This window comes from Pleurodeles waltl, chromosome 7 (assembly GCF_031143425.1).
Source record: "Pleurodeles waltl isolate 20211129_DDA chromosome 7, aPleWal1.hap1.20221129, whole genome shotgun sequence".
Lineage (NCBI taxonomy): Eukaryota > Metazoa > Chordata > Amphibia > Caudata > Salamandridae > Pleurodeles > Pleurodeles waltl.
This window is the reverse complement of record NC_090446.1, coordinates 687,372,468-687,516,646: the sequence shown is the minus strand read 5'-3', so window position 1 is coordinate 687,516,646 and position 144,179 is coordinate 687,372,468. Positions and strand designations below refer to the sequence as shown.

At 45.1% G+C, this 144,179-nt stretch overlaps 1 protein-coding gene across 2 annotated transcripts; it reads right to left on the bottom strand.

The window, feature by feature from the left end:
* Nucleotides 1-34,409: 34,409 nt before the first annotated feature.
* Nucleotides 34,410-105,989, bottom strand: YIPF5 (Yip1 domain family member 5). 2 transcript variants are annotated; one of them, XM_069244693.1, is made up of 6 exons: nucleotides 105,929-105,989; nucleotides 78,763-78,870; nucleotides 63,590-63,762; nucleotides 62,031-62,176; nucleotides 55,393-55,574; nucleotides 34,410-36,365 (listed from the first exon to the last, which is right to left on the bottom strand). In XM_069244693.1, the coding sequence occupies exons 2-6, from the start codon at nucleotides 78,861-78,863 to the stop codon at nucleotides 36,203-36,205; spliced, it is 765 nt and encodes a 254-aa protein (XP_069100794.1). In that variant the 5' UTR covers nucleotides 78,864-78,870; nucleotides 105,929-105,989; the 3' UTR covers nucleotides 34,410-36,202. The 2 variants fall into 2 exon arrangements, with proteins under 2 accessions (XP_069100794.1, XP_069100793.1); XM_069244692.1 differs by having other exon boundaries at nucleotides 105,873-105,980.
* Between the last annotated feature and the right edge of the window lie 38,190 nt (nucleotides 105,990-144,179).

Here is a 144,179-nt window from a genome sequence, read left to right as displayed (position 1 = left end):
TCCTGTCAGTTACAGTTATCTATATGTAATTCTCTATGTAATACATAGGATTCTGCAACCCTTGTATCAAAATCTATTCTATAATTTCTTTAATTAGACAACTTGTGACACACGCAGCCGCCTGTTATAAATAAATTACATGACCACTCACTTTGCCTGCTGCCAGAGCTTCAGCCCAGGGAAATCACCTGTCAGGTCATAAAGCCTAATTCAAGCAGCTGTTGAAAGAAGAATTGAAACTAAATCTGGTTTTTCTTTTCTAAATGTACAGTGACAAGCAGAAAGGAGATATGTGTGACATGTTTATTTTTTGAACTCCCTAGGTAATTACAGATAATTCAGAATCTCTCTGCATGTTTCCGTACTATGCCATGAAAATGACTTGTATTAAACATGTTCTAATATCTTTTTGCGTCAAATATCTAATTGCTTTTTTGATGTGTTTAATTGTATTCTTCATGTTTGCAAACATGCTCTCTCTTTCTTAAGAGAGAGCTATGCAGGTGATGGAGTGACCACATAATTTAAGAAATAAACTACCCCCATACATGGTACAGATATTGCAAATCACCTTTGAATGCAACTCTGCCTTCGGCCTCATTCCTGTATATGGTCATAGAACTACTCAGTGACGTGCAATAACCTTATAATGTATGACTGTCTAGTTGTAAGATAAGTGACCCATATATTACTGTCTAGTTGCAAGATAAGTGATCCATATATTACTCTCTAGTTGCAAGATAAGTGATCCATATATTACTCTCTAGTTGTAAGATAAGTGACCACCTTTAATAATAAAATTACTTGCCTACTTTTCTGCAGTAAGTTATCACAGTTATATTGTGAATCAACAATGCCAGCAGGCATTGTTAATGGTAGATCACAGAGTAGAATTACACCTCCTGTTTAACCCCTTGCACTCTAAATATTTATGAATTCTATTGTTCTAGAACTGAAATAAACAATGAGCTGTCCTGCTCTGATTTTTAGTTCCATGAAATTCAAAGGTCATTAGCGGAGAAGGAAACATTTGGGCAAGTGTTTATTTTTTGCACTGCTAGAGTATTATTTCAAGAAAGCAGGAATCTCTTCTCATTTTACGACTTAATCTCATCTACAGTCTTTTTTCAAAGAGAGACATAAAAAAAGCTTAAAATTTTGTTTTTAATAAATAATAGATTGCATTACAAGGTGTTTATTTACCATCTCTTTGCCTGAAAGATTGCGAGACCAATGATTAGAGAGTATTGGGGAAAAGTGACCATGTATTACAGGCAATAGTGAATGTTGGGAGATAACAGGGCACTTAAAGTTAGTGCAGAATACCATGACCTTATGAAAGAACTTCCTCATAATGAACAGTGGGGGGTACTCTGTGCCATATATGATTACTTATGACATTTTCAAACTATTGTACCCTGATTAATCAATATAAGAATTACATTATAAAGACACATTTTCCTCTCATCTTCTATTAAAAAAAAATCATTAAAAAAACCCTTATCGCTGGATTACATAACCTGGGTAAAGCAGACTTTAAACCCTACAACTTTTGATTCATGCGTTTCTGAGAAACTCATAGGTGCAAGGTGCAAAATCTCTTTTTCCGCGAATTTCTTTTGATAAATCGAACATTATCAAATTTAACAAAAACGTGTTTTGTAGATGCTAAATTACTCAGAAGCAGTATTTTTACTTATACCATTTCTACACAAGATTATAAATGGGGCAAAAAAGCTGCACAGTTTTCATAGCCCTTATTTTTCAAACATGTCTGTTTCGGTTTCTACCGGAATGTAGGCAGTACGACTTTTACAGCTCTACAGCACCCTCCAAGGTGAAAAATATTTTTCTTGACAAATCGATACCAAAGAAACATACCAGATAATAATAGTACAAAATTTCCCCTCATTGATTAACCAACAACTTTTGACTATTCACCATTCTCGTGAGGATCTGGGTGTACTATACGATATGGCTGTGAGGTCTTATCGTGCAGTCCACTCACAAATACCATTCTTGGGTCCAGTCAGGCTCATTTACCTAACTTTAAGCTCAGCACTGGGTAGCTGTGGCTGCATGCAGTAAGGTTTGGCAAAGGAACTTAGGAAATATCTAACAGCACCAAACATCGAAATAAGAAAGTCACACGTGAAACAAATTGTACACCAATTTATATAAATAGATTATATGTTTATGAATATTTAGAGACCTTAATGAACAAAGTCCACAGGAGGGTTCCAAAGATACAGATTTTAGAATAAATTATTACTTTTAAATGCAACAGCAAACAAGCATTGGTCAACAAAAGGTTTGTAAACTTTCAAAATGTTTGGAAAAGTTTGTTTGATTACTGCAGCCCGGATTGGGCAACCAATTCAGACTGAACAGAGGTCTAAGGGGCCAGAGTGGACACTTTGGACAGTAACTTGGCCACCAGAGTGTTTTTGAGGAGCGTTCCAAACTTTACAGGATGACCGCCATAGGCATCAATGGAGTGGTCCTGATGCTGAGGATACAGGCAAAAGATGCTCATAGGATGCTTTGGTTGTGTTGTGGCCAATGGTGGTGTCTTTGTGGTTGCTCCTCAGGTCCACCAGTGAAGTGGGGAGATCTTAGCCACAGAGACTGCGGTCCCTGTAAGTCCTCTATGTTGCAGTAGCAGGCGAGCCAATGATGGACTACTGGTCACTCTCCACTATGGTTGAGGAAAAATCCTTAGGTGGGGGCTAGTGGCCCTTGGGTGCAACAAAATTGGATTTGGATAGCACTCATGAGTCGGGCAGACACCGGTGCAACTTTTGTCTATTTTCAATTTGTCTTTTTGCAACTGGTAGCAGCACAATGTCTGTGGTGGCTAGAACTTGTCGATTTCGGCTTCTTCAGCACTCGTGTCCCTAGAGCTGGTTCCAGATCAGCCGACTGCACCTAGGAGTCACTACTTTGATCTGGGGCTGGGAATCAACCTTTGCCCAAGCCAGGAGCAGCAGGTACAGCCCAATCTTCACTAGCCTAAAGTGCAGAAGGAACAGACCTTCCAATGTTGCAGCTTCTCTTTGTGCAAGTCCAAGGGCAACTTGGCAGTCCTTTTTCAGTCTTCTCACCAAACCCAACGTGATCTGAGGGGCAGAGTACCATGTTTATCCCAGTAAACTGCCCCGAGAGGATCACTGGGTCACTAGCCAATAGGCTACTGGATCCCCTGCTACCTAGCGATGACGATCCTGTGATGTGTGGCACCTGGCTATCCCAGAGTGCCACATTCTTTCTCCTTTCGAGACCCTCCTTGATTGTCAGGAGCTTGGTAGGTCACCCTAATAGTGTGGCTGCCAGATGGCTACACTCCTCAGGCAGGACGGTGTGGGACCAAGTGTTCCCTCTCTGGCCCTGTCTCCACTTTGTCTGCAGGAACAAAAGGCATCCTGCTCAGTGGTGTTATCGCTACTTCTCTCACAATGGCAGTTTCCCCTTTGAAGTTCGCCTTTTGGACTAACACCCTAGTGGGCATTCTGGGAGAGGAAGTAACACCTCACTCTGTGGCAACTGCCTTTGTTCCTGAGCCTTGGAGTCGTTCGCATGACTCCCCAGGTGGTCAGAAAGCCATCTGTGTGCCAGAGACTTTGTGAGGCCATTGGTTAGCTAGAGTAGAGTGGCAACTTTCTAAATGTTGCTAAACTTTAATTGTGGTATTAAATTCGACCTGAGCATCAGGTCGGATTTAACGCTATAGTTAATTTTATACCTCACATGACCCAGTTAGGTAGTCCCATTCAGGAATGTGCCGGGTTGGGGTGCCAACCATAAACCTCTGTCACCCAATGGGGCTACTAACAACCACAGCAAAACAACAATTTGGGAGTGTTGCCGTTAAGGTATATGAAAAATATATGTCCTACTTAGCAATATACAGCTCCCTGCCATACGGCTCTAAAGGCTTTTCTTCAGGAAGACATAGCCATATTGTTAAAGGAAAGAGTGGCTTTGCCATTGGGGCATATGGAAAAGTCGAGCTGGCAGTGTACACACTGTCCTTCATGTCTGCAGTGGCAGGCAGGGACCCATTTTGTAGTTTGTGAGACAGGGTGGCGCAAACAGTGCTGCAGGCCTCATTGGACACTGCCTTACATGGCCTGAGTACCATATGCTAAGGACTTATATGCAAGTCAGTCCTTGACAATTGGGTGTAGTCGATTCAACATGCAATTTGTACAGGGTCAGAACACTGGCACTGAGGTCTGGTTAGCAGGCCTCAGTGCATTCTCAGAGTAAAAAAACTAGCAGCATCAGTTCAAAAATGTGAGGGTGAACATGAAAAAAGAGGCATTTTCTTACAATCCTGACAAAAATAATTTTTCTTTATGCTCATGACTGAGACCCATGTACATTCCCTGCATTATAGGTCTTGGGAGAGACAGCTTTAGTTGTGTACCAGAGTTTAAAACCAATACACAGAGAGGGTCTTTGTGTCAGCTGCCCTCAGCCACAGGTTTATTTACATCTGTTCTGTACAGCCATTTCTTAAAGCAAGTGTCATTCACATTTTGGAGCAGGCAATATTATTTCACTCTAATGGTTAGCTACTGGCTATTAGCTTTATTAAATTGCCTGCTAAAGAAAAACTTTCTACTGCAGTGGACAGACATTCATGGGATGCACCCCTGCACTGCAATAAAGTTAGTATGTGGTTGTAAAAGTGTTTCCCTACTCTTGCTGATGTTACACCAGTGGTGATATTACACATACATTTGATTATATAGCTGAATTTGTTCTTGAATCTGACGGCCATTTGAGCTCCTAAATAATTTCTTTACCTGTGATGACGTTGCACCGTAGGTACTTTTGCAAGTTTGATTTTGCTTCTAAATATGATACCTCAATTCTACTTTCTTTGCATCAAGAATGATTGTTTATCCAAAGTGATGTGGACTTCAAAATAATTTCTACACACACATATGGTGACATAGCACCAAAGGTTATTTTGGACCCCACTTTGTCGTCACTCATATTTGATGTCTTAATAACGTACATCTTTTAACTTTCTTGTGACATCTTACTAACATGTTCTCTCTCTGTATTATATGACTTTTCTACCAAATGTAATACCACGTATGTGCTTACTTTAAACCAAGGTATTTTTTCACTTATATGTATCTGTGCACCTAAATATTATTTTTGTTCCAACTGTATTTTGCACCTATGTTCAGTTCTGCTGATGCTTCAATAAAGATGCTTTTATTTTTGCCCCAACATGTGAAGCGAGCTTCCTATACAATGTTGCACCAAGGGGGATGTTAGAAATGGGGTCTCCAGTTGGCAGATGTATACACCCTTGTCTAAATAGGGACCACAATCCTAGTCAGGGTAAGTCACACAAAATCCAAATTATCCTGCACCCACCCTCTGGCAGTCAGGCTTAACTTAGAAAGCAATATTTAAAGTATTTGCGCAAAAAATCATCAAACACATAGAGAACACTACAAAAAGACACCACACAGGTTTAGAAAAATATAAGTTATTTCTCTGATTACATTAAGGTCAAAACGATCAAGATTTGATAATCACAAGTTGATATATCACTTTTGTAATGATAAGAAGAGTCTTAAGTCCTTAAAAGCAACAATTGTCCCTTGCAAGCACAAAGTACTTGGTGTGCGTCAAAATTACACGCACGAAGACCACAGAGGAGGAGATTGCGTGGAAAAAGGTAGGCATGCATCGGATTTCTGGGCACGCACAGACGGTGCATCGATTATTTCCACGCGGCAAGGGCTTTGTGTCGAATCCCGTTGCACAGGCTTGAATCCTCTTTGCAATGCGGGGTCTTTTGACTCCCAGGGACGATGCATGGAAGTCCTGGGCATGCATGACTAATTCACAGCTGTTGCGTCGATCCAGTGGGTGATGCAGTGGAGTTTCTGTGGCACGGTTGGCACTGCATCGACTCCTTTTGCAGGAAGTCGGTCTGCATCGTTCTGCTTGGCGATGCATCGATCCGGTCAGCTGTGCGTCGAAGCTCCAGTTGCAACACTGGTGCAGCGTCAATCTCCACTCGGAGAGCTGGGCTGCGTCATTCTGGTTCGGCGATGGAGTGATTTTCCCACCGCTGGGCAGGCTGCGTCCATTTTCGCTGCACAAGGAGTTTCTTTGCAGAAATGAAGTCTTTTTGGCCCTGAGACTTCAGGAACAGGAGGCGAGCTCAATCCAAGCACTTCCCAGCAGAGCCAGAGGCCAGCAAGGCAGCAGTCCTTTACAGCAGCGCAGTCCAGGTGAGTCCTTTGGGCACCCTAGCAGCTTCTCTTGGCAGGTTGCAGGTTCTGGTGCAGCATATCTGTCCCAAGAAGTGTCTAAGTTGGTAGGGTCAGGGACCCAGTTTATATACCCAAAAGTGCCTTTGAAATGGGGGAGACTTCAAAGAGTGGTTTTGAGGTGTACAAGGTCCCCCTTCACTACAACCCTATCTGCCAGGGTCCCATTATGAGGTTTGGCAGTCCATTGTGTGAGGGCAGGCCACTTTTTTTTTAAATGTGTCAGGCCCTCCACCCTTAAAGCCCAGGAAGACCCATTCAGTATGCCGATGTGTGCAGGTGTGACTGAGCATCCTGAGTTTGTGGTCTGGGTGAAATGCACAAGGGAGCTGTCAACCAGCCCAACCCAGACATAGATTTGAGACAGGCTGTAAGGCACAGAAGGATTTTTAGTGCAGAGGAATGCTCACTTTCTGAAAGTGACATTTATAAAATAGTAATATAAAATCCAAACTCACCAGTCAGCAGGATTTTGTATTAAAATTCTGGCCATACTAAATATGACCTATCTGCCCCTTTCTGATTAGAACCTAACACTTAAACAGTATATGAGGGTAGCACTAATGTTAGCCTATGAAAGGAGCGGCCTCACAACAGTGGAAAACAAATTTAGGAGTTTTCCAATACCAGGACATGTAAAACACATTTGTACATGTCCTGCCTTTTACCTACAGAGCACCCTGCCCTGGGGATCATCCAGGGCCTACCTTAGGGGTGACTTATATGTAGAAAAAGGGGAGTTTCAGGCTTGGCAAATACTTTTAAATGGCAAGTCGAAGTGGTAGTGACACTGCACACACAGGCCTTGCAATTGCAGGCCTGAGACATAGTTAAGGGGTTACTTCTGTGGGTGGCACAATCAGTGCTGCAGGCTCACTAGTAGCATTTAAATTACAGGCCCTGGGCACATGTAGTGCACTTTATTAAGGACTTACAAGTAAACTAAATATGACAATTGGGTATGAGCCAATGTCACCATGTTTTAAGGGAGAGAGCATATGCACTTTAGCACTGGCTAGCAGTGGTAAAGTATGCAGAGTCCTAAAAACAGCAAAAACAGTGTAAAAAATGGAGGGAGGCAGGCAAAAGTTGGGGGTGGCCACCCTAAGACTGTCAGGTCTAACACAGACATTTAAACCAAATTTGAAAATGTCATTTTGAAAACAAATGTGTTTTTCTTCCTTTGTGACCTGTGCTTCTAAAAAAGTGTTGTATGATGCCACACCAAGGGTGATTATTTTCATAGGCATGAATTTGATCCTAAACGAGATACAATGCCAATGCATGGACCCCCTTCTAGCTCTGCATGGACACCCATAGCTAAAGCATGCACAGCATAGGGAAACTAACAATCCCACAATACATCACCATACACAAGCAAAAGCTGTCAGGGCAACACCAACCATAGAGGGAAAGCTACGGAAGTACAAATGTCATACATTTGAAGCATAATACATCATTTACATCCCCAATGGTACCCCAGCCAATGTCAGTGGAGAGGAGGGGCCACCACTATCCAGTCCTCCAACAGAAGAGGCGACCAGTGATGACAGTAACGCTTGACTTCTGGATCTGGAGGACCTACCTGGCCCATCCGGGACCACTGGACAGCAGGTCACCCAAGTCCACTCACAGACCTCCACAGAGCCTCCCCCATCAGGAACCAACACCACAGCACCCACCCAGCGTACTTACACCTCTGTCCCTAGCACAGGTCAATCAGCAGTGTGTCCACCTGTACAGAGACCCCAGGCCACCACTCACCCACAAGACAATCAGAGACCTGGGGTCAGTGGCAGTGGGCACACCATTCAGGGGACAGAGGCACAGGCCAACAGGGGCACTGGTAGGATTGCTGTGCGCCAGGGGGAGGCAGGAGCAGAGAACCAACTCTCCAGGAGGCACTCTCCGAAATCCTGGGAGCCGACCAACATTCCCAGTACACGATGGGCCACATCCTTGACAACGTGCAGGAGAACAGGCAGCTGCAGGAGGGACAGTATCAGTGGATCAGGTAGGACTTGCAGGCTCTGATCTCCATAGCAGGGGTGCTAGCAGCCATGGCCAACATAATGAGGGAGGCAACAGCACACAGGCGGGCCCCTACCACTAGCCAGTCAACTGAACAGCACTCCACTTCCGCTGCTGCTAGTGGCCAGGAGGACCCGCCACAGGACCCACAGGCTACCAGCATCCTTCCCCCTGCAGAAGGTAAACCACCCCACAAATGTTCCCTGCAACCCAGACAGAAGCCAGAGACACCTGCCAAGACCACCGCCAGGAAATTAGACTCTCCTGATTATCCCCCTTGTGTCCCACTCAGTCACCTTGTCAACCTTGAACTGTCATTGCTCCCCTTCCTATGTCCCCTTGGACACTGCACCTGTGCTACAAACAGACTGGAACACTACCCTGGACTTGCCTCCATCATCACCCCATTCCATTGCAATTTCCCCTCTATTTCTTAGCACTACAATAAACACCTTTGGATATAACTCGACTACTAGTATTTCACGTACTGAAAATGTGTATTGATTGAAACAGCTACATCCATTGCAAATGAACTCTACATAGTGAGAGCATAGAATGAATGACCTGTTGCTGGCTGTAGTGATCACATCCCAACATTGTTCTCATATCACCAACATCTGTAAAATGATAATCCATAGGTGACAGTAAGTAGAGGTAACAAGTGGGTAATGCCAGCATGCCACTGCCACACAGAATACAATCATCATAGAAATGTGAAGTTGCACTGTCTCACCTGTGTGTCATTGGAAGTACTAACGGATCACTCATGTTCTGTTGTCCACATCCTCATCCTCTGTCTCCTCATCCTCACTGTCCTCAGGGTCCACTGCTGCCACAGGGGCATCTCCAGTCTCCTCCTGCAGAAAAGGAGCATGGCATTTGAGGGCTAGGTTGTGCAACATGCAGCATGCCACTGCTATCTGGCAGACCTTCTCTGTTGATTAGCACAGGGATCCACCTGTCAGATAGAGGCACCTGAACCTGGCCTTCAGGAGGCCGAAGGTCCTCTCAATTATCCTGGTTCGCCCATGTGCCTCATTAGAACGTTCTTCAGCCCTTGTTCTGGCATTCCTCACAGGGGTCAACAGCCACGATAGGTTTGGGTAGCCAGAGTCACCTGCAAGTATTGAGGGACAACATTTAGCCACACATTATCCTATTTGGCTAACAGCAGAGGCATACACCAACATACACTGGGTGGGGACCAAGGCTCACCTAAAAGCCACACCCTGTGCCTCTGTAGTTGGGCCATCACATTTGGGATGCTGCTATTCCTCAGGACAAAGGCATCATGCACCAACCCAGGATACTTAGCATTGACGTGGGAGATGAACTGGTCCGCCAGGCACACCATCTGCACATTCATGGAGTGAAAACTCTTGCGATTCCTGTACACTTGATCATTCTGACAGGGGACGGGGACGGGGACAAATGCAATATGTGTACTGTCAATCGCCCCAATAAAATTGGGGATATGTCCCACTGCATAAAATCCGGCTTTCACTGTGGCCAAATCTTTGATCTGGGGGAAAGCTATGTAGCTGCACATGTATTTTACCAGGTCACACAAGACTCTTGCCAGCACGATTGAGAACATTGGCTGTGACATTCCTGCTGCCAAGCCCACGGTCACTTGGAAAGAACCTGTTGCCAGTTAATGGAGCACTGATAGAACCTGCACAAGGGGGGGATCCCAGTCAGATGACGGATAGCTGAGATCAGGTCAGGCTCCAACTGGGCACACAGCTCTGTGATTGTGGCCCTGTCCAGTGTAGCTAAGTCCACCAGGGGTCTGTACACAGGGGTATGTCTCCATCTCCTATTCATCCGCAGCGGTCGGTACCTAAGGCACACAAGAGTGAGTAGGCTGTCACAATTTGAACAACGATACCACAACAGCAGTCCACATCGTGCAATCATGTTTTGGGACAGTGTAATTTAAAAGCATGTGCCTAATTATCCTGTGACGCAGCAATTATCGATGGGCCTGTTCACCCTCCCTGAAATGGTGACCGCCTGTCCTGTGTGAAGGGACAGGTGGAAGTAAGGAAATTCTGCAGACGTGTGCTGTGGCAGTAGGCGGTCGTGAACCGACATGCAATTTCTCATTGGCTAATATCGGGCCCTATGGGGTCCAGTGGCCAATGGAGATCTATGCCAGCGGTGACGGTGTACACCGCCACTGAAGTTTTCTATCTGATTCCTCACTTGTTTCCTGACCTTCCACAGGAGAAGACCTATACTGCATGTGCTGCTGTGACCTGTGTCTGGAACCTACCATGGCCCATGTGACCCGGGAAAGGGCACCAGCCTTCACTTCGGAGGAGTTGGAGCAGCCGGTGGATGGGGTCCTACCCCAGTACGGACTGCTGTATGGCCCTCCAGACCAACAGGTTAATATACTGTGGGCACAATGTATGTGGCATGAATGCATGGAGATGTGTGTGAAGGCATCGTGTAAGGGTGGGTGGATTGTCTGTTGGCAGTGTACATGTTGTGAGCTGGCCTATATGTGTGCCAATGGTGATGGGATTGGGTATGGTGGGCCATGTGTGTGACAGGCTGGACTGCTTGGTTAATGGAGTTCTCCTGTATGTATTACCCCTGCAGATCAGCGCCCTCAAAAGAAGGAATTATGGCATGCAGTAGCCAAGGACGTGCAGACCCTGGGGGACTGTGGAATGGGGAGCACCCACTGTTGGAAACGATGGGAGGACCTGAGATGCTGGGCACGGATGACCGTGGAGGCCTAGCTGGGGATGGCCTCCCAATGCGGAAGGGGTGACCGTTAGACCGTGACCCCCTGATGGCCCGCATACTGACAGTGGGATACCCTGAGCTGGATGGGTGCTTGAGGGAATCACAGCAGCCACAAGGGGGTGATTACAGTGGGTATCATTACAACTTATGGCTGGTGGGGTGGTATCCAGGTGGTGGTTGTGTGTTAGTGGGTGGTCCTAAGGCCAGGCCAGGCCAGGCATTGCAGCGTGTGTCCTCTGAAGGGTAATGGTTACATGGCAAATACAGGTAACCTAGCTTGTTAGTATTCACTTCTAGACAGGGTTGCGTGGGTCCAGGTGTGATGTAGTTGGCAGTGTGTGCTCCCCGTCATGCCTTAGTGACTAGCCATTTCACTGGTAGTGCAATGCATAGTGCGTAGGCCTGTTCCCTGTTTGTGAGGGTGCTGTGTAAGCCAACGGTGGTGTTGTTGCATTCATTGACCTAGTGTATCCTTTGTCTCTCTCACCCCCTTTCTTGTTTTGTCTTCCTGTCCTTGTGCATTAGCATCATCTGACGGAGGAGCAGGGGCACCGTCGACAGAGGGCGCTACATCCCAAGGGACCCAGGAGGCAGAATCCACTGACGCCGAGGGAACAAGTGGGACGGAGGACGAGGGGGCACCACGGCGGATACTGGAGGGGACAATACAGACTGATACCTCCTCCGATAGGAGCTCCCTGGTTGTGGAAGACAACTCTGTGACCACCCCAGCTGCAGGTACAGCCGCCATGCCCCATACCAGCACCGCCCTCCCTGTAGCCCCTCAGCGTGTTTACCGTGCCCGCTCACCCAGGAGGGTGGGCATCTCCTTCACCCCAGGCACCTCAGGCCCTGCCCCTGTGAGCCTTGCTGCAGTGAGTGAGGAGGCTATTGACCTCCTGAGATCCATCTCTGTAGGGTAGTCAACCAGTGTGAATGTCCTAGATGCAGCAATGCATTCCTGGAGGGCATTCATGGTGGTTTGGTGGCCCAACAGAGATCGATTCAGGCTCTGGCCTCCTCTCTGATGGCAGCCATTGTACCTGTTTCTACCGTCCCCCCCCTCCGACTTCCACTTCCCAGTTCCATTCTCCTCAACCCCAACCCATCCCAAGCACACTGTCAGATGATTATGCACACAAGCCAACACACAAGAGTGGCATAGGCAAACACAAGCACAACACTTCATCCCACAGGCACTCACACAAACACCATACCGTTGCAAACACGACAACATCCACAGCCTCCACTACCTCCCCATCCTCCTCCTCTTCCTCCTCTACCTCCCTCCCAGTTACGTCCACACTCTCACCTGCATGCACTACATCTACACTCACTATCAGCATCACCACACCAAGCAGAACACACACCACACTGGTAGACACGTCCACAACAGTCATGCACGCGTCCCCTATGTTCTGTTCCTCCGTGTATGTCCCCCCCCAAAGGACACAAACGCAAGCACTCAGACACCCAACAGCCATCCACCTCACATCAGCATACAGCCCATGCACCTGCACCCAAATCCAGCATCCATACACCTCCAACCATCCCCATCATCCAGTCCCATTACTCCTCCCTCCTCCGGTCCCTAAAAAGCTTTTTCTTTCCCAACATGACCTCTTCCCTACTCCTCCTTTCCTCTCCCCCCGTCCTGCCCATACCAAGGACACAGCCCAGCACCTCAGCCAACCAGTCCACAGGGACAGTGGTAGCACCACCTACACAAGGTGGAAGGGATACCAGACCTACAACACTGAAGGGGAAGGAGCCAGCACTACCAGGGATGAAAGGGAAGAGTCCTGCACCAGCTGTGAAGAAGTGGAAGGAGCATGAACCAGCTGTGAAGAAGGGGAAGGAGCCTGCACCACCAGGCAGAGAAAGGAAGAGCACATTCATTCCTGCCAGGAAGTGTAAGGGATCCCCGACCCATGAACAGGAGGAGACGAGGCACTCAATGCCAGCGGAAGCTGTCAGGCTAACACCGCCACCACCACCAGCTGTCACAGGGCCCCCACCGCCAGCTGTGGATATGCAGCCATCAGTGAGTGCAGGGGCTGCCCAGGAGCCTCCTCCAACAACCACCACAATTCAGACATCAGTGAGTGCAGGGGCTGCCCAGGAGCCTGCTCCAACCACCACCACAGGGCAGCCATCACCGCCGGCAGACACCATGTAGTCCACCCTCCAGGAGCTACTGTGCAGGATGCCCCATCCAGAACCAGTGGAAAAGACACCCACTCCAGAAACTGTGGCCCTTGCACTCCCCAGCCAAAGCAATGGGCATGTTGCCCCCTCCAGAACCAGTGGAAAAGACACCCACTCCAGAGACTGTGGCCTTGCACTCCCCAGGACAAAGCAATGAGCAGGTTGCCCCCTCCAGAACCAGTGGAAAAGACACCCACTCCAGAGACTGTGGCCTTGCACTCCCCAGGACAAAGCAATGGGCATGTTGCTCCCCCCAGAACCAGTGGGTGTGTTCCCATATCCGACTGAGGTGCCTGCCGATTCACAAACTGATGCCCCTGCAGTGTACTATCCGGATGTGGTCAGGATTCACGTTGGGCCTTCGACTGTACTCTGTGGCCATGTGGGCCCTTTGGACATTGGACTGGGCAGTGTCCCTTTGTGTAAAATGTGTACATATATCTTTCATTGATAAATAGAATTATTATTAATTTGATCTGATTACAATCACTTTGGTCAATTCCTGTTGTCCTTGCATTATTCTGCCATTTTTCAGGGGGGGGGGGGAGGAGGAATGAGGAAGGGCAAGAGCGTGCGTGTGTGTCTTGTTTTCCTCCCACCCTCCTTTGTGGGCTAGGTGTCTGTACTCACAGTCATCATCTTCGTTGGCGTTCCAGGTGGAGCATTACGTAGAAGATCATCGGGAAAACGTGCAGTTCAGATTCCATGGTGGTGTGGTTCTTTCCTGTGACTCCAATGGTGAGTCCTTTCGCTTCTGAGCTCTGTTTCTGCCAGCCTTTTATTGGCGTCGGTATTGCCCCGTAAAAGGTGGCCGATTGCAGGGTCAAAATGTGCTGGCCGGTACTTTGTCTTCCACCTGGCTGTTAGCGGCTACCCCCGTGGTGGCTGTTGTTTCCGCCGTGATGGTTGGTGTGGTACATTGGCTGTCTATGGGAGTTATCACCGCCATGACCATAATTTGACGGTACTTACAGTCAGCCTGTTGGCAGTATTACCACCATTTTATCACCCACCGCCAGGGTCATTATAAGGGCCTAAGCTTTTTCCTTAGTCAGAAAGAACAAACAATCTACCGGAGAAAATAACTTATCTCAGATTACCATAACCACAAATGTGAGCTACTCAACCTCTGTATGAAAACTGGAAGGTCATGATCCAATCCTCTGATATTAACCTCCATATCTCCACTACATTGTTTTGTACCCCGAAGACCATAAAAGCTTATAAAATGGTTAGGTACATTAACACTGATGCCATTCCTACCATCTCTATCATCTAGGAGACCACTTATTTATTCCTGGTCCATCCCTATCCCACATACCCCACAAAAAATGGAAAAGACACATTAATCTGGCATAAATCATGGTGCTCCGCCATAACTTAGAACAAACCTGTTATTATACTGATAGATATTCAAATAAATCAAGGGCAAGCCCACAGCCTTTCTGGGAGCCTTGCCTCTCCAAATCAAATTCCTGGTACAGAACAATTCACAGCAATTCAATAGGAGAGAAACTCTCACACCTAGCACGATTTCATGAGGTGTGAGTACTCGGCTCATATTTGATTTCAGTCACCTACTACTGACCACAGCACAACTTTCTTGTCTACACACCTAAAATGAACTGCTTGACATCTGTTAAGGAGTCAATGAAAATGCTCTCAAGACTCAAAAATGACCACCCAGACTCTTCTTGGCATCCAAAGACAGTATTTACTAACTGTTGCGACAGGGAGAAAAACACTGCGGAGTGCATCTCAACCCTGCACGACTTGCCTGTACAGTTTTTCTCAAATGCTTGTTCACAGAAATACACATCAGTACAATACTTTAGTACACATGATCAATAATAAATAACTTGCAAGTTTACAGATTGTAATGGAAAAACATTCCAAAACATGTGACCCTTATAGCCCCAAATTCTTAGGCTATGTCATTACTCGCTCTTTATTATGCATTCGACAAATGTTTATGACCGAGCATTCTTTGGCCAATGAATGCATACATGCTCTTCTGTAAATGTAATTTATTTGAAATGTGCGCTGACGGTATTGTGTGTCCAGAACTTCTGAGTGTTCGGAATTTGGTTTCTTCCGTGTCTGTCATTGTAAGCTGTGCACCTGTGTGCTTTGGGTTAATTCAATTATGTACCCATTGTCTAATAAGTCTGCAATATATTTGTAGGCACAAAGAGTGTGCTGGGGACTCGTGTGCTGGCGTCATAAATACTTGCAGGTTGGTTAGACACAAGTTGACCTTTAACAGATACCCTTTCATGTCTTTCACCTTGTTCGTGTCAGTGTGGGGGTTGGGCCTGGTCAAAACCGGTTTCTAATTGTGAATAGCTAAGTAGTTTCTTCTTGTGCTTAATACTGCACAATTTTTTCAAATTTACGGTAGTGCGCTTATTTTTTACTTTTCCTACAGCACATCAAAAAGCAACTGGATCACCTGCAAGAGATGATACAAGTATTAAAAAAAGTACAGTCTGCATTTTTCTCATCAGCAAGAACTCTCCCCCCGGGGCTACTCTCCTAAATAAAACTTTTCCTATTACTTTTCACTTCACATAATATCTCTTGAAGGGCCCAACATGCACACCAACCTAAATGGTTTGTAACTTTCCTCCATCCACAATTTCTCTAACGTATCCAATAACCCAAATATTTTATCATCCTATACCCAAGATCATTGCCTATTATCAGAATTTGCAGAACCAGACATTGTAAACACAAATATCAATCTGCCTAAGCGATCTTAGACCCATTTGCTATACTGAGTGCATAGTGCATGACTATATTTGTCTGTTATCACATTAAGTCAGACCAATAGTGTTTTTTCTTTTGGGATTATTCAAACCGTGTATCATCTATTTTTATGTTACCATGTATGACTCTCCTTTCTACTCACCACCCGCTTTGCCTTCCTACATTTTAAAAAGTATTTTATCGATTTAAATGTTTTCCAAATTAACCTTTTTGATCTGGCAACAGGATTTCATACCAGGTTTTCTGACAAAAAGCCAACAAATACATGTTCAGATGACTGCTTTTAGTTTATCTCGCTTCATTAGATTAACAGCTAAATTTTTCATGCAACACACATAATACAGCATTAATATGAACACCAATAGTTATGTTACAATTATGCTCTTTCCTGCAGATTAGATTTGCTATTCACATAATATTGGAATGTTGCAAAACGAAATGAAAGCTATTCACCCATTAAATAGACCTATTGTGTAAACTCTGTGTATGTTGCCTGCCTGTCTGACTTGCTTTCACTGCAACCACAAACCTTGCAATTTTATCTTGTGCACCAATTCCTGTGTCATGTTACATCTGCACTCATGTAACAGTTGCTATTTCAAACTAGCTGAAATTACTTATAAATAAACCAAGTTACATGAATTTCATTGTAAACGTATGAGATCAAGACTTTAAACTTCGTGGTAGTTCTAAAGGTCTCCAGAGCAACATTTACATACACCTCCATCATCACATGGTTTACTGCAGATAGGCTGTATTTTTAGAAATTAACCACCCACGTATAATGACAAACATATATGGCTGACAGGAGGACCATTGTGCTCTGGCTGAGTTGCAGTTTTAAAGGCAATGCTGAACCATAACAAGGAAAAATGTGTTTGCCATGCACAAACGCCTATTTTTATTATTAATAAATGACCTCTAAAGAGTCTGTTCTAGGCCCGAAAGCTAAGGGACGAAGTATATAAAAAGTGGCAAACTATATACTTAAAAGGTCTGCCCTCAAAGTGACTGAAGGCCTAATCCGTATTTTAATATGTAGATCCGACTACATTATCCATAGGACAGGCCACTGAGTACTTAAAATATTTAATTTTATATATTCACCTGAGAAAATACTACAAAGTCCTTCCAAGTTATTGCTTCATTTTCAAAATGTGATTTAATGGTAATAACAGACTTCAATAACTTGGGCGGAAAAAGTAACTCTGTATACAGGTATTTTATGCTGCAAGATCCAGAAATGGATTAACCATGTTACTCTTGACACCTTCATAGCTGAAATACACGCGAAAAGAGCTCATTTAGATAAGGAAGAGCCCAAAGAGCTGAAGACAAGCCAGCCTTTCGGCAGAAGGGTTGTTACATACTGAAACAGGGATTTCTTCAGTCATTGGCTCGAGCACAAGATTCCTTTACCCCAATCACCACCTCCTTAGGGGACATTTGGCACCTCAAGTACCAGATTTTCAAAATATTCCTCTACTTGACAAGATACCACCTGGGAAAGAAGACTCCAGAGAAGAACGAGTTACTTACCTTCGGTAACGACTTTTCTGGTGGATACATTAGCTACCTGTGGATTCCTCACCTAATGAATACTCCCATGGCGCCAGCATTCGACGGAAATCTTCTTACTAGTCTCTGCACGTCGACGAGGACGTCACTCTAGCCCACGCGCCGCCGCCTGACGTCATAAGAGGTCCTCGACGACGTGCGGACGTCAGTACCAATCATTTTTTACGTGCATGAGAACAACCAGGCAATGCAATGAAAGAGCAAGGCAACATCCCATTACATTGTAAAAATACACAACATTGCATGAATAACTGTAAATCTTTTATATATATATATATATATATATATAACTCTCTCTTTTTAAAATATATATATACACATCAAGTATATACACAAAGATATATACATATATAGAAATATAATATATACAACATCTATTGCACCCTCAAAGACCAAGAGGAGCGTACTCAAGGATTACTTGGTAAGACCAGAAAGGCAACGGGGAGGCGGGTGGGACCGTGAGGAATCCACAGGTAGCTAATGTATCCACCAGAAAAGTCGTTACCGAAGGTAAGTAACTCGTTCTTCTGATGGATACAACTACCTGTGGATTCCTCACCTAATGAATAGAGTCCCAAAGCAGTACCACACCCGGCGGTGGGTGCCTAAATGGTCAAACCAAGAAATCCTGCAGCACTGACCGTGCAAAATGGCCGTCCCTTCTAACCTCAGAATCCAAACAGTAATGTTTTGCAAAAGTGTGAAGGGACGACCAAGTTGCGGCCTTGCAGATGTCGACCACAGGAACACCTCTGGCCAAGGCCGAAGTGGCCGACTTAGCTCTGGTGGAATGAGCTCTAATGCCCTCAGGAGGATCCTTCTTTGCCAAAGAGTAACAGATTTTAATGCAAAGAACAACCCACCTGGATAGTGTTCTCTTGTGGACTGCCTTTCCTCTCCTCTTGCCCACGTATCCAATAAACAGCTGATCCTCCAGCCTGAAATCCTTTGTTCTATCAATAAAGAAGCTCAACGCCCTCTTTGGGTCCAGACGGTGCAGTCTTTCTTCCTCTTTGGAAGGATGAGGCGGAGGATAGAACGTGGACAAAGTAATTGCCTGAGCCAAATGGAAAGGTGAAACAACCTTCGGGAGGAAAGCAGCCTTGGTCCTCAACACCACCTTATCCCCATAAAAAGTTGTATAAGGGGGCTTTACTGATAAGGCCTGCAACTCACTCACTCTCCTTGCTGATGTTATAGCTATCAGGAAGACTGTTTTTAAAAACCAAATACCTTAAGGGGCAAGAATGCATAGGTTCAAAAGGGGACCCCCATAAGGAAAGTCAGGACCAAGGACAAATCCCATTGCGGCATAACAAATGGCTTTGGAGGATATTTATTTAGAAGACCTTTCAAGAATCTGATAACAATAGGGGATTTAAATAAAGATGGTTGGTCTGGAAGACATATGAAGGCTGACAAGTCCGATAAATAACCCTTAATGGTAGCCACTGCACAACCTTTCTGCGCTAGAGACAGAGCAAAAGACAAAACGTCCGATAGATGAGCATGCAAAGGATCAATCTGCCTCTCTCCACACCACGCAACAAATTTAGACCATCTATTAGCGTAGATAGATTTAGTGGAGTGTCACCTGGCCGCTAATATAACATCCACTACCTCAGGCGGGAGAGAGAAGGAACTCAGGTTGCCCCGTTCAATCTCCAGGCATGTAGGTGCAGACTCTGGAGGTTGGGGTGTAGAACCTGCCCCTGCGACTGCGAGAGGAGGTCTGCCCTGAAAGGGAGACGGAGCGGAGGGCACATTGAGAGTTGGAGAAGGTCGGAGTACCATACCCTCCTTGGCCAATCCGGAGCTATTAGGATGACTAGAGCCCGGTCCTGGCGAATCTTCCTCAATACTCGAGGAACCAAGGGTATGGGAGGAAACGCGTAAAGCAACTGGCCGCACCAGGTTATTTGAAACGCGTCCCCCAACGCTCCCTGCATCGGATACTGGAGGCTGCAGAATAACGGACAATGCGCGTTCTCTCGAGTGGCAAACAGATCTACCCGAGGAAACCCCCACCTCTGGAAGATTAAACGGACTTGATCTGGATGGAGACGCCACTCGTGGTCTGCCGAGAATTGGCGACTGAGACTGTCCGCACGCACGTTCAAGACTCCGGCCAGATGGTTTGCTATCAAGCAAATCTGATGGTCCTTTGCCCAGGACCATAGTCGAAGAGCTTCTCTGCAGAGAAGGTACGACCCCACTCCTCCCTGCTTGTTTATGTACCACATCGTGGTAGTATTGTCCGTTAGGACCTGTACCGACTGACCACGAAGGGAAGGGAGGAAGGCCTTGAGAGCCAGACGTACAGCCCGTAACTCTAACAAACTGATGTCAAACATCTGTTCCTCTGGAGACCAAAGACCTTTGATCTCCAGATCCCCCAGATGAGCTCCCCACCCTAGAGTGGAAGCATCCGTTATGACTGTGGCCACTGGTGGCGACTGCTGGAACGGCTTTCCTTGTGAAAGATTGTTGCTTGCAATCCACCACTTCAAATCCACAGCAACATCTCTGGAGATCTTGACAGTACCCTCTAGATCCCCTTTGTGTTGAGACCACTGCCTTCGGAGGCACCACTGAAGAGCCCTCATGTGCCAGCGAGCATGCGTGACCAACAGAATGCAGGAGGCAAACAGACCGAGCAGACGAAGGACCTTGAGGACTGGAACTACCGCTCCATTTCGAAACATTGGAACCAAATCCTGAATATCTTGAATCCGCTGAGGCGGAGGAAAGGCCCGACCCAATGTTGTATCCAGTACTGCCCCTATGAACAGGAGGCGCTGAGAGGGCTCTAGGTGAGATTTGGGCTCGTTCACCGAAAAACCCAGGTCGAACAACAACTGGGTTGTTGACTGCAGATGATGCGACACAAGCTCCGGGGACTTGGCTTTGATCAACCAGTCGTCCAAGTAAGGGAATACTGCTATCCCCTTCCTTCTGAGTTCTGCCGCAACCACCGACATCACCTTCGTGAAGACTCGAGGTGCTGAAGTAAGACCAAACGGAAGGACCGCAAACTGATAGTGCTGCGATCCCACCACAAACCGGAGATACTTCCTGTGTGACTTGAGTATCGGGATATGAAAGTAAGCATCCTGCAAGTCGACAGACACCATCCAGTCTTCCTTGTTCAACGCCAAAAGCACCTGTGCTAGGGTCAGCATCTTGAACTTTTCCTGCTTGAGGAACCAATTCAAGATCCTCAGGTCCAGGATTGGTCTCAAACGACCATCCTTCTTGGGAATCAGGAAATACCTTGAGTAACATCCTCGACCCCTTTCCTGCTCTGAGACCAACTCCACCGCGCCCTTTGAAAGGAGGGCTTGTACCTCCTGTTCTAGCAACAGGAGGTGTTCTTCTGAACAATAAGAAGGGCGGGGCGGGATGAGGGGCGGGAACTCCCGAAAGGGAAGGGTGTAGCCTTTTCCCACAATACTGAGAACCCAAGTGTCCGTTGTAACAGTCTTCCATTTGGTGAGAAAATGCTGTAATCTTCCCCCTACAGGAGAGGAGTGAGTGGGAAATGGTGGAAGCCTAAGGCTGCTTCCCCTGCTGCACCACGCCAGAGGATGAGGAAGAGGCAGAGTGCTGCTGAGAGGCTCCTCTGGTGCGGACCCTACCTCTCCCCCTAAAAGATCTATAGGGATGGGAAGAGGCAGGTTGCTGATATCTTCCCCGAAAGGAAGAGGAGGAAGAGCCACGCCCAAATACACGAAACCTCCTGAAAAATCTGGAAGAGGCCGTGGAAGAAGGAGCTTGGAGCCCTAACGACTTAGCCGTGGCCCTGCTCTCCTTAAAACGTTCCAAGGCCGAATCAGCCTTGGCTCCAAACAGTTTGTCCCCATCAAACGGGAGATCCAACAATGTGGACTGTACATCCGCAGAAAAGCCCGAGTTACGGAGCCAGGCCTGTCTCCTTGCCACCACAGTTGTGCCCATTGCTCTGGCTACCGAGTCGGTCGTATCCAGTCCCGTCTGGATAATCTGGGTCGCAGCAGCCTGGTCATTTGAAACAACATCCAAAAGACCCTGGGGAAGCTCTGTAAATGATGAGGAAATGTCATCCATCAGAGCATGAATATACCTCCCCAGGATACAGGTTGCGTTGGTGGCCTTCAACGCCAGACTGCAGGACGAAATAATCTTCTTGGACTGCGCCTCTAGTTTCTTTGAATCTCTGTCCCCAGGCACCGTCGGGAAAGAACCAGGCGCTGACTTGGATGAACAGGAGGCCTGCACCACCAAGCTCTCCGGCGTAGGGTGCCTAGACAGAAAACCAGGGTCAGTCGGAGCCGCCCGATACCTCCTGGCCACGGCTCTGTGAACTGCTGGGGAAGATGCCGGCCTCTTCCACACCTCTAACACCGGATCCAGCAGAGCGTCATTAAATGGCAAAAGAGGCTCCGTCGCAGCTGAGGCCGGATGTAGCACCTCTGTTAGAAGGTTTTGTTTAGCCTCCACCACCGGCAAAGGCAGGTCCAAAAAACTAGCTGCCTTCCGTACCACTGCATGAAAGGAAGCAGCCTCCTCAGTGTATTCTCCCGGGGACGAAAGATCCCACTCAGGGGAAGTGTCCAGCCCACTGGCCGACTCCAGACCACGCAGCCCATCACCCGAGTCCTCTAGCTCTCCTTCCTCCAGGGCTCGTTTGTACTCCTGCTCCTCTAATACACGGAGAGCACGTCTCCTCGAATGAAGCCGTTGTTCAATACGCGGAGTCGACAATGCCTCCGCCGAAGATCGGCGCCGATCTTCAGAAGCCACCGACGCCGCGTCCGGCACCACAGGTAACTTCGGCGCCGACGAAAGAGCAGTCGAAGCAGATGGACCCACCGGAGTCACAGGCCGAAATCCCGACGTCGACGGGATGGAAATCCCCGGGGCCAATCCCTCTGAAGCCACCGGAGCGGCCACCGGCGCCGACACTGGCGCCGAGCCCACGTTCCCAAAAGGGAGAAAGGGCATAAAGGGTGCCGGCCGAAGAGGCGCAGGATCACCCAACGAAAAGGCCAAAGGCCCAGCCGGAGCACCCCCTGGAGCCATCTGTTGGAAGATGGCATACATCGCATTCAAGAATGCGGAACTATCGGCTCCAGGGGTGGGAAAAGCCGGATACTGGGGTGCCTGTCTCGGAGGCGACCCCGACGCCGGCCTCGACGTCTGCAACGCCGGAGAAAACACCTGAGGCTCCAATACCTCAATCACCGACGCCTGTCCAGGTGAAGTTGGAGATGCCGGAGAGGGCAACGGCGTCGAAGGATGCGGCGTAACCGTGGGACTGATCTCCCATGTCCTTCGGCGCCGATCTGAAGACCTGGAACGAGTCTCCTTCGAATGACGCCGAGATTCTCTACGGCACCGGGAGTCTCGATGACGCCGATGTCTTGGAGAAGAAGACTTCTTGTGATGCTTCTCCTTCGATTTCGCCATAAACAGCTTCGCCTCACGTTCCTTGAGGGCCTTTGGATTCATGTGCTGGCATGAATCACAAGTCGAGACGTCGTGGTCGGAGCTCAAACACCAAAGGCAATCGGAATGAGGATCCGTCACCGACATCTTGCCTCCACACTCACGACAAGGCTTGAATCCAGACTTTCTCTGCGACATTATTACCACAGCGAAAGACTACGCAGCAAAAATACACTGTAACCACAAAAGTAACAGTTGCTCCCTCGAAGATAACCGTTTCGAATGCACGGAAAAAAGGGAACTGACGTCCGCACGTCGTCGAGGACCTCTTATTGCCTGTATGACGTCAGGCGGCGTCGCGTGGGCTAGAGTGACGTCCTCGTCGACGTGCAGAGACTAGTAAGAAGATTTCCGTCGAATGCTGGCGCCATGGGAGTATTCATTAGGTGAGGAATCCACAGGTAGTTGTATCCATCAGAAATAGGATTTACTGAAGAATCTCCAGCTCCTGCTAACACATGGGGATTAATACTTCTCTGGAAGGGTCAAGTTGCTGGCCTCCTGTTTGCCCGCTTCAGTGATAAAAAAATAAAATAAAAAAAAGCAGGAATCCAGACTCCCAACTGAGCCCAGCGGATAACATATAATTGGGCCCTATAGGAATCCACAGAGACAGATATGGTTGGAAAGAGAATTGGTGCCCAGATGCCTGCTCTGAAGAGCTAGGTGCTGCAAGACTGACCAGAAGGAAAGAGTTAGTAATTTGTTCCACTGGGACAGAGTGCTGAGGCACGTCCAGGAACAATACATCCAAGAAAACCAGGTTTGTCCCGCTCTGATCAATACTGTTGCACAAAAACAGGCTCAAATGGACCTTTATTGTGAAAACGATAGTCTCCATTTTCGTTATTTCTAATAGAAAGTGTACAAATCTTAATAGCATATGCTACGTTCAACATGGCTGCTCACTGTCTATGCTGACATGTTTTGTCAATTTTGTTTTTAACAACATGAACCTTACTTGAAGTTTAACACGTGAATAGATTTGACTTTTCAACATGCTAAATTAATCTGGTAAGAGGTACAGTGTCTCTGTGCCCTGTTTTATTTTCAAATTATGAGATAGAATCAGTGATCCAACACCATTTAAACCATAGGATTTGGCCATTGATTAAGAGAGGTTCTTACCCTAGAATTAAGAGATTGCTAACCCAGCCACTCTCAGTCTAAGAGCTGATTCCGGACTCAGGGAGAAAGTGTCCCTAACCAATGAGCTCTGATAAGGTATACAGTAGGTGAATGAGCTGTTCAAAAGTATGATGTGCTATCCATTGTGAAAAACTCAAAAGGCAGATTTACTATTTGATGCTGTAGTTGCAATTTGGCGCAACACTTAGAAATGGTGTTAGAAACACCACAATAAAATGCAAGGAATGTTCTGCTGGTTTTTGCTGATCATAATATCATACTGTTTGCGTTTGTATATTCTGTGTAGTTACAGTTTATATTGTATGCAGTGAACTGAGGATTTTCAAATAAACATTTTAATCTACATGTCCCTGTTTCTTAGTGCCAACTTTGGGAGTGTTATTCATAAATTAGTTTGGGGATTTTATTGTGTTGCTTTCTTTACTTTAAAAGTGTTGGAAAAGCTTGGACTTAGCACACTTCTTTGTGGATAGTCTGCTGCTTGTCCCATAGCTACCAGTTGTTGAGCAGAAATTCTCTCACAACTGTGTTCTAACCAAACCAGATAGTGCTTTTTACGTTGGTTGAGGTCATCCTTCCCTAGTTCATAACTCACGTGCCCATACCACAAATACAGGTTTTTTTTTTTTTGTTATCTTGAATGCAGAGTGGGGAAGAGTTTGTGCAAGGTCTAAACTATGTACCTACCATCTGATGCTTTTAAGAGGTAAGGCTGGATGTAGCAAGCGTATTATTTCAGGAGCCCACTGGAAGTTCCACATCCATATGCAAGAGACCATGCTGTACTCCTACTCTAAGCAAGTGAGCAGCAAGATATAAAAGTGGGCATGTAGGGTAGCATGCATCAAGTTCTTCGATAGTTAAGCCTTAGAATGACTGGGAGTAAGGGAGCTGGTGGAGGTATGCTTGTGGAGCAAACCCACACACACATCTAAGAAGAGAGACCACACACTCAACATGCTATAGTCAGGTATAAGACCTGTCAGCCTTAGGGTGGTCTTCCTCCCCCACACATTTTGCGCCTGCTTGCATATTATTTTTGATGATTCTTTTTGTTTTCCTTAGGACTCTGAGCACTTCACCACTGCTGACCAGTGCTAAAGTACATGGGCTTACCCCATAAACATGGTAACATTGGTGTATACACATATTTAATGTACCTGTGAGTCCCTTGTAGAGTGGTATACCATATATCCAGAGCATGAATATTAAATGTTGCTAGTGGGCCTGCGGCACTGATTGGGACACCCACTTAAGTAGCCCTTTAAACATATCTCAAGACTGTCACTGCAGAGGGCGTGTGTGCACTTGGACTGCCACTTCGACTTGGCATTTGAACCCCTTGCAAGCCTTAAACTCCTCTTCTTTTACTTATAGGTCACTCCTAAGGTAGACCCTAGGTAGCCCATAGAGCAGTGTGCTATGTAACTAAAAAGTAACACATGCACTTTTTAGTTTTACATGTCATAGTAGTGGGGAAAAAAAAACTTCCAAAGTCGTTTTTCACTACTGTGAGGCCTACCCCTTCTCATAGATCAACACTTTTAAGCTGTAATTTCAGATTGAGACGGAGTAGCTATGTCATGTTTCATATCATTGGAATGGTAATGATAAGTCCTCTTTACTAGGAGGTCGATTTAACATTACTATTTTAGTTTAGAAATGCAACTTTTAGAAATGCAACTTTTAGGAAGCGGGCATTTCTCTGCTCTTACAGGTCTGGGTGCCTGCAGTCTGTCTCCAATTCTCTCTCTATCTATCTATTTATCAACTGGCTTTACTGTGAGCGATAGCATTCTGCTTTTTCACAAGGAGCATAATGGTACACATGATAGTTTTGTTCAGTGCCAGGAAGTAATGTGGCATTGTGTGCTTTTTGAGACAATTTTTTTTGCCAATATTTGTTGCAAGGGCCTGGCAAGCTCCCACAACAATAAAGTTTTATAAAAGCCACGTCAACACAGACACGCATTGACAAAACCAACAAACGGATCACCATTGTCAGATCGGTTGGCTTTGCCAGTGCTTGTTTATTTTCATGTTTCCCATAATCTTGATATAAATGGTTACATTGGTTTTTCCATTATGAATATTTTTTGAAAATACTAGCATGCATCAACATATTTAGTAATGATGCTTCAAAGAAACAGTACCTAAAAGTTCGCAGAAATTTTACCAAAACGTTTTTTTATCATACTTGCCTTTATTTCTGAACATTTTATTTTCAAAGCAAAGAATCATCAATTTTGAGTATAAGCTTCTGCAAATATTTGCACCTAATCTGAGAGCATGCTGGTATCATTATACGTTGCCTATTGTTAAACTTTCAAACATGTGAAATAAGTTACTTACCTGTAACTGTAGTTCTCCAGTATTGGAAGCTTTCGTAGATTCACATACTTGAATACTTACCCGTCGTCGAGATGGTAGTCCCCGGTGGAATATACAACCTAGACCTGACAATGTACATATACAATACATGGCCTAGGCCTCAATAGAATAACCTATCACAGTAATTTTGAAAAATAGACCCAAACTCAAATTTATACCAATCAGATTGCCTCACCCCTTAGAACCTCCTGTGAGGTGCTGCCTTCCCTCAGATTTTCCAAGCACAAGTGCTGTAATAATGAAGAACACTGAGAAAATAGAGAAGGTGAGCTCCCACGGGTAGGCGGGTGGGTTGCATGTTAATCTATGAAAGCTTCCAATACTGTAGAACTACAGTTACAGGTAAGTAACTTATTTCTTACGCCAGTATTGGAACTTTCATAGATTCACATGCTTGAATAAGACTAGCAAGCAGTAACCAACACATTTTCTGTATTGACAAACACTATTCATCTCATCTTAAGATATAGTTCGTATTAAAACAGGTAAATGCAAAGCAATAAAAGTTAACCTTCTGAAACATAAATGAATATGCATAAGAGGTATGTTAATACTGAACAGAAAATGTGATATTATATCATAGCGGATGGTGGGAAAACAAACAGCTCACCTTATCTGAACAAATGCCTAAGGACTGCTTGACCTACAGCTGCATCTCGGAGCACCTCAGCATCCAGACAGTAATGCTTTGTGAAGGAGTGTGTCGCTGCTCAACAGATGTCCGGCAGTGACACCCCAGAGAAGAGTGGACAGGATGTAGAGACTGCCCTGGTAGAATGCGCACATAATCTGGCGTTCAGGGGTAAACCAGCCCTTTGATGGCAAAAGGCTATTGTGCTTGCGATCCATCTAGAAAGTCTGTTTAGTAACAGGATGCCCTCTTCTGGGGGCACAAATTGTTGATTTGATTTCTGGATCAAGGAAGTTCACTGCAGATACAATTTAAGGCATCGTTTGACATCAAGGGAATGCACCGATCTTTCTGCTCCAGCTTGAGGCTGTGGAAAGAAAGTCTTTAGCACCACAGGCTCTTTAATATGGAAGTCTGATGGCACTTTGGGGATAAACTTAGGGAATATCCGTAGGATGACTTTATCGACAACCAATCTCATGAAGGATTCCTGGATGGTAAATGCTTGGATCTCGCTTACTCGACGAGCAGAAGTTAAAGCCAAGAGGACCGCTTCCTTCCAAGTGAGATTCTTAATGTCTGACTTATGAATGGGCTCGAATGGCTCCTTCATTAGTTGAGCCAGCACTGTATTTAGCTACCAAGCTGGAGGCGGTGCACTGACTGGAGGAAAAGATCGGAACAGCCCTTTCATGAATTGCTTGATAAGCCTATGAGACCAGAGGGATGTTCCTTTAGAAAGCAGCCTATATCTGGAGATGGCAGCCAGGTGAACTTTAAATCGATGAATGCGCAAGACCAGAGAGCGCCAGATGAAGAAGATATGTTAAAAACTGCTCTGGAGCAGATGTAAGCGGGTGAATGTCATTAGAAACACACCATAAACAAAACCGTTTCCATTTTAATTTGTACGTTTTACTAGTGCTATCAGCACGTGCTTTAGCTAAAATAGTTTTGCAGTCATTAGGAATATTCAAATGGCTGAACTCATTGAACTCAGGAGCCAATCAAATAAACTGAGAGAGTTGGGATCCGGATGTCTCACTTGGCCCTGGCTGATGGTTAGTAGCTTCGGTATAAGTGTTAACCTGATGGGAGGACCGGGCGACAGCAACAGAAGTTCTGTGTACCACAGTTGACATGGCCAGGCTGGAGCAATTAGGATTATCTGGCAGGGTTCCGATTTTATCAGGCTGATGACCCGGGAAAGTAGAGGTGTCAGACGGAAAGCATAAGCATAAATCCCTGACCATACTATCGAAAGGGCTTTTCCCCACGACCCTGGTTGGTGATGCCAGCTTGCATAAAACCGGTATTTCGTGTTCCGGGACGTCGCAAACAGGTCTAGATTTGGTTTCCCCATCTGAGAAATATCACGTCCAGCGTCCTCTGATTCAGCTCCCACTCGTGTGAAGATGTGCTGAGCCTGCTTAGTGAGTCTGCTGTGGTGTTGCTCACTCCCGGAAGATGTTCTGCTCCTATGTGCACTGAATGTTGAATGCACCAGCTCCAATTGGTTTGAGCTTCTCTGGACAGCAGATGAGACTGAGTTCCTCCTTGTTTGTTGATGTAGTGCATGGTGGTCGTATTGTCCATTCGGATAAGCACCGATGAGCTTTGGATTCTTGGCAAAAAGGCCTGCAATGCCAGGTACACAGCTCTGAGTTCGAGGTGGTTGATGTGAAGAGTAGCATGGAGGAGGCAACCTGCCACTCACTTGAAGATCTTGAAGACATGCACCCCCATCCCTCCATCGAAGCATCCGTTGTTTTCGTAAACGGGGGGACCTGAGCTAAGAATCCTAAACCCTTGGAGATGTTTGTCAGTGTTGACCACCAATTGAAGGGGTCGACAATCCTTGCTTTTATCTGTATGATGTCCACAAAGGAACCTTGCGTCTGTTTCAACTGTTTGTCGAGTTCTTCTTGTAGAGGGCGCACCCGAAGGCGACAGTGGGGAACTAGACTGATACAGGAGGACATCATCCCCAGTAACGATTTGAACTTTTGAACTGAATGAAACTTTCTTTTCCGAATTGTATCTGCTAGGGTAACGAGTTTGAGTAGTCGTTCCTCCGCTGGGAAAGCCTTTACTTGAGTCGTGTCCAGTATAGCTCCCAGGAAAACTATTCTTCTGGTAGGCTGAAGATGGGACTTGTCTCGGTTGAGAGTGAGACCTAGGTGATGGAATAGGCGTAACGTGGTCTTGAGAGAGTGGTGTAGAGAGTGGATGTCGGGAGCCTTCAGTAACCAGTTGTCCAGATATGGGAATATCTGGTGTTTGAAGCGCCTCAGATATGCTGCAACAGGGGCTAAGCATTTTGTGAAAGTCCGGGGAGAAGATTTGAGATCGAAATGTAGCACTTTGAATTGAAAGTGCTGGCCGGCTACCATGAATCTTAAGAATTTCCTGTGTTTGGGGTGAATGGACATATGGAAGTAGGCATCCTGCTGATCTAGGGAAGCCATGAAATCCCCTCTGTTGAGAAGTTGCAAAACATCCTTCAATGTCACCATGCAGAAGGATTGCTTCTTTAGATATTTGTTGAGCTGCCTCATATCCAGGATGGGTCTGCACAAAAGAGATTTCTTCCTGATGAGACAGAAGTGAGAATAGAAACCACTTCCTTTTTGAGAATAAGGGACTACCTCTATCGCCCCTTTGGATAACATGACATCTTTTTCCAGAAGGAGAAGATGCAGATGTTGTTGACGTTTCCGGGAAGGCGGAGTCTTGGGGGGAATGCAAGTGAACTCTAGCAGATGACCATAAGTTATTATGTCCAAAACCCACTTGTCGTTTGTGATCGGACGCCAATGTTGCAGGTGATGAGTCAAAGAAGGAGCCCTGGAGGCTGTCATTGCCTGCGCGAGGTGTCCTTAGATTGTCTCCCCGACTTCCCTCTAGTAAAAGGTCTGTAGTATGCCACCACCAGAGGTTGTCGCTGATGGTATTGGGGTCTGGAAGATTGATATTGAGCTGAATAAATTGGGTACCTGAATGATTGGTAACCACCTCGAAAGGAAGGGTGGCCTGTACCCCTGGCTCCTCGAAACGGTGTGCGCTTATACTGCAGTGATCCTAAAGACCTGGCAGTCTCTGTGTCTGCTTTGATTGCTTGAAGATCATCGTCCACATGTTTACCAAAAAGGTCTTGCCCATTATAAGGGAGGTCAAGGACCTTTGTTTGGACATCTGGTCTAAAGTTTGTGGCCTTAAGCCACCCATGGCGCCTTAAGACAGCTGAACCAGCCAGTAGTCGAAACTCCATAGCGGCAATGTCCAAAGCACAGTCAATAACCTCTGCAGACGTGCGTTGACCATTAATTCCATACATGATCTATAATAGGGATTGCTCTGACTACTTTCCTATGCGGCTCCTTAAAGTCATATAAGAAGCAATCCTGCTGTGTGGATGGCATTTGGAGCTCAAAACGTGCAGCCGCTTTTTCTAGTAGATTATGAAACGATCCAATATCCTCTGGAGGTGATTCAACTGCAGTTGGCTCTGGTGAAGGGGGTGCTGGGAGTACATACGCATCCCATTCATCCTGCTCAGAAAGAACTTCTTCAGCCGCTTCGTCTGACGAGGCTTGGGGACTCTGGAGCTTGAGGAGGAATTTGCGGCGCAGCAGGAAGAACCGGTAGAGGTACCGGAGTACATGGTGCAGTAACCACTGGTGTAGGATCTTTTGCCGACTGAGGATGAAAGCGCTCCCTATAATCCACCAGCATGGCCTGTAGGTCAGAAACAAAACCAGAAGGCAAGCACACCATTCCTTGCTGTTGGTGCTGTGGGACTGGATCATAATAATGCTGATCATAATAGGAGTCATCATCTGAGTACTCCTGACATTTAACATGCAAATGGGATGGACTTCTGGCTATTCCAAACAACGCGTCCTGATCAGATTCATAATCATAGTCGCCATCTAAAAAACGAGATGGCAAAAGTCTTGACACCTTGCTTGGTGTCAAATGAGTCTTGGAAAGCCTCTTGAGAGGAGTATGCTCCGCAGATTGATATAATGGCAATGTTGATGGTCTCTGGCGCTTTGCTGGAAATGTTTTGATAGTCGACGAGAAAAAAACCTATTGTCGTCACTAGAAACATCGTCGACGAGGATAGTACCGTTGACGTGAGCGTCGTCGGAGGTGTTGTCGACGGAGGCACCGTCGACGGGAGCACCGTCATGAGATCAATCATCGATGGGAGTGTCAACGAGAATAGCGTTGACTAAATGGGGCATCCCGTCAACGAGGATGACCGTGTCATCGACTAGGATCTTGCAGCTGCTGCCGTCGACACAGAAAGAATGACTACAACCGGCGTCACTGAAGAAATAGTCGTCGACGAGAGTACTGTCGACGATGGCGCTGTTGACGGTGATGAACTTGGTTTCTTGAACTTGTGAAGAACCCTCAGGTGGTGGAGTAGCCAGTTCAGAAAGTCTTTTTTGGTGACGTTTTGGAGCATACTGTGCCTGTTTTCTTCTATGCGGAGAGGTATGACTTTTAGAAGGTGTCCCAGTTGATTTTTGTGCCATTTTCTTAGGTGGCTCTTGAATAACCGAGCCCTTCTGCTTTCTTTTAACAGGTACTTTAGGAGCAGGAATAGAGGAGGAGGAGGCACTATCCTCATCAGAGGCTGTGTGGCCAGTCTTACCTCTCTGAAGCCACAACAGCAGGCGACCCTCTCTGTCTTTCAAAGTCCTTGTAGAGAATTTTCTACATATTTTGCAGTCCTTTGTTTTATGGCTGGGATATAAGCAGTAAATGCAGTCCTCATGTGGATCATCCACATACAATATTTTCTTCAAGCAAGAGGCAGAGGATCTAAAAAGGCCTTTCCTTGGTGTCTATGACATGGCAGCCAGTTTCAAGCACCAGAGAAGAAAAGAAATGTCCCAGAACTGAAGTAGTAGATCTTCTGAGAGAAAATATTGAGCAGAACTCAAAGGAGACTCCCCAGCACAACGTGCGGTGGAAAATCTGAGGGAAGGCAGCTCCACACAGGAGGTTCTGAGGGGTGAGGCAATCTGATTGGTTCAAATTTTTGTTTGGGTCTATTTTACAAAATGACTGTGATAATTTATTCTATTGAGGCCTAGGCCATGTATTGAATATGTACATTTTCAGGCCTAGGTTGTGTATTCCACCAGGGACTCCCATCTCGACAACGGTGAAGTATTCAAGCCTGTGAATCTATGAAAGTTCCAACACTGGAGTAACTGTAGATATTTTTATTGCTGGAACCACTGTCAGCAGTGCAATGTTACCTTACAATGCTTATTAAGAGCTCTGTTCGAAAAGAATTAACATGTGGACACAAATATTACCTCAACTGCAGACACTTTCCTTCCCTGTGAACTGGCAGCCAAATGGATTGTGCTGCAGGGGGTTGGGCCGACTTCACAAACTCATAAATTGTTTATTTTGCACTGGTGCAGAGAAATGAACATCTGAAATAATATTGCCCTTGACAGCAATACTGCTTTCCAAGTCAAAGGGGATATTCTTTTAAATTAATGAAGATTTGCAATCTGTGGACACGCTCAAGCAAATAGGCTTTCAGATATGCGTTATGGTGGTTTCTAGAAAGCAATCAAAAACCTGTACATTATTTACAAACATAGTAGGATATGGGGTGCTGGGAGGATTATCAAGCTGATGAGGAGAACTGTAAGGGGATACCATGCTTGGCTGACTGATCAACATTTAAAACTACAGTACTTGAAGATGATGGGGTTATGAAAATTGGCTGAACAAATGTTTATATCCTGTAACGTGTAAAGCTGGATGCTGTGTTTTAAAGTAAGGCCAATGAAGAATTTTATTTAAAAAAAAAAAAAAAATCTTGTAAATTGATACATGGCTAACAAAAATGGCAAACTTGTACAAATAGAGAAATTATCATTTAATCTATGAGGTCAACTGGAAATGTTCAATCTGATTTAGGATGATTTTTTGTATAACTATTAAACAAAAGTTCCCTTTGGGTCTGCTAATTGTTAACAGTTACTGATCTAAACTGGTTGCTTCACTCTTCCTGCAATTAAACAATCTTACATGTTTTATAACAAAGCTTTTCTAGTCTTAATGTTTTTGTGTGTATATTTAGAATCAATCATCAAAGATCTTAGAAAATGTTTATCTTTTGTACTATTTGCCCTGTAATAACTATATTATAGTAATAATAATGGCATCTTTACATTGAGTAATTGCGGGTAAATACAAGTATGCAAAATTAGGGAATAAATTCTCCTAGCAAAGAGAAAGGTGCATTTCTCAAGCTTCCATAGCCTAAGCCAGGGTGCAAGAGTAATAAGTCAGAAATCCAATCTGCACATGTGCCAAAAAGCAATTGATATCTTCAACAACACATAAATACTCCATGCTAACTGAGAATCCATCTAAAGGGCAAGACAATTACATTTGGAAGAGAGAATACTTTGTCATGAAAAAGCGAGGTGATATCAGTGATAAGAATGATTAATTTTGCTTTGACTTCTATCAACATCATCTTGTAGTCAGCGTGCAAATCCCAACTAAATAAGGCAAATGTCTTTTTAAACTATTTTTGCTTTTGATCTGTTAGCGAAAAATGTTTACATTTGTACATTTCGACCAAATACAAATTTATCAGAAGCAGACAGCAATACCGAAATATAATGAAACATTATATCAAAAGAAACAATCTTAACAATGAAAACGTGATTTTGCAGTAGCCAAACTTCCAGTCACTTTTTATGATTCACTTTATTTGTAAACAATGTAATTACTACATAAAATCCATATTCAGCCGTCCCAAGCAGCATCTCTAACTGTAGGAAACTACATTAAAAATACATTTATTTGGATGTCACCATATGGGAGTTTAGGGCACATGAATGAATTGCAGCCCTTGCAGAAAGACCGGCAGTACTGAAGATTACAGGTTACTGTAAGCTCTCAGTACCTAAAGAGGGTACTGTTAACCCAGCATTAGAGATCCCTTTTTTGACATTGCCCTCTTATGTTGCGAGAACATTAATGCATTCGGCATGTTTAAAATATACTTTTTGACAAGTAAACTGTATACAAACAAATTCCAGACAAAATAAAAAAACAGAACGTTTATTTTGCAATACAAACAGCATGGATCATATTTCATTGCAAGGGAAACTCCAAAAACATTCAAATGGGCACAATTTACCAATTTGTAGCGGGAACACCTATGACATCTGCACAGTTAAATTGTTACGAACAAGTTATAAGTCACAGGTTTGTCTTTCTCTTAAATGGTCATTCCACTGGAGAAAAGGGTGTTTAACCCAAAATCACTATTTTATTTATTTATTTATTTTTAAACATTTTGATTTCCCAAAAACCCGAGGATCTCCTTCTCCTTCCAAGTGACAAAAAGGGAAAAACAAGAATCAAGTAAAGACAGCATTTTAAAAAATGATCATTACCTTTTACATCAATTTACTTTTGAAGTCGAAACCCAGACATCCAACAAAGGATCTATGCATGTTTTAGAATGGTTAACCTCCAGAACTACGCTTCATGAATGTTGTTGCAGTTCTTATCCGAAACTTAGATTCTTGAAGGATGTATGCAAAAGATTTCCTTGCAACATGTTGATAAAAAAAAACAAAAAAATTACATACATGGATGATGTTCATAGGATGTAAATTCTGTTTGGGGAAATGACTGTCAGATGTGCAACAAAGCATGAACTATAAATGTACTGGTTATGCGCAAACCATTACATTTCTACTTTGTGGGAGAGAATTTGAGAGCAATTGCTAACTAAGCACCCAGTGATTACAGACAAGATGGTGCTTTTTAGTGTGAACGTTAGTATGTGAAGGTGGAGCAAGTCTAAGATATCAGAACAGGCTACATGACAAATAGCGAGTGCAGCTAAAGTGCAAGAGTCAACAGTATCCCTTACCGACGTGCAAATAAAACATTAAATTTGACTTGGAAAAGGGTGAAACTCGTATCAAAATATACTGGCTGTCTGAAGTGGAGTAAGCCAAAAAGCTGTGCTTAATGGTGCCAACAGAGGCAAGAATGACGAAAAACACTGAATTTGCAGTAACTTCTCATCGAATTTAAGGACATACAACCGAGGACATATGGCAAAACTCCGTTGTGTGAAGTAGTTTTTGAATACTAGATCATACATTGGAAGACACAGTTATCTGGGTTAAACCATGGTCGGTACTGTCCATGGAGCAATGTATGTCAAAATGATCCCACAGGGATTGGAAAAGAAATCGGACACAAATGCATTATGTAAACAAATGGCATGGTAAATTGGACTGGACTAAAATTTGATTGTGGTATTGCATTTTTGCCCAGTCATGATCTCACACAGCTGCTGCTGCCACCACCACCACATTTCTCCTTTAGTGTATAATGATGTAGATGAGCGGCAACCTACACAAAGTTTTTTCTGCTTGTGATAAATGGAATTTTCGTCCACTACATCTCTGAAATTTTAAACTATGTTAGTTTTTTGGAGTCCAGCTGCAGTACAATTTCATCAAAATAAACCTGAAGCAATTTTGTAAATGTGTATAACAGGTTCTCCCTTTTGGAAGTCTCTTCAGAAGAATGAAACATACAGAAACAAAGGTTATGTGCAATTTAATGCACAACACAAAAGGAAATACTTACTGTGAAGCACAAGCATTTTATTAAAGCTATAGACACTGCATTGCAATTCAATATTTTAAAAAGTTCCATAAAAAAAAAAAGAAAAACATTATGTGCTGCCTCCAAAGGTCACTGAACATTCACGCTACAAAGACGTCACAGCTGATGCCTGGTCCTGGTTAAATATTTAAGGTGTTCTCTCTTTCGTTTGGCCCACTGAATTCCAACACTGTTGAGTCCGAGTTCAAAACACAGATATCAATGCAAAAACGCCATATAACAAGGCACAGGGGTACGCAACAAGAAGTTGCTGTCCATCCATAGCCAGGGCAGAAATAAAGATCTTTGAGGCAGAGAAACTACACCAGCCGATGATTAAAGCCGTGAGAACAACGCCCATCATTCCCCTAAAAGATAAAAAAGGAAAAATGTATATATTCAACTTGAATATTTGCCATAAGTGAAGTTTAGTAAAGCTACACCGTGAAACATTAACAAAAGCCAGGCCTAGAACTGAAAGTGTGCACTGTCTACATTAGATATCTTGACCATAAAAAGTCAGCATGGGTTACATTAACATTTAGATATGACAACAAGTACATTTGTTTCAAAATAGCCTAAAAGAATATTTATTAGTGCATCAAGTGTTGTCTACGTACTTCTGGAAGGAGGTGAAAAAACAATCTAAAAGTCTTGGATGTTAAGATTTCACTCAATGTTTTCGTCATGTCACTACTGTAAACAAAATTTGGATCCAAATTAATATAAAGAATCTTGAACTTGAATCCAATAGCAGGAGTGGCTTGTGGCGCTTTGTAGGGGCGGTGCGGCGTGTGTGGGGGGGGAATTAATTAAAAAAGAAAAAAGACAATTACCTTTATTGCCGTTGCCACCACTGCACCGCTCCTCTGCTGCAGCTGCAGGTACAGGCTCCCTGCCTGCCCTGCAGCCAATCTGAATGCTGCTATCATGCTGCTGGCAGCATGACAGCGGTACTGGATTGGCTGGAACGCCCAGCCAGGGCGCTCCCAGGCAGGCTGGGAGCCTGTGCCTGCACTCTCCAGCCCGATCAGTGCGCATGTGTTTAGTTGGCCCGAGACGGCCAGCCAAACATATGCGCACTGAGAGGTAGTGCTGAGCACTCCCCTTCTGTCCCCGTTATAGCCCGTGGCCCCGCCTCTTTTACTACAAAACGATAAACATAGCTTATTATCGTTTTTTAGTAAATGTTTTGCAGGTGCTGCTGCTGCTGGTGGTGGGGTGCAACGCTCCTCCACCATAGCAGAGGAGCCACACCTGTCCAATAGGTCTATTAATCTCTAAAGGCAATAATACAGAACGATCAAATTAATGACTAATTAACTGCCAAGTTAAAGGATACTCATGCTTTTAATGTATTTTTTGGACAGGCAAATGGCGATTAAAACTATCTCCTGCAGCAGCTGGCATGCTGCAACTTGCTGTGTTACCCTACAAAAATATCTTGGAAAAAGCCAGAAATCAGTTTGGCAATGTGCTTTTTTCACTTCAAGGTTAAAAGATTCACAGACATCGAATCAAATTTTGATTCTAGTGGAACATTTGGTGCCTTAGACATTACAGCACTTGTAGCATAGCCCCGGGTTACCATAAGAATAGCATCAACCAATAGTGTCCTGCTAGGGAGCTCTGCATAATCTCGGTGTATGTGATTTGCCTGTCTCTTCTCACTTTAAACAACGCCATTGCTGTAACATTCATAAGTAACAAACCAAAACCAGTAGAAAAATAAGGACTCTGAACACATTTTACATGCTGGAAACCAGGCATTATACACACAACATATGCACTGATTCTTCAAAGTTAAAATATGGTTAAAGGATATAAGTAGACCTTCTACCCCACCTACTGTCCAAGATTTATAGGAAATGTATTTCTGAGTTAAAAACTAAATAGGGCCCTTGACTCTGGGAGACAATCACACAAAGTAACAAGTTTCGTAAACCACTTCCATGGCATAGGAGAAAATCCTAGGAAGGCAAGTAAATATAGTGACCTATACATTCAGTTTGCATAGAGCATGAAATACCACATCTGCAAATTAGGAGACTTTAACAACAGGGGTCTAATTTTGGTAAAACGTTTTTTTTTTTTTTAAAGTTGCCATTTCTATCCTGCCTCTGTAATTAAAGAACGTCCTATAAAGGGCATGCGAGATGCACCAGACAAGCATAATATGCCATTGACAGAGTGGTCTTCACAAGATATAAAGCAGGTTAAGCAATGATGTCTTCTCAAATGAACATCTTGCAGCTGAACGTGTATGTTTTAGCTGTTATAACAAAAGAGTCACAATGGAACATAGTAAAACTATCTTCTATGGAGAATTTGCAGGCATATATCTATTAACAATGACACCCCCTTTCTAATGTGTTATATATAGCTAAAATACCATGCAAATGAGCCCTGCAAGTTATGGTCTGACTTAGTTATATGAAAGGGGGACTCAAGCACAACCCAACTGCAAAATTAGAAATGAGTTAAGGGTTTGTCAAAACACCAAATTGTTTCAAACTGAAAAATATATCACAGGGGCACCAAACCACACAGCTTCCAAAATGAACTTTGCAAAGATCATCCTTGGTAAAGTTATTCATGTTCCAACCTTGTAGGAAGCAGACGCACAACGGCGAGATACACTGTCCCAGGGTGAAATACGTCCAACTCCCACACCCCCCCACGCAAACCATGTTCTGGTTGTGCAGCTGAACAGGTGAACCCAAATTTGAGCAATCACGTTGCAATGACTTGGACGTCTACTATCTTCCATTACATTTAATTCAGGCAGGAAGAAGTGTGTATAGGACAAAGTGTGATTTTGAGTTCCACTGATTTCAGTTACAGGACTATTAATGAGAAAAATGTAAGACACTGTTCTGTAGTAAATTGATATATTTTTAAACAACCTCAGTGATTGAATGAACATCTGTGTACTCCCTCTAAATTTAACCTGACTGACCTTGCTTGGGAGGTCTGCATGAGATTTCACTTCTCCAGATAGAAAATATGACTAGAAAAAGGGCCAGCAAAGTAGAGAAGATATATAATTTCACTTTTTCACTAGAAAAAACTATTATATTTAATTACCACCACCAATGTCTTGTGATTTTCTGAAGAAACAGCTAAATAAATGTTAGACATTAGATATGTCAGGTGTGTCCAGCATAAATTGAGGAGGGAATCCGGTCCATGACAGAGTGTATGAATATTCACATATGTTTATATGTAAAAACTACTTAAGTGAACACATTAACAGTCAACTGTTAGAGTGAAATTTTGGAATTAATCCTGCACTCTTGAACTTTTTTTCATTTCATATTCCCTTTCTTCTTTTAAATGTTCCTAAGGTATAAAGGACTCACAAACCAAATGCAGTACATATCAGAGTTTGAAATGATTCCTTTCTACAACGTTTGATAAAGGGAACGTCCGAGTATGTAATTTTACAAAATGATGAGCTATCATAATGCAAGCTTCTTCATTTTGCTGAGAGATGCAGTTGCCTTTTTTTCCCAAACTCATGAAAAACCTTATGGAGGTGCCGCAGGTTTGTCATTACCTAACAGATGATAGATGACAGCTTAAACAGTACATCAGCTATGACAAGAAAAGAGCGACACCGATGGACCCTGCATGCGTTAATGTTTTCTTTTTATTACGGAAGGCTCAGAAATTGCCCGTTACAAGTACCAATGGGCTGTGCCATCTCAGGACTCCACCAGGCAAATGTTCTATGGGAGCAGATGGAGCCAATCTTAACCCATTCTCTGGCAGGCCTTTTCCCCCCTCAGGTTCAGAGCCTTTTTTTGGCTCTTTGGGGTAGTTCACGCTTACGCCCTCTTAACTTTTTGTCCACATAAGCTATCCACGCCAATTTGGCGTCCTTTTTCCTTCCCAACATCTTAGAAATTCAAAAGGTACCCGAAGTTTGTGGGTTCCCCCAGAGGAGACCAAGAAATTAGCCAAACTACAGCTAAAATGTTGTGTTTTTTTAGAAAAATGGGGAAAAAGTGCTGCAGAAGAAAGCATGTGGTTTTTCCATGAAAATGGCATCAACAAAGGGTTTGCGGTGCTAAAATCACCATCTTCAGTGCTTTCAGGAACAGGCAGACTTGAATCAGAAAACCACATTTTCCAACACAATTTTGGCATTTAACTGGGACATACCCCATTTTTACAATTTTTTGTGCTTTTAGCCTTCTTCCAGTTAGTGACAGAAATGGGTGTGAAACCAATGCTGGATCCCAGAAAGCTAAGCATTTCTGAAAGGTAGACACAATTCTGAATTCAGGAAGGAGTAATTTGTGTAGATTCTATAAGGATTTCCTACAGAAAATAACAGCTGAAATAAATATTGAAATTGAGGTGAAAAAAAACAGCCATTTGTTTCCAACTTTTCCCCTGTACCTTTTTCCTGCGATGTCAGATTTTTTAAAGTAATATACCGTTACATCTGCTGGACTCTTCTGGTTGTGGGGATATATAGGGCTTGTAGGTTCATCAAGAACCCTCGGTACCCAGAGCCAATAAATGAGCTGCACCTAGCAAGGGGGTTTCATTGTATACCGGGTATATAGTATTTCATTTGGTAAAATATAAAGAGTGAAAAATATGTATCAAGGAAACCTTTGTATTTCCAAAATGGGCACAAGATAAGGTGTTGAGAAGCAGTAGTTATATGCACATCTCTGTATTCGGTAGTCCCCCATACTATTCACCACATGTGAATTACAGGGGATTTTTCAAATAGACTTCTTTTTTTTTTTTACAAACTGTCTTACAACAGAAGAAAAAAAAGTAGAGAAAGACAAGGAACAATAACACTTGTTCTTCTATTCTGTGTTCCCCCAAATCTCCCAATCAAAATGGTACTTCACTTGTGTGGGTAGGCCTAGTGACCACGACAGGCAACGCAACATGGACACATCACATTTCAACACTGAAATCTGAAGTGTTTTTTGGAAAGTGCCTACCTGTGGATTTTGGACTCTAGCTCAGCCGGCACCTATGGAAACCTACCAAACGTGTACATTTTTTAAAGCTAGACACCTAGGGGAATCCAAGATGGGGTGACTTGTGGAGCTCTCACCAGGTTCTGATACCCAGAATCCTTTGCAAACCTCAGAATTTGGCCAAAAAAACACTGTTCCCTCAAATTTCGGTGCTGTAAAGTTCTGGAATCTGAGAGGAGCCACAATCTTCCTTCCACCTACTATTCACCCAAGTCTTCCAATAAAAATGGTATGTCACTTGTGTGGGTAGGCCAAGTGCCCACTACAGGAAATGCCCCAAAACACAACGTGGACATATCACATTTTCCAAAGAAAACTGACCGTTTTTTTTTTTTTTTTGCAAAGTTCCTAACTGTGGATTTTGGCCTCTAGCTCAGGGAAACCTAGCAAACCTGTGCACTTTTGAAAACTAGACACCTAGGGGAATTCAGAATGGGGGGGGACTTGTGAGGGGCTCTCACCAGGTTCTGTTACCCAGAATCCTTTGCAAACCTCACATTTGGCAAAATAAAAACCCAAAAAACGTTTTCCCATCACATTTCAGTGATAGAAAGTTCTGGAATCTGAGAGGAGCCACCAATTTCCTTCCACCCAGCATTAAAAAATATATATATATCAAATCGCATTTTCCTCACATTTCTGTTTGGGATCACCGCACCAGCACAAATTTCCTACCACCAAACGTTCCCCTCAAGTCTCCAGATAAAAATGATACCTCACTTGTGTAGGTGGGCCAAGTGCCTGGGACAGGGAAGGGCTAAAAACATGTCATAATTGAGAGGGAACCAAAGTGGGTCCAAAAGGGCAGTTTGAAAAAAATATTATTAGGCTGACAAGTGGGGCAGAATTTTTATCGGTATAGATGAGACTACACTGGGTAGTACGAATTTTGTGGATTCCTGCAGATTCCGGAAGGTTCCATCACAAAAATGTAGGAAAAATGCATGATTTCATGCAAAGTTGGAGGTATGCAGGGAATTGTGGGTAAGAAAATTATGTGGGGTGCATGTGAAACACACTATCCTGGACTCACCCAGGTGTTTAGTTTTCAGATGTATGTAGGTCTCATAGATTTTTCTAGGTGGCAGCGTCTCAAAGTCCAAAAAGTGAAGCTGCTCACCATTTCAAGTGGGACAATATTGACAGTTAGCCATGCTCCCTAGGCCCAAATGTAAAATCGAAACCCAAAATAATGAAATGTCCTCTTGCTTGCCGTTGGGATAAGATCCTTTAGTTTGCGGGTGGGGTGAAACACTGTTACCCCCCCTTCATTTGGGGTGGGGGCATAACTAGGCACATACTGGTTGACAGCTCCCACCCTCTTTTTTTTTTTTTTTTCAATTCCCTGGCATCTAGTAGGCTTTCTGCCCCCAGAGGAGTGGATCGGGGGTAATTGCCCCGTCTGCCCACCGGTGGGCAGAACAACTTTCTCCCCGTTTATTTGGGGTGGGGGTATGGCCATACCCCCAACCCTTTTTAAAAAAAATATATATATATATATTTTCTGGTGTCTAGTGGGCTTTCTACCCCCCTTGGGCCTAATAAAAATAGACCGATCTGCCCCCAAGGGGGACAGAAATGGCCAACAGTAATGTGCCCCCATGGGAAGCGACCCATGCCCAAGCGGCCACCCCCCCAACAAAACACACACACACACAACAATCCCTGGTGCCTAAGTGGTTTCTGCCCCCCTTGGGGGCAGATGGGCCAAGTAGAAATAGGACGATCTGCCCCCAAGGGGGCCAGAAATGGCCTAATGTAATATGCCGCGACTGGGGAGCGACCCTTGCCTAAGAGGTCGCTCCCCTTATGTAAAATAATAAAAAGAAATCCCTGGTGTCTAGTGGTTTCTGCCCCCTTTGGGGGCAGATTGGACTAATAAAAGTAGGCCAATCTTTCCCTAAAGGGGGCAGAAATGACCTAATATAAATGCCCCCCCCCCTTCCCCAGGAGCGACCCTTGCCTAAGGGGTCGCTCCCCTCCAGTAAAAAAAAAAAAAGACATAATCCCTGTGTCTAGAGGTTTATGCCTCCCTTGGGGGCAGATGGGCCTAATTAATATAGGCCAAAATGGCCTAAAACATAATTGCCCCCCTGGGGAGCGACCCTTGCCCAAGGGGTCACTCCCCTTATTTATCAACAACTACCACAAAAAAAATCCCTGGTGTCTAGTGGCATTCCTGCAGCACGATCGCTATTGGATTGTGCTGAAGGAATGCTCAGAGAGACCAGAAAAAAGCCTTTCCTTTTCGTGCCTCTCTGACCTCCCCAGCCCCTGAACCGAGGAGAAACTAATCAGTTTCTCCTCAGTCGCGCTGGGGAGGACAATCTATGTTAGCTTCCATTCTCTTAGCTAGTGGATAGCTAGACCTCTCTTCAACACTTTGAAATGAATCAGAATTATTTACATAAATAGTCACATCACTGAAAGAAAAATAGGCTGCACAGGATGTACTCAAGTACTGCTTCTGTTAGATGCTTAGCCAAACTGAGTAATAAGGGTGGACTTTTTTCTGCTGGAGACAATGCAGAAGTCTGAAATCACTGGAAAAACCCAGGACTAACTGACTTCTGCTTATATTTTAAGGGTGTACAGGATTAAGGATCTCCCTAAGCAGATACTGGTACCTTAATTGGCACTGATTATGATTTCAAAACCTTGCTCTCCAACCCAGAGAGAAGCACTTTACACAATACCGCAGAAAGAGTAACTTTCAAGAACGTGGGTGATGGGAAGTTGCAGAAAAATGGTTTGGGACTGTCTGACTTCCCTTCTAAAAGTGACTTTGTCACACAGTTTGGGTTGAACTGTTCCTATAAGAAGCATGGACAGTACTGATTAGTATAAGCCGGATCTCTCTCTAGAGTGGCTTGGTGGCCAAAAGTACAATGGACTGGAATGTAGCCTGAGCGATCACCAGTGGCTGAGATCAAGTCAATCATTCCAGCCATCACCTAGTTGTCAGTTGTAGTTGATGTCCTACATGTGACTGGTTTGAGATTCTCGTCTGGTATGCCCAGACGAGGATCTCAAACTCTGTGCAATGGGACTCATGTTGCACTTTACGGAAGACGCCCAAATAGGAGGAAACCAGTCTAGGATTGCTTGTGCTCCCTTTGTGAGGGAGCCTCCTCTGGCAGTTTGCGATGGACTGTTCACATAAGGAGCAGGGTCAGTACTGAACAAGGCCTGCCTAACGATGGACAGGAATGTGGTCTGAGCACTGACGATTGCTCAATCATTCCACTTATCTCCTTGTTGATTGTGGCAGTTGTAGATGGAACCTGGAGGGAGGCAACTCAACCTCCAACATGAGGCATTTGATCAAGGGACTATTGACATTTAGTAATCTACTGTGGCATACTCAGATTCTGCTCATGGTGTTCCACTCTGTGCTACCTTTCATTACATTTCATTTAAGAAACACATCTCTTACCACAGGAATCTAAATCATTCCACTTATGAGTGTGTGCATCCAGATGACCCCCACCAAACAAGAATCTCCCTCTGACTCAAATGTAATAACTTCTATTGAGCTATTAAGTGTAGGATCTCCGTCAGTGTTGGATTCTTCCTGGGCGTAGGGGTGAAAGTTCCTCAACAATAAATTCTAGTACAGAAGGCAAGGTTGTGAGAAGAAGTTGATACAAACACGAAACATGGTGTCAGAAATGGGGTCTCTAGTTGGCAGTGGTTTGCACTCTGTCCAAGTAGGATCCTCACTCTAGTCAGGGTAAGGGAGTCACTGAGCTAAGATAACCCCTGCTCATCCCCTTGGTAGCTTGGCTCAAGCAGTGAGGCTTATCTCAGAGGCAATCTGTAGAGAATGTGCGCACAAACACACACAGTGAAAACACTACAAAAGTACTCCACACTAGTTTAAAAAAACAGCCAATATTTATCTGGGTAAAACAAGACCACCACGACAAAAATCCAAAATAAACATGATACACATTTTCAAAGATTAAATGTAGTATAGTGCTTAGAAACACAATAGCTCCAACTGGGGCTATCAAAACGGCCAGACTGATTCACTTCCAACAGTCTGGCACCACCAGCGAGGAAGCGAGTCCAGCCACAGCGTCGTGAAAACGATGAGGAAACAAAGATGTTGCACGGAGTCGGGGACGTGAGGCGAGGTTGGAGCCGGTGCGGCGTCGGTTCTTCACTGTCACCAGGGAGGTAAGGCGTCAGATCCCTATTGCTAGGCGGGAGAGGGGAGGCGTCAGTTCCTTATGGTTGTATGGGAGGTGATGCGGTGTTGGCGGCAAGGTGGTGGTTCCTTACGACAAGGCAGGGTAGATGAGTCCAGCAGGTCAAGACACGAAGAGTCTACTTCGCGGTGTCGTGATCACACCACAGGGCCACAGGTGGTGGCCTACAACGCAGGCCTGATGCTACTGCAATCCTGCCACAAACGTCAATGGTGACAAGGCACTCTAGACCCATGCTGTGGCAGGACTTTAGTGGCATCAGGCCTGCATTCTCAGTCCTGGTCATTGCACTCAGCAGGGACCACAGCTCCGGTGCAGTAAACTGCGGGGTCAGAAAGCAGCCTAGTTCTGAAGTCGTTCTAGAAGTCAATGCACTAGTTTCTTCTCTGTTGCACCAGAACTCACTGCCAAGGGCTCAGGAACTAGATATGGCAACACTCGGCACGTCAGGACTCTAAGCAAGAGAGCCCAGATGCTGGCTGAGACTTCTTAACAGGAGGCAAGGTCAGTTCAAGCCCTTGGAGGACCTTTGTGAGCAAGATGTAGAAAGCCAGGTCCAGTCCTTTCACTCCCAGGGCAGAAGAAGCAAGCAGCAGGCCAGCACGACAAAGCAACTGACAGTGTCATTCGCTCCTGCAGCATCCAGCTCTTTTCCCTGGCAAACTTTCTTCAAGTCCAGAAAGATTTTAACTATGTGGTGTCAGAGGTCCAGGACTTGTGTGCAACACTCTCTTTGAAGAGAGGTCTTTGTAGTGAACAAGCACTGCCATTCCCTGCCTTGGCCCCACACAGACACACTCTAGGGGGTTTTAGACTGCTTTGTATGAGGACAGGCACAGCACTATTCTGGTGCAAATGTCCGCTCCTCCCACCACTCTAACTCACTAAGACCTATCATACTGGTGATGGGCCATCAGAATATGCAAGGCACACCTCAGCTCCCTTGTGTGACTATCTACATTGAATGCACAAACAGCCCAATTGTCATCCTGACCCAGACGTGTATTCAGCAGACAGGCAGCGGCACAGAATGGTTAGGTAAGAAAATGCCCACTTTCTAAAAGTGGCATTTTCAAACTTACAATTCAAAAAAATAACTTCACCAAAAGATGTATTTTTAATTTACGAATTTAGAGACCCCAAATTCCAAGTCACTGTCTCCTCCCAATGGGAAATTACACTTAAAAGATATTCCAAGGCAATCCCCATGTTACCCCATGAGAGGGATAGGCCGTGCAATAGTGAAAACTGAGTTTAGCAGTATGTCACTACCAGTACATGTAAAACACATGAAGTACAATGCATTCTTCCCACAGGCTGCCTTGGGCCTACCACAGGGGTGGCATATAGGTAATAAAAGGGAAGGTTAGAGCCTAGCAAGTGGGTGCACTTGCCAGGTCGAAATGACAGTTTAAAACTACACTCAGAGACACTGCAGTAGTAGGCCTGAGCCACATTTACAAGGCTAATCATGTAGGTGGCACAATCAGTGTTGCAGGTCCAGTAACAGCATTTGATTTACAGACCCTGGGCACACACCGTGCACTTTTACTAGTAAATCAAATATGCCAATCATGGAGAAACCAATCACCAATACATTTTAGACAGACAGCATACGCACTTTAGCACTGGTTAGCAGTGGTATTGTGCCCAGAGACCTAAAGCCAACAAAAACAAATAAGACGAAGAAGACAAAACGTTTGGGGATAACTCTGTAAAAAGGGCCAGGACCAACACACAGGGCTTTGTGTAGTGTGGGCCAGTACCATGAAATGGCGGTAACAAAGCAGAATTCTAGGCTCTGCTTGAAGCTCTTTGTGAACTATATGTATGGCAAAGGGATATACAATTGTTCTTCTTAACGTGGCCTACAAATGTTAAAAAAAAATTAAAATAATCAAGCACTGCAAAAGTCAACAGGTCTCCCCTTTTGGGACCTACGGACTATGCTGATTGCTTTTTCCGGTGCTGTACACTGCTGGGAAGCTGTACAGCACCGTCAAAATAGAATACACAACAAAAGTGTGACAGCGGACGAGGCATTTCACTAGTGCGACTCAGCAGAATGACATGGGTGCCACTTGCTTTAACTATCTATTTACTGATACATGAATTGTGGATGACATTTGGATGATTAAAGGTTGTTTTTTTAAGAAACCGCTAATTTAAAAAAAAGCACACAGTGGGTTTTGTGAATGGGGCTAGGGGTGGGGTAGAGGAGGACTGGGGGACAGCAGCATACTATGAGATACTGACTGAACACTCAGTGTGACACAGATAACACTATGAAATCATGTGTGTGTATTCACTTCCATCATATCCCTCTTGTTTGGCACTGATACCTCCCCATCCTCGATCATGTCCCCCTCCCCCTTGTTTTCTACCTCTCATTTTCCTACATGGGAATATAGTATGATGCTATTTTCTCCTCTTCTCTCCCTCTTTGATTCCTCCAGGAGATTAGCACATCAACCACTAGAATTTCTGTACGGGATGCCTTATTTTGTACTGGTATTCATGGTTATATTTTATTTTCTCTTCTGATAAATATTGGAAAAAAGAGCAGTCAAGCAACAGCGTCAATACACCAAAACGCCAGGGGTAAGTCATCACATGCCCTTTGACCTTCACTTTCACTCACACGTGCCTTCACATACACTCTCCCATTGACACACACTCACCCGCAATCACGCACACAACATACATTTAAAAGCATTTTTTTTACTTACCTCAGTTACATAATCCAGTTAACTGCACTCCACTCTTTATTACACTATTAGTGGGCAATAGATTATTCACTATTAGTGAAATCAAAAATTGACAGAAAACAAAGAAATTGGAGCCCCAAAAAACATCCATAAGGTTGAGTTGCCACTGGTCCATGCACTGGTTTTGCGAACTCTGGGGCCAGCGGTCGCAAAGGCAGTGCTAGAGGTCACAAGAGCAAAACAGCATATGTCAGCTGTCGACCCCTGTCGACCCCTGAATGACGTCCATGCAGGCAAAGTATTTTATCGTCTACGATTCGATGCTAGAGGCAGCGGGTGTACTGCAGCCTAATCCAGTGTAATATGAATTGTTCCACAGCTTCATGGTCTCCGTTAGAAATATGTAACAACAGAGCCACCAAGTGGCCGATACTGAAATACTTCAAAGTTGTTGAGAAAGCTCCTTCGAGAAGCGGCTATCATCTAACTTCTGAAGAAAATGAGATTTATGATAATTGTCTTAAATGGGTGCTTGTATTTATAAGTGCTAATTTAAACAGTTTAAATTATCTTTTAACTGCCTTATCTTTAGTTATGTTCCTATGCTGTGAACCTCATGAGTCAAATTCCGAAATTTCTGCTTTTCTGTTTAATGTTGGTTTTCTACACTAATTGTACAGAACCGTCCATACCCTGTACATTTTCCATCTCCTCGTTACCTCCTATGTGTAAAGCGCCCAGTAACGCACAAAGGTTAAGTCTGCACTATAAAGAACACGTAAACACAAATAAAAGACGTAAGCTTGGTAATAATACCTATCACTTTCTTCAGTCCTGCAGTATTGTAGGATCCCAAATGCAGCTAAGTATTGGGAAGATTAATACAGCTTGGAGAAGATGGACACAGGGGGAAGAGGCTAAAGATGGGAATGACTCAGTGGTAGGAGCGGTACTGACTGCCGCTCCCTCAAATGGGGTTGAGGTGGTGCAGTTGCACTAGGACTTGCCCACAATTTGCTGAACAAGCTGTGGCAAAACAGATATGTTTTTCTAAGTGGGGCAAATCAAATACCCCAGTGCAAGTAAAGCCGGATATCTACAACTAAGCAAACATTTTAACCCACTTCAATCCAAGCAAAAGTACTATTTCTGACCAACCTAAACATTCACCTCATTCTTTTTTTTCATAAGTGACCTTGTTTTCCAATATCCAAATTGCTTTAAAAAAATAATAGGAAAATTATGGAAGACTCCCCCCCTTTAGAATAAGTTCCGTTATCAGAAGAAATCTTCGGCCAAATAAACTGGAGAATCCAATTACTCGGGTTGGCAAGATCGACTGCTGCCCAGGAGAGCACTAAACAGTTAAAATCAGTGCCGCGGATGACATCCAAAAAGGCCTTTGATCACTCAGGATCTGTTGCTACATTTGATAATTCAAGGTAGTTACAAACCGACACCCAGCTATTACGCGATCTCTGTATGAGTTATTTCGCATAGAGCTTGTCTTGCCACATACACATGAAGTATAGTAAACACTCAGGACACCTGGGGCAAGCTCAGCAGGTGGCTCTATAGAGCCTTCCTACAGCAGATGGTCCAGACCCCTGCCACAATGCGCGAGGCTTGAGAACCAGACTTAATACAAACTATACACGAGTCGGATTAGCGGAAAATACCTTCCTACTCTCACAAGGTGTCGCCCTGGAGCCCGATTCCAATATATTTAATTCAACATCCTTAACAGAACGTTACTTCATGCCAACCAGAATAAGTACGATTTTTCATAGCGTGGCCTCGGGCTGTCGTCGTTGTGCCTTACCCGAGGCAAGTAATCTATGTACTGTAGTCCCGTCCCTCTCTACAGCATTACTAGACCAGGATTTTACAAATACTCAGGTGTACTACTAGCCTCTCTAAATCTAACACGCCTGCAGGGTTGTTCCTTGGCCTTTTCCCTTGCCCATCCCTGGAGAGAAACACAATTACATTCCTTGACCTGGCCCTAATATTAGCTAAAGGCGCCATCACTATCAAGCGGAAGCATGCTAGTGCTCCTGCAGTTGCATAGGCTGATTTCATGGGACCAGGCGGAGAGTACATTACTGCATTGAGAGAAGCAAGCAGGCATACTGAAATATCTCATATCACAGGCATGGGACATGCTCCTTGAGCCATTTAGAAACATCACCAAACACGATACCCACTGGCCTCGACGTGCCCCCGCAGAATACAGACTTTGCAGTCCACCTCTTGGGCACGAGGTTGCCCGGTTGGGCTCATGCGCTTTTACTGGGTGTAGGGGATGAACAGATACGCTCTTCTTCACTGCTTGTGTATAAAGTCCTTGGCAGGTTCACTATCTCTTTCGACATATGTAAAGAGCACAAAACTACCATCCTACTATCATATTTAGCACAGGGGGAGGGAAGAGGGTTGTGATGGGGTTTTGTTGTTCCGTTTACTAAAAAGTACGACTACACTGACAATGTGTGAGATCTTGGTTGTTGGAAAATTACTAAACACAATATACCTGTTTTTTGAACTCATAGGATGCATGTACGGTAGTAAAAACTGGAGAAAAAAAAATATATATATATATATATATATATATATATATATATATATATATATATATATATATATCCCGCTATGCTAGTTAGCCACGATTATGGCTCTGTGCATAACATTTCACAGCCTGAAGTTTAGGCGGAAGACTCACTCCTACAACGAACTGAACCTCTTGGTGTCACAGTGGATCTCGAGCATGGTGGGCTCTTCCGAAATCATCATCTTTACAAAGGGACAAAACTTTCGCGATACCTAGGGGTATGACTGATCAAAGAGGTTCTTGCATTAGAGTGGTGGCCTATAAGGCAATCTGACCGTGGCAGAAGGGCTGGTCTGACACGCCAGTGTGTGGGACAATTTTCTGGCTGCTCGTGGGGCAATTTTATGGTGTGGTAGATCGGGTTTCACACTTGATTTTTCTGCCATTACCCCCAAACAGTTTCAGGAAGGACAAACGAATGCCGTCTCCCATATCTTGCAAAATTCCTATACAAATTCAAAACTGTCCCGATTTGCAAGTCTGTGCCACATTTTTTGCCATCTGGTTCGCTGAAGGGGTCCCATTTGTTTTTGTGGGAGAGCTTATTTTCTGTCTCAGTCCGACCCTGGTGGTCTGCTGCACGGACTAAAGCTCTGTAGCACGATCATGACTGCATTTGTATGGACCAAACACATGACATTTTTAAATTGTTTCCTTTGAGAAAGGTGGTATTCTTTCAGGACTCCAAGAATATAACCTTCACTTTCAAGACTGGTGAACACAGCATGCTTGACATTGCCTAAGTCTGTTGTATGAAATATTTCACTGATGCAGTATCTTGTGAAAAATGAGTTGCTTTAAATGGCACACCACTGTGTATGTAAGGACAGCTGCAACTGAAAAACAGAAATTAGGATGTAATTTAGAGAGAGCTGGAATATCTATCTGAATCAATCGAAAATAGTATACCGCTTCACATATATTTAGAACGAAACACACAAACACATAGGGTGTTATGACCAAAATGACAAGATTCGTTGGTAAGTGTAGACACGTATTAAAATGTAGGTATGTAGGTTTGCCCTGGACCACGTGCCTTCTGAAAATTATCAGGGCATGGAACTCCAGCTGCAGGATTACCGTTGAAAAATCTTTACCTTCCTTAATAGGAAAGTGCCCTTGTTTCCACAGGTAATCGTTTCTTTGCCTTAATTCTGGCTTTTGCATCTATGCTCATTCTCCTTGGTAGCATGGCTTTGTGTGCAGTTTAAGACAGGCGCTGACATTCACTGCTACTTTCAGAGGACACGCACTATAGCTAAGGGTGATGGTGATGGTGATGTGTCATACATGTTTGCATACTACTCCCTAGAACGAGAAGCCTGAATATATTGTTTATAGTACAAAGTGGTCTGAAACAAGTTAAATAATTAACATCACCACATTTAAGTGTCTAATATTAATTTTTCACCGGAATAAATAATAAAAAACCTTGAGACCGAAGTAACCAGCTCGATTAGTAATGTGATAATTTATTTTAATTCGATTCTATGAAGGAAAGCTACTACTTCGCTATCACCTCCCCGGTGAGATTAGCATTAATAACTCTAAAGAGGGAGAGGGCAAACAAACAAACATGATCCCATTCCTCTAATATGAAGAAGGCCAATAGTCAAAATATAAGCAGGAAATCTGGACACTTCCATTCCAATATACTTTTATCACGGTTTTTATCCAAGCAGATGAATACGGAGATAGTACACATAGACAGAGACTGGGTTCGGTAGGGTACATAGGATACATTTAAGTACATTAGCATATGTATTGTTGAAGGAGTCTCATGGAGGAGAAATATCCAAGTGTGGATGTTTATGTATGAGGGCATGAAAGCACGTATTCTTGATACTTATGTGATAGAGAGTAAAGAGAAGTGTTGTGGAGGAATGGTTCAGTATAAATGAGATGGAGTACTCTCACTAGTATCATAGGTTGGGTGAAAAGAGAAATAGGTGAGACAAAAGGTGAAGGGATGCTGGTAGAACAGAGAGAAAAATAAAGAAAAATAAGAGGGTAGGGGAGGTCAAGGGGGGGAAGAGGGTGGAGGGATGGGGTAGTGACATCTACAGTGGAAGCAAGTTTGAGATGAATGTGGCTAGTTTGTACCATATTTTATCTTTTTTCTGGACGGAGTTTTTAAGTACCCGTTTAGTGAGTTCCAGGTCCCGTACCAATACTATGCCTTTTTGTGCCAATTTCTCTAGAGTTCTTGCCCTCATATTTCAGGTTTTCATTGCGACACAGTGAGACAAGGAGCGACAGGCACATTGTTTGGGAGTTTGTTGTCAATTTTGTGAAGGGCTTGCGCAGTGCTGGAGACAATGATTATAGTGTTTCATTTGTATTCTCTTAGTAGGAATGAGAGGGAGTGGTTTCGCAAGATCCTTTTCAATGACAAGTGATGATGGAGGACTGGTGTTTGGAGGGGAAAACCAGAGACTTCCTTGTGTGGCTAAGAATGTGTTTGGTATCCCCTACAGTGTGGTAAATGTTTAGGCCTCGCAGTGTTTTTGGGAGTCTTAGTTTCTCCTTGCAGTCTTTTTGGGAGTCTTAGTTTCTTTACTCAATTCTTATTTTTTGGGTTTTCCTTAAGAACTCGGTCAGTATTACATCTATTTTGGCAAAGAAAGTGTCAGAGGTGTACCAGGGACATGCTAATTAGAAAGTTAATAAGAGAAGTGATCATCATTTTGATGGACTCTATTCTTCCCCACCACGTGATGAATCTGGAGGTCCATGAATCAAGAGTGTCCTTAATTTTGTTTATAGTTATTTGTTCGTTTTGTTCAAAGGTTGCTCTGAGGTGTTGGATAAACCAGATCCCTAGGTATTTTATTTTGTCGGGGGCCCATTTACGGCCATGATTGCCAATCATGGGGCTGTTGCAGTGTACACTGAGCGGAAGGACCTCTGTTTTGTCTTTGTTGAGGTAGTAGTCAGATACTTAAGCATTTTCTATAATGGGGGACATGATGTCAGGCAGAGCTAAATCTGCTTGTGTAGTGAACAGGAGGATGTCCTTTGCATACGCAGCCATTTTATGTGGGCCTGTGTTGAAGGGGATTCCGGGAACGGAGGTGTTCTCTCTAATTTGTACAAGGAGAGTTAATAAAAATAGTATTGGGGAAAGGAGGCACCCTTGTCTTGTACGTTATTGAGGGTAAAGGTGATAGGTGTTCGATAAAGTACTGCTGATGTTTATCCTGGCTCTGGGATCCTTTATAGGGCGAAAATCATTCTAGTAAAGGACGTGCCCAGGATGAAAGTGGTGCGCATCTTGTAGGGAGTGTTATTGCTTTTTGAGTAAAGGATGCAATAGAAGTTTTCAAAGGTGGATAAGATGTCTTTCTCTTTATTGGAGTCTGTGCCATGTTCATTAGTGATAGTGATCGTCCTTTGTCTATGACAATTTTGTTTTAGATAAGAAGCTGGTAGTCTCCCCATTTTGTTTCAACCACAGAGTCTGATACCTTTGTGTCTTTGTAACATTATGTGTACTTTGTTACATACATCTTGTTGTATTTGTATTCGTACTTTAATTTGATTAAGTGGATTAATTGTGATTTATCTCTGGATTGTTTTAGATTTTTTGCAAAGATTTTATTTGTTAGTCTAGAGCATGGTTTTCTTGTTTATTTTTTCTTGCTATTAGTTTGATCATGTGTCCCCGAATGGTGGATTTGAAAGCATCCAGCACAATTTAGGGGTTAGGCCCAATTTCCTGCATAATTCTATGAATTGATTTAATCCCTTCACCAATGTTTACTGTAAATGTAGGGTCTTCAGTGAGGCAGTCGTTCATTCTCCATAATTTGGATTTAGTATGGGTGCATGAGATATCGTACAACAGGCAAATGGAGACGTGGTCGGAAACTATTGTTTGTTAAAAAACAATAATGGCAAAACCTTTTTGCATAAAACTTCTAGAATAAAATATCTTTCATCGATTATTCTTTGTGTACCTGTGTTACACTTTAATTAAATTATAAAGCAGAACTCGGTTGATGGTGGACCTGGAGCAAACTGGAATGTGTGGTTTGTTGACTAAAATATAGTCGATCTGGGTAAATGAGTTGTGAGGGTGGGACAAGAATGAGTCGTGTTTGCCTATGGGGTTGAGCAGTCTCCAGACAGCTTTCAGTTTGTGAGTACTGCAAAAAATGTATCATTTGTTTGTGGGACTTGCTGGGTTTAAAAGAGCATGCAGAGTTTCTGTCCAGGATCCCGTCCCATGAGAAGTCTCCACCCACTATGATTCGGCTGTTGGGAGGCAAGAGATAATTTTTTGCTCAGAAGTGTCAAGAAAGTTGGAACGTATAATCTCTGAGATTTCTTTCTGGCGTTTGGTGATAAGCCACCAGCCTTCAGAGTCTACTTCTGTAGAGGTGATTCTTGGTCTTGAGGAATTGGTGATAATAGTGATTAGGCAATTCTTTTGTTGATGGTTGGGGCACACAGGCTTCCCCCGCACCCCCCCCTCCCCCAAGTTCAATGCCATGGTGCCTTGTAATGATCTTCATGCTTCTGAGTCCAGTTCACTTTCTCCGTGCACTAAAATGCACTAAAAACGTTTGTACCTAAAGTAAAATAAATGTTACAGCAAACAATTTAATACAGAAAATGAAGATGTAACCGAGTGATCAGACCTGTGCTCAAAAACACTTTCGATATGGAGGCTATTTTTATTTTAGTACACAAAAGTGTGTGAAAAATGCACTAACCAGTTTCAAATAATAACTGGAAAATGAATATACTCTCCTATTTATCAATGGACATGAAACTAAATTTTAAGTTGACAGTCAAAATCTGAAACGCATTTGTGAAAATTAATTTCATGTCAATGTGATACTTACTGTAAAGAGAAGATTACTGCAAATCCAGAGAGTATAATCATCGGAAGAAGACAGTATCCCAGAACACTGGACACACAGCCAAACGACACGCCAGTCATGCTCATTAAGTTCAGTAGGCAGAAGATTCCCAAACATCCAATGGCACTGATCCCATACACATAACCGAACTGAATTTTTCCTGCCTAGGGGAAAAAAAGGGGCTACGTGTTATTGAAAATGAAGTTAGTGACAAGTGTGTGACAGAAAAAGTTGCCTCAGCTTTATGTGACAACAGTTGCCCAGAACACAACCACTGGCTTAAAATTGCTTGCGAGAGCTCCGTGCACCAGCCTGTTTATTCAGCAACCTGTTGCAACGGTGGTAACCAAAGGACAAACTTCGACAAATGGGCTGGAACTGAGTACTTCAACTCTACTCTGGAAACAAAAAGCAGATGCTTAGTCTCCATATGCTTTCAGGCTGCTAAGCGGAATAATCAAAAGCAACTCCTGCCCAAAGCAAAATGGATAAATAGTCTTGTTGCACAAATGCCACCAGACAAGTCGAAGGTGACAATCATTTTTCATTATAACTGACCTTTTCATGTTTGATCTTGTTCTCTAAAGGTAAAATGCATTAAAACTAGTGTATGGAATGGTTTTCTTTCAACATTCTGGGGAATGTGATCATGAGTGTGCATTTCCACAAACACCCTTCTGCTCTCTGACAAAGTCTTATTAACATTCCTATTTACACCCCTGCCTACAGAGACTTTCACCTGGTGCTTCCCCAACACTGGCTCGCACAATACTTACAAACTCTGTCACAACTGATGCTTAGATCTGGAAAAAAAAAAAAAATCTAAAACATTTATATCTTTCTATTTTGGTCTGAACATTCGAATTCAGTCGGAATGTTGCAAAAAGTGAGAAGAAAGTGAAATTAAAATGATATTTCTCTAACATTAACAATTAAAAAGGAGAATTAAAAATGAAATAGATAAAAGCGATAAGGGTGACAAGTATAGTGATTTGATTATTCAAGACAAATAGTTTTGATGTTTTGAAAATTAGCCACTTTATGGGCTCTTCTACATCTTATTACACTCTATGCAACATGAGTTGGATTCATACATTTTTTTGTATTTAGAGGGTGGCTGATACCGGAATGCAGTGAACAATGGAGATCAGAGTCTTATACAGAACCAGCAAAAAGTGTTTTGGTGACCTGGTTCTACGTGTTCCCGTCAGGATATTTCTCTCTTCTTGATAATCTAAATAAATCTGTATTATGACGCTTTTTTGTTTTAGACAACACCCCATAATATTTCAGCTATCAGCAAGAGGGATAATAAGGGCCCCAGTTTGCAATGCGTAAAGTCCGAAACGACACCAGGAAAATGTAAACTTTTATTTTCATCTGGCATTTCCCAGCATCGGTGTTAAAGTGAGGCGCCAGCTCCCCCAAGTGGTAAACGGTTATTTAAGTTTTTCAAGGCAAAACTGAGTGAGTGCTAACTTTTTAGTATGAATTGCGGTGCATCTTTCAATACTGATAATTCACCAACTCAATTTAGCACAGTTACACTGATGTCATTACATTGAAAATTACTGCCAGTGACAGCACTGATTGTAATAAGGTGAGTGCACGTTTAAGTGACATGGTTAAGGTTCGTGTTAAATTCAGGGTTATGGACAGGGAAGGTTACCTGCAGTGTTAGAGGGTCATTACGACTGTGGCGGTCCTAAGACCACCACACTTGCGCTGGCAGTCAGGACCGCCACATAACAACCCTGGCGGTTAGACCACAAGGGAACCGCCAGGATTATGGATCCCGGTAGCTGGTGGTGGCGGAGATCGTAATCCGCCAGGGTAGCGCTGCAAGCAGGAAAGGGTTTTGTACTAGGGTTAGGATAATGGTTAGAACTATCACTCGTTCTTACTGCATTATCGGAAGTGGCATTGTCAGACGTGGTATTCTCTCTAGCAGTAATTGTGATATAGCAGTACCTCAAAGTATTTGTATTAGACACGTACTGACATGCAATCTTATTTTCGATTGCAAGATATGACTTTGCTCAGAATGTTGCAATTTCATTTGGATTTTGTTTTAGTGCACAACTCTAGTAATAACAGTCTATCAATCGTTAGTAAAACAGTTGTCTCCCTCATCACTAGATTTTTTTTTTGTTGGCGTTCTCCGATTGCTAGTCCAAAACAGACTAGGCTAACAGTTGGAGAATGCCAACACAATAAGTCTAGTGATGTTGGAAGATGGCTATATTAATAAAGATTGACAGGCTGTGGCATTTTTATAAACGTGCAATAAAATGAAGATATTCTGCTTTTAGATTTTGTTTTTTCTGGTTTGTTTTCAGTAATCACGATTAGAAGGATGTGAACAATCAAGTTTTGCAAACTTAAAATAAGTTAACTCAGTTTTCCTTGCAGGTTCTGATCCTCCATTTTAAAGTGCTGTGTTCGTAAACAACAGTATGTGCAAGAACACATTAAGTAAATCATGCGCTAATAACTGCAATGTTGTGGTATTTCTATGGTTCCTTTCATTAAATGGTCACAAAGAGTGTGTAGTGTTTATAGTAAATGGCTCTGTTTTTCTCACTGTATTATAATAAATTACAATTTAAATGTGTATTGTGTCCCTTTTTATGATCTGGCTTGACAGCGCAGCTGTCGCTGGACAATTATGTGACCATCACTAAAGGGGGCTTTGGCTCCACTCACAAGTGGGGATCCAGGGGTACAAAGTGCTGGCAGAAGTCATGTGCTTCCACATAAAAGTGCTTGACCTTCACATAGCTGTGATCATTTCGTTTATTTAGCTGCCTGAACTTGAACTTTAATGGACACACCCATTTGGTTGTAATGCTATTAAAGTGTCATAGGTAACTAGATAATTTGTGTTTTTCTCTGGCAGCAGCACTGAGGGGAGGAGGGCGGTCAGTAATCTACATGGAAATTTAGGTCTGGCTTGACAGACCTAAACATCCATGAACAATAATTAATGCAATTAATAATGTAATTAAAACAGCTATGCTGCCAAGCCAATCATAGCTTGACGACAGATTGGTTAACTAGGAAAACAAATTTACAATACCATAGGACTGATCTATTTATTATGAAAAGGTATGATAAACATTACCTCTAAAATATTGAGTGCGAAAAGCATACATTAAATCAATATGCATTTAAGTGTGTGTTATTTCTTTGTTCTAAAGCCTAAGGAAAGGTATTTTACTAACCCTCATTCCACAGATTACCTTTGGCGGGAAGGATTTTTGGTGTCGGTTACCACCTGACAAAACCTTCAGGCTGAATACACTGTAAAAGCTTTCTGCTAGAGACTCTTCTTAGCTGTTTCCTAGAATCATGTGGTTAAAAAATAAATATATATTCTTCATATAAATGTCCATATGAAGACAGACGGCCTTTGAGTTAGCTCTGTTCTGCCATGGGTTTGTTTGAGTACTCTGCTTCTATCCATGCTTGGGGTAATGGTTCAGTCCATATCAGTCACTGCCTCTCTGTAAATGACTTCTGTTTCTGATCACGTGTTCATCCACCTAAAAATGAGCGTGCTTCAGGGTCAGGGCTGGGCGGCCCTACTTTAGCTTACAGTTTTCTTATTTTACTCGCAGCCCCGCTGAGCCTGTAGAACATTTAGATCCCTTTATCTGACTGGTGGGAGATGTTGGTTACTTAGCACCTGCTACCCAGTGCATGTAGAAGTGAAGCTGTCATCACATCAGCCAGGGGTGATGCACTGCAAGAATAGAGAGAAGGTGCTGACAGGAATGCCGTTTAGGGGGCTTCGCAGCCACATTTATACAGGGTGACACACATTGTTATTGTGTGGCGGGCTAGGAGGCTGGAGGTGCAGTTTCAGCGTGGTTATCCTATCACATTAAGCAATTAAATCTTATTTTATTCAAGTTGCATTGTCTGATGCACCCTGTGGCAGCAAAGCTGGGAAAACGCAGGGGCACAATCTCTTCAGGCTTTTTGCATATAAAAAATAGTGCTCTCTCATGCTATTGTTGTTTGGATTTTAGCTGTGGAAAGTTATATCTTTCTTTTTCACACAAGTATTACATTTAGTCTTTGTATGGTGTAACCTATTTAGTATTTCTAATGCACCTTGATCATTCAGGAAGATCTTATTATTCAAGCCTTGTGATTCAAATTAAAAAAGTTTTCAAAATTCTAATTTAAATGATGGATTATGGTAATAATGATAAAAACGTATGTATAAAAATAAAATTAAAAAATAAATAAAAATATAAAAATGTACTCTCTTGTAAGCTTTACTTTGTCTACACATCACCATATGGCATGTCTCTATCAATATATCCTCCATCCCCACTTTGGCTCATCCCAAACCCATTCTACTACATTAATCTCCAAAATAACCCTGCCTAAGCTCTTCCCTCCTCTTCCACATCTAGCTCACCCAAACCTCAGTTTACTACCATGATCTCCCAAACAACCCTACTAAATTCTCCCTCATTTATCTCACTGTTGACTCATCCAAAACCCCTCCTGCTACTATGACCTCCCTAACCCCTTTTCACAGACTCTTGCCTCCTCCATCTCTCCTTTACTCATCCCAAGCCTCATCCTACTACTATAAACTCCCAATTAACACTTCCAGATTCTTCCCGCCTCTATCCCTCCATTACTTTAGTCAATCCAACAAACAAACTCACATATCCTCTGCTCAAATTAACTCATAAAAATGCAAAAATTGAACTAATATTTCCCTATACTAATCAACCACTAATTCCTATTGGGTTCCAGAGTAGCATGTTACTCGCCGAAAAGCACTTTGACGCCTCGTCAGAGGTACTAAGCGCTATATAAATACTATTACAATACAATACAATAGTTCGATGTTTCTGAAGAGGATACTACAGCTCTCCAGGCACTGCTAACCGGATGCTTGCTTGCTGGTCATTTAATCTGCATTGCACTGCATCTCACATTCTCGGCTTCTCTACAATCAGGAGACCAATATGGAATGCTGTTGTCCGTAGTGTATCATTGTGTTACCATTCCAAGAGGGCCAACATGTTAATTCTAAATGTGGCAGACATGCTTAAACTTTAAAACAATGACTATTTACGGTACCTCTGCACGACGAGCACTCATTGGTAAGTTTGGTTTTGTTATTGCAAAAATATGCCCACCGTGTTTAGGCAATGACATTTTTCCTTTGTTCTAAGTGTACTTCTTCAATTTATTCTGCATACAACTTTGAGACTGTCTTTTATTGCAGTTATGCCAGAGGGTGATTGCAAGAAGGAGTCAGAGAATGGATGAATGGATGCCTGAGTGTAAGGATGATAAAGTGCAGGGTATATGACCCACCTAGTGTCTGAGCTAACAATGGCATAAAAGGCTATTTCATTCATGAACCATATCAGTTAGCATTGCCAATGTGTGTTTATATTTGATTCTTATTTGTACTGTAATAAATTCCTCTCTGAAACAGATTCCTTTCTGAAACATTACTGCATTTGAACTCTGGATGGACATTCACAATGAAGCCATGCGATACCTCAAGATACTGAAGATGTGCAGTGCAAACATAGTGATCCCTGTGAACCCCTTCATACAACCATCAAGTACACAGTACCAATACAGGCTAAAGTTTATAGCAAAAATAGGAGCATTCTAGATGAGGTAATTAACTCTGAACCACTATTCCGGAAAGGTAAAATCAATGTAAAAAAACTTCATGAAATAGCAGTACAAGAAGTCTTCCATAGTTCAGGGTCTACAACATATTTTGCATGCACTTAAATAAGGTGACCCTCTGTATTTCTTTTGCGTATTGTTATAAACATTGTTAATGCATATGTATGCAGCTTGGCAGCTAAAACGCCTGGACTAGCCACTTTGCCCTAAAAACAACTATATTAGGGCCCGGAATAGCAATTAACAAGCATTAATTTCCCTGTAGTGTGACACTAGCTTTCCAAACACCCCTCTGAGGCAACTAAATGCCTTCCGTCTTTGAGACGTTTGACTTAAATATAATAACATTTTTAATGGTCAGAATACTTCAGGAACCAGAGGGTATGACTATGTCAAAAATACTATAATTTTTTTTAATTAGCCCTGTATGGGAGATGAACCACATTCAATGTGGCCCGTATAGCCAATAAGACTATTCAACTGAGGCTCCCTCGGACCTTGCTAATTTATCTAAATTTCATAGGAGACTCATGGTTCCTAAGCAGCAAGAGCATGGAAGTGAAAAACCGTGGATCTGATCGGCACTTATCCATTTATTCTCAGGAGTGTCAGTTTGAAAATCCTTTGTTATGAACTTACAAAAGACAATTTCACTGCTTCGTTTTCAGGTAAAATTGAAGTCAACTTTTCAGGCGGCACCTAAAAGCAGCATATTCCCTCACCTACGTTCTGTGCTGGCTCACCTGTCTCAGATCACATTTTTAAATGCTATTCTTGCATTTTTTGGAACTGTAGAAACTGTAAAACAATGTGTGTGACACATGATCATAATGAAAACTAATAACAAACAAATTAAATACATTTTTCAAAAAGCAAATGTTTCTTTTGATGTATGTACTTCTGTGAGAACAGAAGAGAAACTGCATCAGCAAACATCTCACCAACAATAATGTGGCTCCAAAGGCGAGACAAAAAACCATAGGTCCAGCCAGGTCGGTCTCGTTCATGATGCTGCCATCTGCTGCTTTCAAAGGGTGTAAAACTGTCAGTGTTTTCTGCCAGATGTGATCGAAGTTGATCCCAAGTTCTACAGCAGGGTACGAAAAAAAAACAAATGTAGAAAAATTATTTTGTAGATTGATCTCCCTCCTGTGTTACGCATGAACCCTCATTTGTGTTCTTGGTACAAAATATTTGCTGTTCTAGATTAGAGTACAACTAATTTGAAACAGTTTTGTTATTTCCTTAATTTAGTTTTACAGGATTTTGTAAGTCGCTGAGGTCACTTTAACGTGTTATTATTTCCAATAATATTTCTTAATTACTACTGAAGATCAAAACCAACAGCCAAACAATCTTAAATACTGATCAAAGCAGGAACACACAATGCACTCACGCGGAGGGTTTTAATTTCCAGATTCCCATCATGCTTTTCACCCTCATGCCCACTACACCTTAAATAAATATTCACTCTCTTTCCTACACCAGCCACTGAAACCACAGCAAACACAAATGTCTACGAACGTGCCGCATTGTGTCAAGGTATAGTGGTGCCCAGTTAAGTGACCTTTGAAAAGTGAGACATAAGGTTCTTCTTAAGGTGAGGACTGTGATTGTCACTGAATAACAGCTTTTTGTCTAGAGGGCCTCACAAAATACTTTGGGATGATGTGCTATAATTTAACCATTACATCCTAAAACCGACAAGTGTGCAACTATTGAGTGGGCATGCTCAGTTGCTGGTTAAAGCCTTAACACTAAGACAGGTTTAAGTTCTGTTGAATTAAGGCACATAGGGCTCATGTTGTTATGGCAAAATTGCGCACGAAACGAGTGAAAAAAATGCCTTCCTAGGAGAACCAATAGAAAACTGCAGTAAGAACCTGGATTAGATTCTATTGTATGGAAAGTGCAACCAGATGCTTAAATCGAACTCTTAATATGACAAAAAAAAATAGTGAAATAATGTGCAGCCAGCCCACACGTGATTAGTTTTCAAATGGTGACAAAAAGCAGTGCCAGTCATATCAACATCACCGTTGAGCTCTAGTTATGAGCAAGATGACAAGGCAGTCACTGCAGCTTTTGGAAAATGGAACCAAAAAAATAAGCCAGTAGGCCATCTGCTCAGGTGCCCATGGCAGTTTCAAACTTTAGGCAAGAGGAACTGCTTTTGACAGCGGAGACACTTTTGTTTTCTTTTGCATTACAAAGAAGATCAAGACAACCATTCGGCTGGGCCTCAGAGCCAATTTTAACTCAGCAAGGTATTCTGCTAACCATTGATTTGCACAACAACCATACATTAATATCATATTGCATAAGATGAGTTTGACATGCAAGATGGGCATGCTATAAAACATTATGTCTCTAGTTCAAACACCATTGTTAACGTCGAGCATAAAGAATGCTTCTAAAAGGACCATATTACTGCTCTGTCAAAGTAATGAAAAATATAAGAAACAATGCATGATTGTAGCAGACACAGGCATACGGCTACCTTCAAGCAAAGGTGGCTCATCCTCAAAGCTGCTACCATAGACGGATTGTGGTGAAGTTGGTGTGTATGTCGCTGATGGTTGGTAAATCTGTCCTGTGTATGGCTGCTGTTGATGCATCATCTCAGGGGTGACATAACCACCCTGCTGCGGGTAGCCATAGGCGCCGTACTGCCTAAAAGGTAAAGTGAAACCTCAGTAACAAAGAAAAGCAAAAGGATTATAAATAAACATCACATTTCTTATCTGCTCAGACCTAGCATATGGATGTGGATGAGGGACCTATTAATAGTGGAGTGACAAGCAACTGGAAGTGATATGCTTTGGATTCCACGGCAAAAAATAATTCATTTAATCCATCACCGTTTACCAACATACAGAATTTGCTTTCAAATGCACTGCTCACTTTAATTTACTAAAAGTTAAAAATGCTGAACTATGGGCGTAAGCAACGGGGGCATAAAAAACAGGAACTAACTTTCCGTGGATCATCTTCTCTGATCTGGGATCAGATTAGCATGGTGTGCTACCTCATCTGATGAGCAACGAAAAATACACTTTTCCAAGGAGGGATAATTAGGAAACAATAACTGCAATTGTTATAAGAGAAACGTCAGTGCTTGCTTTACTTACACATTCGTAGTACAACACAGTAGCGTGAGAATATTTGGCGTTGGGGGGCGACAGGTGAAACAGAAAGTGACTAAAAGTCTACTGTATCAAACAACTGCTGATGAGGGCTGAGGATGACTCATCTGCCAACTGTATGCTCATTTTTAATATGTTGTGGCTTGACAATGCAGCTGTTGCCAGATAATTTTGTGAGATTTAACAGGAGAGGGTGTCCTAATCATGAGGGCAAGAACTCGTATTATATCCAAGAAAAGATGTTTCCCGTCGTAATAAACCAGTACGTCGTGTAACGTCCGTCAGCTCCAAACCCAGGGTAACTGTCAGCCTGGAACTGCCAGCATCACGGCAACCATAGAAACTATACGTGTGTAGCATGCCAATAATCCCAAGACCCCGTGAAACACTAAGCCCACAACACACCTCCCTTTCTTTAACAACACCACAAATCACAAAGACAACATAGAAAAGAAAAGGAAAAGCAACATCACAAAGGTAAAAAGACATTACACAACAGCTACCACGGACCAAGAACAAATACTAGCCAGAAACACTCCAGGTCAGGAAAGCACAATCATTAAAACATCTATGTAGAGAACCATGCACCAAAAACAAATACTAGACAGAAACACCCACAGATCACGAAAGCACATAATGATACATATACTTAGATAGAAATATTTTCCTACTGCTTTTGACTCCCTTGTTTATAACTTCTTCAGTTTCTCTCTCAATAGGGAGAGTGGGGTTCCCAAACATTTTTCCTATCCCTAGTGGTCTCCTTATCCTAACCTGTTCTCCAACACAAAAAAACAACCTTCTTGACCCTCTTTTACCCATCATACCTGCTTTTACTCTTGTCTTGTGACTCAGCCACACATTTTTTAACCAACTCAGAGCAAGGAATTTATCTGCCCCCACTGGTTTCATTTAACACCCAACATTGGGATAATTCATTAGTGGAATGTCTACCTCTTAACATCACAAACGGAGACACCCCAGTAGTAGAGTATGCGGTGTTATGGTAACAGTAAATCCTATCAGCCACCGCCTCTTAAACATCTTCTGCTTTACATGCCAACTGAATGGTCTCCTGAATTTAGTGGTTCACCCGCTCAACCATGCCGTTTCCCAACGGGCTAAAAAGGGCAGTAGTAATGTGCTTGAAACAAAACTTAGCAAAAAAAAAAAAAAATCTTCCCGGAGATGAGATATAAATTGCACTTTATTGTCTGTGGCTAAGGAACTCGGCACCCCTTCACGTCAAAACAACTCTTTGAGAAGCTCAACAATATTGAGTGTACTGCGATCCCTCAAGAACTTGTGAGTAGTCCCCTAAGAATGGCATTCAACTAACACAAATATTCTCCCATCACCCACTCCTGCAATAGGACCAATAAAACCCATGCCAAGTTTCTCCCATGGCACTACAGGAAATTCAACAGGACTCAACTGCTGATTGTCAATGTGTGAAGTCTTGTCTGCAGATTGACATTCTCCACATCGGCACACAAACATATCAACTTCAACATCCATTGCAGGCCACCAATAATACAGCTTTAGTCTTTTCTTTGATCCTGTTGCCCCCACATGACCTAAATGAGATAGTTCAATCAATCTACTTCTCAACTCTCTTGGTGGAATCAAACAATTACCTCTCATGACCGAACATCCCTCCACACTCAATTCATCTTTGACTTTAAAATAAGGTTTCAGCTCATCAGAAATGGCTGTCTCCCTAGACCATCCATGACAAATCACCTTGTTAAATTGATTCTGATAACCCTCTCTCCCCACCCTTTCTGTCCACTCTTGTAGGACAAGAGTGGAGAAGTGTGGCTCAATGGTTAGAGCGGCAGACCCTGATACAGAATTCTGGCCCGGGACCAGCGTTCAATTCCCGCCTCAGTGGGTCTTGGGCTCAATTTCCACTGACCTAATAATTCTCGCATCAGTGCCTAACCTAATTCATGGGTCCCACTCTGTAACTCTGGACAATAGCTTGCTTAAGCTCCACAACGGCCCCACCAGCGCCGGGATGCCTGGCTTCACCTTGGAGGTTGCCCAGGAGTGGGCACCTCACAGGGAAAAGCCAGGAGGGGATCCACAGCGGTATGCGTACAGCGCCTTGAGACCCTAACGGGTGACTAGTGCGCTATACAAATACGAAGTTTACAGTAATGTGATCATCTTTCCCGACAGTCACACAATCCTCTACTCCAATCACTAGCTCTTCATTATCAAACACATCACACTCCAATGCATGCCCTGACGGGCACCTAGAAAGTCTGCACAACAATTTTTCCACCTGCAACGTTTCACATTCATGTTGAGCTCATACATCTTGGAGTAGTCTTATCAACCTTGGACATACTCCCCCAAGTCCCTTGTAATTAAGCAGATAATCCAGGGGTTTGTGGTCCATGACAAAAATGAATTCACATCCCCACAATTATGTCACAAAGTGCTGCATCCCCACCCCCCATACACCTCTTTCTCAATGGTGGTGTAATTATTTTTGGCCACAGTCAATCTCCTGGATGCAAACACCATTGTACATTCTTTTACCTGTACCACCTGATTCAACATTGCACCAATTACCATTTGATTTGCATCCACAGTTACAATAGATGGCAAATCATCATGAAATGGCAGCAGAGCAGGAGTGCTGATGATGAGTCTTTAGTAAATCAAAGGTGCTCTGGTCTTGTTCTCACTTAAACTTCATCCAGTTCTTCAGTAATTTTCTCAATGGCTTGGCCTGCAATGCAAAATTCTCTACAAACCTTGAATAATATTTGCATAAACCAAAGAAGGATCTCAGTTAATCCTTATCCATCGGGTATGGCCAATCCCTGATGCCTTTTATGAGATTTTCTTTGGGCATAATAGCATTTGCTGAAATTTTGTGTCCCAAATACTCCACGTCCTCAAACATGAACTTGCACTTTTTATGCTTGAATGTAATCCAATGATCTTCCAGTAAATCCAAAACTCTATCAAGCTTCAGTAAGTGAGAATGCTATGACTGAGTAAATCAAATTATCGTCTAGATAGGCCAACACTCCGCTCTCTTCTCCCAAAAGTTGAAACATTAATTTTTAAAACACCGAGGCCGCAGAAGACAAGCCAAATAGTATATGTAGGAAAAGGAATGCACCAAAAGGAGTGTTAAAGGCCATCAATGATAGAAAACCTTCACTCATTTCAACTTGATGGTATGCTGCCCTGAGATCTAAGGGAGAAAAGATTCTTGCAGCTCCAAACTGAGCTAACATCTCCTGAATTTCTGGCAATGGGAACCAATCAACTTGAATGTGCTTGTTTAGCGACCTAAGGTCAACACAAAGTCTAAAATCATGTTCTACTTTAGGGCTACAACTATGGGTGGGATCCACCACGACAAATCCACTGGATCTATGACCCCTTTATCACAAAGCTCACCTTCCAGCGCAATCGGAAGAGAAATGCTTGCATTTCTCTTCCAATCGGGGTTGGTGGCGGGCAGAGAGACATGAACGGAAAGGAAAGGCTAGACACCAGGGATCTTTTGTTTACATAAAGTAAACAATGAATGGGAGTGACCCCTTAGTAAAGGGTCGCTCCCCTGGGGGCAAATTTATTTTAGGCCATTTCTGCCCTTTTAGGGGGCAGATCGGCCTATTTTAATTAGCCCGATCTGCCCCCAAGGGGGGCAAAAACCAAAAGGCACCCGAGATTTGTATTTTTTTTATTTTTTTACAGTTTTTTTTCATTAGGCTGATCTGGCCTATTTTTGTAAGGACCTTCTGCCCCCAGGGGGGGGGGGCAGAAAGCCCACCTGAAACCAGGAAAGAATAATAATAAAAAAAAAAAAAAAAAAAAAAAGAAGAAGATGGGGTGTAGGGCCATACCCCCACCCCATACAAATGGAGACAAAGTTGTTCTGCTCACCAGTGGGCAGGTGGGGCAATTATCCCTGATCCACTACCCAGGGAGAGGGACAGAAAGCCTACTAGATGCCAAGGAATTAAAAAACATATAGTGGCTACAGTATAGGCATGGTTATGACCCCACACCAAATGAAGGGGGTAACAGTCTTTCAGCTCTCCCCCGCATAGTAAAAGATCTTATCTTAACGGCAAGCAAGAGAACATTTGATTATTTAGGGTTTTGGTTTTACATTTGGGCCATGAGAGCTTGCTTAACTCTCAAAATCATCCCTCTTGGAATGGTGAGGGCTGCACATTTTGGACTTTGGGACACATCCATGTAGAAACATCCCTGAGACCTAGACACACCTGAAAACTAAACATCTGGGTGAGTCCAGGGTGGTGCTTCACATGCACCCCGTACACCCCGCACCATTTTCTTACCACAATGCCCTGCAAACCCAACTTTGCTTGAAATCACACATTTTTCCCACATTTTTGTGATGGAACCTTCCGGAACCCACTAAAGTCCTACCACCCAGCATTGTCGCATCTATACCGATAAAAATTCTGCCCCACTCGTGAGCTTAAAAATGTTTTTTTCCAAACTGCTCTTTTGGACCCACTTTGGTTCCCCCTCACTTTCGAGTTGTGTTTTTGGCTCTTCCCTGTCACTTGGCCCACGTACACAAGTGAGGTATCATTTTTGTCAGGAGACTGAGAGGAACGTTGGGTGGTTAGAAATTTGTGCCGGTGCAGTGACCCCACACAGAAATGTGAGGAAATTGTGATTTTTTTTTTAGATAAATTTGAGGTTTGCTGAGGATTCTGGGTGAGAAAACACTGGGGGATCCACGCAAGTCACACCTCCCTAGAATCCCTCGGGTGTCTAGTTTTCAGAAATGTCTGGGTTTGGTAGGTCGCACATGTATATAAAACGTAGATAATATTGGATAAATATTAATGAATTAGAATATAAAAAGTAAATTTATGATAATTAAGAAAATAACTTGCCGAGTAAAGATTATTTGTCAAATGACAGGTATACGATAGGTATAAAGGAAGAACTTTTTAAGATGGCACACCAAATGAAGTATGGACATTTGTCCGTTGTCTATTGTTTGTGTGGAATCTGTTTAAGAGTCTGTGTAATCAGAGACCACCAACAGAGATCAAGGCTACGGTTGAAACACGTTGGTGAAACATTTGTATTAAATCTCTTGAAGGTTTCTGAATCCCATGAGTCCAAGTTCCTTCTTCCGAAGTAAGGATTGTTTTGTTTGATATACTGGGCGACCGGCACCCAACACGGACCGTCGTGCTGAGATGCCCCTGCTAAAGCTGGACTTGGAGTGTTGTGATATGTACAAGTATATACAAATATAAAGTAAATGGAACGGCCACAGGTGTCCAGGGAGGAGGGAGGGCGCATGTGAATGTACAGCACTACATGCCATGAACAGATGCTTACTGGGAAAGTAACATTTTCCATTCAATGGCATATGCGGCTGCAGATACATATGCACTGCATAGATTGTAAAGCAGTCCCTTAAAAAAAAAGGTGGCTAGCCTGTGGGAGTCGGAGTTGACTGGAAAAGTGTTTGTTGCACAGCATGACCTACATTGGCTTGCTAATGTGTTAGTACATCCACACAGTAACACTTTGTAAATGCATGTGGTGTAGACCATGTAGTTGCCTTACAAATGTCAGCTATTGGTATGTTTTCAGGGAAAGCCATAGTGGCTCCTTTTTATCTAGTAGAAGCAACTCTAGGAATAACGGGTGACTGTATCTTTGCTTTACCATAACAAGTTCGTATACACATTACTATCCATCTAGCTATGCTGTTTTTGGATAATTGACTGCCTTTGTGAGGTAGTGAAAAAGATACCAGTTCTGTCAATGTAAAACACAAGTGCTCTTTTAACATCTAGAGTGTGTACAGCCCTTTCCACAACTGAATCAGGCTGCGGAAAGAAGACTGGTAGCTCAATGGATTAGTTGATATGGAATTGGGAAACCACTTTAGGAAGGAACTTCAGGTTTGCGTGAAGGACCACCTTGTCTCTATGAATCTACAAGAAAGGTTTTTACAAGATTAGGGCCTGGAGCTCACTAACCCATCTGAGTGAAGTGATAGCAAATAAGTACACCACTTTTCAAAAAATATACTTAAAAGGGCATGAATGAAGCATCTCAAAAAGAGGGCCCATGTGCCAGGTAAGCCCAATATTGAGGTTCTAGGATGTTACAGAAAGCACTATGGGTGGAATAACCCTTTTAAAGCTTTTAACGAAAGCTCTGATGACTGGAATTCTGAATAAGGAAGCATATTGTCTGTTCTCTAGATGGATATGCAGCTATAACTATGAGATGTAAACAAATGGCAGTATAAGCATATGTGCCTTCTGTAAATGTAGCAATGTCTTGGACAGTAGCTTTCGTGGGATTAATAGGTTTAGCTTGGCAGCAGCATTCAAACCATTTCCATTATGCAGCATAACAAGCTCTGGCTGTGAGTGTACAAGCTTCTCTTAGAATGTCCATACATTCTGCGGGCAATCCTTAGTAATTAAACTCTATGACTTCAGGAGCCATATTGCAAGGTTGAGCAACTTGGGGTCTGGACGTCTGATCTGTCCTTGATTTTGAGTGACAAGGACCGGCCTGTTGAGGAGCTTCTCGTGGGCAACTGTTGAGAGGTCCAGAAGTGTGGTGAACCATGGCTGACGTGCCCAAGTGGGACCTACATGGTGAGAGATGTCTGTCTGATCCCCTGAACCAGAAATGGAATGAGAGGGAAAGGTGGAAAAACATAAACCAATATCTCTTGCCAGTTCAACCATAGAGCGTTGCCCTTGGATAGAGGGTGTGGATACCTGGAGGCAAAGCTTGGGCATTTTTCATTTTTAGCTGTGGCGAAAAGGTCTCTCTGAAGAGTTCCCATTTTGCAAAGTACGCTTGAAGGACTAGTGGGTGGACTTCCAATTAGTGGACTTGTTACTGCATCCTGATGAGCAGGTCTGCAAAGTCGTTGTCCATTCCTGGGAGATAATCTGCCACCAGGTGAATGTGGTTGTGGGGAGCCCACTTCTATTTTGTCAGTGAGAGTTGTGACAATTGGGATAACCGAGCGTGCTTCCCCAACGTTTCTACAAGTAATACGTGGCTGTTATGTTGTCAGTGCGGACTAAGTCAACCTTGTGAGACAGGTGATGAAGAAATGCTTTCAGGGCTAGAAACAATGCCCGAGGCTCAAGGTAATAGGTATATAGGGATTGGTGAATGAGATCGCAGAGGCCCTGTACTATGAGGTCTTTAAGGTGAGTGTTAGTGATACGTCTGTGGTCAGAATAACCTGAGGGACAAGGTCCAGAAAAGGCCACCCTTTCAACAGGTTGACGTTTCACCACTGCAAAGAGTGGTAAGTAAGGCCATCTAACAACACTGGATCCTCCAGGTGACCCTGTGGCTGAGACCACTGACGAGACAGCACTGCTGTACGGGATGCATGTGGAGTCTGGCATGGGGAATGATGGCAATGCAGGACGCCATCATCCCTAATAGGTGCATAATAGTCCTGACTGTATATGTGCAATATTCCTGAAACTGGGGGAGTAGAGACTGAAAACTCCAAATACAGGCCTCATCTCTGCATTGAGAATAGCTATTAGATAGGGCTGTATCTGAAGAGGTTGTAGATGGGATTTGACAACGTTGATTGTGAATCCCAGTGTGTGAAGCAGGTCCACTGTCATCTGAGTGTTATATTGGCAGTGTGGAGGTGTGCTGGCTTTGAAGAGCCTGATGTCTATGCAAGGGAACACATGTATGTTTTGTCTTCCGAGATGTGGGGCGACTACTGCTAAGCACTTTGTGAAGACTCTGGGGCCAGTCGTGACTCTGATGAACTGATAATGTTTGTCTGCAACCACCAATCTTAGGTATTTTTGGTGTGCAGGGTGGATCGGGGTATGAAAGTAAGCGTCCTTTAAATCCAAGGCCATCATAAAGTCGTCTTGTTGTAGAAGCAGAATAACATCTTGAAGAGACACCACATCAGTGTTCTGAGAGAATGTAGTGGTTTTATGGTCTGAGGGCCAGAACAGGCCTAAGAGAGCCATCCTTTTTGGGAATGAGAAAGCTTAGGGAGTATACTTCTGATCTCTGGTGTTTTAAGGGGTCAGGCTTGATGGCCCTTTTGAGAAGAGGGGACTGAAGCTCTTGTTTGAGAAGTGTGAGGTGCTTGGGGGATAATCGGAGTGCGAGGGGGAATGTTTGGAGAGTGATGATGAGTCCAAACAATAACCATGTTGGCTAACAGAAAGCACCTACTGGTCCCTGGTGAGGTTGAACCATTCAGGATGAAAATTCTGAAGTTGTCCCCTGACAGGTTTGGAGTGTGCAGAGGGAAGTCGGAGGAAGTCACTGCTTTGCAGTCAAGGTAGAGAGCGGTGCACTTACCTCTCTCCTGTTGTAATTGCCTGTGTAAGACCCCCTAAAGAAACCTCTAGAATAGGAGATTGAAGGTTGTCTGGGTTGGGAGGTAGATGCCTCTTAGATTATGGATCTGTAACCACCTATGAAGGTGGGGAAACGAAAAGTGCCCCTTTGTGTGGGGGACTGTAAAGCACCCATGGCTTTTGCTGTGTCCATGTCTTTTTTCAACTCCTCAAGGGTCGAAGCACTTGAGCCGAAAAGATGCTCCTTATCAAAAGGCATGTTAAGCACTGCTGTCACGTACTGCGCTGGACTTCTCACCTCTGGATTTCGGATTGGCGAATACCGCAAGTCTTCCACAGGTCCTGGATACTCCCAGATAAGGGCGACCCCTTCTAGTAGCCACGGTGCCGCTTGACAGGTTACGCAAAAGCAGACCGTACCCCCCAGAAGGAGTCCCAGAGGGAAAAAAAAACAACACTGGGGGAAAAAACCTCTAACAGGAACTCCTGAAGGAAAACAAGAAAAAACAGGACTTTACAACAGGAAACAAAAAATAGGCAATATCCAGGGTAAAAGGCAGGAAAAAAGGAACAGGTAAAATTATCTCAAGACAAAAGCAGGAACAAAGAACAGGCAAAAATCTCCCAAGGCAAAAAAGCAGGAACAAAGAACAGGAGCGAACAGCACAACCAGAAGGAAGTGTTTGCGACGCAAGGAGGAACAAGACTGACTGACTTATATACTGAGAAAAGGGAAGTGACATCACAGAAAAGGGAAGTAACACCATCTTGGATTGAGATAGACCAGTAGAGGAAAAAGGAAGTAGTATAAAAGAAAAACAGAGCATGCTGGGACAAAAACACAAAGAAGACAAGATGGACACAACATGGATAGAGACAGGCAAAAGGACCAACAAAAAACCCACCACCAACAACAAAAGAAGAAAAAAAGGCTACAAGTGTAGCGCGACCGGAAGCGAAATATATGCTTCCCAGAAAGCATAGTCAAAAAACGCGAGGAACGGCGCTCCGAATATCGGTAGCGCGTTCCATCCGCGAGGACAGAAAGAGACGCCGCGTCAGAGCGCGGCGTTACAACTGCTTGCTGGACTTCTAGTTTGAAGCCAGAGCACTGAAGCCATGCATGCCCCCTAATCAATTCACTGGCATTAATGTCACATGCAGCTGTAGCTGCGGAGTCTTGGACATGACTGGTTTGTAATGTTTTGCCCCTCACCAACAATTTGAGGCCCTCTTTTGCAGTGCTCTTCTGGGAGAAACTGGAGGAGCTCCTCATTTTCACCCAGTGAGCCCAGTCATATCTGCCAAGTAACGCCTGTGAATTGGCGATACGCCAATTATTAGATGCCTGTGCAGCCACTCTTTTGCCGGCAGCATCTATCTTCTTACTCTCCTTGTCAGGAGGAGGAGGATCTCCTGTGGCCAGGCCATTGGCACGTTTTTGTGCAGTGGTGGCTAATAAGAGTCTGGAGGGACCTGTGACCTAATGTAGACTGGAGTTATGGGAGTAGGTGTATATGTTTCATCTACCCTGGGGATAATAACCCTAGAGCGTACAGATTCTTTAATTCATCAGAGTGATGAAGCATGCCGGGGTGCATAGGGAGAAACTGAATATCCCGAATGGGTGGATGTAAGGGTATCAAACAGGAAGTCCTGTCCGATGGGGTCCCTGTGCAGCTGTATGTTGTGGAAGACGCATGCCCTTGCCACTGCTTGCTGTTAGGATGCACTATCCTCTGTTGGGGAGGGTCCTGTGGAGTACAAATCTGGGTCGTTGGTCAATATGGGATCAGGGTCATATGTGTCCCACAAATCTGGATCCAGCTGTGTCCCATCCAAATCTTCCCCAGTGTATACAGGGAATCCCGGAGGTATAAAATCTCCTGCAGTAGGTGAGGCAGGTGAATGAGGAGTGGAGGGAGGTGGAGAAGAAGCAGGGGTGGAGGAGGTGCAGAAGGTGGAGAAGGCTTGTGAGGTCATTGATAACCTTCTTTGGAGGTGGAGAAGTGTATAAAGCCTCTTGGAAGGACAGTTTACACTTGAAAAGTACAGGGGCAAAGTAATAATGCGCCCTGTACCCTTCTGGATATTGAAGCGGCGCTGATGAGTGTTAATCATCTCCAAAATGGGTTCCACAGGTGAAGGCGTAGCTGAAGACTGGCTAGAGTCCTTCTGCATTGAAGTTCTTGGTTCAGTGGTTTTCTGTACCAAAGTTTTCAGTTGATGCGATTTGCTCGGCACAGAAGCGGAGGTGGCAGCTGGTCAGCTGGGAGCCAAAGTACTCAGAGCTGAAGTTCACGCAGAGATGGCAAAGATGTCTCGGACCGAGGAGCAGGAGGTATAGGCCGAAGACGTTGTTTTGGTCTTGGCTGATTTCAGAGCCTAGCTTGAGGGCAGGGAGGCCGAACCAGTTTTTGGATCCGGCCATGGTCTGGTGGCAGCAGGGCCCGGCGACCTCGCAAAGGGCTTTTAATAGACTTAGGATGGGCAGGGCGGGCCGAGGTACTCACAGGCTGCGCGGATGTCACCTCGTGCCTCTAGATATCCAACTGCATGTCAGAGTCCTGGATCGAAAAGGCCTCCTTTTTTTCCAGCTCCTCCTAGGCCTGTTCCTCCCCAAAGATGTCCAGAGTCTTGTGCGCCATCTCCAATCAACGAGCTCTTCAGTCCTGAAAGGCTTTCGTCGACCGGAAGAATTTGCAGGCATCGCATGTAGCTTCCTGATGACCGGGAGAGAGACACAAGTTACACACCAGATGTTGATCAGTGTGGGGGAATTTTGTGTGGAACCGAGGGCAGAAACACAACGGCATCCGTTCCATCAGCTCAGCATTATCTTCGTTGCCGCGTAGTGAGAAGGGCGAGGTCTCCCTACTTTCTTTTAACAGAAATTTCATTCAGTGCAACTGGGACTAAAGAAATATATTTGATACCCCAAGGCAGTTGAGCTTAGATCTGGGATTATGCAGCTGAGTCAAATTAAAATGTTTAAGGATAGACATCAGCAACAACAAGGGACATACAAATTTATAGATGAACAACACTGAATTTCCTGGATGTTTTCACCGAGGAGTTCTGAGTGATATCAAATAGACAATGAGAGGGAAGTTTGAGTTATCTATGATGTCACTCAGAACCTAAGCTGAAAAAGATCCAGTATTCCACTTTTTACACATCTATAATTTTATGTTATGTGAGCCCCAAAAATCATCTGTCCCTGTTTTTAACTACTATGCAGGTTCAGGGGAGCAATAAATAACACAAAATGTAAAAAATAAAAATAAAAAAAAACTAGCCTTTTGCCACCTACCCCTCCACTCTTTTTTCTCTCCCTCTCTCCGCCCACCCTCCCCTTCCATCCCCTCCCCCTTAGAAGATGTGCTCCCTGGTTTCCAGCACTGCTCTGACAGGCTCATAAATCTCACAGCCGGAGTAGTCTGGAATTCCTTTATAGCAGAGGTCTTCAATCTGTGGGGCGCTACCCTGGGGGTGGGGGTGGGGGCTGGGGGGGGGGGGGAGGGGGAGGAGGAATGGGTATGGAGTCATGGTAGGGGGACGCACATTCCCCAGCCATACTGTCAGCACCAAATGGATTTTAAAAAACTGTGCTCCTACTTTTTTAACAACTGTCACGGGGACGGTTAATTCCGATATTGTAAATGCATCCGCTGAAGTGTCCTGCGCTGTGGAACCAAAGCATCAGACATATATACCACTACCTGCAAGGGTGCCTGCTGCCTGAAAGAAATGCAAATGTGCAGTACGAGTTAATCTGCATATGTAAATGACGCTTGGGAGCCAGTACTGGCTTTAATTGATTAATCTTTGTGCTAACAAATATTTATTCTTTTTGAGTGGTAGTGCAGTTAACAACTGAACTGTGATGTGAGTGCTTTTAATTGTAATTGTATTTATTTATATAGCGCTGACTACCTCCAAAAGGGGTGTTGAAGAGGCAGTTATGTAAAAAAAAAAAAAAAAACAACAATAGAAAATTGCATTACACAGTCTGGGTATTGTTAAAATCTATATTTTGGAAGCACCATTTTATCATAAAACTTTTAATGCCTTTGTAGCAGTATATTTTATACTGTGTGTAATGCAAGTTTAAAATAATGACTTGCATACTCACAGTGCTGTCACAGTTTGTGACCTTGTAGCACTAAAAATACACAAGTCACTATTTTACACAGCAGCACCCAAGTTTAATTGTGTGGCTCTCTGGCCACACACATACCACTGCAATGCATCAACTAACAGAGGTTTCATAACATTCTATTGTGCATTTCCCAATGAGTAACAACTTTTTGTATTTAATTTTCTTTTAAGCTGTGTGTTATTTTATATGTAGCTACCCAACAGTGAGAGACCTAAAAAAAGGTACAGAATATTTTGATTTTAGTCACATCTTTGACCCCGCCCTCAAACTCACTGACACCACCCCTAGTGCATGCAGGATCTTAGTTCCCATTTTTATTTTTTAATGCACTTCGACAGCTGGTTGGCCTGGCTGCCCATTCCCTTGCGGATGGTGGGAGGTTGACAAGAATTGGAGCACTATACTGCACACAGCACTCAAAGAATAGTGTATAGAGTTCACCAATCACAATATAGCTGGCACTGGTAGCACTGGGCCTGGGGGCTCAGCTGCACTGGCTGTAGCAGTCTGACTACAGCTGAGACTCACTCAGGCTGGACAGCAAGTGGCAGTTATATTTCTTTATCGCACTGCTGCCTGTGCCTTCAGTTTGGTGCATGCCTCATTCAATCAATCAATCAGGGCTCTTATATAGCGCGATTACTTACTTGTGGGGTCTCAAGGCGCAACCACTGACTTAATTGAACCCTGTATATGTGTTTTGTTTAATGTGAGGGGCACCTCACCTTTAAGTCGTGCAGACATGCACTGTCCTACAGTACTGTGCTAGCTGCTGCCACAGATGCTCTCCAGCCCAGCCAGTGCGTGCCTCAGCATATGGCTGCACCCAGGCCAGCTCTCACTCCCAGAGAGCATCAGAAAAAAAAGCAGTGTGTACCAGGTGCACAAATTAATAAAGCCCCATTTGGTGCATGGGGGTACGGCACAGCATGTTATAACACCAGGTCAGGAAGCGCTATCACATGGTTCTCCATGCTCAGACTTTCAAGGCCCTCAAGCCTCCCCCAAACCAAACATGACTGAAGCCAGTAACAGCAGCAAACGAACGTAACTAGGAATCACTCACACACCTTGGGTTTGATAAACACTGTTTAATATTATTTCTCTACCGTAAAAATGATTTGCTTTGGGAATTGGGGGAATTTATTGTTCTCGATGATAAGGAGTACCGGGTTCTAGAAGTTTTTGTCAGGAGGGGTCCTTATACCTGAAAAAGTTTGACAGGAGGGTCTCGGCATCAAAAAGTTTGGAGACCTCTGCTTTATAGCCTTATAGACCGCTGTAGCAAGTTCTATCAGCCATTAAAGGCCCACTCCAGCATTATAGGTCCATGCTGAAGGAGAGGGCCTTTAACGAGGGAGCGGGCCTTTCATGGCCATTATAGCCCAGCTATGCCTGGCTATAAGGCTATTGGAACATTCTGTCCCTAGAGGGCAGAATGATCTAATTAATAAAACAAAGGCCTCACGGAGCCCGAAGGGATTGAAATCTCCTCGGGCTCCATGAGGCCTTTGTTCACAGCAACAGCAGTGAAAGGCAAACATTGGAATGTTGGAACTTCGGGCTTGTACCAGCCACTAGAAGCCTTGAGCTCTCCATTGTCTTCAATGGAGGTTCCAACATTCAAATGTTCTATAACATGACTTATAAACAGTGGGTGTCGGTGTTTGTTACCAACTGTTGCTACGTCATATATAACAGCAAGCTACTGGATTTGAATCCACGTATTCACGCAAAAGGCTCTGTATGAGAGCCATTCATAGCAAGCTTATAACTTTACTGGAAACTAGGCACACTCTATGGCTGCAGCCTGATCTCTGCTCTTATCCTCCATATTGCTCTGCAACACATCTATGAAAGACAGTAAATATAAAACTCGAAGTAGATGATTTGTAGCATACATTTTATCAGTATCTGCTTTGAATATAGATAAGTCACAACATTTGAAGAGACTAGGTATGACCTTGGGCTAATTAAATCAACATATTAGAAAAATAAAAAGACATACTTATTGTACTCTGCAGAGTGGTTTTCATGGTATTGCGGCTGATCGTCAATGCTATAGCTTGTCTGATAAAATTCTGGGCTAACGTTGTCAAAGCCTGACATTTCAAACCTATAAAAAAAGGAAAATCACAATATTAATTTTAGGTGCACATTATTATACAGTTTAGGAGAGTGCTATAATGCTGAATTCTCTAATTTATTTTCGGGGGAATAGCGTTCGTAGGGGACAACATACAAAGCAGTAAAAATAGTCTGCTTAAATATGCATGGTCAAACGCATGTTTGTATTAAAAAAAAAAAAAAAAAACAGAATCCACACAATGCATTTAAGCCATTTTAAGAGAGGTTTGTATTCTTACAACATTTGTATCAACTAGCTTGTAAAATGGCACTCTAGCACAACAGTAAAAACTAAAACGTTGTAAAAAGTGTGTGCAATTTTTAACTATTGGTGAATGCAGAGATTTACATCAGACCCCCGCACAGATTGTAAATGTCTCACACTGTGCCCTTGGAGTGTAGAATTCAAGCCGTTACCTTAAAAAAAAAATCTGATTTAGAGAAGAAATGCATCTCTAAACATTCTTTCAAAAATGTTTTCTATTTCAATTAATTTGACAATAAATAATTGTGGCTATACCATCCATCAAGGCTTGCACAGATTAGTGCAATACATGACTGCCCATACTACAGCTGATCATTTCGTTGTGAATGACGTGCTAGTGCAAGTGTTGCAAATGGACGTGGCAGACAGTCTGTAAATATACACTGTTACTATTTTGTGACTGTTTATCTAATTTGCGTTGAATATCCCCGACCACTGATAATGCCCTTAGAACGCCACTTTAAAACATCCAAAAGTAATCCACGAGTTGCTGGCAGATTTTGTTGTTTTTACTGAAACTCCGCAATAGGCGCCACAATTTCACAAAAAAGACAGCAAATGTTATCCCTTCGAATGCATTAGAATAAATTATGAAAACATACGGCAGATACCAGTCACTATGCACTCACAAGCAACCACACTTTAACATAACATGTTTGTTTGCAAACATGGAAGAACATACTATCTTACATACAACAGTTTGTATCATGATTTCTGAAAAAAGGGAGCTTAGCGAATACTTAGCTTTTTTGACTGTTCTACAGGTACTGTAGCTTATTTCAGGAGCGCTGCATGAAGAACAGCAGACTTATTATAGTGATTAAGGGGACGACAATAAAAGTGATTTAAGTTTTCTAACTAAACTTCTAACGCTAGGTTGCCGGTGATTCATTTAATTTTGACTGCTATACTTATTAGAAAACATCTACCCAAATTACTGCCCTATACTTTGAAGTTTACTTCTGGCAGTGCAGACAATTTGAAAAGTAAAAACCAAAATTGAGGTGCATTAGGTTTCAAGGGAATACAAAAGTAACAAGTATTACTATCACCCTTCCACTCAAAAGCAGGTCTTGCAATAAAAAGATTCGAAAATGTAAAATTATCATTACCACTCATACATACATTTCTGCACAATGAGCTATGCATGTAAAAGAATGGATTCTTTAAAGGTACCGTTGGTCTGCAAGTTCTTGAGTAGCAACTGTAAAATGTACCAATAACAATTTACTGAATTAATCGACTTCTGCACCTGTTAAAAAACATACCACCTTTAGCAAAACTGAAGAATCATAACCAGAAATTGGCAAAATGTAAACATTTGCATGTGAAGTTGGACAGAGCTGAGAACATTTCACTAAGACTAGCAAAGCAAAGCTTCCCCTGACACCAGTCTCTGCACCTGGATGTCCCACCCATGACAAGTGGCAAAATCTAGGGAACTGTGCTTTTCCCATGTCACCCGGAGCTGACTGATATCCAAGTGGTAGCAGGGAATTGCAAAAGCAACCACTCTATAGACATACTTCTCTCACTCCAGGCAATCGAAGTTATGTCCTGGGACCTCTGGCAGTTGGGAATAGGATGTACTGTGCAGAACCATATAAAATGATATGCGTCCAAAGAAAGGCACAATAACAGTCAGAAATTGAACAGATGCGCATGAAAATACTCAAGCAGGACACATTTAGTGTAAAATGGTGCTTTTCACTATTAAGCTTTCAGCTGAATGTTTAAACCATAGATAAGGGTTGCAGGATGGCTAAGAGTTTGGATCACATGGATGAGGGTAGGCAAAACTTGTTTGGGCGTTACTTGTGTAAGCCTTGTTGTATATAGTATGTGGTCAGTGCACAGAAAGAACATCAGATGATGTGTGTGCTGGTTAGGTGTGAAATGCGCTAAGAATAGATTTGGGAGCACAGAGCAGGTAAAACACGAAGGCCCTCATTACAAACCTAGCAGTCTGTTTCGACGATTGCACCGCCAACAGGCTGGTGGTGCAATCTTTGGTATTATGACCGCGGCGGAAGCGCTGCGGTCACAACGCCGGGACCAGCGGTTTTCCACCACAGTGGTCCCAGTGGATTTAATCCTCCAGGGCAGCGCTGCCCAGGGGATTACGAGTTTCGCTCCCGCCAGCCTTTTCATGGCGGTAGGAACCGCCATGTAAAGGCTGGTGGAAAGGGGAGTCGCAGGGCCTCCTGGAACAGCCCCATGGAGCTTTTCACTGTCTGCAGAGCAGACAATGAAAAGCGCGACGGGTGCAACTGTGGCACCGCCGCAACACCGCTGGCTCCATTTGGAGCCGGCTCCTGTGTAGCGGCCGACATACCCGCTGGGCCGGGCGGAAACTTGGTTTCCGCCCGCCGGCCCAGCTGGGATGTTGTGATGGCCACCGCGGAAGTTACAACCGCCGCCCGCCAAAGTTGTAATGAGGGCCTAAATGTTTACACACTGGGAGAAATTAGGTTATTAGTTGAGGGAGGGGTAAGTATTCAACTCAAGTAATACTCACAATCCTGGTGAGAGCGAACCACTGAAGTCACTAAATAAACCTTAACTCAACCCCTGGTAGCTATGGTACAGAGAAGACAGGCTTTACTTAGAGGCAATGTGTAAAATATTTATGCAGTACCAAAACAGTAGTATAGCCAAACGCAACACAAAAATACCAAAATCAATTAGAAAAATAGAGTGAAAATTAATAAAATGATACAAAAATGACAAACATCCAATAAGGGGAACCAACTATATAAATTTATAAAGCTTTAAGTAGAACTAGCGCTGAGAAGCACAAATTCCCATTGATGGTCAAAGGTCGTGGTAGATCAGGACCTAGGTGCAATTTGATGCTAACTACGAAGGAGTGCAGACCGGAAACACTAACCAGGCTCATCCTGGTCAAAGATTGTACCTTCTGACTTTAGTCCTTTAAGTATCAATACACTACTGGAGCACAATTCTAAAGCCCGCAGGACCTCAGAGGAGACACAGTCTCATCGTGTGGCAGGCAGCGACCAACGGGAGGGTCCAGCCCAGGTCCAGATGCCACTGGTCAGTTGCAGGAAAAGGATTCCTGTAGCTTGTTGTGTCCTGCAGCTTCAACAGGAGGTCAGGCATTTGGCCCTTGGAGTCCATTTCTTCGCCCTGGATACAAGAGGGAGAGCCGATAGAGTCTTTTAGGCTCTTCTGAGGTTTTAGAAAGTAGGTCCAGTCCACTTCTGATCTTTCACAGGCCCAAGAGTGTTTTGAAGTGGGTACCTGGAGATGCCACATATAAGCGTGGTATGAGCTAGTGCCTGGCAATGAACCCCTGGGGACATCCTATCCAACTGAGTTAAGATTCCAAAGGCTAACCCTACCTACTTTGGGCATTTTTAAGATTGCTGAAGTCTTTGATCACATTACAATTGAGCTCCGAGGGTTGGAGTTGTGTGTGGAGTGTACAAGGGCAATCCTAGGGTCCTTCCACATCTAACATTAAAATCCAGCTTAGGCAATCCCTGCACCCCATCATACTCATCAGAGACAGGAATCCAGTATACAAAGGTGAGTTTTCAGCCACCAGACATTGGATACACACAATTATATATGCCATTCTGTTTCCTTTCTTTGAAGTGCATCCCCAATGTCAATAGAAAAACCCCAGCAGACCTCTCAAGCAGGTCTTGACACTTCAGCAGGATCTGACACTGTGAGGCCACCAAGAGGCCCACTGTGATGGATGCCTGTCTGGCTCGAGGGACAAAAGAAGGGTGCAAGCCTTGGCTACATCTTCTTGTGACAGGGGCAGGCCGCTTTGAACTTACCCAAGTCCTTGGGCTCAGTCCAGAGGCCATTCTCACAAGGACACATAACAGCATCTGACCACACCCAAGGCCTTTTTGACCCTGTCCTAGGAGTAAGTTCACATCTCCTTCACACCTACTGAATAGCCTATTACAGGATGGCACAAGGGAGAGAACATAATGCAGATTTAGCTTCCAGGGACTTCAGCCAGGGCAAAGATGACTTTTAAAAGCCATCTTTCCAAAATATTTATTACATATCCAACTTCATCAGTTAACTGAGCTTGTAATAAACATTTGAAAAACTAAAAAAAATAAAATAAATTGTTTCCGGTTCCTAAGCAGAGATAAAATGCATTAAACTTAATATTGTATCCCAGTGCTGTCCTATGGAACAGCCAACTCTGATACCCTGAAAATAGCTCAGGGGCGATAGTCACTTTAAGGACATGTTCAACATTAACCTTTACATCAGGGTGGGGAATTTGTATCTGCAGACGCCAGAGACATCTAGATTGCTTACAATGACAAGAGGTTTTAATTTCTATTTTGTCTGAAGAACAAGTAGCAGGGATGTAGAATTCCTACAGCCCAACGCTCAAGACATACTGTTTGGGGTCAAGGACAACAGGTTTTCAGGTTTATTTGAACTTGAGACACATAGGTCCAACCCTCTATAGAAAAAAAACACTTTGGCTGCCAATTCACAGTACCATATTACAGAGCAGGGAAAGGAATTGTCTGCAGTTGAGATAATATTTGTGTCCATATGTTAGTGCTGTTCGATTTGTATTTATGGTTCATTAATATAAAGCCTTTATTATTAGGGTGAGCATTCTAAATAAATGTTGTAAGCTCGGACTGCACTATTGACAGTGGGTCCAGTAAAAAAAAAATGTGTACCCGGTTGCAAACTTTAAACAAAAATGAAATTAAATTTATAAGGCGCATTATGCCGAGACCCCAGAGCGCTAAAGATTACAGGGGAAAGGGGCGTCCGCTAAAAGCAAAGCAGCTGCCATCACAGAAGAGAAAAGAGACAAGTTTTCAATTGCTTTCGAAAGGTTGCAAAAGAGTCCAGACTCAAAATATAAGTAGTTATAGTGTTCCATAGTTTAGCTGTCGCTGATTAAATAAAAGCAATGATCACTGCTACTCTGAGTTCTGCTGGTATGAATAGCAAAACCTTTTTCTGAAATTTAGTAATGAAAAAGCAAAATCTTACTACTATGTTGACCTGGGTTTCAAAAGTAAGAGGCGTGTCAAAAATAACCTCTACATTTTTTTGCTGAGGTCACAGAATAGGGTAATGGGCCATATGCCTCAGGCCACCAGATTTCCGACCAAAAAGATTGTTGTGCTCCAAAAACCAAGTTCTCTGTCTTATCGGGATTAAGCTTCAGAAAATTCTCCTTCATCCAGTTACTAACACCAAGTATAGAGAGTTTAAACTTACCAGTTATTTCTGGCAAATCATCAGTTAAGGAGAAAATGATTTGTGTGTCCGCATAGGACAGCATCTAAAGGCCGTAAGATCTCAGCAGTTTAGCTAAGGGGGCAACATACAAGTTAAAAAGGGCAGGGCTAATGGAGGACCCACAAGGGACCCTGCAGGGAAGCAGGTTCTGCCCTGAATACGCCTCAGCTGACTATGCAAGTCTTATTTGTCAAAAAGGACTCTAAAAGGTCCAGAGTCGTACCCCTCACCCAGATGCAATCTTTGCACAATAGGCGGGATGGGAAGATTGTATCAGCCAGAGACAGATCTAACATAACCAGAATAGTAGCATCTCCCTGATCTACCTGGCAGCCTATGGACTCTGCAGTAGCAACCAATGCTGACGCTGTGTTGTGTCCGCTGCAAAATCCATTCTGTGAGGGGACCATAAGATCATGGGCAGTTATAAACTCAACCCATTCCTGATTTATGTATTTTTCTAAAATTTTAGTAGGTGCAGGCAGTAACGAGACAGGATGCAGATTTCTAAAATCCTCTAAAATCACCATTAGGATTTTTTTGAAGATGGATTACTACTGCCTCCATCCAAGGTTGTGGGAAAACTCCTGTTGACGATTTCTGGTTGAAAACCTTCACCCGGAAGGTTACAATAAAAATAAGAGGTTATGTGTAATGCTCTAATACTAATACTTGTAGAATCTTGAAAGTAAAATTGATTTTTGTTGCTCCCAGAAAAAAAAGTCAACAAAACAAATGCAAATAGAAGAAAAAATGTTTTGCTAAACAACTGTGAAATTTTAGGTAACATTTCTTGGGAGCATCAGTTAGTATAATGTGTTGATGAGTGCACGAAAATATTGATAATGGAAAATCATTGTAGCCACTTTCAACAAGATTATGGGAAACATGAATACAAACAAGCATTAGCAAAAGCAATAGGTCCGACACTGGTCATGTCAATTCAATGCATGTCTAGTTTTGACATGACGTTTGTAAAAATGTATTGTGTGGGAGCCTCTGCGCCTTCTCTACTGTAACAATTATTAGCAAAAGGGAAAAATAATTGGTCACAAAAAGCACACATTGCCATAGTAGTTCCTGGCAGTGCAAAAAACTATTTTATTTGCTGACATGCTCCTTGAGAAAAAGCAGATAACGATCATTGTAATGTACTGTAACATGGATTTGTACATCCTGTGAGGGTATCCAGGTGCTGAGTAGGAGAGGATTCTGCAAGTAGGATCAGTCGCAGTGAGGCCAGACGATAGATGGATAGAGAGAGGTAGAATTTTAATAAAACAAAATGTCTTGGTTATCGCCAGACCTAACTAGAGGGCCAATTCTTAAAGAAAGTCACAAAAGTGAACTCATGGTATGTGTCTTTGCATTAGTGCAGATTTGCATGTTTCATGAATTTACAAAAATAGACCAGAATATCGTACTCCTAGCAAATATTTGTGAACTGTATTTTAGCACAAGCAAATGTGCAGGTAAAGATTTGCTCATGCGAAAATCTGTTGAGCATTTACAAGTTCACTTTCCCTTTAATCACTTTTTTCCCCAACCCTGGAAGAAGTTTTACTTTTGACCCTTGTCTGGAGTAGTTTTCCAACCTTTCTCAGTATGGGGAATTAAAAAAAAAAAAAAAAAAAAAAAAAAAAAGAGCTGGTGAAAACCCTTAAACTTGCAACTGAGTAGATTTGCACTGACTCAAAAGGGCCTTCCAACCCTGCAACTATTAGAGTGACCACCAGCTGCAGTATGTAGATCTGTGGAAAGGTGGCAAAATAAGGAAATTGCTAGTATTTAAGCCCTACAATAGTATTAGCTCTGGTGTAATCAGAAAGACTGTTATTAGAGCTCTTATATAATGAGACTGCTGTCATAATTTGTAGCCGCACTACATCCCACCAAATGGACAAGTAGATTTATGAAGCAACCTGTCACATGAACATGTAGATATTTTATTAAATTCCACACCCTGAAATAGACAAAGACTTACAGTGATCCAATACACAGCTATTTAACGCTGTTGGTTACAGCCAGCTAATAAGTAACTCTGAGCAGTTTATTGGCATTGAAATGGCCCATGCAAACTCTGGGGCCTGCAATTTCATGTCCCCGGAGCAGAAGAAGAACTTGATGGAGCAGAGCTTGAAGTTGCAGCACCATATAGAACATCCACAGCACCGTCAGGTAAGTGTTTTTTTGCTTTCTCCCCGAGGCTTCCGAGCTCTCCCCTGGTCCTTTCATTTATTTTGAGCAGGAGGTGAACATTGAGCTTCTGCAGCTCCAGAACACCCACAGCACTATCATGTAAGAGGCTGGCTTATCTGCCTCTTGGTCCCTGCTCCGATTTGAACCCTGTGATCCTGGCCTTTTATTTTGTGCTCCACCATTGGGTCTCTTACCTACCCAAGATCGCTCCTCATCCTCGTCTCCGAGGCCTACGGTAAAATGCTTTGCTTTCCCTTCTCATGCCCTCCTCCTCCATCTTTCCTATGGATCTTATGTCTCACCTGGTGCCCATAATGATCAACCACCTCCTTTGCCACCCTGACAGCCCAGACCCTCCCCCCTTGGCCTCTCATATATCTTACCTTATCCAGGACTTACATTAAAGCTCCTTACTTTCCCCATGGGGCTTTTATGCAGGCCTCAGGCCTACCCCCATTTCTGTCCGTGCACTGGGCCTCTCATGTCTCACTTTGTGCCTGCACCGAGGGAGTCGTGAACATGCCACTGTAGCAGCTACAGCAGCTGTGGAGTTCTTGATGTGCCTCTTCTGTCTGCAGGTTTGCAGACAAAAGCTTACATTTAAAGTGAAGGAGTGGGTGGGTGAGTGATAGTCTGGATGGACAGATGCATCAATGAATAAGAGAAAGGATGGATGAGTGAAAGGGTGGATGAATGGATGGCTAATGGGATGAAGATGGATGAGCAAAAGGATGCATGGCTGAATGAAAGGGTGAATTGATCGCTGAGTGAAAGAGTAGATGAATGGATGGCTGAGGGGATTGGTAGATCGGCGGGTGGAAGGCTGAGAAGAAGGGTTGATGGACGGATGGGTGGAAGGATAGATTGCTGTGTGGATAGTTGAAGGGATGGATGAGTGAAAGGATGGATGGATGAGTGATGTATAGGTTCGGAGATGAAAGGATAGGTTTGGACAGGGGCTTCATGAAACCCCCCGTTTTAGCAGCTACAGTGAGGATGGAACTCTTGATGGGTCTCTTCTGTCTGCAGTGGCAGACAAATGCTCATAATTAATGTGACAGGGTGGGTGTATGAGTGAGCGGAAGGATGGATGGATGGGTGGCTGAAATGGATGGAGAGATTTGGAGATTGGATAGATATGGATGGATGGACGAACAGAATGGTGAAAGACTGATGGATGAAAAAATGAATGACAATGTAAAGGTGAAATGGGAGATATCAGTGGGTGAATGAAACGATGAATGGATAGATGCCTGGATGGCAGAGACAAGAGAGTTTTTCTGGGGAGGTTGTGATGACTTTCATCGCTTGCTTGGTGGCATAAGAGCTTTGATTCGAAGGAGGATCTTTTAATTTTCAGGCTACTCACTTTGCCTGCACTATGTTCCTTTCTCTACCTGGGGCTTATCAGGCAGGTATGGTGCTGGGGCATGGCTTCAGAGGCCAAAATGGACATGCGCTGAATGAACTCCATTGTTCCTCCCTGCCTAACTGCCGTTTATCCTGTAGATACCATCGCTGCCAGAAACCTCAGCATCCACACGCACCAACCTCCTTGAAGGTGTGAAAAGAGATTCGTCGCCTGCAGGGATGAAGCACCAGAGTGTCTGCTGCAGCCACATCATGAAGGTCCCAGGGGCAACCGCACACAATTTGTGACCTGCTGCTCGGCTGCCTCACCTGGAGCGGCCGGGGGGATTGGTGTGCTGACAGTGACCTTGCCGACTGTGCGCGAAGCATCCTTGACTTGGACCACGCGGTTGTTGAGCCCGCTAAGCACTGCAGAAGCCTTAGCCCTCCCCCACTTCACCTTGGCCCACAAAGATGGCATAGGACTGCTGCCTCTCATGGAGGCCACGTTGTGACCATGCCCTGCCTGGAGGCCGGAAGATTGCTTCAATGAAGCAGCAGACCGTGAGGAGAGGTAAGCCGCCGAGGACCTTCCTGCTGGCGATGCTTGCAACTGCTGCCAGGGACGCAAAACTACGGGCTGACTTGTGCCATAAGGGGGCTGTAACTAACCACTGCAACCCATCCCCTCCTTACTCTTCTACATAGTGATGGGGACTCTGTGCTAATTAATAACCATGCATAAAGTACTTCAGAATACTTCACCGCAATCGACATACCAGAGAACATACCCTGCCTGGGTATACTGGCATGTGGCATTAGCCTTGACAAGCACCGGCGTCTGGATTTGCGACAACACCTCACTGTCTCTGCATCCGGCGAGAGATATTTGACACCTGCTCCTACTGGTGATATTTGACTCTGACCCCCGAATTTGGGGTCAGTGAGGCTGCTCGTGCTGCCACGCCCCAACGAGACATTTAGCCTGGAGCTGGCAAGCAACCCTGACAAACAGATGACTGCCTGCACCTCCCTAATGTAATTCCCGATTATAGTGCTCACCACTGGGGCCTAGCGATGAGCAAGACCTGTGCAAAACTGTATCCAACCACACCACTTCCTCTACCCACTTATTTCTTGGTGATCTGTGTCAAACTTTCACTTACCTCAGGGGGGGCTGCCAGTGCTACAGCATCTTACCACCATATTGGTACAGACAAGTGGGCCCTGAATAGACCTTCCACCTGGGTCTACTACAAAAGCTTTTGTTAACATCAGCCACGGGATGCCTTCTCACTGGTACACAAGGAGCAACCCCACACCCTCAGGCAGCCCTTGATCACCTCAATAACGAGTTTGATTCCTCCGACAACCCTACACCCCCTCTGTCGCTCAGTGACCAGCTAGATTCAGTGCTGGAAGCTGTGGAACGGATCTGCACCTCATTAGAGAATACCTCTACATTCATGGAGAGCAAAATCGACACCGCAAACGGTTGGACAAGGTCCACACTGCTGGATAAATCCTCACTGACCTCCAACCACGGACTTGTGACATTGAATCTTCGCTGCTCACACTAGCAGAACATGTGGGCCTCCTTGAATGCCAGGCTCTAGACACTGAAGGCCTATCCCAGAGTAACAATATATGCATGATTGGTCTATCGGAGGGTGTAGAGGGAACGGATGCTCTTACTTATGTGGAATAATGGCTAAAAGACCTATTTCCCCCAGAGGCATTTTTGCAGTTCTTTACCATGAAGCACACTCATTGGGTCCCTGTATGGCAATGGCTTCCTGGCTCCAATCCCAGAAAATTCCTATTTCAACTCCTTCATTACCGTGATAGGGACTATCTAGCGAGAAGCTTGTAAACTTTGAGAAATCTAGGTTGACAGTGCACTTGTGATGCTTTTACCCAGACTTCACTGTTAAGGTATAGAGACACTCCTTCCTGGCAGTCAAGCACCGACTTGGAGATCCGAAACTCTCTCTTGTTCCCAACATGCCCGCGTGTTGTGTCCAACAACACTTTTTTATTTTTTACTTGTTCTTAGGAGACTTGGGATTAGCTAGAAGCTACCAGCCTGACTGCCACAGACTGGTCTGCTTGATGCAAAACAATATCTCTAGGAGTGGCTGTGCCCCAATGATGAGGGTGTGACCCCGATCACTATGCCCCATCCAATCCCAACATGCGCCAGACTTGGAACACGTCAATACAGGAGAGGCGCTGGGCCCTGCAGACTGCTGCCTCAATATGTGAAGCAACGCCAAGTTCAGAAACTGAAGACTACTCTGACAAGTCCATCAGTGACACTCTGATCACAATCCTCAGCATATGCAGCTCATTTGGGAAGATGCACTCCTCCATGTTCCCACATGGCGACTTCAGCCAACAGTACTAGAGGATCCACCCCCCCCCCCCTACTGTACAGAACTTGGCTCAGTCATTGCCGACTATTTTGATCATAATGTTGGCACGGCCTCTTCCAACCTAACAGAATGGACACTGTTTGGGGACACTGTGGAATATGCGACGTAGATTAAATAGGGACATTTCTCCCATTGAGAACATGTTATTAGATCATTGACTCAAGTGCTATCTGACCTCAGCGCTACTCACCAACTAGCAGATGTACAATGCGAACACAATGTGTTATTGGAAAGGCTGCATTGTCTTAACTATTCGGCCCACTTAGCTTGTACGCACGCTGCTGATGACAAATCAGGCCAGCTCCTGCCTAGCTCATCAGATGGGATCAACCTCAACATCCCATAAAGTCACTCTGCTCCGCTGGAGAGAGACTCCTCTACACCCAACATGCCATACATGGCAAGCTTACAGGATATTATATGTACTCTTACAATCAGTGACTAATACCAGCCCTGGAGATTTTGATTCTAGCCTCTACACAACACCGCTGCTGCACATTATCCCAGACCAGAAATCTGAACACGACAGTCCCCTCACACTGACTGAAGTTCAAGATTCGATAAGGGCACTGGCAACAGGGAAAACTCATGGCCTGGATAGACTGGCCGCTGAGTTTTGCAATGCGCAGATGCCCCTTCTCACCCCCAACACCTACTGACAATGTATGAAAATGCCCTGTCCACTGGCAGCATTTCCGACTCCCAATGGAAAGTAAAACTTTTCTCCCTTCCTAAATCGAACAAACATCCCACACAACTAGGCTTATACCGACCACTAGCCCTGCCTAATACAGATTACAAGGACCAAGCCAAAATCCTTGCAGACTGACTGGCACCTATTGTCCTGACCTTAGTCCACTCGGACCAAAACAGGTTTGTTCCCGCCCAAACACTTCACTGCACTTCTGCTGTGTCTTCCAAGTCATGACCTACTTGCAACAGAGGCCTGGTCAAACGAGGGATGCATGGTCCTAAATTTAGAAAAGATGTTTGACTCCTTAGAATGGGACTACCTTTTTAACACACTGCCTCACTATGGCATTGGCCACCTGTGCTTAGTACCACTGTTGTATACCGCTCCATTAATCAGGGTCAAAACGGGCCCCCTAATCTCTGAACCGATAGTCAAACACTGGGGCACACCACAGGGATATCTATTTGCCTCCTTATGGTTTTTACTGGCGATAGCCATGCGTAATGGAGGCGGACACTGGGGCATAACCTTGGGTGATGGAACACACATCTTAGAGATACGCACAACATCCCAGCTACAATAGCTTCAACCCTTGAACATTTTGAATTCCTCTCCGGATTGAGGGGAAACTGGAGAAAATCATGCCTGTTCCCATTCCAGACAAGGGCCCCCCAACCCACAGTTTGTTCTATATGGTTCGCAATAGACTGGCAACCTCATACATTTCGTTCTCTTGGAGTAGGTATATACCATTTACAAGCAGACCTTTTAGATGGTAACATTACCTGCGCTGTTGTGTCCCTAAAGTCCCGAATGCCCTCCTGGTGCACATTACCGCTATCAGTCACGGTATGGGTGGCACTACTTAAAATGGTAGTTCTCCCTCGCCTTTTATATTATTTTGCAAATCTCCCTCTCCACATCACTGCTGCATTTTTTTTGCTCCGAGGCACAGCTAGGTACATAAATTCATCTGGCACAAATCCAGATGTAGGGTAGCTTTGGCCAAACTATGTCTGCCCACAAATCAAGGTGGTCTTGCTGTTCCACACTCTGAGCAGTACTACCTTGCGTCTCAACTCTAGTGGTCAGCCAAACGGCTGGCAGTTTAACCTGACAGACATGGACACGACCATTCCCACCTGGACCCTATCTGCCACACTCCTGTTATTTCACCCTAGCATGACCACCCAACTCACTGTTACTAGAAGTAGCCTACCGCTGCTAATGCAGGTGCCTTCATCTCACAAGAATCACAACCCCTTAAGCACCAGCACTGGCACAACATGGACCACCCAGAAGTGGCAGATTTATTACATCAGCGGAATCAACCTTATGGCATGCCGCTGGCTTGCACACTTTAGGCGACTTATACCGTGATGGTGTGCTGGCATCTTATGATGCACTGATGGAGGAGGACGGCCTAACTCCTAGTCAATTCTTGTTCTACAAGTCACTGACCCCTTCCTTAGGGACTAGATGGGGTGACATAACCCATGAACCTCCAAAGCACCTTACGGTCCAATATCTTCATGTGTAGGGAACAGGCAGATGCCTTATACAGCAGTTTCCTGACTCGCTGTGTATTCACTCTGCTCCACCACTCAAGACCTTACAACAGCGATAGAAGGCTGATTTAATGTATCCTTGCATGGGCAAGGAGTGGGCCGCATTGTTAGAAAGCCCTAGACATGAGCCACGCAAAGCCAGTTTTAAAACTATAAAGCTTCACATTGTGCATAGGGCGTATCTTACTCCTGCCCATATCAATCATTATTACCACAGAGACGACGTTGCCTGACCCCCGCTGTAACCTGGTAGCTTCAGATCTACTACATACGTTATGAGCTTGCCCTCAGTTACAGAACTACTAGCTGAGTGTCACGTCCCACCTAGCTGCATGCACTGGGTGCCTGGATTTACACAAGTGGGGGGATATGCATCCTGGGTCTACACTGCTTGCACAAACAACGAAGGGACTCCTCCTAATTCCTGGATCTGGGATTATTAGTGGCCAAACGCCCTGTCACTCATAGATGGAAATCTCCTAAGCCCCAACCCCTGAAAGCCTGGATACACTGAATGCTTAACTGGGCGCAGGTGGAGAGCACTGCCCTGCATAGCAAAGAAAACCTAGGCCTACAGAAATACCCCATTGCCACCTACTGGAACACTATCCTAACTGAGCTTCAATCTGCCACTACACATGATATTGATAGTAACGTAGAACCCATATAGGGTGTACATTCTTTATAGCTTTCCTCATTAAATAACCGTTGGCAGAGATATATGTGCCTCTATTGTAATTGCGGGATTCGAGGTATGAGTTGGGGGGTGGGGGGGAGACTTTCTGTTGCACAATTTGTTTTAAGACGTTTCTTGATGTGTTTCTTGCATGCACAGTTCCGTATAAGTTGAACCTGTTGTCATGTCAAATACCTGCAGCGACAGACACCTCTAACCCATATTTAACAATATTAAACTTGTGAATCTACCTTATGACTACTTATTGATTACGAAGTAATGCTGTGCTGGCCTGCGCGACATACATTATGCAAAGGTTCTCAGTGCCCGTCCTTTCTGCCATGGACTCCGTATAGTGACTGTCCATTCTACACGCCTATTTGCAATGTTTATATTTCCCATACACTGTAACATTCACTACAGTACCCGTAATTCTAAATACTTGCCAAACGCTGCTAAAACTTACTCTTTAAATTGTCTCTAATGTATGTTGAACTCAAAATGTAATAAACAGATTCAAACAGAAACTCTGGTGGGCGTGGCGCTGTTTTGCCAGCAAGTTCTTCCTAGACAGCCAGTAGTTTTTGGTCTCAAAAAGCCCACATTGCCATAGTAGTTCCAGGCACTGAACAAAACTAATTTGTGTGCTGATATGTTCCTTGCAAAAGAGCAGAATGTGGTCACTTACAGTGAAGCTAGCCAACAAATAGAGAGCTATAATAAAAACAAAAGGTCTTGAATAACGCCAGACCTAATTACGGGCCCAACTGTTAAAGAAAGTCACAAAAGTGCACTCATGATATATCTCCTTGAATTAATGCAGATTTACGGCTTTCATGAATTGACATGAATTCCCTTAAATAGGCCAGGAAATGGCACCATTAGAAAATATCTGTGAACTGCATTTTAGCAAGAGCAAATATGAATGCCCCTGTGAAAATCTTTTGAGTGTTTACAAGTTCACTTTTCCTCCAAATAAATTTTTCCCAGCCCTGGAAGAAAACTTTACTTCTGCCGTTGTCAGTAGTTAATGTTCAGCCCTTCTTAGCGTGGGAAACGATTACAGGAGAGCTGCTAAAAAAACCTTTAAAAATGCAAGTTAGTAGGTTTACACAGACTTAAGCGGACATTCCAACCCTGGGACTATTTCTTACTGCTTCCTTCAGCTCTAGTTTATAGATCTGTGAAAAGGTGCCATTGTCGCCGCACAACATGGCACCAAAGGGACAAGTAGATTTGTGAAGCTACCTGTCCCGTGGAAAGTGGATATTTTATCAAATACTACACTCAGCTACATGTACTACTTTTAAATCCCATGCCTTAATGTGCAGTAAGGCTTACTTTGGGGAGACATTTGTTTGTTTTTAAAGGGACTATTTTGAGAAGTCAAACTAGCAGTTAAAGCTTCATAGCCAGGCAGCTGGTGGAAGACCTCAGTCATATTTACCTTGTCACTGTAGTGGATGGTACAATGGGTGCTGCAGTCCACTTGTGACATTTAACCTACAAGCTTTGGATACCCCTTGATATCAAACAGTAGTAGTAGTAGAAGTATATCTTACATAGGTAAGTTACATATGTCAATCAGGAGTTTACCATGTTAAAAGGAGGAGCACTAACACTTTTACCACTGGTTGGCAAGGATAAAGTGCACAGAGTTTTATAATCAAAAAACATTACAGTTCAACAAAAAAGCAAAATAATTTGGGTGACCCTGCACAAAGGACAACATTTCTATAAAACACTCAGTATGAGAGAAGAGAACCATGATCCTGCGGTGTTGGAATGATGCAGGGGAGTAGAATGCCCAACACCCAGGACATATCTGAGATCAAGGACAACAGGTTTTATGTTTATTTTGGCCACTGAATAAGTAGACACAAACTCCTGTAGCATAAATACTTTGGTTGTCAGAGTTCACAGTACCACAGTGTGGATCTGTAAAGGAGGACTGGCTGCTACTAACGCAAATATGCATCCATTTACACATGTTGTTCAAACATATGTATGATTTATTAACACAAAAGCCTTTACTACTAGGGTAGGCACTCGAAGGAAAGTCTGTAAGCTCAGCCTGCATTATTAACAGTGGGTCCCACAATAATGCAACAATTTGAGGCTACTTAGAATGCTTGTAGAACACTCCCTAATCATATGTAAATAAAATACAGAAGGATGAATTCAAGACCAGCAACTGTTTGTCTTCAAGATAAAGTGTACACAAACACTTGCAACTTTAAAAAACTGCTCTGCTAAAGTATTATGCAACTTCAAATACAATTTCTCTGGGGCATCCTTTAGTAAAAACCGGTTTGGACAATGTCAACATTTAAAACAAGCGCTTAAAAAAACAACAGAACTGTCCTTGGCAAGCTGTGCATTTTTATACTGGAAGCATATGCCACAAAAAGAAAAAAGAAAGATACATTCTGGCTGCAATATCGGAGCATAAACAATTTTCATGCAAAAAACAGTACCTTATGTAGCCATTGCGCTGATGATGTTTTTAAATAAAAGGCTTTCATTTGTGCAGTGAATTTTATTATTAATGTTATCTGTGAAGGAGACTAGAATAAATTACCACAAAACCAAGCACTCAAATCACAGGCAGCTACAACATTCTTTATATGCTTTACAACTTTTGCATTTGCATTGCAATAGATCTCGAGTTAGAGCTATTAGCGTTTTAAACTCCTAACCGGACTTTTCTTGCCACAAACTGAAAATTAAAACAGTTTCACATAAACGAGCTGATGGCCACCCTGAGCGCGAAGCAGACACACAAAAGGTAACAGAAGTTTGCTTTCTGTGAAACGTATTGGCAAAAGTGCAACTATCCATGTAACTGACAAAAGTGCAATTATCCATGTAACAGGGTCGATGAAAAGTAGCCCAGAAACCATATGGAAAACATAGAGCCTCGTAGTTTTTTTGTAATTGGCTGGTGGGCTCAAGGAGGGCTAAACACTGGACACACTAGTGTCCACTAGAAACACTAGTGCATGCCTTTCACTATTGAAATCAAGCAAATTTTAAAAGGCAAGCCCACAAAACAACCAAACTGATGGGAGTGGTTAAAAGCACAGAGAGGTTACAGCAGGGACAGAGCGCTTTGCGCGCTCGACCCTAAAAAGAAGACAACAAATAAATCACCATCTAACTGGGCACCCAAAGTGCAGGCCAAATAAACCTCTGGAATTTAAAGGAATTATTTTAGGTAGAACTGAAAAACGTGCACAGGATTTATGCAGTCACTCAAGGCCAAGGGACATAATGAGTAAAGTGGTTTGACCCACTGCCTAATCTATGGTGGGCAGAAGCAAAATGCGATTGAGAAATGAACAGACCAATGAAGGAATCAGTCTTACCAAAAGCCCCTCTAACTAAAGATACAATGTATGCTTGTTTGGAAAAAGAACAGTCTGGGAGATAAATAATGGAGAATCAATGTAAACCGATTATGGACAATGATATCGATGACATGACAGTAAATTGGAGGACCGATGTGACAAAAGCGCATGTATCCTCTCATTGGTGAAGATATACAATTTTCAGGAATTCATAAGTTTGCAGAAGCAGGTCCAGAAACTGTACTTGCATGAACACATGCATGTACGTTTGCTCATCCAAAAAGCTGCTGAGTGCATTTTCTCTATACCACAGTTGTGTCCCATCCTGAAAAAAAGTTTTCACTGCTCTGTTTCGGCAAGCATTGTGGTCACCATTCTCACTGAGCAAGAGCTCTTACTGTACAGAATGTTGGACACGCAAGTGCTCTATTATGCCCAGGCTCTTTTATTTACCTCAGTTTGTCAGGCAAGGTCTTGGGAATTACTTTGGGAAAGGAAAATTTTATTGGAAAGTATTCCACTGACTTTAAAAAAACGTTAGTGTAAATAAACTAAGCGCACACTTACGATTAAGAAAGGCCACAGTCAGTTTTTACACTTGACTACGTTATGTAATCTTACGAAAATGCCCTTTTCTCACTTTTTATCAGGACGCCTTTGTTGTCAAAATTGTGAGCATTTCCACATGCTTTCTAATTGACAAAACATTTCAGATGTACAAGCAGGTGAACTTTGCAGGTGCTGTTGGAGCCTAAATGTTAAGCTCAACAGGCATGGTAACAACTACACGTTTTCACTGTATCAACATTTCATATTCGTATTCTAAAGTGTAATCACTTTGCAGAGTGTTCCTTTATCCTCTGACCAGGTGGCACTAAAGCAAGGCGGAAAATATGTAATGTATTCAGGTCTACTAAACAATTACATTCCTGATCATCCTCATACTCATTTCACACCACTGCAACGTAACATGACTGCCATTTCATCTTTCAACATGTTGTTGTGTGATATTGCAATATTACATTTACAGTTAAAGCTTACAATTATCATGGACTAGGATCTGGCAGGGCTGTCTTTATCACAAACAAAGACACCATGAACATCTTTACTCTAACTCAAAGCGAAGTAATTGCTTTCACTGTCGTATAGTCTCGAGCTACATGAAGGAACTAATGAATGGTCTAAAGCCAAGTCAGAAGAAGGCCTGGTATTTCTGGAAAACGTCTTGTAACCCTCTCAATCATTCACAGTGTGACTGCTGACACAAAATATTTCATACTGGCCAATGAGGTGGCTGGAGAGGGTACAGCTGTTCAGCAAATGCGCAGATTGAATAATTTTAGATTAAATAAATGTTGTGGTGGTACATATTGTGTCAACACTGCAGTGTATACTCTCTGTAAGATCTGTACAATTTATTACATGATAACTTAGGTACTGATCTCTGTTTTGGGGCAAATTCATATGCTGTCTATTAAGTTCTGTAGGCCACATGCTGCTCTTTGTGTCCTGTTCATTCTATGCAGACGTTTGAGGAAGAACATACTTCGTAAAACTGTTTTATCATGCATTTTGCTTATTCACAGTACAAGCTCAACTACTCAATGTTGCAGTTGTACCAGCTTACAATTGTGAACCACAGACAAGGACAAAGGTAGGTAGAGACACAGCTGAGATAATATAAGGAAACACGATTAGAACAAAGTTCCAAAGGTTGGCAGATGATCAAATTGCATATTAAGATATTAAACAAGGAAAGTTCTTAATCCAAGGAACAGTGAAATATAAGGGATGTTGTAACACTGATGGATAACCTTGCTCTAATAGCAAGTAGCAGCAATGACAGATCCACTGCAATGCTGAGAGATTACTACATGAATTGGAAGACTCTCACTGAAAAATCAGCAAACATTATTAAGAACGCACTGCAATCAAGTGATGACTAATAGCATGCCAATCATGGAATCACCAGCTTTTAAGCACTAGTCACTAACTACACTGCGACATAGCAGAAGAAGCAATTCTTGCCCCAATCCAGCATTAACTTGGATGATAGGTGCCCTGACAGAATTCTTTAGCATTTGGCTTATTTGTAGAGAATTAACCTGGCTCCTGAGGGCAGCAGAGTTTTTTTTTTGTTACAAAGCAGCACGGTTACACAGTTAGTGTTAGTTACACACTTGCAGGTTTACACACTATTAGACCAAGGTAAGTACAGCATAAGGTAGTGTAGAAGGGGGCAGCCGATCTGGGAAACCTGAAATGAGGGAGTGTAATGCTATCTGTATTTAACCACCGATTCCATCCGGACCACCAACTCCATTTTGTGCTTAGCTGAGCTTCAAATGCTGTCACATTGGTGGTGCGGGTATTTTTCCACGCTCAGCTTGTTTTTTTTTTACATGGAATGTGTTTTCGCTCTTCTCACCAGAGGAGGGAACATATCTTGGGGCATGCAACGATAAGAGTGTAAAAGGATAAGAATGTTTATAGCAAAGAAAGGTACAGCTCTGTCTTGGAAATGCACATTGGAAACTGGCCATCTTTTTGTGTGTTTTCAACACGGACCAAGTACAGCCAGCGCTTGAATTTCACAACTTACTCGAAGGGAGGGGGAAGGTCACTAGAACCTTCCTCTTGGGTTTGTTTGTGGTATATAAGGTGGGGAAACCTTGGGAATGAGGCAGAAGGACCTCATTGTGAGGGTAGACGCACTGTTCATGGGACTCCTTGGGGGAATATTTCTCCTGTCTCAGCGTGTCCAGGGTTCCACAGCTGGGCATTGGCAAGGACAAGGATGATGCTGGATTCGATCCCCATGGTGATGCATTTTTATTTCTTAAATATATATCTTTGCTGTGTGCGTGCATAAATATATATAAACTCACTGCATACATATTAATTGTTGCTATATTGCATTTTTTCTGCTTAATATTATTCAACTGCTGTGATTATTTTAGTATCTACACGTGTTTTGCTGCATTCAAGTTAAATTTCACGTTAATATTTTTGTATACTTTCATTTGAGACATGGGAAGTGCCTTAATAAATTAATTACTCAGACTAAGAGTGCTGCATTCTTAGCATTCCTTACCCTTTCTCAATCTTGCCACCAATCCCCCATGCATTACACTAGTTGTCTTTTCAGGGGTAGCATTCATCGCACAAATCAGATGCTAGTGATATACTTGGAAAAAGCTTATCCAAGATGTACCTACTAGTTCGTAATGGGTGAATCTGAACTCAGAGTGGAAACTTAAGGACTTTCAAGAGGAAGGCTTCAAATAAACAATGTAACAGTTTTAATAGATGGAAATTATAAACTGCATGAAAGTGTCTACCATCAAGGTAATATGTTCTGTTGAGTGAAATTAAACCGATCACATGCCAGAAACCTCTGTGCAACACAGGTGATATTCAGTAGAAATGAAGAAAAACATACCCTAACGATCCCCCATAAATAAAGTCTTCGATATGCCAAACAACTCTGAAGCAGATATACACATTTCAGCATTAAACCGCTGATGAAATTAGCATTTAAAAGAAATCAACACCATAGCTGCTTGTCGAAGTTTTGAAAACAAATTTAAGAGGCAGAGTGTCATTAGTAGGACGCAGTTGTCTCCCCTTTTCTCGATCACAGACAAATGTGCATAGGAGGGCATAAGCAGAATCAAGTATGTTTAGATTATGTATAATTTGAGGTGTGCCATTACAGTACAAAGATTCTTCTACTGTGTGACTGTCCCTGAAAAGTGCAAGCAAGCAAGAGACTGCTTCCATTGTGGGTCTTAATTTGCCTGTGCAGGAAACGGAGGGTGATATATGAGAGTCTGACGAAAAGAGGGAGGGCTTGGAAAACTGAAGAAATCGAAATAAGGGCAGGTGAAAAGGCTTCAGATTGGGTCTTCTAGATTGCCAGCAGTGTTCCCTATCTGCTGCAAGCTCGGGTGCCTGCCCAGCCACTATATTCATGCTGCATATGAAAAACTAGTGTGCATACAAAAGGTAAAAGGTATCTTTTGTTATGGGGGCAGAGCTGGCCAATAACTGAAACTGTTGGTCCCCTGTTGGTTTATGGCAACCTTGAAGCAGGTGGCTACATTCCTCCTTTTACTCTCATTAGCACTGCTGCAGAGATTAAATGTGTTGATAAAGTGCTTAGGATATCAGCAATCTTTTGATGGTCCTGCTCTTGCTCCCAAGTCTCCTAATTAAATGAAGAGCCTCCCACCATCCCAGTTCCAGATATATATTCTCGGCGCAAAGTAGGAGGAAACCACTTTAAATAGTAATTTGTCCCCATTTTCTTTTACAGCACATGAAGTGAAATGCCCACAAGTGTGAGAGTATGAAAGTTTGCAAACGACTAAGTGTGCACATGTATGTTCACCGCAGTGATATTTCCATAATTCTCTCTCCTCTACTGCTTGTCCTCACGGTGGGCAGCGAGCCAAAACACCCTTGTTCAGATGTTGTACTAAGAATGCACAAAGCCATGGCTCAAACTCATGCATACAACTGCAGTAAGCATCACTTTCATTACTTCATTCAGTTCTCGCAAAGTAGCCTTTCATATCATATTTTCAAATAACATATAGATGTGCAGTAGATCAGTCATTTTCCGAATAAATTTTCATAATCTACAGATCGAATGTTAATTCTTCCAAAAGGGAAGTGAAGGATACTTTTGGCACCTGATGGCATAGGGCTTAAATAAGAAACTGCTAATATTAGTGAAATTAAGAGAAATGCAGAAGACACAGCCCTTGATCATCTACAGTGGACTATTGATTCTCATGTGGATTGTTCCAAAATATATTTTTCACCATTTACTTTTTTTGGTATTTTACAGCCAGTTTTAAGTTTCACGCGTTTCAGAATCTGCCGACAGGTAATATGGATGATAAATATGAACGGAAGAGGCAGCAGCAAGCCCATATCACTTTCGAACATGGATTGAATGGCTGCTTTTTTACAGTGTTGACAGTCAACCTATTGCTAGACTCAGGAAAAGTGGGATTAAAGTTACAGTTCCAGATTGGACGAGATATGTTTTTTAAGAAATATAGGACACAAATAGCACAACCACGATGCGAAAACCACATTTTGGATCCTGTTGTAAAAGTGAACCCAGACAAGTTTGAAATTATGTTGGCAACAAGGGTGGTATCCTGTGGCCTAGTGATATGTGGTGGACAGAATTGAGAGCCTCGCCAGAGCAGTGGATAATGTAAGAAAAATGGAAAAGCCTGGATTTTTTAATGTCAATGGCTGCATCGGTGACCTGCATGGCTAAATCAAATGTCTCATTTATGTAAGATGAGAAAGATATTTACATTCCTACGTTTGACCCATTAGTGCAACACATTATAGCAGCCGTGCTATCTTGCCTGAAATTCACAACAACAGCATTGGTCCGCATGACCCAAATATCTGATTCAGACTCTTCAGATAATGCAATGGCATGTGCACAGCTGAGACTGAAGTGGCAAGGTCATGTGTCTGTTTCCCTTTTCATGCTCAGCACTGGCTACCAGTGGCAGACAACATTATTGAAATCCCATTACACTTCACTGGTTCGGCTCACAGTTTTTGATAGGGAGAATCAAAGAATACAGTTTGTTCAGGAATCACCCATCTCTCAGTGAATAAAACACGGATCAACCCACAGATAAATGAAGAACTGTTGTGCCTATACCGCACTGGTGGTAAAACAGTTAATTGAACATGTTCTTGCCTTTAGTCAAATGCTTAGAACATGCCAATTTCCTTAGTCATAACTGATCTACTCTAATGGTAGTATGTGATTAGGATACAATTTCCAGGACTAAGTGGCCAACCCACTCTAAATGGTTGATTTTAAAAGCAAACTTAACATAACTTAACAAGGAAGATGATTCTCTTCTTGTGAACACATCAACTCAGCAAAATGTGCTAGCTCGAGAACAACCCCACCATTAGACGTTCACCGAAGTGACTGGCACAATGCTGCTATTAATCCAACAACCATCATCCATAAATCAACAATGTCAAATTGCAAAGTTGCTCGAGTCCCTGCTTCTTGACATTAACACCAGATTCTAGCCAATCTTTGCTGTTCTCCTCTAACTACATATACAACTTGACAAATTCATGTGATTATTCCAAAATTGCCTTTATATGCACTGTTGATGTCCCTCAGACACTCCTTATTCCAATACCATCCAAGCCCTCTTCAAGGTCTTCACATATTCTCCTCCTTCCTACTTTATCTATTCCACCTTTCTAAAATCCTCCAGTCACTCCTTGGGGCGCCTAATACTTCTTTACAGCTGTCTGACCATCATCTAAAAAAATACATAACTATCCATTCACCCACAGCATCCAACAAGTCATCTATTTTGCTATATTAACACTCGCACATTCTCTTGCAAATCCTTCTGTTCTACTTTCACCGAGGAAAGTGGCATTATTTGTTTAGAGAACCTTTCCTGCTTCAGGACTATGTAGTGTTTATGAAGTGAGACAGGACCACTCAAAGTAATTCCTTTGTTAAACAGACCTAAAACCCACTGAGAATTCCCCTTCATATGTTTGTTATCGAGGATGATAACCACTAAGCTTTCTTCGTAGGTATGCCCCCAACATCCAGATTGTCAGACAGACAAAGAGTTGAACCGCGTGTACATAGATTATGGCATCTTTCACTTGAGAAGTTTCCTTTTAAGTAGAGCAAGGAACGAAGACAAGAGTAAGGTAAGAGCCACTTGCACCAACACCCCCTCCCCGATAGTGGTGCTGTGCCCTCTTGTCCACCTTCGCCTCCCTTGCTTGTAACTGTGAATTATCCGGTCTGGAACTTTATGGATGCATAATTGGATCTCGGACGCTAGCCCTCACTCTGTGACTCTGCCCAACTCACCTGTAATGTTTATTTATTGCTATAATCCCCACTCTGCATTTGACGTTTTCTCTCGTTAACCCACAATACTTCTTTCCCCTGCACGTTTATTACTGTTTCTTTCTCTCCTCTTTGATTTTGCACTTTTATAAACATTTTCGATACATCTCTCCCTCTTCTCTGACTCGCTCCCTTTATTTCCAAACGGGTTCGAACTCAGAATCGCTGTATCAGACACTCAACCACTTATTTATCTCTGCCCCAAAGCCACCCTTCAAATTATCGCACAACTCTACAGTATTCTCGACACCAAACTATCTTGTGTAAGATCCTCCAAACGATCCCTTTCTACATCTATCTCTCGCTGTCATTCAGAAGTCCATTATTGTCTCACAAGAGGGTATAAAACATCACAGTACTACTGCACTATGTATCGCACTACTGGTATGCGTTTCTTTCCTGACTATACTTGCCGCAGGAACTCCCGTCACCCTGGCTTCTCATGGCACCCTCATCTTCCACACTAGCTAGAGTATGTATTCTTTGTTAATCTCACTGACCACACTGGGTGCAAGGCAGGACTTTATGACTTAAAGGCTCAGTCAAGGCGATGCATGGCTTCTCTCGTGTGACTCACCGGCTGCACAGTCGCCTCATTTCACAGCGAGCAGAGCCTGACTTCAGATCAGTCTCCATACTGGTTGCTGTCTGGCCTTCTACCAAACTGCTGGAAGAGTTTGACCCCCATCCCTCCTTTTCACCCTGGCTGCACATGTTAGCATACAATCAAGCTGGTTGCAGAGCTTTTCTCTGGCCCGAATCTGGCTTCATCCTGGTCACAGTGGACGCAGATCATGGATCTTGAAATGTGTCCGGTCGAGTTTATGGATTTGTTATTAGCTCACACTATATGCAGAGCCTCCTCAGGTCTAATCTCCCGCACTGAATGCACGTCCTGGCTCAAGGCCTGTCATACGAACTGTGCAGGCTTGCCTTCTGGCGCTGCAATGTGGATTCCTAGTTTCAGCCCCCTCACAATCACCGCACAACCTGGTTATAAAGGCAGATTATCTGGTAGACATTCTAGAATTAACACATTCGAAACGGGGAGTAGGTTAGTGAGTTTGGTAGTGTTAGAAATATTTTAATGCTGCGATCTGGATTGTTACATTGTACAAAAGGGTGCCATGTCTGTACAGCATCTCATTACGTGGTCTTAACTGCTTTGATAAACTTGTGATAAAATATCACTCAAGGCGTCTCACAAATGGCATTCATGTGTTATATTTAAACACACCGTAGACATGGATATCGAGACATGAGCAGTCTGAAATGAAGGCAATGACATTACAACAGTGTTAGGTACCTGTCGCGGAGATTTCCACTATATTCACTGGCTCGTATTTCCCCTTTATTCACTGGCTCCTATTTCCATATTTCCCTGCAACAGCCCTTAACCTAACTACAGTACACGGAAACTGTAAGCCATGTATTTGACGAACTATTTTGCGATTCTTCATTGAGTCATAATATAAGCGGGTGCTGTTTTGGGTGAGAGTGAGTTCTACCCTGAACTGGTAAACGTAAACCTACATTGAAATCGTCACTGAATTTAATGCGAGTTGGTTATTTATAAGAATAAAATCATAAAGAAACTGGTGCTGCAACAAGGTGAAGAAACGTGTTCCTAAAAATATAGGTGACCACAAGAAAATGCACTTATATCCTTAGCCAAAGTCCTTACCCTTACAAACAAATCGCAAGAATGTCCAAAAATGCTTCATCAACAATCTACTCCTCTGCCTTTAGCCCCTTTCAATAACACTTCTCAAGACAAATGACAGCCATTTGTGAGGAATAAGAAGAGTTCTCCTGCTTCGTATTAGGAGCTCTAATGCCCACACACCAGTACACCCTGAAGTCGCACTCTAGGTTTTACGAGGGCCCTTCGTAAGGGTCTCTACAGACAAATTTACTCATTAATGCACTGATTACATATAGTGGTGTGCGCTCTAATTTGATAAACACCAAATGACTTGAGGTAAGTTACTAAGTCTGGGGGGGGGGGGTGCGTGCAGAGGCTATGATGTAAGGCAGTAGAATGCATAAAATGCAGTGTGGACAGTACACCTGGACAAAGGAGAGAGATAAACGATGTCCGTTAACGGGCATAGCATAGGTCCCAAGCGGGCTGAAGACTTAAGTATGGGCAGACAAAAGTGAGGGTGGCCAGCATACAGCACCTGCTGTTTGAATCATACATAACACAACCATACTAGCTATGAGAAACGGACACACATTACCGGCCAGACACCGCACCCACGCTACAGCCTGCAGAATCCTTACACCAGCCACGCACTTTCTCGTTGCTACGTGTCAAGGAGCGCCAGGTCTTCGCTTCCGGGTCACAATGGACCTACACGGCTACCGTAGGCATGTGAGAAAGACTAGAACAGTATTAGCAGTTACACAGTAGGCTAGAGTAGCGGCCATCTTTATAATAGATCCTTTGGCAGTTCGAGAATCAATCAGGACGGAAATGCACTTATAGATCACAAGGGGCGAACGGTGTACCCACTCTCCTAGCGCGCCCACTATGGATATACAGCTAATGTGGCTGCGATGTCCAGTTGAAGCAAGTAACTGTTGCATTTTAGGTGGAAGGCGACCAGAGTTTGAAATCTAAACTCAGTACTTTGTTTTATAAACATAGAACCAAGACTTCACTTTTTCATTGATACTGATGCGTAGAATGATTTCAGTGCCAGTGGTGATCGAAAAGGTAAACAAGCATTGGCATAGCCTCCAACATACATGCTGCTGTACTCCAGGTTTTTCCATGGAATTCTGGGAGTTGTTATCATGTTATTTGGTGAAAAAAGAAGACTGAAGTCCAAGAATTCAAAGAAAAAAACAGGAATGGAGCAGCACATCACGTATGGACATGGGAAACTTAGCAAGGCTGCGTGATTTGGTCTACTTTTGCAAGAGTTATTTGCTTTGGCAGTGCATACATATCAATAGACCCGATTCAGACGGGAGACTGCTGATTCTATAAGCCAAAAAGGGCTTTATTGTGGCTGTTTCAGGCATGAGATTGTCTTTGCTTCCATAAAAGTCAATGAGGGATTCATTCGCCTAATTATTCTTTTTTAAATCCCTCGCTTTCCTCTTTTAAATGCTGGTATGCATTCCAATGTGCTTTAACCATGTACTGTTCTGCATGGCTAAAAGCTAGTGGCATAGAGGAGAGTGTTGTAAAGTGGCATAGAGTGGCGTAAGAGTATCGTGGAGTGGTGTAGAGTGCTGTAAAGTGGCATAGGGTGTCATGGAGTGGGTGATGTCGTGGAGTGGCGTAGTGTGATGGAGCGGTATGGAGTGGAGTGGTGTTGAGTGCAGTGGCATAGAGTGTCTTGGAGGGACTAAAGTGGAGTGACATTTGGCCAGATGTACAAAGATGCAATTTAGCATTTTCTAAATAGTGACCTCCTAGAAATCGCTATTTACGAAATGCAAAATGCTATGCCCAAGCTACAGATTTCCTAATAGCGCTTCCTACATAGTAGGAAGCGCTATTAGGAAATCGGAAATAAGAAATCCCATGCTATTTGTGACAATGGGCCAGTTTTGCTTTTCCCAATAGGAAATCGCTATTTGGGAAATGCAAAACCAAGGATGGCGATGTGCAAAAGTCCCCCGAAATGCAACCCAAAATATAGTGGTACACATGTTGTGCTCTATTGCACTTAAAAAATTCATTTTGGGATACTTTTTAAAATTGCACATGGTCATAATCGACATGAAGTCGATGGTAGTTGCATTTCCTAAATGTCCAATTCACATTTAGGAAATGCTTTATACATCTGAATAGGAATCGCAAATAGGTTATCCGTATTTGCAATTTCCTATTCAGAGGATCGCAAATTACGATTTTTACTGGATAGAAATTGCAATTTGCGATTCTCTCATGGGCTTTGTACATCTGAAAAGCCCATTTTGCATTTCTTAATGTCCCGAAATAGCGTTTCGGAGTGTTGAGAAATGCAAAATAACTTTGTACAACTGACTCATAGAGTGGAAGGGTGTAGAGTGGAGGAGTGCAGAGTGGAATAGACTCGCACAGTGGCGTGGCTTAAAGTGGAGAAGAATGTCGTACAGTGGAGTGGCGTAGAGTGTGATAGTGGTTTAGAGTGAATTAGAGCATCATACAGTGGAGTGGCATAGAGTGTCATAGAGTGGAGTGGCGTAGAGTGGAGTACAGTGTCGTAGAGTAGAGTGGTGTCGGGTAGAGTGGAGGAAAGTGGTGTGGAGTGGCGTAGAGGGAGTTGCATACAGTGGAGTAGAGGTTTGTGGTGTAGAGTAGAGTAGATTGCCGTACAATTGAGTAGAGTATAACAAAATGGAGTAGCCTACAGTGTCGCGGAGTGGTGTAGAGCAGAGTAGAGTAGAGTGGGGTTTCATTGAGTGGCATGGAATGAGTGGAATGTCGTAGGTGGGCGTGGAGTAGAGAGGCATTGAAAGGAGCAGAGTGTGTGGAGTGGCTTAGAGTGTTGTAGAATGGAGTGGCCTAGAATGGAGTAAAGTGACATGGAGTTGCATAGAGGGAGTTGCGTAGAGTGAAGTAGCATGTTTTAGAGTAGAGAGGTGTTTAGTGGAATCACATAGAGTGAAGTTTCATTGTATGGCGTACTGAGGCATACAGTGGAGTGGCGTAGAGTGTTGTGGAGTGTGATGGAGTGAGTAGAATATCCTGGAAAAGGCATAAATATATTTCTAGCAATGCACACTACCTGCTTTTCATCAGGCCACATCAATTTTCCATACCCTATGGGACTTATTCTAAGCTTGGGGTTTTTTACGGGAGTCATCCATAGAGGGTTTTGCACTTTTGTGCAAGCGACATCTTTCTCTCGATCACTGTGTGACTAGAGAGAGATGCCCTTGAACAAACCCTGAGATTTAGAGTTAGGAAGAAATATTTTGATACAATAGTTGCAAGTATTTTCAATGTTGCTTCCAATTTCAACTCTCATTTGGAAATACAGTATATTACCCACTGTTAGACCTGGTATCTTTTTGGCGTGTCTCCCCTGTCTTTTTGCCTTCTGACCTCCTGTTTTTATGGTGTGCTGGACTCTGTTTTTGCTGGTTTATTGTCTCTGCGCAGTTTACCACTGCTAATTATCGCTAAAGTGCAAGTGCTCCCTATAGAAATTGTACTGTTGATTGGTTTATCCATGATTGGCGTATTTGATTTAGTGTATTAGTCCCTAGTAAAGTGCACTAGAGGTGCCCTGTGCCTGTAAATAAATTTTTACTAGTGGGCCTGCAGCACTGTTTGTGCCACTCACATTAGTAGCCCTGTAAACATGGCTCAGACCTGCCACTGCAGTGTCTGTGGGTACAGTTTTAAACTGCCAATTCAACTTGGAAAGTGTACCCACTTGCGAGGCCTAAACCTTCCCTTTTACTACTAGTGTAAGGCACTCATAAGGTAGGCCCTAGGGGGGTCATTACAACCCTGGCGGACGGTGTTAAAGCAGCGGTAAGACCGGCAACAGGCCGGCGGTAAAAAAATTGGAATTACGACCGTGGCGGAAACCGCCAACAAAGACAGCCACTTTAACACTCCGACCGCCACGGCGGTACAGACAAACATCGCAGCAGTCATCGCCAACAGACAGGCGGAAGACAATGTACCGCCCACAGTATCACAACTTACCAATCCGCCACCTTTTCTGGGGCGGATTCACCGCAGATAAAAACACGTCGGAAACAGCCATTTCAAAGGGAAAACGCTCACCTCTTCACTCTCCATGAGGAACGACAACACCATGGAGCCGGAGCTCCATATTCTTCCTGCACTAGTCTTCCTGCTCCTATACGAGGATCATCAACGCCGGCGGCGAAGACAACGGTGAGTACTGCACCTACGACATAGGGGAGGGGGAGGGAAAAACACAGGGACACACACAACCAACATCCTAACCCCCACCCCGACCCTCACCCACTACAACACACACACCAATGAATATCCAAACATTGCAGTAACAACCCCCAACCACCCGGAAGAATGCAAAGACCAAAGGAAATGAGTGGAACCATTGTAATATATCAAAATACAGTAAACAAATATATATATATATGTGTGTGTGTATATATATATATATATATATATATATATATATATATATATATATACTCATTAAATAAAATATACACCACGATTAGTAGTGCAGGTAATTCACCATTCATTGTCCGTGGACCACTGGGCCCAAAATGCATGGGCGAGGCCCACACTAGATACCTGATCAAAATGGAGAGAACACTGCAGGGGAATCAGATAGAAATACAACAGGCACCTCAGGGGGAAGGGAAGGGGGGCACCTCAGCCGGATGAGTGCACCATGCCAGGTCCACAAGGGGGCTCCATTCCCATTGATGTATCCTGGGGAGTGCAAAGCCACAGTCTCTCAAGTCTCTACAGTGGGTGGCTTGCCCACTGTACCATCCTGGGGAGTGCAAAGCCACAGTCTCTCAAGTCTCTGCAGTGGGTGGTTTGCCCACTGTACCATCGTGGGGAGTGCAAAGCCACAGTCTCTCAAGTCTCTACAGTCAGTGGCTTGCCCACTGTACCATCCTGGGGAGTGCAAAGCCACAGTCTCTCAAGTCTCTACAGTGGGTGGCTTGCCCACTGTACCATCCTGGGGAGTGCAAAGCCACAGTCTCTCAAGTCTCTACAGTGGGTGGTTTGCCCACTGTACCATCCTGGGGAGTGCAAAGCCACAGTCTCTCAAGTGGATGCATGTCTCCACTGGTTCTGGAGGGGGACTGGTGCCCAGAGTGCTTCATCCTGTTAAGGACAGACGGAGTGGATGCATGTCTCCACTGGTTCTGGAGGGGGACTGGGACTGGTGCCCAGAGTGCATCACTCACCCCGTGACGGGGGGGAGGGTGGAAGAGGTCAAGCTTGGTCAGGAAAAGTTTCTTAGGAACACTGGGACGGGTAGCTGGAGGGGGTTTGGGAGTGGAGGAAGAGGTAGTGGTTGTAGGAGGTGTACGTTTGGTGACTTTGGGTGAAGGTGCATGCGCAGGAGGCTGTTGTGAGGTGGATGGCTGTTAGGTGGGTGTGTGCCTGCGTTTGTGTATCTTCGGAGGGGGCGTCACAGACACACTGGGAGAGGACACAGGGGACGTGTAAATGGGAGTGGGGGTGGTGACTGCACGTGAGCAGAGTGTGGTGGTGGGTGTGCTGGTGCGGTACGTAGTGGCTGTAGTGGTAGTGCATGCAGGTGAGAGTGTAGACGAGACTGGGAGGGAGGAGGGAGACGACGAGGAGGGGGACACAGTGGAGGCAGTGGATGTTGCTGTGTCTGTATGTGTGTGATGCTTGCGTGAGTGCCTGTGGGATGTGTGGTGCTTATGTTTGCCTGAGCTTCCCTTGTGTGGTGAGGTGTGTGCAGGCTGGACTGATGGTGTGCTTGGGGTAGGCTGGGGTACAGGGGATTGGGTCTGGGTGGAGGAAGTTGGAGGGGGGAGGCTAGAGACTGGGACAATGGCTGCCATCAGTGCTGAGGCCAGAGTTTGCAGGGTTCGATGAAGGGCAGCCTGACCAGAATGAATGCCCTCCAGGAATGCATTTGTGTGTTGCAATTCCCTTTCTACACCCTGGATGGCATTCAAAATGGTAGACTGCCCAACAGTGAGTGACCTGAGGAGGTCAATGGCCTCCTCACTGAGGGCAGCAGAGGTGACAGGGGCAGGGGCTTAGGTGCCTGGGGCGAAGGTGATGCCCACCCTCCTGGGTGAGTGGGCACGGGGCGAAGGCTGAGGGGCTGCTGGGAGGGCGGTGCTGGTAGGGGGGGTGGCGGCTGTACCTGTAGAAGTGGGGGGCACAGATTTTGCCACCACCACAAGGGAGCTCCCATCGGAGGACGAGTCCGTGTCGCTGGTTGCAGATCCTGTGACCGCCGTGAAGCTCCCCTCGCCCTCTGTCCCACTGGTGTATTCTGAGTCTGTGGTGTGGCCCTCCATGGCCATGTGGGATGCAGCTCCCTCGTGCTCCGGTGCCACTGTACCTCTGCATGATGATGCTGATGCACACAAGAACAGGGAGACCACAAAAAGGGGGGGGGACGACAGAAGAAAGACAGTTTGAGTGCATGGCTTACCGCTACCGTTGGCGGACAATACAGACGCAGCAGCCCCCTGCACTACGCCGCGCTGTTGGGCTCTACAGATGCAATTCCTGGGATATGTCCTACATGGCTATGGTCGACATCTGCACACATAGATGACACAGGGGCATGTATACCTGTACTTGGCACTCTACAGAGGTGGGGTGGGGTGCCAAATGGCCTGCATTACGGAGGGGCCTAGCCTACGGAACTCGCCCTGGCCTAGTGAAACCCACAGCCCTCCTCCCCCACCCAGACACCTTCACTGCGCGCAAAGTCCGCTGAATGATGTTGTACTCACCCCCTTGTGTCTGCTGTGATGTCCTCAAGCGCCCATCCAACTCAGGGTTGGCCACCGCCAGGATCCAGGACATCAGGGGGGTCATGGTTCGACAGGCACCCCTCCCACGTTGGGAGGCCATCCCCACCTGAGCCTCCGCCGTCTTCTTGCTCCAGCGGCGAAATTCCTCCCATCTTTTCCGGCAGTGGGTGCTCCGTCTGTGGTGGACCCCCAGGGTCCGGACGTCCTTGGCGATGGCACGCCAAATATTCTTCTTCTGGTGGGCGCTGACCTACATGACATGTACAGGGGAAGAAGAGATGTCATTACCAACTGCCCCGTCGAAGTGAGTGGCCCACATCCCTGCCCTTGCCATGTGGCACATGCATTCACAGTCCTTCATGCACGCAGAACTGTGCCCCCTTCCTTCTTACAACCAGCCCTCTCCACACAGGCATAGCCCATACAACGTGCTCCCTGTGTACTTACCTGTTGGTCTGGAGGACCGTAGAGTAGCATGTACTGGGGGAGGACCCCGTCCACAAGCTTCTCCAACTCCTCTGCAGTGAAGGCAGGGGCCCTTTCCCCAGACGCACGAGCCATTGTCTCTTCCAGACCGAGGTCACAGCAGCACTTGCAGTGTAGGTCCTCTCCTTTTGAAAATCAGGTATCGAGTGATTGAACAGATAGAAAATGGCGGTCACATCCGCGGCGGTGCGTACCATCACCGCCGGTGTACATTGTCATTGGCTCCTGGGACCCGTAGGGTCCAATGTTAACCAATGCAGCATTGCGCCGCGGTCTTCGACCGCCTACCGCGACGGTGTACTACGCCAGCGCAGTTACCTCACATCCCATTGTCCCACTTTAGAGGTCAGACAGCCGCCATTTCAGGGGCCCACATGGCCTGATTCACAACTGTGTCACACAGTCCTAGGCCTTGTCGCACAACACAAATACAGGCCAGACTCTGTGTAGGAATGGTGTTCTGTGTAGACTGTAGGTACATACTTCTGAGTTGTTTGACTCTGTGGTCGCTGTTGTCCTTCCTAGGCACCGTCCGCTGGGACATGTGAGGAGATGGCGGAATCCTCCGGTGTACCGACCGCTGGTGGACCTGTTGACAAGGGAGGAGCGACATTTGATCATCATCTACAGGTTTGACCGTGCCACAATCCAGGAACTGTGTGCCCAGTTGGAGCCAGACCTGATGTCAGCAATCCGCCATCCCACAGGGATCCCCCCTCAAGTGCAGGTCCTTTCAGTGCTCCATTTCCTTGCAAGTGGGTCCTTTCAAACAACTGTGGCCATGGCATCAGGGATGTCCCAGCCTATGTTTTCCAACGTGTTGTCCAGAGTGTTGTCTGCCCTGCTGAAACACATGCGGAGCTACATCGTTTTCCCTCAGGTGGAGGATTTGCCTACAGTTAAAGGTGACTTCTATGCACTTGGACATATCCCCAACATCATAGGTGCCATTGATGGGACCCATGTAGCTCTGGTCCCCCCCCACAGGAGTGAACTGGTGTACAGGAACCGGAAGAGTTATCATTCGATGAATGTACAGATGGTATGTCTGGCAGACCAGTACATCTCCCAGGTAAATGCTATGTTCCCTGGCTCTGTGCATGACGCCTACATCCTGCGGAAAAGCAGCATCCCTTATGTGATGGGTCAACTCCAGAGGCACCGGGTGTGGCTATTAGGGGACTCTGGTTACCCCAACCTGTCATGGCTACTGACCCCAGTGAGGAATCCCAGGACCAGGGCAGAGGAACACTACAATGAGGCCCATGGGCGGACTAGGAGGGTGATCGAACGCACCTTCGCGGCATGGGGCAGGTTTCCAGACTCACTGAGGAGTTAATCAATACTATCTCCTTGGTTGATGCTAGCGCAGACCTAGGAAGCCCAATCTCTAATATGGGATGGGCGACCTTACTGACCAACTGACTTGGACATACTTTGTCTTCCACTTGTAAGTGACTTTTTAGCACTTGATCAATTGTTGATACACAGGAGTAGTTTAGTAACAATTTCCTTTTTTTTGGGTCCTGAAGAAGCGTCATAGGATCACTTTGTGACCAACCGAAGATGCGAAACATGTTGACCATTTAGGATTAGGTAAACTACCTTCCCTAGTCATAGAGTTTAGTGGTACATTATTTCCATCAACACTCTTTACACCCTCGTTTTAATCTTGGCCTGTACCTTGTTTCTGACTCATTAAAATGATGGTTTTGGTTCAGAGCCAATTTTAGAGTTTTGTCTCTTTCTATACTCTCCGTTTCTTTTCTTAGTCAGTTTTCATCTCAGGCCTCTCCTTTTTTGTGGCAATTTAACAACGGTTGAGCGCCACCCAGAATCGTGGGTGGCCCGCCAGACATTGCAGCACCGGTCTGACGAGGAGTAAGCCCAATGATGATACCTGTCACCCTATCGGGTGCTTGAGGGCTCTCCTAAATACCCAGCATAGATTCGCCCCTGCTGAATAGAACTTAAAAAGTTTTTTTGTCTTTTCTCTTCTTTCTTTTGGAACAGTGTACCTATATAGATATATCAGGTTCAGGTGCCTCCATATGACAGGCGGTTCCCTATTCTACTCACCAAGGAAGGTGTGCCAGATCATCGTGGCCTGCTGTATGCTTCACAACTTGGCTTTGCGACGACAGGTGCCTTTTCTGCAGGAGGATGGTCCAGATGACGGTGTTGTGGCAGCTGTGGAGCCTGTGGACAGTGATGAGGAGGAAGCAGAGGAAGAAGACATTGACAACAGGGACCCAGTCATCCAGCAATATTTCCAGTGACACACAGGTGAGAAAACATTCCTGCCTACTACAAGTACTTTCACACTTCTACCTCTATCCTGTCTGTCGATTTCAACCAGTATATGGTAACTGAGTTGTACATTTCCATTACGGTTTCACAGGTGTGGTTTCCAACGTGTGTCATCTGCTCAGATTCCTCATGGATTTGAGATGTGGGACATAGGTATGTTGACATTACATTTGAGAACGCATTTTGTCACTGTCATTGCTAATACACATTTTCGAAATCACAGACTGACTCCAGATTGTTTTGTGCTTCAAGGGTGTTTATTGCAGTGCTCAATATTGGAGGGGGGTTGTAAAATGTGACAGCACCTCTGTCCACCTGGATCTAGATGACCAGCCCGGACCATCGTGGGCCTCGGGACAGTCGGTTCCCCTCACACTGGCACAGGCCACCACAGACCTTCCCCCCTCTGGAAACACCAGCACAGCACACACCCACCGGGCCCATACCTCCATCCCCAGGACACGTCAATCAGCTGTGTGTCCACCACTACAGGGAACCCAGGATAACCCACCACCCCAACAACAGGGACCTGGGGGCAGTGGCAGTGGGCACACGGTCCAGGGGACGGACGCCCAGGAACACAGGGGAACTGGGAGGGCTGCTGTGCGACAGGGGGCGGACAGGCCAAGGGAACCCACTCTCCACAAGGCCCTCTCCTCCATCTTGGGAGCATACCACCACTCCCAGGAGACGATGGCAACGGTACTGGCCAAGTTTCAGGAGACCCAGCGCATGCAGAAGGAACAGTATTTGGGCTTCAGGGAGGAACTCAGAACCATCAGCTCCGCCCTGGGCACCATCGTAGGGGTGCTGAAGGAAGTACTGAACACCAGGAGGGACACTGTGGCACTACAAGGGGCCCCTGACACTAGCATGGACGATGAACTGGCCACCACCTCCGCCGGCGCTAGTGCCCGCCACAGGACTACCGCACCAGCACCCCACCCCCTGCAGAGGGTGAACCACCCCGCAAACGGTCCCTGAGATCCAGGAAAAAGACAGAGCACAATGTCAAGACCCCCGCCAAGAAATGAGACTACCCTGATTGTCATCCCACTGTCCCACTTTGTCACCCTGTCCATATTGAAACTGCCCCGGTACCACTTCCTATGCCCATATGGGCAATGCACCTGTGAGACTAATAGACTGGACTCTGCCATGGACACTCCTTCGCCATCACCCCTCACCATTTAACTTCCTCCTCCAATATTTTGTACTTAAATAAACACACCTAAAGCACCAAAAGATCTTGAGTCTGTCTGTGATTTCGAAATAGTGTATTTGCAATGACAGTGACAAAATGTTCATGAAATAGCAATGTCAACATACCTATGTCACACAGCTCTAGTCCATGAGGAATCTAAGCAGATGACACACGTTGGGACCCACATATGTGAAACCGTATGGGAAAGTGACAACTCAGTGACCATACACTGGGTGAAATCAACAGACAGGATAGAGGTAGAAGTGTAAAAGTACATATAGTAGGCAGGAATGTATTCTCACCTGTGTTTCACTGGAAATATTGCTGGATGACTGAGTCCCTGTTCTGCATGTCTTCTTCCTCTGCTTCCTCCTCATCACTGTCCACAGGCTCCATAGCTGCCACAACACCGCCATCTGGACCATCCTCCTGCAGAAAAGGCACCTGTCGTCGCAAAGCCAAGTTGTGAAGCATACAGCAGGCCACGATGATCTGGCACACCTTCTTTGGTGAGTAGAATAGGGATCCACCTGTCATATGGAGGCACCGGAACCTGGCCTTCAGGAGGCCAAAGGTCCGCTCGATCACCCTCCTAGTTCGCCCATGGGCCTCACTGTAGCGTTCCTCTGCCCTGGTCCTGGGATTCCTCACTGGGGTCAGTAGCCATGACAGGTTGGGTTAACCAGAGTCACCTAATAGCCACACACGGTGCCTCTGGAGTTGACCCATCACATAAGGGATGCTGCTATTCCACATGATGGAGGCGTCATGCACTGAGCCAGGGAACATGGCATTCACATGGGAGATGTACTGGTCTGCCAAACATACCATCTGTACATTCATGGAATGATAACTCTTCCGGTTCCTGTACACCTGTTCACTCCTGTGGGGGGACCAAAGCCACATGGGCACCATCAATGGCACCTATGATGTTGGGGATATGTCCAAGGGCATAGAAGTCACCTTTCACTGTAGGCAAATCCTCCACCTGAGGGAAAAAGATGTAGCTCCGCATGTGTTTCAGCAGGGCAGACAACACTCTGGACAATACGTTGGAAAACATGGGCTGGGACATCGCTGATGCCATGGCCGCAGTTGATGGAAAAGACCCACTTGCAAGGAAATGGAGCACTGATAGCACCTGCACTTGAGGGGGGATTCCTGTGGAATGGCGGATTGCTGACATCAGGTCAGGCTCCAACAGGTCCAGCAGCGGTCGGTACACCGGAGGCTTCCGCCATCTCCTCACATGTCCCAGCGGACGGTGCCTATGAAGGACAACAGCGAGCACAGAGTCAAACAACTCAGAGGTATGTACCCACAGTCTACACAGAACACCATTCATTCACAAAATGTGGCCTGTATGTGTGTTGAGACTAGGCCAAGGTATGTGTGACGCAGTTGGTAATTAGGCCATGTGGGCCCCTGAAATGGCGGCTGCCTGACCTGTAAAGTGGGACAATGGGATGTGAGGTAACTGCGCTGGCGTTGTACACCATCGCAGTAGGCGGTCGAAGACCGCGGCGCAATGCTGCATTGGTTAACATTGGACCCCATGGGTCCCAGGAGCCAATGACGATGTACGCCGGCGGTGATTGTACGCACCGAGGCGGACGTGACCGCTGCGGACGTGACCACCATTTTCTATCTGTTGAATCGCTCATTTTCTATCTGTTGAATCGCTCGATACCTGATCTTCGACAGGAGAGGACCTACACTGTAAGTGCTGCTGTGACCTCGGTCTGGAAGAGACAATGGCTCGTGCGTCTGGGGAAAGGGCCCCTGCCTTCACATCGGAGGAGTTGAAGAAGCTCGTCGATGGGGTCCTCCCCCAGTACACGCTACTCTACGGTCCTCCACACCAACAGGTAAGTACACAAGAGCATGTTGTATGGGCTATGCCTGTGTGGAGAGGGCTGGTTGTAAGAAGGAAGGGGGCACAGTTCTGCGTGCATGAAAGATGGTGGGTGCATGTGCCACATGGCAATGGTAGGGATGGAGGACACTCACTTTGACGGCGCAGTTGTTAATGACTTCTCTTCTTCCCCTGTACATTTCATGTAGGTCAGCGCCCACCAGAAGAAGGATATTTGGCATGCCATCGCCAAGGACGTCCGGACCCTGGGGGTCCACCACAGACGGAGCACCCACAGCCGGAAAAGATGGGAGGACATTCGCCGCTGGAGCAAGAAGACGGTGGAGGCTCAGCTGGGGATGGCCTCCCAACGTGGGAGGGGTGCCCGTCGAACCATGATCCCCCTGATGTTCCGGATCCTGGCGGTGGCCTACCCGGAGTTGGATGGGCGCTTGTACAGCTATTCATGCACCTGTGTCATCTATGTGTGCAAATGTCGTCCATAGCCTTGTAGGCCATTTCCCAGGAATTGCACTGTAGAGCCCAACAGCGCGACGTAGTGCAGGGGGCTTCTGTGTCTGTCGTGTCCGCCAACGGTAGCGGTAAGCCATGCACTCAACATGTCTTTCTTCTGTTCCCCCCCCCCCTTTTTTGCGGTCTCTCTGTTCTTGTGTGCATTAGCATCATCAGGCGGAGGAGCAGTGGCTCTGGAGCACGAGGGAGCTGCATACCACATGGCCATGGAGGGCCAGACCATGGACTCTGAATACACCAGTGGGACGGAGGGTGAGGGGAGCACCACGGCAGGGACAGGAGCTGAAACCAGCGACACGGACCCATCCTCCGATGGGAGCTCCCTTGTGGTGGCGGCAACATCTGCGCCCCCCACTTCTACAGGTACAGCCGCCACCCCCCCCTACCGGCACCGCCCTCCGAGCAGCCCCTCAGCCTTCGCCCCATGCCCGCTCACCCAGGAGGGTGGGCATCACCTTTGCCCCAGGCACCTCAGCCCCTGCCCATGTCACCTTTGCTGCCCTCAGTGAGGAGGCCATTGACCTCCTCAGGTCACTCACTGTTGGGCAGTCTACCGTTTTGAATGCCATCCAGGGTGTAGAAAGGGAGTTGCACCAAACCAATGCATTCCTGGAGGGCATTCATTCTGGTCAGGCGGCCCTTCACCGATCCTTTCAAACTCTGGCCTCAGCACTGATGTCAGCCATTGTCCCTGTGTCTAGCCTCCCCCCTCCAACTCCCTCCACCCAGACCCAATCCCCTGTACCTCTGTCTATCCCAAGCACACCATCAGACCAGCCTGCACACACCTCACCACACAAGGAAAGCGCAGGCAAACATAAGCACCACACATCCCACAGGCACTCACGCAAGCATCACACACATACAGACACACCAACATCCACTGCCTCCACTGTGTCTCCCTCCTCCCTCCCAGTCTCGTCTAGACTCTCACCTGCATGCACTACCACTACAGCCACTACGTCCCGCACCAGCACACCCACCACCACACCCCGCTCACGTGCAGTCACCACCCCCACTACCATTCACACGTCCGCTGTGTCCTCTCCCAGTGTGTCTGTGATGCCCCCTCCAAAGATACACAAACGCAGGCACACACCCACCCAACATACATCCACCTCACGACAGCCTCCCGCGCATGCACCTGCACCCAAAGCCACAAAACTTACACCTCCTACAACCACCACCTCTTCCTCCACTCCCCTCCAGCTACCCGTCCCAGTGTCTCCAAACAACTTTTCCTGTCCACCCTTAACCTATTTCGCACCACCCAACCGTCCAACTCATAGGTCCCGAACTTGCTCCTCAGCCACAAAATCTCCGGGACCAGTGGTACCTGTTGTCACAGGTATGTGGAGTGCACCCGCCACCAGGACAGCCAGTGTGTCACGGAGCCACAGCACAGCCATTCCCCCCCTGTGAATCACCAGAAGTTGGCCAGTGCCCGGCGGGAGAGGGGGAAGACTCCAGCCACCCAAGCCGCTCCCAGGGGTCCCGGTGGGAGTGTGGACTCAGCTGTGACTCCTCCCAAGGTGGGGAAGGGCCAGAAGAAAGCCGGCAAGTCTGGGAGGAGCAGCACGGTGGAGAAGACCGCCATCATCCCCGCTGGCCAAGAGGGCCCCGCCAGCCCCATCGTCGCTGCCCAGGAGGCCACCGCCAGCCCCATCGTCGCTGCCCAGGAGGCCACCGCCAGCCCCATCGTCGCTGCCCGGGAGGCCAGTGCCAGCCCCATCGTCGCTGCCCAGGAGGCCACTGCCAGCCCCATCGTCGCTGCCCAGGAGGCCACCGCCAGCCACAGCCCAGCAGCCCAGGAGGGCCCGCTAGCCACAGCCCAGCTGCCCAGGAGGGCCCGCTAGCCACAGCCCAGCTGCCCAGGAGGGCCCCGCCAGCCACAGCCCAGCTGACCAATGAAGGACCGTCAGCCCCAGCCCAGCTGGGCAATAAAGGACCGCCAAGTCAAGCACCGCAGAACAGGGCAAGCACCGCTGAACAGGGTAAGGACCGCCAAGTCAAGCACCGCTGAACAGGGCAGGCACCGCCAAGTCAAGCACCGATGAACAGGGCAACCACCGCTGAACAGGGCAAGGACCGACAAGTCAAGCACCTCTGAACAGGGCAGGCACCGTCAAGTCAAGCACCGTTGAACAGGGCAAGCACCGCTGAACAGGGCAAGGACCGCAAAGTCAAGCACCGCTGAACAGGGCAAGCACCGCTGAACAGGGCAAGGACCACCAACTCAAGCACCGCTGAACAGGGCAAGCACCGCTGAACAGGGCAAGGACCGCCAAGTCAAGCACCGCTGAACAGGGCAGGCACCGCCAAGTCAAGCACCGCTGAACAGGGCAAGCACCGCTGAACAGGGCAAGGACCGCCAAGTCAAGCACCGCTGAACAGGGCAAGCACCGCTGAACAGGGCCAGGACCGCCAACTCAAGCACCGCTGAGCAGGGCAAGCACCGCTGAACAGGTCAAGCACAGCTGAACAGGGCAAGGACCGCCAAGTGAAGCACCGCTGAACAGGCCAAGCACAGCTGAACAGGGCAAGCACCGCCAACTCAAGCACCGCTAGCCCATGAGCGGCAGGGGCTCTGACGCACCAGGGACCGTCACGGGGTGAGTGATGCACTCTGGGCACTAAGCCCCTCCAGAACCAGTGGAGACATGCATCCACTACGTCTGTCCTTGGCAGGATGAAGCACTCTGGGCACCAGTCCCCCTCCAGAACCAGTGAATAAAGACATCCACTACGTCTGTCCTTGGCAGGATGAAGCACTCTGGGCACCAGTCCCCCTCCAGAACCAATGGATAAAGACATCCACTACGTCTGTCCTTGGCAGGATGAAGTACTCTGGGCACCAAGCCCCCTCCAGAACCAGTGGAGACAGGCATCCACTTGAGAGACTGTGGCTTTGCACTCCCCAGGATGCAGCAGTGGGCAACCCACCCACTGTAGAGACTTGAGAGACTGTGGCTTTGCACTCCCCAGGATGGAACAGTGGGCAACCCACCCACTGTAGAGACTTGAGAGACTGTGGCTTTGCACTCCCCAGGATGCAGCACTGGGCAAACCACCCACTGTAGAGACTTGAGAGACTGTGGCTTTGCACTCCCCAGGATGCAGCAGTGGGCAAACCACCCACTGTAGAGAGTTCAGAGACTGTGGCTTTGCACTCCCCAGGATGCAGCAGTGGGCAAACCACCCACTGTATGAACTTGAGAGACTGGGGCTTTGCACTCCCCAGGATACATCAATGGGCATGGAGCCCCTTGTGGATCTGGCGTTGTGCACTATTCCGGCTGAGGTGCCCCCCCTTCCCTTCCCCCAGAGGTGCCTGTTGTATTTCTATCTGATGCCCCTGCAGTGTTCTCTCTGTTTTGATCTGGTATTGTGTGTGGGCCTCGCCCATGCATTTTGGGCCCAGTTGTCCACGGACTATAAATGGTGCAATACCTGGACTACTAATCTTGGTGTATATTTTGTTAATAGTGAATATATGTATATTTTTGCTTGCTGAATTTTGATATATTACAATAGTTACACTCATTTTCTTTTGTCTTTGCATTCTTCCGAGGGGGTTGGGGGGTGTGTCTGTAATGTATAGATATGCATTGGTGTGTGTGTTGTAGTGGGTGAGGGTGGGGGTGTTGCGTGTGTGTGTCCATGTTTTTTGCCTCCCCCCTCCCCTGTGTCGTAGGTGCAGTACTCACTGTGGTCTTCGCTGCCGGCTTTGGTGCTCCTGGTACAGGAGCAGAAAGACTATTGCAGGGAGAATATGGAGTTCTGGCTCCATGGTGTCCTCCTTCCTCGTGGAGTGTGTAGAGGTGAGCATTTTCCCTTCGAAATTTCTGTTTCCGCCGTGTTTTTATCCGTGGTGAATCCGCCCCGGAAAAGGTGGCGGATTGGCCTGTCATAATAGTGTGGGCGGTACATTGTCCTCCGCCTGTCTGTTGGCGGTGACCGCTGAGCTGTTTGTTTGTACCGCCGTGGCGGTCGGAGTGTTAAAGTGGCTGTCTTTGTTGGCGGTTTCCGCCACGGTCGTAATTCCAAAATTTTTACAGCCGCTTTAACACCGTACGCCAGGGTTGTAATGACCACCTATATGTTTTGTTCAGTTTAGCTGCCTATTGGCTTTAACATGGAGTTAGCCATTTCATTCTGTATTCAGTTTAGCTGCCTATTGGCTTTGACATGGCATTAGCCATTACATTTTGGTATTCAGTTCAGCCGCCTATTGGCATTGACATGGCATTAGACATTACATTCTGTATTCAGCTTAGCTGCCTATTGGCTTTGACATGATATTAGACATTACATTTGATATCTAGGTTAGCTGCCTATTGGCTTTAACGTGGATTTAGACATTGCAGTTGAGACATTACAGAGGAGCTGTGTTTTTCCAAGCTGTGTTTTTCCACAAGATGGACCAAGCTGTTTCCTTCACACCAGACCTTAGCTGATAAGAGCACGTAGATTTTGTGTTTACCTCGCAATCTAGTCTGAGAACGAGGACCTCAGGAGAATTGGCCTCTCTCCAAGTTTTGCTTTTAAGGATGACTCTGGGCTACAGTGAGTTAGATTTGAATCCGCTTGACTTCAGACTGGAACTAGACGTTAGTTGCCCGTCTCCCGTTTGGGTAGAGAATCTCTTTCTCGCAGTTGACCAGAGTCATCAACTTGCAGACCCCAGAAAGATGAAGCTGAGTATAGACCCTACCGCCTTGCCCATACGGTGATGAATTTGACTTTTATGCTTTGCTTTTCAGTTATGTTATACTATAATCACCTATATTTGCTGTGTACATTGCAACTGAGAAGTACTTTGATATATTTTGCTTTCATTGCTGCGACTACTTTTGAACGTGTGCTTCCAATCTACTAATTTCGTCTCTCAGGAACTTGTGGGTGGGGAATTAATAAAAATAAATGTCTTCTTTAAACTCAGAAGTGCATTCCAGAGAGGTTCTGCAAGCTCGGACATGAGATAAGAGGGAAAGCAGAACAAACACATATAAGAAAATACTGGTTGGCCAAAGCAGTGGAAGAAACACAATCTAATCAAAGCTTGAATCACAACACATTCTAAGGCAACGGCGCAGATCAATAGCAAAGTCAACTGCAATAATGACTTATGATACATAAAGTTCAGCAAGATAGCTCGTCAAACAAATGTCCCTGTAAATGTGTCACTTGTCATGTGAATAGCATCAACTAACCCAGATTAGCATCAGCATGTGGTGCTTTATGCAAAACAATTTAAAACACAAATTTAGGAAAACATCTAGGTAAGAAAACTATTAAGACAGCACAGTTGGTGCCTAGAAAGAAAAGGTATAAAAATGCATTTCAGTCATATTGTCATATCTACCTATCCACGGTATGGGTCAGCAAGCAGAATCATTCTTTGTCCAGAGGTCGTCAATCGATCAGTAAAGCATCAGGCTCTCAGTCAGAGAGTATGAGCCCAATGACAGAATCTTGAGTCTCTTCTTCTTCCCAAAATCACTCTAGATCTCTAGTCTCGTAATCTGTCTAAGTTCCCTCTGTTGCGTTGTTATATCAAAGTCACCTAAACTATCTCCTAATTCCCTATTGATCAATTAATCGTATATTATTATTCTACCTAACAATTCTTCTATACCAAATCTATGAATTCTAATATTTCTCTATTCACACGAAGTTGATTGGTCCATTTTACGATGTCCTCATCATCCAGCTCATCAGGTATCAAATTTGTTGCTTCTTCCTCTCCAGTCAGTGTATTCATTGTTCGCGTCCTGGGAAAGTACTTCTCACACACATTACACACAGCTCATTACCTTTTTAAGGACACTGTCTCCTGTTAGTTGGTTCTCATGGAAAGCTTCTGCTAAGCATTTTATTACAACAATGAACATTTCACAGTTAATTCACTCTGTCAGTATTTTCTATGAAACGCTAAGAAATACAGATTCTGCATGAGGCCTGGCAAAACTAAGCCAAGACACTCGCTAAGTTAAGGCGTACAGTTAATAGCTAGAGCATACTTCAAAACCCTAAATATGACATATTACTACATTAAACTAGTAAATTTTCAATATTTCATAAGTATTAACCATCAATTACTACATTTCGTGAACACTGGTGGCCATTCTTCGAGGTGACAATTTCAAACGTGTGCATTATTTTCTCTATGTTATTCATTTTCTACATATTTCATTGTTCAAAATATATAAGCATTCATTAATAATTTCTAATTAGGACATCTGCTTCAGCAATCCCTCCTCTGATGACTAAATGTGTCATCACACCAATTTACCATCCAAAAGTTTATAGCTCTATTTCTTCAAAATGTTGTCTCCTCTTTGAATTTTCCCTATTAATTCTTTCCCTTTTCTTTTCTTCCCTCCTCTGATTCTTCTTAGACCTTTTGAATTTAATTATTTTGCATAATTTGCATAACCCCCATAATCATTTTACAGACTCCGCCATCCTTCATTGAAAGAATGTCTAAAGCAAGACGATTTTGAAGAGCCATAGCTCTATCAGCAGCTAATTCAGTATCTTTCAGGAATATAGCCCCTGAAAAATGTGTCAGCATGCTATCCACAATAGTAGAACAACTTTCGAATCTTGATTGAATTCAGGATGACTCCCACTGAAGGAATCACCGCACCAAATATATCTCCCACTATCGCAGAAGAGGACTCCCTCCTCTGTCTCTTATGATGTAATTCAGTCACTTTCGGAAATTTTTCAAATCCTCCAACTGGAAAACTATCCCCAAATAACATGTCCCATACCATCCTCTTGGAAGACAGTAATAAACATTAAGTCCATAAATATAATATATTCCTGGATTCACAGGGTCATACCCATTCAACATAAATGTCCATTTACTCTGAAACAAAAACACATGCCTGCATTCACTCGTACCCACAAATAAAGTGTCAGTGCACAATTTTGGCCCATATTTACAAAGATTCCCTAAATGTAATGCATCTAAAGCTAATTTCCCTTGTGTTTTAATTGCACTATAAGCATAATCATTCTTGTAAGTCTTTTTCTCTAAGCCTTTTTCTAATTTCTCCTTCAGCGCCTTTCTTCTGTGATCAGTATGATCTAAGAAGCTCTTTTCTAAAGGTGTAAGCAAGCATGTTAGATTGTTCTTAGGCACATATGCTGTGCCAAACGTTAGTGTAGGTTCAAAGAATCCTCTAACTAATACTATGTCATTATCCTTAGCTACTCTACTCAGATATCTAATAATAGGAACAAACAAAAACACAACATCATAATTAGAGTAGAAATACTGAAGATACTCCTGGTTATAGAACCGTGTTAGTAACAGACTGCAACTTATTCCATAGGTTAGTGGAAGACTATGATAGGTGACTCCTTCCTCAACTGGTGAAGGAATCTGTGTACACACAAGACAATCCCTTGCATCCCTTGTCTAAACATACTCACTCATTAAGCGATAGATGACACTAGAAGAAAGTTCTCCTTGCGTATTAGTATAATCATGCAAATACATATCATCTAGTTTGAATTTCTCTACAGCCATTAGTGTAGCAGTCTCAAAAGCGGAAGTATGGTTGGCTCCTTTCACATCAGGAACAGACAGTCCCACAATCAATACTATAAACAATATCCCACACATAATTTGGAACCGAATGCTCATATATTTATAGCGCTTTGCATCTCTAACCTGCTTATCTAAGTCAGCCATGATCTGTAAAGAATCAGAAAGCAGAAGTAACTTAGGAAAACTTGCAGCAAGAATCAGAACTCAAAAACAATCAGCTCTTCTTTCAACAGTTCAGTTTCACTTTCAGGAACCCTTCTTCCTTGTCAAAAATCGGTTAGCAGCTTGTCAAATCAGGTTTAAAAAAGTCAAATCAGGTTATCAATGTCTTTTCTGGCTACTTTCAACAGTCTCTTTCTCAAAAAAAATATTTCTCAGATTGTTTCAACAGTTCAGCTCCTTGACCTCTTTCATGTCACCTCAAAATATTGACTTGGAACTTCCCTATCAAAACAAAAAGGCATTAACCCTTGTTGCCATCTTTTGTAGTTACATACTCCCATTCAGGACCTGAGTATCTTCAACCTGCTATTCTCTTTCTTTTCAACTTTTGATCACCATTCGACTCTCCTTCACTTAGTTCTTTTCTCGTTGTATCTACTTCTTCCTCTATTGTTGGCTCAACTACCACCTCTTTCCTTTTCTCCACTTACGATTTCGGTCACTTATCTCCTTTCAGTGATACTTCTGTCAGTATTCTCTTCAAGATTGAACTCAAATCCTTTTCTTTCTCTGTGGTGTTTTCTCTTGATGGACCTGCAACTGGTTCAGGAGGAGTCAGATCACTTTGACCCATCTCAACTCCTTCCCATTCTCTGTCTGGCAATTGTTCTGTTTGTCTCTTGGAATCGTCTGCTTCTGGGAGAGACCCCTCTGTATTAGGCACTCCTGCTGTTTCAGTTGAGATAGGTTCTCCAGCACCCTCCTTAAGGTCTCCACCCTTGTCTCTTACAGGAGTGATGGAACCGTTTTCAACAAGTTCAGGTTTAGCTTCAGTTCTTCCTTGCTCCTTTTACGGTGCTGTAATTTGGCTCACAGTTGTTGGCACGCTCAACAACGCCCTCTTCATGATCCAGTGGGCATGCCACATTCTTTGTGTGACTTGCGTGAATCCAGTTCGGGATCCCAGCACACTTCACAGCTGTCGTAGTCGTTAGGACCACCTGGTACTGTCCCTTCCAACGAGGCTCCAAACATGTCTTGCGCACATGCTTTCAGACAACAACCCAGTCCCCGGCTCTCAGGTTGTGCCCTGGCTCATGGATCGGCAGCAGTGTGGCGGCCTCCACCTGCTGAGAGAAAGAGCATACTACATCCGCCAGACCCTTGCAGTAGTCCAACACCATATCATCTGTATTGTTGACAAGTACATTGGCTGGAACTTCTGGCAACCTCATTCCTCTGCCCGTGAGGATCTCATGGGGTAACAATCCTGTCTTCCTGTCAGGTGTGTTTCTCATTGACATCAACACCAAAGGCAATGCATCAGCCCACTTCAAATTTGTAGCTGCACACATTTTGGCATTTCATGACTTTAGAGTACCAATTATCTGCTCCACTAGTCCTGATGCTTCAGGGCGGTAGCTACAGTGCAACTTCTGCTCAGTGTCCAATGCTGCACACAGCAGTTTAATCACTTCATTATTGAAGTGAGTTCCCCTATCTGATTCTAAAGAGATCGGAAGTCCGAAGCACAGTATCAGTTCCCTAAGCAACAGTTTTGCTACTGTGAGACTATAATTTCATTGTGTAGGGTACGCTTCAATCCAGTGACTAAAGATTCACACAATCACCAACACATATCTCAATGCTCCACACACAGGCTTCTCAACAAAATCCAATTACATTCTGCTGAACGGACCTACTGCTCTTCCAATGTGGCTCAAATTAGCCACTGTCCCTTTCCCTGCATTTAATTGCTGACAAATGACACAGCGATTACAGACTGCTTCAGCTGCTTGTCTAAACGTGGGGTTAAACCAATCAATTTTGAACAGACGAACCATGGCATCCCTCCCAGTGCGTGCCTGACCATGATAGTACCTCGTCATCCGGGACAACAGGCTGTTTGGCAAAAACAACTGATCCTCTTCTGAAACCCACAATTCATCCTGTCTTTGAACACCTTTCATTTTACTCCATGAACGTTTCTCCTCTTTGTCAACATTACTCTGTAAAGATTTTGGGGGTCATTCTGACTTTGGCGGGCTGCGGATGCCGCCCGCCAAAGTAACCCCGTCGAAAGACCGCGGGGGTCATTTCGACTTTCCCGCTGGGCCGGCGGGCGACCGCCAAAAGGGCGCCCGCCGGCCCAGTGGGAAAGACCCTGCAACAATGAAGCCGGCTCTGAATGGAGCCGGCGGAGTTGCAGGGGTGCGACGGGTACAGGTGCACCTGTCGCGATTTTCACTGTCTGCAAAGCAGACAGCGAAAATCTTTATGGGGCCCTGTTAGGGGGCCCCTCCAGTGCAGGGGCCCCCAGGGGCCCCACGACACCCGTTCCCGCCATCCTGTTTCTGGCAGTGTAAACCGCCAGAAACAGGCTGGCGGGAAGGGGGTCGGAATCCACATGGCGGCGCTGCAAGCAGCGCCGCCATGGAGGATTCTCCGGGCCAGGGGAAATCCGGCGGGAAACCGCTGGATCCCCTTTTCTGACCGCGGCTTTACCGCTGCGGTCAGAATGGCTCTGGAAGCACCGCCAGCCTGTTGGCGGTGCTTCCGTGTCCCTCCACCCTGGCTTACCGCCAGGGTTGGAATGAGGGCCTTTAACTCTTCTAAAGTGTCAATTACTTTTAATGCAAAACTTGTACATGTTGTGTCTTCTTCAGGTAACAATTCCCACTTGTCTTTAAATGATATACAGTTCAAGGCATAAAACCTTGCGACTTGATCTGCATATCCATTTCCCAAGGACACGTAGTCCTGTGACTTTAGATGTGCACTACATTTCACCATGGCAATTTCTTCAGGCAGCTGAATTGCATATAACAACTCCTTTATTCTCTCACCATTTCTCACTGGTGATCCAGGAGAGGTCAGAAAACCTCTCTGCGACCACAATTGACCAAAATCATGAACAATTCCGAATCCGTATTGACTATCTGTGTAGATAGTGCCTCTCAATCGAGCAGAAACATGGCACGCTCTAGTAAGAATGACCAATATCGCTACTTGAGCAGAATAATTCCTCGAAGCCAGGAAGCTTCTAAGGTACCTGTGATTGTGCACACAGCATATCCTGCTCTCAATGTCTCCGTGTTGTCTCTTAGACAAGAACCATAAAAAAAAAACAATTATGTCATTTTCTTTTAATCAAGTATCTCTAATGTCAGGTCATTGTTTTGTGCACAACTCAGTTACTTCGAGACAATCATGTTCCACATGTTCCTCTTTTTCAATTTCAGTAGTATCACTTAGAAGTAAAGTTGCCAGGTTCAGCGCTGTACATCTTTCCAGCGTCACATTTGGTGCACCCAAAACACTCGTCTCATACCTAGTCAACCTAGCGCCAGTCAAGTATTGGGTTTTCTTCCTTGTCAGTAAAATCTCAATAAAGTGAGGAACCATTACAGTCAGGGGATATCCCATCACCACACCTTCACACTGTGAAAGGCTCTGACCAACTGCGGCAACTGCGCGCAAACAACCTGGTAAAGCTGCTGCAACCGGATCTAAAGTAGCTGAAAATATGCTACTGGGCGATGAGCACCTCCATAGACCTGAGTCAAGATAGACAATGAACATCCATCACGCTCATGACAAAACAATGTAAAAGGTTTTGTGTAGTCAGGCATTTACTAATGCCCGAGCTCTGCACAAACTCTCCCTCAACATCCTGATCTAGCACTATGGGATCGTGACATCCTTATGAGTCAACTTCTGCAATGGTTTTGAAATCTCTGAAAAAGTCGGGATCTATTGGTGACAATAGCCCACCATTCCCAGGAGCATCCTGGCATTTCTCTGTGTAGTTGGGAGACTTATCTGCAGTATCACTGTAATTCTTTCCCTGGATATTTTACTCGACCCTTTCTCAGTCTGGTGACCCAAATACTTCACTACCTTCTGACAGTATTGCAATTTCAGTGAAGACACTTCATGACCATACTTTCCCAAATGATTCAACAGGGCAATCGAGTCATACTTACACTCATCCCTTGTCTTGGATGCAATTAATAAGTCATCAATGTACTGTACCAGAGTCGATTTGAAAGGCAATTCTAATGACTTCAAACTCTTTTTCAAGATCGGGTTGAACAAGGATGGTTATTTGTGTGTCCCTGAGGAAGTCTATGTCAGCACTAGATTTGATCCAGGAATTTGGAACAAAAGAGAAATTGACTATCCTCATGACTATGTACAGAAAAGAACGCATGTGACAAATCAACAACTGTGAACCACTCTGCATCACATGGAATCTGGAACATTATTACAGCTGGGTTGAGCACAGCGGGACAACACTTGACCACAATCTCATTTATTTTTCTCAAATTCTGAACAATCCGAACTTTCACACATGGATTCTTCAAACCCATTATTGGTGAATTACATGGACTGCTCAACACCTCCTTCAAACCTCCCTGCTTCACAAAATCTGCAATTATCTGAGCCACTTTCATCAGGACATCTTGTGGCATGCGGTACTGTAGAAGTTGTGGGAAAACTGCATTAGGCTTTAAGATAATCTTAATCGGCTCCTATCCTTTGATCAACCCCACTTCTTTCCCTTTCAAATCCCACACTTTCTCTTGTACTGTTCACTGCAAATCAGAATGAAGCTCTTTCACTGTGAACAGCGGGAAAAACTCAATCAAGGGGTACTCCTCATTTGTCGTTTAACACTCTGTTTCTGGGGCTGGGTCTTCCTCATTATCACTATTTGTCTGAATCTCAATTCCATCATTTTGAGCAAGTAATCAAAAACTTTGGGGGTTATTACAACATTGGCGGTAAAAGCTGCTTACCACCGTGCAGAAGACCGCCCACACACCTCCACGGCCGTGGAATACCGCCACTGCCATTATGACCCACAGCTCGGAATCTGCCAAAATCTAGACACCCACACAAGTCCGCCACACCAAAGGTCAGTGATAAACTGGTGATAACAAAACCGACACCGTCACGCCAACAGGAATATGCCCACACTATCACAGCACACGAATCCCCGCGGCGGTCTTTCAACCGCGGTATTCCATTGGCGGTACACACCGGGCGCTCAAAATACACACACATCTCCAAAACACAACCACATTGGACAATTCCAAATACACACACCTGATTAACATACACACACCACACCCACACACCCAATACACTATAAAACACACACCCACATCACCCACAAACCCTTACGACAACAATTGCGACAGAAGGCCAGAGAGAGACACCACCAGAAAGAACAATAGCATCCACAGGCACTCAACACCATCACTCACACAACATCCACGCACCTCACACAACACACCTCTAAATATCAGTCCACACATCACAACACACCCCACCCCACACATCACCCACACCACCCCATGGCACCGCAAAGATACCCCAGGTTTTCTGAGGAGGAGCTCAGGGTCATGGTGGAGGAAATCATCCGGGTAGAGCCACAGCTATTCCGATCACAGGTGCAGCACACCACCATAGCTATAAAGATGCAGCTATGGCGAAGAATCGTGGACAGGGTCAACGCAGTGGGACAGCACCCAAGAACTAGGGATAACATCAGGAAGAGGTGGAACGACCTACGGGGAAAGGTGCGTTCCGTGGTCTCAAGACACCAGATTGCGGTTCAGAGGACTGGCGGCAGACCCCCACCTCCTTCCTCAGAATTAACAACATGGGAGGAGCAGGTCTTGGCTATATTGCATCCCGAGGGCCTCGCAGGAGTAGCTGGAGGAATGGACTCTGGTAAGTCAAAGCTTTAACTACTTCATCCCCCACCCACCTGCATGCTATCACATACCCCCACCCTCGCCCTCACCCCCATCACTCCAACTCCTCACATATGTCCCAATATCACAAATCACACATCCCAAACCCAAGCCCTGCATGTAACACCAAAGCATGGACACCCATCACCAAAGCATGTCCACTGCACATACCCATACACCCCCCTAAACCATTATCACACAAGGTCCCACACAAGAATGGAAGCACTGGGCTACAGGGTCACCCACCCATTGCACACCATGGCACACACTGATGCAATAATCATGCTTTTACACCCCTGCAGGTCCTCTACCCAACGTCACCGGACAGGAGGGTCCAGACATGTCCATTCCATCAACAGAAGAGGCCCACAATGATGACAGCAGCTCTGTCCAACTGGATCTAGATGACCAGCTGGGCCCATCTGGGACCTCAGGACAGTCGGTTCCCCTCACACTGGCACAAGTCACAACAGAGCCTCCCTACTCTGGAAACACCAGCACAGCACCCACCCAGAGGGGCCCATACCTCTGTCCCCAGGCACGTCAAGCAGCAGTGTGTCCATCACTGCAGGGAACCCAGGCTAACCCACTACCCCAACAACACCAGGGACCTGGGGGCAGTGGTAGTGGGCACACAGTTCAGGGGACAGAGGCCCACGGAAACAGGGGAACTGGGAGGGCTACTCTGCGACAGGGGGAGGACAGGCCCAGGGAACCCACTCTCCACGAGGCCCTCTCCAACATCATGGGAGCCTACCACCATTCCCAGGAGATGATGGCAACGGTACAGGCCAAGTTTCAGGAGACCCAGCGGCTGCAGGAGGAACAGTATTTGGGGTTCAGGGAGGAACTCAAATCCATCAATTCCACATTGGGCACCATTGTAGGGGTGCTGAAGGAACTCGTCAACACCAGGAGGGACACTGTGGCACAACAAGGGGCCCCTGACACTAGCCTGGACGATGAACTGCCCACCATCTCCGCCGGCACTAGTGGACAGGAGGCACCGCCACAGGACCACGACACCAGCACCCCACCCTCTGCAGATGGAGAACCACCCCGCAGGCGGTCACTGAGATCCAGGACAAAGACAGAGAACAATGCCAAGACCCCTGCCAAGAAATTAGACCACCCTGATTGTCATCCTTCTGTCTCACTTTGTCACCCTGTCCATCCATCAATTGCCCTAGCTCCACTTCCTATGCCCCTTTGGACAATGCACCTGTGAGACTAATAGACTGGACTCTGCCATGGACATTCATCCACCATCACCCCTGACCATTTTACAACCCCCTCCACCATTTTGCACTTAAATAAACACCCTTAAATCACAAAACAATCTGGAGTCAGTCTGTGCTTTCGAAAATGTGTATTAGCAATAACAGTGGCAAAATGCTACATCCAATGTAATGTCAAGATACCTATGTCACATAGCTCTAGTCCATGCGGAAACAAAGCAGAGGTCACACAATGGGACCCACATCTGTGAAATTGAAAGGGAAAGTGACAACTCAGTGTCCATACACTGGGGGGAAATGACAGACAGATGAGAGGTAGAAGAATTAAATTAGATGTAGCAGGCAGTGTTGTGTTCTTACCTGTGTCTCACTGGAAGTATTGCTGGATCACCGTGTTCCTGTTGTCTATGTCCTCTTCTTCTGCTTCCTCGTCTTCATTGTCCACAGGCTCCTCAGCTGCCACAACACCTTCATCTGGACCATCCTCCTGCAGAAAAGGCACCTGTCGTCGCAAAGCCAAGTTGTGAAGCATACAGCAGGCCACGATGATCTGGCACAACTTCTTTGGTGAGTAGAATAGGGAACCACCTGTCATATGGAGGCACCAGAACCTGGCCTTCAGAAGGCCGAAGGTCCTCTCTATAATCCTCCTAGTCCACCCATGGGCCTCATTGTAGCATTCCTCTGCCCTTGTCCTGGGATTCCTCACTGGGGTCAGTAGCCATGACAGGTTGGGGTAACCAGAGTCACCTGCAAATGTCGAGGGACAACTGTTAGACACACACTAACTCTTAGGGACATCCCCAGACCCAGACACCTAGTCACACTGTATTGGGTCCATGTCCTCACCTAATAGCCACACACAGTGCCTCTGGAGTTGCCCCATCACATAAGGGATGCTGCTATTCCGCAGAATGTAAGCGTCATGCACTGAGCCGGGAAATTTGGCATTCACATGGGAGATGCACTGTCTGCCAAAAACACCATCTGCACATTCATAGAATGGTAACTCTTCTGGTTTCGGTACACCTGTTTACTCCTGCGGTGGGGTACCAAGGCCACATGTGTCCCATCAATGGCACCTATGATGTTGGGGATATGTCCCAGGGCATAGAAGTCACCTTTCACTGTACGCAAAGCCTCCACCTGAGGGAAAACGATGTAGCTGCACATGTGTTTCAGCAGGGCAGACAACACTCTGGACAACACGTTGGAGAAGATAGGCTGGGACATCCCTGATGCTATGGCCACTGTCTTCTGAAAAGACCCACTTGCCAGGAAATGGAGTACTGACAGCACCTGCACTAGAGGGGGGATTCCTGTGGGATGGTGGATAGCTGACATCAGGTCTGGCTCCAACTGGGCACACAGTTCCAGGATTGTGGTACGATCAAGTCTGTAGGTGATAATTACATGTCGCTCCTCCATTGTCGACAGGTCCACCAGCGTTCTGTACACCGGAGGATGCCGCCATCTCCTCACCTGCCCCAGCGGACGTGCTCTATGGAGGAGAACAGCGAGCAGAGAGTCAACCAACACTGAGGTACGTAAACACAACTTAATCGGAAAATGTTTTAAAATCAACATATGGCTGTATTACTGTTTAAGCAAGGCCTAGATATGTGTGACGCAGTAAAAAATAATGCCATGTGGCCCTCTGAAATGGCGGCTGCCTGACCTGTAATGTGGGACAAGGGGATATGAGGTAACTGCACTGCCGTTGCACACCGTCGCAGTAGGCAGTCGAAGACCGCGGCGCAATCCTGCATTGGTTAACATTGGACCCTATGGGTTCCAGGAGGCAATGACGATGTACGCCGGAGGTGACGGTACGCACCGCCACGGACGTCACTGCCATTTTCTCTCTGTTCAATCACTTGATACCTGATCCTCGACAGGAGAGGACCTACACTGCAAGTGCTGCTGTGACCTCAGTCCGGAAGAGACAATGGCTCGTGTGTCTGGGGAAAGGGCCCCTGCCTTCAGCACGGAGGAGTTGGAGAAACTAGTGGATGGGGTCCTCCCCCAGTACACACTACTCTACGGTCCTCCATACAAACAGGTGAGTACACTGTGAGCATGCTGTATGGGCAATGCCTGTTTGGAGTGGTGTGGATGAAAGATGGGGGGGGGAGAATGAAGCGTGCATGAAATGACAGTGAGTGCATGTGCATCATGGCAAGGGTAGGGATGCGGGCCAATGACTGTGATGGTGTGGACGGTTATATATTCTCCTTTTCCCCTGTACTATTCCTGTAGGTCAGCGCCCACCAGAAGAAGGATATTTGGCGTGCCATTGCCAAGGAAGTCCAGACCCTGGGGGTCTACCACAGATGGAGCACCCACTGCTGGAAAAGATGGGAGGACATTCGCCGCTGGAGCAAGAAGACGGCGGAGGCCCAGCTGGGGATGGCCTCCCAACGTGGGAGGGGTGCCCATCGCACCATGACCCCCCTGATGTTCCGGATCCTGGCGGTGGCGTACCCGGAGTTAGATGGGCGCTTGAGGGCATCACAGCAGCCACAAGGGGGTGAGTACACTCTCATTCAGCTTATTCAGCACGCATTGTAGGTGTCTGGGTGGGAAAGGTGGGCTGTGGGTTCCCCTAGGCCAGGGCGAGTTTAGTAGGCAAGGTCCCTTCTTAAGGCAGGCCCTGTGGCACCCCATCCCACCTGTGTCCTCTCCCAGTGTGTCTTTGAGCCCACCTCCCAAGGTACACAAAGGCAGCCACACACCCACCCAACAGCCATCCACCTCACGACAGCCTCCAGCTCATGCACCTTCACCCAAAGTCACCAAACGTACACCTCCTACAACCACTACCTCTACCTCCACTCCCAAACCCCCTCCATCTACCCATCCCAGTGTGTCCAAATTACTTTTCCTGTCCAACCTTGACCTCTTCCCCTCACCCCCCCCACCCCTTCAGTCTCCTAGGACCCGCCTCTCCAGGTCCCAACCCAGTGCCTCAGCCACAACATCTGTGGGAACAGTGGTGCCAGTAGTAACCGGCTTCTGAAGTGCGCCAGGCAGCAGGGCAGCCAGTGTGCCAAGGAGCCAGAGCACGGACAGTCCCCCACCTCAAAAGCACAAAAAGTTGGCCAGTGCCCGGCGGGAGGGAGGAAACAATCTTCCACCAAAGCCTCTCCCAGGGGTACAGTTGGGAGTGTGAAGCCAGCTGTGCCACCATCCAAGGTGGGGAAGGGGCACAGTAAAACAGGCAAGTCTGGGAAAACCTGCACAGCGGACAAGACCGCCACATGCACCGCTGCCAAGGACATCGCCGCCACAAGCACCGCTGCCAAGGACACCGCCGCCACCAGCACCGCTGTCAAGGACACCGCCGCCACCAGCACCGCTGAACAGGACACCGCCGCCACCAGCACCGCTGAACAGGACACCGTCGCCACCAGCACAGCGGGCCAGTGTGCGCCAAAGATTCCGACTCTACTGAGGCCGCCACGAGCAGGATGAAGCACTCTGGGCACAAAGCCCCCTCCAGAACCAGTGGAGAAAGGCATCCACTACCTCTGTCCTTGGCAGGATGAAGCACTCTGGGCACAAAGCCCCCTCCAGAACCAGTGCAGATTCACATCCACTACCTCAGTCCTTGGCAGGATGAAACACTCTGGCCACAAAGCCCCCTCCAGAACCAGTGGAGAAAGGCATCCACTACCTCAGTCCTTGGCAGGATGAATCACTCTGGGCTCAAAGCCCCCTCCAGAACCAGTGGAGATTCACATCCACTACCTCAGTCCTTGGCAGGATGAAGCACTCTGGGCACAAAGTCCCCTCCAGAACCAGTGGAGAAAGGCATCCACTACCTCCGTCCTTGGCAGGATGAAGCACTCTGGGCACAAAGCCCCCTCCAGAACCAGTGGAGACTGTTATCCACTTGTGAGACTGTGGCTTTGCACTCCAAAGGATGCAGCAGTGGGTAACCCACCCACTGGAGAGACTTGAGAGACTGTGCCTTTGCACTCCCCAGGGTAAAGCAGAGGGCAAACCACCCACTGGAGAGACTTGAGAGACTGTGGCTTTGCACTCGCAGGATACATCAATGGGCATGGAGCCCCCTTGTGGATCTGGCGTCGTGCACTCATCCAGCTGATGTGCCCTCCTTCCCTTCCCCCGAGGTGCCTGTTGTATTTCTATCTGATGCCCCAGCAGTGTTCTCTTCGTTTTGATTGGGTATTGAGTGTGGGCCTCGCCCATGCATTTTGGGCCCAGTGGTCCACGGACTATGATGGTGGAATACCTTGGACTTGTATTCTTGGTGTATATATTTGTTTCCAGTGTAAATATATGTATACGAATGTGTATATTTTTGATTACTGTTTTTGAATAGATAACAAACGTTCAAATCATTTCCTTTTGTCCTTGCATTCTTCCAGGGGGAGTTGGGGGTTGTTAATGTAATGTATCAACATGTACTTGTGTGTGAGTTGTAGTGGGTGAAGGTGGGGGTGGGAGTGTTGCGTGTGTGTGTCACTCTTTTTTCCCTCCCCTGTGTCGTAGGTGCAGTACTCACCGTGGTCTTCGCCGCCATCTTTGTTGTTCCTGGTAGAGAAGCAAGAAGATAAAGGCTGGCAGTTTCTGGAGCTCGGGTTCCATGGCGTCCTGATTCCTTGTGGGGTGTGTAGAGGTGAGTGTTTTCCCTTCCAAGTCCTGTTTCCGCCGTGTTTTTGTTTGCGGTGAATATGTCCCGGAAAAGGTGGCGGATTGGACTGTTGTAATACAGTGGGCAGAACCTTGTCTTCTACTTGTCTGTTGGCGGTGACCACCACGGTGTTTGTTTGTTCCGCCGTGGCGGTCGGAGTGTTAAAGTGGCTGTCTACGTTGGTGGTTTCCGCCACAGTTGTGATTCCATTTTTTTGACCTCCGGCCTGCTGGCGGTTTTACTGCCGCTTTAACACCGACCGCCAGGGTTGTAATGAGGGCCTTTGTCTTATACAACAAGTCCTTTCCCAGTAGGGATACCGGACTCAGATTGCAGACCACAAATGTATGCAGTCCCTGGAAATTGACAATCTCAACTTGTACCGAGTCTGTGATTGGGTTTGTCAAATACTGATTCGCTACCCCACAACCTGAACTGTTGAACCTCAAAGGGGCAGATTTGGGACCTCTGCACTTCTCACAGTAGAGCGTGTAGCTCCTGTGTCCACCAGAAATGAGACTCTGTGACCAAAAATCTTTCCCCTAACATAGGGTCCTCTCTGATCTACTTCTAAAGAAGTCGCAAGCACACATGGCTCCTCATCCAAACTGTCACTCATCCATTTACCATATATTTAATTCTCACTGTGTAACTGGAATTGGTGCACTGTGTTACTACTTCTGTCTTGTCTCTGACCTGTTGAGAAAGCATCATCTGTTGCTGCTCCATCGGAGCTTGAGGTATCTGTATTTGCTGTCTAGGTGCCATGGGAACCTGCTGATGCGTCAGCTGCAACTGTGACACTTGTGCACAGGGCAATTGCATCTGCTGCATGGGCTGGAAATTTTGATTCACATCATTCTGAAAATTTGGCTTAATCTTGGTCCTCTCACATTCTGAAATGTATTGATGTCGTTACCTTGCTGAACAACACCCTCCTGCACCATCATAGGACACTCCCGCTTCCAGTGTCCCACAGCTCTGCAAATGTGACACAGCAATAGCTTCTTCATTCCCTGCACATCGTTTTGAACCACTATAGTATTCAAATCGGGCCATGATTCGAGGCTGAAACATGACATTTCCCTGCTGCTGCAGTATCTGCTGCACAAAACCTCCTTGCACTCCTGTTCGAGCTGCCTTAATCTGCATCACAGTTGTCTTCTCTTTTCATCTTTTTCTGCTTCAACTTAATCTCATCACTACAATATTTTGACCTATCTCAGGTCTCTATCCTTCCACAGACCTGAACACAAAATGCAGCATGTCTTTCGGCTTAATTACTTCTTTGCCATTGTACTCTTTGAATGCCTTCAACAATCACATGTATTGACTCCTTTACTTCCTGCACTGTCCTATCAATCCTCTGCCAATCAATATTTTTGGGCGAAATCCTTGTCTTCAGAAACTCAATCACCTTAAAATAATATTTCATTACCTCAGGAGATGGTGCACCTGTAGTCTTGTCTCTCTCTGGTTCACTTGTGGGCCAATCTACAGCTCTCTTACACTCAACCCACAAGTCAGTTGGAACCACTTGTAGGAAAGTACCATCTTGCCTGGCATGTTGCCCCCATATTTCACTGTATATATGTTGTTTTAGTCTATGTGTCACTGGGACCCTGCCAGGCAGGGCCCCAGTGCTCATAAGTGTGCCCTGTACGTGTTCCCTGTGTGATGACTAACTGTCACACTGAGGCTCTGCTAACCAGAACCTCAGTGGTTATGCTCTCTCTGCTTTCCAAATTGTCACTAACAGGCCAGTGACCAATTTCACCAATTCACATTGGCATACTGGAACACCCTTATAATTCCCTAGTATATGGTACTGAGGTACCCAGGGCATTGGGGTTCCAGGATATCCCTATGGGCTGCAGCATTTCTTTTGCCACCCATAGGGAGATCTGACTATTCTTACACAGGCCTGCCAGTGCAGCCTGAGTGAAATAACGTCCACGTTATTTCACAACCATTTACCACTGCACTTAAGTAACTTATAAGTCACCTATATGTCTAACCTTTACCTGGTGAAGGTTGGGTGCAAAGTTACTTAGTGTGTGGGCACCCTGGCACTAGCCAAGGTGCCCCCACATCGTTCAGGGCAAATTCCCCGGACTTTGTGAGTGCGGGGACACCATTTCACGCGTGCACTATACATAGGTCACTACCTATGTATAGCGTCACAATGGTAACTCCGAACATGGCCATGTAACATGTCTAAGATCATGGAATTTGAGACAATTCCATGATCCCCCGGGTCTCTAGCACAGAACCCGGGTACTGCCAAACTGCCTTTCTGGGGTCTCCACTGCAGCTGCTGCCAACCCCTCAGACAGGTTTCTGCCCTCCTGGGGTCCAGGCAGCCCTGCCCCAGGAAGGCAGAACAAAGGATTTCCTCTGAGAGAGGGTGTAACACCCTCTCCCTTTGGAAATAGGTGTGAAGGCTGGGAAGGAGTAGCCTCCCCCTGCCTATGGAAATGCTTTGATGGGCACAGATGCTGCCCATCTCTGCATAAGCCAGTCTACACAGGTTTAGGGATCCCCCAGCCCTGCTCTGGCGCGAAACTGGACAAAGGAAAGGGGAGTGACCACTCCCCTGACCTGCACCTCCCAGGGGAGGTGCCCAGAGCTCCTCCAGTGTGCCCCAGACCTCGGCCAGTGCCATCAGGTGACGTCAGAGACTCCTTCTGATAGGCTCTTACCTTTCTTACTAGCCTATCCTCCTTCCTAGGTAGCCAAACTTCCTTTTCTGGCTATTTAGGGTCACTGCTTTGGGGAATTCTTCAGATACCGAATGCAAGAGCTCACCAGAGTTCCTCTGCATCCCCCTCTTCACCTTCTGCCAAAGGATTGACTGCTGACTGCTCAAGACGCCTGCAAAACCGCAACAAAGTAGCAAAGACGACTACTGCAACCTTGTATCGCTTCATCCTGCCGGCTTTCTCGCCTGTTTCCTGGTGGAAACAGTCTCCTAGTTCAGCCTAAGCTGCTCTGCTAAGCTACCCTTTTCTATCAGCCTAAGCTGCTAGACACCTCTTCTACACTAATAAGGGATAACTGGACCTGGTGTAGAGTGTAAGTACCCCTTGGTACCACTACAAACCAGGCCAGCCTCCTACATTGGTTGTGCAGCGGTGGGATAAGTACTTGCAACTACTTACCACTTTGTCATTTTGTACTTTTCATAAGAGAAAAATATACAAAAGAACTTCAGTGTATGTACACCTAACCAAAAAAGTTTTGCTTTTCGTCTCTTCCTCTATTGCTAAGTGCTGAAAAGTACCTCTAAAACTTTCAAAAAGTTCTTAAAAGTTTAAAAAGTTTTTCTTTCTGTTTGCTTAAAAAGTTCTGAAACTTTTTCTTTCTTTTTCTGTCCCTTAAACCTTTTTCTATCATGTCTGGTACAGGTCAAACTCTGGATCTGACCAGCACTGCTTATGACCACCTTAGCTGGAAAGGTGCAAGGAGTCTCTGCATTGATAGAGGTTTAGGGGTAGGGAAGAATCCCTCTAGAGAATTGTTGGTTAATATGCACATTGAACATGATAAGGCCATAGCTGGCACATTAGGTGACAGATTATCTGATGGTTCACACTCTGACTCTGGGGTAGCCCCAGCAAAAGTGTTAGATGGGAACCTTCCCAACCTGCCCCTTAGCAGGCCACCTAGCAGGGCTGGTACTTATGTGAGTTCTCATCACAGTAGGGAGATTTCTCCTTTAGGCCAGGTTGTTAGAGTGCCATCTGTTAGGGACAGGTCTCCCTCTGTCCATTCCCACCATTCTTCTGTGTCTATGCATGCCCAACCCACCCACCCTGATGACAGAGTGTTAGAAAGGGAACTCAATAGATTGAGAGTGGAAGAGTCCAGGCTGAAGCTGAAAAAGCAACAGCTGGATCTAGACAGGGAAGCATTTGACTTAGAAAAAGAAAGGCAGAGGTTGGGGTTTGGACCCCATGGTGGCAGCAGCAGTATTACAGATAGTAATCCTGTAAAAGAGCATGATTCTAGGAATCTGCACAAGATAGTTCCCCCTTATGAGGAGGGGGATGACATTAACAAGTGGTTTGCTGCACTTGAGAAGGCCTGTGTTGTACAGGGGGTCCCTCAAAGGCAGTGGGCTGCTATCCTATGGCTATCTTTCAGTGGAAAGGGTAGGGATAGGCTCCTTACTGTTAAAGAAAGTGATGCCAATCATTTTACAGTTCTTAAGAATGCACTCCTAGATGGTTATGGCTTAACCACTGAACAGTACAGGATCAAGTTAAGAGAAACCAAAAAGGAGTCTTCACAAGACTGGGTAGACTTTGTTGACCATTCAGTGAAGGCCTTGGAGGGGTGGTTACATGGCAGTGAAGTTTCTGACTATGAAAGCCTGTATAACTTAATCCTGAGAGAGCATATTCTTAATAATTGTGCGTCTGATTTGTTGCACCAGTATCTAGTGGACTCAGATCTGACCTCTCCCCAAGAATTGGGAAAGAAGGCAGACAAATGGGTCAGAACAAGAGTGAACAGAAAAGTTCATACAGGGGGTGACAAGGATGGCAAGAAGAAGGATGGTAAGTCTTCTGACAAGGGTGGGGAGAAATCTAAAAATGAGTCTTCATCAGGCCCACAAAAACACTCTGGTGGGGATGGTGGGCCCAAATCCTCTTCTAATCAAGTAAAGAAACCATGGTGCTATTTATGTAAAGTAAAAGGCCATTGCACAACTGATGCCAGTTGTCCAAAGAAAAGCACCAAGCCTCCCACCACTACAACCCCTACTGCTACACCTAGTGCCCCTAGTAATAGCAGTGGTGGTGGGAGCAAACCTACTAATAGCCAATCCAAGGGAGTAGCTGGGCTCACTTTTGGTAATTTAGTTGGGGTTGGTCTTGTTAGGGAGACCACAGAGGCTGTGTTAGTCTCTGAAGGTGCCATTGATTTGGACACCTTGGTTGCTTGTCCCCTTAATATGGATAAGTACAAGCAACGTCCCCTAATAAATGGTGTTGAGGTTCAGGCCTACAGGGACACAGGTGCCAGTGTTACAATGGTAATAGAGAAACTGGTCCACCCTGAACAACACCTACTCGGTCACCAGTACCAAGTGACTGATGCTCATAACAACACTCTTAGCCACCCCATGGCTGTTGTGAATGTCAACTGGGGGGGGGCTACTGGTCCAAAGAAAGTTGTGGTTGCCTCAGATTTACCTGTAGACTGTGTACTAGGGAACGATTTAGAGACATCAGCTTGGGCAGAAGTGGAGTTGGAGGCATATTTTTGCTTTGACAAGGGCTCAGGCCAAAAAGCAAAAAGGACAGGGTGACTTGGATCCTGGAACAATGGACCAAGTGCTCCCTAAAGCTAGGGTTAGTAAAGGTAAATCACTACCTACTATCCCTCCCTTCACAGTGGATTCAACTTCTGAGGAAGAAGAATTTCCACCCTGTGCAGAACCTTCACCAGAGGAGCTGGAAGCAGACACTGCTGAGCTTTTGGGTGGAGGGGGGCCTGCCAGGGAGGAGCTGAGTGTGGCACAGCAGACCTGTCCCACACTAGAGGGTCTAAGACAGCAAGCTGTCAAACAGCAAAATGGGGATGTCAGTGACTCTCACAGAGTTTACTGGGAGAACAACCTCTTGTATACAGAGGCAAGGGACCCAAAACCTGGAGCTGCCAGGAGATTGGTTATTCCCCTACAATACAGAGAGTTCCTCCTAACTCTAGCCCACGACATTCCCTTGGCTGGACATTTAGGGCAGATGAAAACATGGGATAGGCTTGTCCCCCTGTTTCATTGGCCTAGAATGTCAGAGGACACAAAGGAATTTTGTAACTCCTGTGAAACCTGTCAAGCCAGTGGCAAAACAGGTGGCACTCCAAAGGCTCCCCTTATTCCACTACCTGTGGTTGGGGTCCCCTTTGAAAGGGTAGGGGTTGACATAGTTGGCCCCCTTGACCCTCCTACAGCTTCAGGCAATAGGTCTATTTTGGTGGTAGTGGACCATGCCAACAGATATCGTGAAGCAATTCCTCTGAGGACCACTGCAGCTCCTGCAGTGGCAAAGGCCATCCTGGGAATCTTTTCCAGGGTGGGATTCCCAAAAGAGGTGGTATCAGACAGGGGTAGCAACTTTATGTCTGCTTACTTAAGCCATGTGGAAGGAATGTGGTGTAACATGCAAATTCACCACACCCTATCATCCACAAACAAATGGACTGGTTGAGAGGTTTAACAAAACTCTCAAAGGAATGATAATGGGACTCCCTGAAAAACTCAGGAGGAGATGGGATGTCCTGTTACCTTGCCTCCTTTTTGCTTACAGGGAGGTACCCCAGAAA

What these genes read in the sequence shown, in the direction of transcription:
- YIPF5 (XM_069244693.1), bottom strand. Translation starts at nt 78,863, where the DNA reads ATGTCAGGCTTTGACAACGTTAGCCCAGAATTTTATCAGACAAGCTAT. An exon ending in CACTCTGCAGAGTACAATAA is followed by an intron (nt 63,763 to 78,762) that starts GTATGTCTTTTT and finishes TTTACCTTTTAG; the next exon opens with GCAGTACGGCGCCTATGGCT. An exon ending in GCAGTAATCTTCTCTTTACA is followed by an intron (nt 36,366 to 55,392) that starts GTAAGTATCACA and finishes TTTATCTTTTAG; the next exon opens with GGGAATGATGGGCGTTGTTC.